Source organism: Balaenoptera borealis (assembly GCF_965194805.1).
Source record: "Balaenoptera borealis genome assembly, chromosome: 5".
Lineage (NCBI taxonomy): Eukaryota > Metazoa > Chordata > Mammalia > Artiodactyla > Balaenopteridae > Balaenoptera > Balaenoptera borealis.
In genome coordinates, this window is record NC_138862.1 from 71514856 (window position 1) to 71622650 (window position 107795).

At 39.6% G+C, this 107795-nt stretch overlaps 2 protein-coding genes across 14 annotated transcripts; one reads left to right on the top strand and one right to left on the bottom strand.

Annotated features, from left to right (window-relative positions):
• Window positions 1-994: 994 nt before the first annotated feature.
• FYTTD1 (forty-two-three domain containing 1) lies at window positions 995-34268 on the bottom strand. Of its 2 annotated transcripts, none has more exons than XM_082392350.1 (9): window positions 33982-34268; window positions 29241-29369; window positions 20738-20886; window positions 13897-14009; window positions 12052-12148; window positions 11582-11643; window positions 9990-10064; window positions 4733-4859; window positions 995-3069 (listed from the first exon to the last, which is right to left on the bottom strand). In XM_082392350.1, the coding sequence occupies exons 1-9, from the start codon at window positions 34091-34093 to the stop codon at window positions 2971-2973; spliced, it is 963 nt and encodes a 320-aa protein (XP_082248476.1). In that variant the 5' UTR covers window positions 34094-34268; the 3' UTR covers window positions 995-2970. The 2 variants fall into 2 exon arrangements, with proteins under 2 accessions (XP_082248476.1, XP_082248477.1); XM_082392351.1 differs by lacking the exon at window positions 33982-34268 and adding an exon at window positions 29698-29719.
• A 291-nt stretch (window positions 34269-34559) lies between these two features.
• On the top strand, window positions 34560-98459 carry RUBCN (rubicon autophagy regulator). 12 transcript variants are annotated; one of them, XM_082392278.1, is made up of 23 exons: window positions 34651-34765; window positions 35181-42969; window positions 58906-59059; window positions 68062-68145; window positions 70316-70475; window positions 71115-71221; window positions 72266-72422; window positions 73055-73588; window positions 74974-75018; window positions 77080-77175; window positions 77881-77996; window positions 78696-78903; window positions 80001-80102; window positions 82649-82723; window positions 89597-89657; window positions 90183-90315; window positions 90973-91118; window positions 92192-92256; window positions 92744-92982; window positions 93526-93587; window positions 94044-94197; window positions 95326-95419; window positions 95648-98459. In XM_082392278.1, the coding sequence occupies exons 3-23, from the start codon at window positions 59021-59023 to the stop codon at window positions 95824-95826; spliced, it is 2856 nt and encodes a 951-aa protein (XP_082248404.1). In that variant the 5' UTR covers window positions 34651-34765; window positions 35181-42969; window positions 58906-59020; the 3' UTR covers window positions 95827-98459. The 12 variants fall into 12 exon arrangements, with proteins under 12 accessions (XP_082248403.1, XP_082248409.1, XP_082248408.1 ...); XM_082392277.1 differs by lacking the exon at window positions 35181-42969 and having other exon boundaries at window positions 34560-34765; XM_082392281.1 differs by lacking the exons at window positions 34651-34765; window positions 35181-42969 and adding an exon at window positions 42990-43594.
• Window positions 98460-107795: the final 9336 nt, after the last annotated feature.

Consider the following 107795-nt stretch of genomic DNA (forward strand, 5'->3'; position numbering starts at 1 on the left):
ATTAGAAAAAAATACATAATGTTTGATTAGGAGCACTGGCCTTTTCTAATAGGTCTACCTAACTGGAATACCAAAGTGATGAAATCTCATAATCATCACTGGCAGAGTATATTTACTTACAGTGCTACAAACGCTAAAGCATGGCTACTACCAATTCTTAGATATCTGACAAGCCACAAACAATTCCACTACTTTCTGTGGGTGTTCAATTCACAGGAAGTTTATTATGAACTGATAATTAAAAGATCTGAGCTTAAAAAGTGACTCTACCACACACAAGTCTTGAAAAGTTGGGTCTCACTGAACCAAGATGTAAAAAGAGGGGTTAAGCTGGATGATCTCTAAAGGCTCATTTAGCCTAATATACTGCATTCTAAGTAAATTCGATTCTCTATTCTAACTCCTCCTGGCTACTTCCTGTTGGAGCTATGAATGAAATAGTCAAAAGGTAGTTAGTGGGAGGTCAATATGAGTCTAGATTGATTTACCAATTTAATTGGTAGGTAGCTTTTCAAACCCTAAAAATTATAGTCATTACAAACTTCTTTGTAACACAGAACAATCTAAAAACCACAACTCAATCTTCATAGCTAAGAATAAACCATGTGAGACCTGTAATATTTTATTTGTTAAAAATGAACAGCTTCAGAATAAATCTAAATGCAACTTTTCCAAAAAATGCCAAAAAGTACAGTGTAAAGCATCTCCTCATTAAATATAAACTTTCATTTTGTGATGCACTGCATCAATGTTTTGGATACACCTTGATGCAAAGGGAAATTTAAGTTGCATCCTGTTAAAAAAAAAAAAAAACCAAAAAAAAGCTTTAAGAACTGAAAAAGGATAATTATAACCACATTCCAAGAAGGGAAAATTTTCCTCCAGAAAAGCATATTCTTTTGTTTATATACAACATGTTAGCACTCAAGAATTTTAATTTGGCTGTAACAAAGGCAAGATTCTGTATTTAAAAAGAAAATGAATTACAGATGCATGAAGAGCAAAAGTTTAATATACCAAAGACACTTTGTTTGATGCACTTAATATCAATATTTGGGGCAATTTTTAAGATTAAAAAAAGGCATTAATAATAGCTCTGTACAATAATATTTAAAATAACAAGAAAACAAAAACATCTTTATACCATATTTTCACAAACTGTTCTAAAGACAGCAAACTCGTGCTCAGTTGTTTTTCCTTTGCTTCAAAATAAGTTACCAGTAATTCTCAACCAGTCTAAAATGTATTGTTCATGGATCGAATCTAAGCATTCATACTTGCAAAAACGTTTTGCAATGAGTCCTCCGCCTATGGAGAGACTAGAGTTTACTTTCAAATTGTATGACTGGCTTCCAATAATCCCTTATCAGTAGACTTACAAGCAAAATACCAGATATTAAGGATCAGATTTAATTCTTTGGTATAAGCAGGAAACTGTTATTGATAGCTTTCCGTGGCTAGCATAAACCAAGTAACCCAAGGGGCATGAGAGACAACAATGAAGTCTAGTATATACCACAAAGCAGGCAGGAGCCATAACTTAATGTTTTGTGTTTTTTTAACAGGGAAAATCAACACTAATAATACACTGTTTGGAAACTAACACCTACTTAGAGGTTTCATCATTATAGCAAACCAAAAAGTTAAGCTTCAAAATGACCAAACTTGTAACGTGTAGTCTATTTTGCTGCGTTTTGGCATTATACCCTAACTTATAATTTACAACCATCTAAGGACGTTTAGCACTAGCTTGGCACAACAAACTAACTCCTCCTAACCCTCCAGAGTGTGGGGGGAAAACCCTCTTCTCACCATAAATGCCTGAACTTTATACAAGAAATCAGAAGCAAAGGTACAAGGTTATAATGTAACTCTATTATCATTTTGCACTTTTTACCTGGTGACATATACAAGTACATTTTTATTTTTAGAGCTGTATACTGTTTAATTTAGCAAACTTAAAGTTTAACTTTCCTAAAAAGAAGTCTAGGGCTTTATGGCTAATTATACTATCAAAATATCTAAGGGACTCAATCCATCTTAAAAGTATAATTATTCTAAATATCATTTGAAGAATTCTTTGTGGACACTAGACTCAAGACTACACTAAATCCAAACAGTATACCTGTGACTTAGGTTTTAAAGTTTTTCTCCTCAGTTACCTGTCTTCCACCTGCTACTTCCTCTCATGCTTTCTTCATTTCCTAAACACAAATTATCAGATTTTTACACTGGACTTTCCTCCAAGGAGGCTCTATCAGATAACCTTGTAAACACCCATTTATAGCTTTCAAACACTAAAAAGACTAACATTTTAAACTGAGCCTATGCCTAGAGTCACATTTCTTGTTAAAAGTTCAGCATTAAGGATTTACTTAATCCTTAATTTACTTAATCCTTAAACTCTGGAGGATTAACCTAACGTTATTTGAAAAATGAACCAAGTTTAGATATTCCCATAAATCTTAAACCCCCAAACTGGAATTCTAATAATTTTTTTATATCCCTAGTGAAGAAAAGTCAATTGCACTTATTACATCAACACTATTAAAGAATAAGTGACAGCAACAAAGGGACCTACTTCAAATCTTGAAGACCAAGATTTACCATGGCAAAGTGTAAAAAACTGGGCAAAGGCGATGAGATCCTAAATACCACTATCATAAAAATAATCAATTTCTATCTTTCCGCCTTCTTTCTGCTGCATGAGAAACCAAAGAAGTCAAATAGAGAATTGTTCTGTCTGGGCCAACCATGAAATCTTTAAGAACATATAGGTATAGTCCCTGTTATTCTTTCAGGGCATTATTTATACATGTTAAAATAAAAAACAACTTCAAAAATAAAAAATAAGAGTTATTTAGCCTTGTGAATATTTTGAAATAAAGTTTCTTGAATTTCTGTGATGAACTCTTCAAAGAATTCGATTTTTAAAAGAGTCATCACTCAAAAGTCCCTTTGACATGGGACCTATCCCACAGTTACAAAGCGGCTTCCTCCTTTGTTGAAAGTGAGAGTGGCTCTTTGTTCCTTCAGGATCCCAAATCGCTCATTCAAAGTCATCCCTGTCTAGAGAAAATGAAACAAAACAAAAATTAACAACTTGACTGTAAGCCACATTTGCTTTGGAACAATAATGTGATCATAATGGTGATTCATAGTAAAATCAGCTAACATTTCCTGAATATTTGTATGTATGAACTCCTTTAATTCTAACAAACACCATACGAAATAGGTGAATTTAGTGAAGTTTAGAGAAGTTAGTTAAGTTGCCTACTTGCAGCTTTAGTATTGAAACTGACTCAGAAACCCTATCTCCTAACCATTATAATATTATGTACTATATAAAACACATATGCTGTAATGCTTACAAGTTATATACCCAAAGATTTCTTTATCTGAATTATTTTTAGAGTCTGCAAACACTGCCACCAACTCTAGTGATACCTCTGATAAAAGTTATTTAGATTTGTGAGTATTTTGAAACAAATTTTCTTGAATTTCTGAGTTCATTACAGATATTTAAATCAAATTCAAATCAAAATCTGGTTTTGATTAATAGCAGAAAAAGCACCCCAATTATACTTCATTTCTGAAAGGAAAGTAACAAGTGACAAAATAAAATAAAAATCAGCAAAATAAATTTGGTCGAATTTCCTTCCATACAGAAATTCTTACCTTCAGTTCCAAAGATTCTTATGTCAATGGACACACATAAAAAATTTGACAAAATGCAACAAATAAAAATTCTCAGCAAATTACAAATAGAAGGGAACTTCCTCAATCTGATAAAAACAACCTACTGCTAACATCATGCTTAATGGTGAAAAACTTAATGCTTTCTCCTCAAGCCTGGGAACAAGGCAAGCAAACGTGCTCTCAACACAGAACTGAAGGTCCTAGCCATTATAATACAGAAGAAAAAGAAAAGGTTTAAAGATTGGAAAGAAACTCTAAAATCCTAAGTAATCTATAAAATTACTAAAAGTAGTAAGTGAATTTTAGCAAGATTACAAGATACAAGGTTAATACAAAAACTGTCAAAACCATGGTGAGATATACCACTTCACCTGCATCTGAATGTCTAAAATCAAACGACAGATAATAACAAATGTTGGCAAGGACATGGAAATATTTAGAACCCTCTTACATGCCGGTAGGAATGGTTCTGCAGCTACTTCTCCAGAAAACAATCTGGTACTTCCTCAAAGGTTAAACACAGAATTACAATATGAACTAGCAATCCACTCTTAGGTATTTACCAAGGAGAAATAAAAACATATACTCATATACAAACACACAAATGTATGTGAATGTACAGGTTTTTGTGTGAGCATATGTACATGAATGTTCAGAAGAGCATTATTCACAGTAGACAAAGAATGGAAACAATCCAAATGTCCATCAACTGATAAATAAAATATAGTATATACATATGGTAGAATGTTATTCAACAATAAAAAAAAAAAACCCTGATATTCATTATGGATAAACCATGAAAACACTATGCTAACTGAAAGAAGCCCATCACAAAAGTTCACATATTATATGATCCCATTCACATGAAATGTCCGAAAGAGGCAAATCCAGAGACAGAAAATAGATAGACCAGTGGTTTCCTGGGGTTGAGGAGCATTAGGACATCCTATTTAATTCATTATACAACATTTGTTTTGTTAATTAAAATGTTTTCAGTGAACAGCCCAGAGAAATACAGGGAAAAAAAATTTACCTGTTTTCCAACACTATTTATGTCAAATTGAAGGGGGACACCTTTAGGAACTTTCTTTACATCAGATTGCTCCCGTTTTGTCAAGAATGAGGGCACAGCAGTACGAGTTAATCGTGGTTTCTGAGTTCTACCAGAAAAAAATTAAAAAGAGACCAGTTTAACAATCAAAAGAAGAAAAATAAATCATTTTGTACATAAGACATCTTGACTTGTACACATGTTCAAATGTATGAAGGCTACTTTATTTACATTCTCAAAAGAAAAAAAACCCCAAAAAACTGGTTCTTTTTATTTTTTAAAGTATAGTTATTTACAATATTGTGTTAGTTTTGGGTGTAGAGCACAGTGATTCAGTATTTGCAGATTATATTCCATTATAGGTTGTTACAAGATAATGGGTATAATTCCCTGTGCTACACAGTAAATCCTCATTGCTTATTTAATATATAGTAATTTGTACATTAATCCCAAACACCTAATTTGTTCCTTCTCCCTTCCCTCTCCCGTTTTGAGTCTGTTTCTGCATTGCATATACATTCATTTGTATTATTTTTTTATAATAGATTCCACATATAAGTGATATCATAGAGTATTTGTCTTTCTCTGACTTATTTCACTAAGCATAACATTCTCTAGGTCCATCCAGGTTGCTGCAAATAACAGTATTTCGTTCTTTTTTATGGCTAATATTCCATTGTATACATATATACATACATACACGTATGTATACATATATACATACATATATATATATATATATATATACACACCACATCTTCTTTATCCATTCATCTCTTGATGGATACTTAGGTTGCTTCCATGTCTTGACTACTGTAAATAGTGCTGTTATGAACATTGGGATGATGAACATTATCTTTTTGATTTAGTGTTTTCGTTTTTTCCAGCTATCTACCCAGGAGTGGAACTGCTGGATATGGTAGTTCTATTTTTAGTTTAGTTTTTTTTTTTTTTTAATTTATTTTATTTTTGGCTGCATCGGGTCTTAGTTGCAGCATGCGGGATCTTCACCACGGCACATGGGATCTTTTGCTGCAGTGTGTGGGCTTCTCTCTCTAGTTGTGGTGTGTGGGCTCCAGAGTGGGTGGGCTTTCTAGTTGCGGCACGCGGGCTCTCTAGTCGTGGCTCACGTGCTCAGTAGTTGCAGTGTGCTCGGGCTTAGCTGCCCCACAGCATGTGGGATCTTAGTTCCCTGACCAGGGATCAAACCCACGTCCCCTGCAATTGGAAGGCAGATTCTTAACCACGGGCCCACCAGGGAAGTACCTATTTTTAGTTTTTAAGAAACCTCTATACTGTTTTCCACAGTGGATGCACCAATTTACATTCTCACCAACAGTATCACAACGGTTTCCTTTTCTCCACATCCTCTCCGACATTTGTTATTTGTAGACTTTTTGATGACAGCCATTCTGACAGGTGAAGTGATACCTCATTGAAGTTCTGATTTGCATTTCTCTAATAATTAGCACTGTTGAGCATCTTTTCATATGCCTGTTAGCCATCTGTATGCCTTCTTTGGAAAAATGTCTATGCAGGTCTTCTGCCCACCTTTTGACTGGATTGTTTGTTTTCTTGATATTGAGTTGTATGAACTGTTTGTATATTTTGGATATTAACCTGTTGTCAGTCACATCATTTGCAAATATTTTCTTGCATTCTGTAGGTTGTCTTTTGATTTTGTTGATGGCTTCCTTTGCTGTGCAAAAGCTTTTAAGTTTAATTAGGTCCCATTTGTTTATTTTTGTTCTTATTTCTTTGGGCTTGGAGGACTGATCCAAGAAAATACTGCTATGATTTATGTCAGGGTGTTTTCCCTTTTTTCTCTTCTAGAAGTTTTAATGTTTCATGTCTTATATTTAACAATAAAATGGTCTAAAGACCATTATGAGTTTTTTTTAAACATCTTTATTGGAGTATAATTGCTTTACAATGGTGTGTTAGTTTCTGCTTTATAACAAAGTGAATCAGCTATACATATACATATATCCCCTTATCTCCTCCCTCTTGCGTCTCCCTCCCAGCCTCCCTATCCCACCCCTCTGGGTGGACACAAAGCACCGAGCTGATCTCCCTGTGCTATGCAGCTGCTTCCCACTAGTCATCTATTTTACATTTGGTAGTGTATATATGTCCATGCCACTCTGTCACTTCATCCCAGCTTACCCTTCCCCCTCCCCGTGTTCTCCAGTCCATTCTCTAGGTCTGCATCTTTACTCCTGTCCTGCCCCTAGGTTCTTCAGAACCACTTTTTTTTAAAGATTCCATATATATGTGTTATCATATGGTATTTGTTTTTCTCTTTCTGACTTACTTTACTCTGTATGACAGTCTCTAGGTCCAACCACCTCACTACAAATAACTCAATTTCGTTTCTTTTTATGGCTCAGTAATATTCCATTGTATGTATGTGCCACATCTTCTGTATCCATTCATCTGTCAATGGACACTTAGGTGGCTTCCATGTCCCGGCTATTGTAAATAGAGCTGCAATGAACATTGTGGTACATGACTCTTTTTGAATTATGGTTTTCTCAGGGCATATGCCCAGTAGTGGGATTGCTGGGTCATATGGTAGTTCTATTTTTAGTTTTTTAAGGAACTGCCATACTGTTCTCCATAGTGGCTGTAACAATTTACATTCCCACCAACAGTGCAAGAGGGTTTCCTTTTCTCCACACCCTCTCCAGCATTTACTGTTTGTAGATTTTTTGATGATGGCCATTCTGACTGGTGTGAGGTGATACCTCATTGTAGTTTTGATTTGCATTTCTCTAATGATTAGTGATCTTGAGCATCCTTTCATGTGTTTGTTGGCAATCTGTTTATCTTCTTTGGAGAAATGTCTATTTAGGTCTTCTGGATTGGGTTGTTTTTTTGATATTGAGCTGCATGAGCTGCTTGTGTATTTTGGACATTAATCCTTTGTCAGTTGCTTTGTTTGCAAATATTTTCTCCCATTCTGAGGGTTGTCTTTTCATCTTATTTATGGTTTCCTTTGCTGTGCAAAAGCTTTTAAGTTTAATTAGGTCCCATTTGTTTACTTTTGTTCTTATTTCTTTTGGCTTGGGAGACTGATGCAAGAAAATACTGCTATGATTTATGTCAGGGTGTTTCGCCTTTTTTCTCTTCTACGAGTTTTATTGTTTCATGTCTTACATTTAGGTCTTTAGACCATTATGAGTTTATTTTTGTATATGGTGTGAGGGAATGTTCTAATTTCATTGTTTTACATGTGGCTGTCCAGTTTTCCCAGCACCACTTGCTGAAGAGACTGTCTTTTCTCCATTGCACATTCTTACCTCCTTTGTCATAGATTAATGGACCATACGTACATGGCTTTTATTTCTCTCTATTCTGACCCATTGATCTATGTGGCCTTTTTTGTGCCAATATCATGCTGTTTTGACTATTGTAGTATTGTAGTATAGTCTTAAGTCTGGTAGGGTCATACCTCCAGCTTTGTTCTTTTTTCCTCAGAAGTTGCTTTGGTAATTTGGGGTCTTTCAGGGTTCTATATAAATTTTAAGATTGTTTGTTTTAGTTCTGTGGAAAATGTCCTGGGTATTTTGATAGGGATTGCATTAAACCTGTAGATTGCTTTCGCTAATATGGTCATTTTAATAATATTAATTCTTCCAATCCAAGAGCATGGGATTATCTTTCCATTTCTTTGAATAATCTTCAATTTCCTTCATCAACATTTTATAGTTTTCAGCATATAGGTCCTTCACCTCCTTGGTTAAGTTTATTCCTAGGTATTTTTTAAATGCAATTTTAAATGGGAATTTTTTTTTTCTTTAACTTTCTCTTTCTGATTTTCATTATAGTGTATAGAAACACAACAGATTTCTGTATATTAATCTTGTATCCTGCAACCTTGCTGAATTCAAAAAAATACTTGGTTCTTGACTGACTAATCTAGAGACTAAAATTTATAAATCACTCACAGAATACCTCTGTAAGTAGAACTACAAACTTTTCAACAATTTGGAAGGATTGGTGATTTCCAAGTCTTGATCTTCTACTAAAATAAAGCAACCTCTAAAATCTTAGAGAATCATCCTAGGTTTTAATTTCAATCATTAAAATGGTTAGATAGTTAAAAACAAAACTCCATAAACCTAGAAAGTTGAAAAAAATTTTTATTATTTTATTTTCTTTTTAAAATGTTCATCACATCTCACAGAACTGATTTCATAACCTACTAATGGGCCACACACATAATGTGAAAAATATCAACACAGAGATATTTTCCTCTGCTGTGTTAGAAGACTGAGTACGTCTGCATGAATTTCCAAGAAACTAGCCAATCTGCTAGACTACTGGCTGATACAGGACTTTCTTTAAATTTCAAGTATAGAGCTTAGATTTTCATTCCTGATACTTTTTGATGGGAAAAATTTAAGAGTGCCAGTTATGGTCTGGTCTATGGCTAGGTCAACTATCAGGTTGAATTTGATGATATGGTTTTAGAACTTTCTTGAAATGCATCCTTGACCTCTGGCCCTGTGCTTTAAGTCTCACATCTTGCCTGTCAAATCGGGGTTCAGTTCACCCCCCATCCCCTAGGCAACATCACTTCCAGCTTCAACCTAGAAAGTTTATAATGCAATAAATATAACGGAATGGTTAACTAAATTAAGGTCATCTAGATAAAAGAATACATTATGAAGCCTTTAAAAAGAAGGTAGATCTGTATGTAATGAAAAGTAAAGAAGTCCAAAGCATACTGGGGGGAGGGGGAGAAGGGAGCAAGTATGCATGGTATTCTCATTTATGATTATACACAAGAAATAGATGTACATAGTATGTTATATGGGCACCACATTTTTTAAATAAATATATGAAATTGTTAAAAGTGGTTACTTTGGAGCTGTAGAACCAGGAATCAGGGAGCTTTTACTTTTAACTTTTTTTTGTTATTTTTGATTTTTTTGTTTGTTTTTTTTTTGGGCCATGCTGTGCAGCTTGAGGGATCTTAGTTCTCCACCTGACCAAGGATTGAACCTGGGCCTCAGCAGTGAAAGCGCCTGCTGAGCCCTAACCTCTGGACCACCAGGGAATCCCCTACCTTTAATTGTATATTATACTATTTCCACTTTATACCACAAGTATTACTTTTACCCTGTCTCAGTTTATCCTAACGTGAACATCATACTCTGAAGAGAAGTCAAATATTTTTTTATTATCTTATATAGAGAAGTTATAGTTTTCGCAAAATAAAAAAAAGACTTACACTGGGCACTGCACTGCTCCTGGATTATCAATGGATACAGTCAAAATTCCTCCATTTGTGGTGGAAGTCCGCCATCTAGTTTCAAAAAACCAAAAATTTCATTAAAATGACAGTTTATGAATCCTATAGTGTATTCCACATTAAAACATACATTTTAAAGTAGCCATTACTTTTTCTTAGTTTTTTAGGAAATACAGACACCTGGGCCCCACCATGATATAATTAATCAGCATCTTGGGTGTAAGAACTAGACACCTGAATTTATTAAATATTTTTCAGTGTAACAAATATATGCACATAAAAAAATCAAATAATACAGAAAGGCTTCTAATAAGAAACAACAGTCCTTTACCCCACTATTCTCCCTTTCTGCTCCCCAGAGGCAGCACTTTTAACCTTTCCTGTTTTTCCTGCTTGCTAGTTAGTTACCTCCAGTTCACTAAACAAAATGCGTATGTAATACTATCTTGCTATGGTAAGGATTCAGCTCATTACACTATCCTCTAGTTTCTCTTCCTACCTCTAAACGTTTTGATGGCTATATCACTATTTTACTTCCATTATAACTTTAAATATACTAAAATCTCTTTTTTTAGTAGTGTCTCTTGACATTATCCCCTACCCACTTTGTATAAAAGGACAGTAGCATCTCTAATTCCTTCCCTCCACCTCTTCACTCATTTTGTACCTCTCACTTTTTATCAGCTTTACTTTTAGATTTATGTTGGCCAAAATCTGACATTTATATCACACTGTTACCAAATTAAGTATTTTGTGCTTTGTTCTATAGATTGATTCTTAAAGTTCAAAACAAATAAGCCGCATTTACATTATTACAATTATGTAAATACTGTTTATTGCAGAAGCAAATAGGTCATGATTATTATTTCCTTCCTTTTGGTTTCCAATGCCTGACTCCTGTGCAAAAGAATATTGCCAGCATCAAGTTTAAATAGTTGCCTTTCTGACACGCCAATTGCTCAAAATCATGCCCATTATAGATGGCGTCATATCTGGACCATGATCATGTTTTATATGCTTTGTTTTCACAGAAGTAGCCATAATTTTAAATGATTTAATTTTAAAACCTGATTATATTGATGGAGTGTTACAACTCACACTTGGGGAGTGCAATTCTAACAGACAAAAATACATTCTTGAAAAAATCCTTCATGGGGTAAGGAGAAAAACACAATATGTGAAAAGAAAACATCCTATTGTTTTTAAAAATCTGTAAATTTTCTAAAAGCGCTACTGGATTTTCTTCTATTTATTCCCTGAATTGGTTCATTTGTATGAAAGTAGTTATAAGAAAATAAAGAGCTATTTCATTAAAAAGGAATAAACAGGCAAGAAAAAATTTAAAATACAGAGTAATGTATTTGGTGCTAAAAGTTATAACACTGACATGTGAAAATGAAAAAGGTTTTTGGGGAAAAAACAACAAAAACAACATAGGATTTATTTATTTCAGGCTCAATGGTTAATTCACTTCTCATTTAATTTCTTTTAGACTTGGGTACAAAGTAATTTGGGTCACTACTATTCTGGGAGTTTTGAAATGACATCTTGAAAAACAAATTGAAACTTACTGACGAGTTCTCTTTGCTACTACATCGTCTAGCAGTTGTTCTGAGTTCAACTGGGCCTGAACCTGAAGGGAAAAAAAAAGCAGTAGATCCCATAGAAAGCAGAGGATTTGAATCCAAAGAGCTACCCTGCTCTGTAACTTTATAACCCAGTGTGGTGTGTGAATGCAGGAGAGGGGCATGTGCCTATTCTGACAACACCTCTTTGTTCGGGTTCCTGTATCAGAACTAGCAGTAAAAACAAGTTTATTCCTAAATAACATGTTAAATTCTTATAAGACACTGCCACTGAGGACAACAAAAGAGAAAATAGAAAACAAAAAAAGAAATTAATCTAATGTCATGTTCTCCATATTCTAAACCCAAACCCTACCTCAATCTTGGGCCATGTCTATGATAGAGGATTACTAAAGGTGGATGTTCAGGATCCTTTGTTTGGGTAAAAAGAAAACACTACCAAGGGTTTTTTATACCTTCAGGCCTCTCCTGAAAAGAAAAGTTGCCTGACGAGTGTCTTTCTGATGACTTAATTTATTTCCACTCCGGGTAAAATTGGCTGGAATGTTATTTCTGCAACAAAAACACATACACCATGAATAGTGTGGGCCACTTAACAACTTTCAAACATCTTGAAAAGATAAGCAAAAATATTTAAATTCATAGGATGAAAATCTGAGGTACACTAAACACAAAGACTCTGAATTATACCCTTGTTTACATGAAGCTATTGAGATCTGATTTACAAATACCTCCCTCTGTAGCAGACTACATAACAATGTGGTTAATTCTGACCTAATTTATCTTACAAATATTCAACAGTTTAATATTCTGACATATAAGGTCTCTTCTGAAGACACTGAAATAACATTTTTAATGCTACTTTCTAAATTTGGTAAAAGACATAAATGTACAGATTTATTAACAGGATTAGTACAAAGAAAAGCACACCTAGGCACATCATGGTCAAACTGCTGAAAACTAAAAATGAAGAGAAAATCTTGAAATATAACATCTTCTCCAATTTTCTCTCCTTCACTCAGAAACCTTCATATATTAATATAAATCACACAGAACCTTACACTATTCCACTGTTTGCTCTCTCCTGCTTAGAACATTGTTATCTTAATTATATGTTTGACTTGACTTTCACCAATTCCTTTCTGGTTTCTATAGAAAGTTGGTAAAACATGAGAAAACAAATTTTCATTTCTGTCTACTTATTTATTTTTATAAATAAATGTTTAACAGGTCACCTAATCTTACCTACAATCTTATAGAGGCTCAAATGCAAAATTTCCCTGCCAGCCCAATTAACATGCGCTCATTAATGGCTCATGTAATTGACAAGCTCTTATTTGAGAAGTTTCCCTTTTCCAAAAAAGTACTCCCAAATAATTCCCAAAAGAAAAAGAGATGATAGTTGAATAAAGCTGCAATTGTAGCCATTCCACTTATACAAAAACTTCATTTCAGGGTTTTTTTGCTTTGAATTATCTTCTATAAAAGATGAATAAAAGGCATTTGTAACTGAAATAATAAGAAAACTTCACAGCCTGTCAATTACTTTATCCTTACAGAGAACAGAATACCATAACGATAGGCCACAATTTTTAAGTTTTGTTATACTTTTTTTAAATTTATTTATTTGGTTGTGCCTGGTCTTAGTTCCAGCAGGTGGGCTCCTTAGTTGCAGCAGGCAGGCTCCTTAGTTGTGGCATGCAAACTCTTAGTTGCGGCATGCATATGGGATCTAGTTCCCTGACCAGGGATCAAACCCGGGTCCCCTGCATTGACAGCGTGGAGTCTTAACCACTGAGCCACCAGGGAAGCCCTGTTATATCTTTTTTAAATTAAAAGAAAAATAATTTCAGCTTACGAAGCATTCATGCAAAATTCTTTCAGGTTTGCTTTTCCCACAAATAACATACACTGTTTTATTAAGAGCCATTGAGACTATATAACAAATTCAGCTTTCAGAATTCTCAATTTTGAATAATTCTGGAAGAGGTGTTTTTACCAAAACGATCACCTTTTGCAATTTTACTCTATATGTCGAGAGAGAAAGACACAGAGTTATGCTTTTTTAAAACGTTTACAATCAGTTAAATTCATCAATAACACTGGTTCTAAGAGATAAGCAAGCTATTACTGAATACTTCCATATTGGATTTTCAAACAGATATCCCAAATATCTGTCTTGAAAATGACCAGATACCTACAAACATCACTGCAAATTCATTCCTTTGAACTCTCAGTGCAAGAAGTCCATCTTTATTTATGATGTATAACATAACATTGTCTTATATTTGAGTACTTACTTTCTATTTAACTGGTTAGGTCTCTTGAGAGCTGCAACTGGTTTTCTCTGTACTTCATTTTGTCTCAGAAGGTTTGCCTTCCTTTTTAACGCTGGAAAATATCGCTCTATATTCTTTCAGAAGGCAAGAAACTATGTTAATTAGATTGCTTTTTGCTCTATACCCTACTACAATAAACATTTCTGAGGCAGAATGGACAGGGACTGACCACTGCTTAGATGTACAGGTTGTGCTAAAACAACTTGAATATTTCCTGTCTAAGTGACGAAAAAGATAACTACATTATACTTAAAATACTTGCAACAAAAGAAGAATTCAAACAGAAGAATGAATTTTTTTCTATTTTGGTTATGTTCAGTTTGAGGTATTCTGAGGGATGCACAGGTGATGAGGAAACATGGTTCTGGAGCTCAAGAGAAGAACCCTGTAGAGAGCCAGAAATGTAAATTAGGGAATCTTTTATATAAATATGATTTTGATATCAAGTGAAGAGATAAGAGAGCCAAGATCCAAAACAAATGTGTGAGAAGGAAAAAGGGAGGTTGTGATAGGAAAAAAGTCTGAGTAGAAAGACAAGAATTAAGAAAATTCAATGTCATAGAAAATAAGCACATGAAATGTCCACTTTTTCTCTCTCTACATATATAAATTCAGTCCATCATTAAAGCCTAATTCAGGTTTCCATATTTCCCATGAAGACTTCTAAAGTCTCTGACAATATGGACTGTATCTTTTATTTAATCTGGATTCTCTTATATTTTGAGAATCTGACAAGGGATTAATCTCCAAAATACACGAACAGCTCATGCAGCTCAATATCAAAAAAATAACCCAATCAATAAATGGGGGGAAGATCTAAATAGACATTCTCCAAAGAAGACATACAGATGGCCAAAAAGCACATGAAAAGATGCTCAACATCACAAATTATTAGAGAAATGCAAATCAAAACTACAATGAGGTATCACCTCACACCAGTCAGAATGGCCATCATCAAAAAATCTACACAAAATAAATGCTGGAGAGGGTGTGGAGAAAAGGGAACCCTCCTGCACTGTTGGTGGGAATGTAAATTGATACAGCCACTATGGAGAACAGTATGGAGGTTCCTTAAAAAACGAAAAATAGAACTACCATACGACCCAGCAATCCCACTACCGGGTATATACCCTGAGAAAACCATAATTCAAAAAGAGTCATGTACCACAATGTTCACTGCAGCTCTATTTACAATAGCCAGGACATGGAAGCACCTAAATGTCCATTGACAGAGGAATGGATAAAGAAGATGTGGTATATATATATACAATAGAATATTACTCAACCATTAAATGGAACAAAATAGTGCCATTTGCAGAGACATGGATAGACCCAGAGACTGTCATACAGAGTGAAGTGAGTCAGAAAGAGAAAAACAAACATCGTATAATATCCCTTATATGTGGAATCTAGAAGAATGGTACAGATGAACTTATCGGCAAAGCAGAAATAGAGTCACAGATGTAGAGAACAAACTTATGGTTACCAAGGAGGGGAAGGGGGGAATGGGACGAATTGGGAGATTGGGATTGACATATATACACCACTAAGTATAAAATAGATAACTAATGAGAACCTACTGTTTAGCACAGGGACCTCTACTCAATGATCTGTGGTGACCTAAACGGGAAGGAAATCTAAAAAACAGTGGAGATATGTATACCTGTAACTGATTCACTTTATTGTACAGCAGAAACTAACACAACATTGTAAAGCAACTATACTCCAATAAAAATTTAAAAGAAAAGAATATGAGAAGTATCCCATAAATATCGATTGACTAAAAACCACAAAAATTACAATAGTCTTCATTTTCATGAACGTTTGGAAAAGAAGTAAATGGAGGAATAAAGAATATTAAGAGTACGGAAGAAATGCTATGAAATCAGACTAATGATGGCCCATTCCGAGCTTTGTATTTTGTCTTTAATAAAAATGCCAAGGCTCATTTTATAGGTAAATGTAGAAGTTCCTTCTATGATGCTACTGTCACATTGTTTTCCTTCAAAATACCTGCCATATTATAATCACATAGTTATTTGTGTGATAAATTATTTAATATTTATTTGAGTTCTCCATGAAGACAGGGATTTTCTATTGAGTTACTGCAGAATCCCTTGCGTCTAGGACATACTGAGTATTCAGTCAACATGAGTTAAATGATGAATACATGGGCAAGAACTTTAACAATCCATTAATATATGGGGAATTTGTGTTCCATGAATCTAAGGTTACATGTGTATAAAAGTGTTTACAAAAAATATCTAAGGATAAGCTTTTCTTACAGAATTTTGAGATAAAAAATTATTCCTTGAAGGAAAGAAATTAAGGTAGTTTATTTTTAATGCTATTTTATTAAAGTAATATTTACATACAATAAAATTTTAAGTGTATAGTTTATGAAGTTGGGTAATTACAAGTAATCATGTAACCATATCATAATCAAGATATAAAACAGTACCCTCACACTTAAAAGTTTCCCTGTGCCCCCTTGCAGTCAATTTCCTTCCCCCACCTGACTCTAACCCCAGGCAATGACTGATCTGTCACTATAGTTTAGCCTTCTCTACAATATCAAATAAACAGAATCATAGTACATAGTGTTTTGTGTTTGTGTTCTTTTGCTTAGCGTGATGTTTTGAGATGTATCCACACTGTCTTGCGCATTAACATTTATTCCTTTTTTATTGCTGAACAGAATTCCATAGTATGAAGATAAGGTATTTATAAACTGTCAAAATCAGACAAAAGATCAAAACTACCCATTAGCAGACGATAACTGCTATATATGCAGCAACAACAAAAATTTTTTAAGTTCACAGAAGTACTAAATGGTTTAGTATTATTAGTCAAGTTAAAAGTTCTACAAAACATAACATACCCTCAGTTTTAGGAAATTGTGAACCTAAAATAGAAAAGTTACAGTATTGACATTGACAAGGTTATATATTCCAGTAGAAGAATCCCTTACGAACTTTTACTTGGCAGATATTTTAAGCTGACTTTCTCTAAACAAAAGAAAATTCATTCTTAGAGACAACCATTCCCCTCCAGGCACAGCCATTTGCTCTCTCAGTAAATACTCGTAATGTAAATGAGTATGCTATCTTTCCCACTTAGTAATTCACTTCATAGGTAAGAAAATGTACATTTGTATTGAAATAAAATCTCACTAATTCATATAAACTGTGGAAAGGAAGAGAAAACGTAACAAAAAGTCTAACTGTGGTCAGGACTTTTTTTTAAGGTATAAAATTTCTAAGTATATGCAGCAATTCAAGGACAAGTAAGGTAATTTGTTGAATGAATAGAAAAGGATGGTGTAAGTTACTTATATGTAAAAAGCTGGAAGACCGCAGTGCAGAGACTCACTGGGGGGAGACTGGACAGCTCCTGGCACACGGGAACTGGGGTCTGCAGGGCTGCGGGCAGCATCCTCCCTCTGGAGAACAGCAACCGTGGTGGAGCTGGCAGCCTCCACCTGCTCTGGAGTCAGAGGTGGCACCCCAGCAGCTGCTGTCCCAGAACCCGGAGGCCTGGGCGCCACCGTGGTCCTTGATAAAGGTAGTGTTGGACAGGTTTCTCCACTACAAAATCAACCATTTTTCTCTTTGCATACCCTGTTCGTTAAAAGTAATTAGTAAGTGTAGCTCATACTCCTAGGGAGGGCAATTAAGCTCTACTTCCTGGAGAATGGACCTTGTGATTAGAATAACAACATAGTGACAGTGCTTCTTACACTCCCCCACCCTACAGAAGAGAGTGGCCCAGTATTTCCTGGATCCCAAACTAGCAAAAGACAGCCCAAATAGGCTCATTCCTCCCTGGATGGAATGGAAGTCCTGCTGACAACACCAGGTGAGCCCAGCAGCACCAGCAGGTGGTATCAATTAGGACCCCTGATTACAGTAAGTGGTGAAGGGAAGTGCTCTCTTTTCTCACAGGACTGACACTCCCCTCCCCTCACCCAGGGACACTAGGTAGTTGGCTGGTAGCAGCCAGGGCAATTCTGCCAAAGAAATGCCTGTCCCACAAAGTGTTCTTTATCCCCACATACTTGAGGCTCCCCATCTACATGCAAGACACCTGGCAGCTAGGCACCACCAGCTAGGACATGTCCCCTCTGCCCCACCTTAAATTGCCCAGCCCAGGAAGAGATTCCCCTCCCCTACTGACAGATACCAGGTGGCCAGGAGACAGTGGGAAGGGGGACCCTGATACATCAGTGGCTCAGCCAGTGAAACTTTTCCTATTTTGGGCCACAGCATCCCCTACTTAGAGACACAAAGAAGCCTGTTTTGGGAAGCTCCATCCACACACTCCAAAAACAACAGCAGGGAAAAGTGGGGGCAAGAGTGTTACCAAATAAACCAAACAGATTCACAGTAAAAAAAAAAAAAAAAAAAAGGACTTTTTTTTAAGGTATAAAATTTCTAAGTATATGCAGCAATTCAAGGACAAGTAAGGTAATTTGTTTAATGAATAGAAAAGGATGGTGTAAGTTACTTATATGTAAAAAGAAATTTTCTAAACTGCTAGAAAATGATCTGCTTCACAAGTACCACAGTCGATTCTGTTGAGACATTAATCTGTATTCAGGTTGAGAGAAAAGTTCTTAAGAAACAGCAAATTTCAAACCATACCTTTTCCAAAATCATTCAAACTTCGAATATAAGGATCTTACCATTCAGCACATTCTCTTTCAATTTTCACTATTTTTAAACAACTCAAAAGACTACCACATGTGGTAACTTAAAATTTTTACTGGAGCAAGTTCTGTAATAAAGTTTTAGAGAATAGCTGCTGGTGATAGCAGAATTGAAAAGTTAAGGGGTGAAGACAGTTGTGGTTAACCAGAATACAGATACTTGAGATAATTTAAGAAATGAATGTCCTGAATTTTTGTATTAAAATACGTATTACTTTCATAATCAGAGAAACGAAAGGGGTTAAAAAACAGCAGGGTGGAACATTAAATTCCTTGGTGGCTCAGACTTACTAAACATAAGAAGTTAAAGAAAAACCATTTGTGAAACTATTTTAAGTAATGCTTTATACAGCCAATTCAAAAATTACTCATTGAGATGTAATTAAAAATTCAGTTAAGATTTGAAAAGTAGTTAATTTATGGTGGGTAAATAATTGTAACTCTAATTAAAAATATCAACTAGGGGAGATAGGTATCCACCCAAGAGAAATGAAAACCTGGGTCCATACACACTTACAGGCAATGTTCACAGCAACATATTCACAATACCCAAAAAAGTGGAAAAAACCAAAATGTCATCCATCAACTGGTGAATGGGTAAACAAAATATCCATACGATGAAATATTATTCACTAATAAAAAGAGATGAAGTACTGAGACATGCTACAACATGAACCTCAAAAGTATTATGGCTAAATGCCAGCCCACATACTACTGTATGATTCCATTTACAGGCATACCTTGGAGTTACTGGGGATTTGGTTCCAGACCACTGCAATAAAGCAAATATCACAATAAAGTGAGTCACATGAATTTTTGGTTTCCCACTACATATAAAAATTTATATTTACGCTATACTGTAGTCTATTAAGTGTGCCACAGCATTATGCCTAAAAAAACAGCGTACATACCTTAATCTAAAAATACTTCATTGCTAAAAAAATGCTACCCATCATCTCAGCCTTCAGCGAGTTGTGATCTTTTTGCAATAGTACCATCAAAGATCACTGATCACCATAACAAATATAATAATGAAAGAGTTTGAAATATTGCGAGAATTACCAAAATGTGACACAGAGACACAAAGTGAGCAAATGTTGTTGGAACAACGGCACCAACAGACTTGCTCAGTGCAGGGTTGCCAAAAATCTTCAATTTGTAAAAAGACGCAGTATCTGTGAAGCACAATAAAGTGAAGTACAATAAAACAAGGTATGCCTGTATATGAAATATGCCAGAAAGGCAAATTTATAAAATATCTACAGCAAGTAGATTAGTGGTTGCCTGGGGCATATCACAGGGTATGACTGTGAATGGACTTGAGATTTCTTTTTAGAGTGATAGAAATGTTCTAAAATTAATTATTGTGATGATTGTTCAACTCTATAAATTTTCTAAAATTCACTGAATTGTACACTTAAAACAAATGAATTTTATAGTATAAAATTATATGTCAATAACCTGTTAAAAACTGCAGACACACACTATCCCGTTAAAAACTGTACACACACACACACACACACATACACACATACCGGTAAAGTCAAGAACCTGTAAAAAAATTTTATATTTGAGAATGTGGAAGTTTAGGTATTCTTCATGAATGACAATAATTTTTATTTAATTGTTGAATTTTTTATATAAGCCCCAAAGTACTATATTAAAAAAACCCAAAATATTCAAATAAAATGCTCTCTCAAGCTCATTCACAGAAATATTAGTACGAACAAAGGAAAAGGGTTTCTTTTTTTTTAACTGAAGTATGGTTGATTTACATATTGTGTTCATTTCAGGTGTAGAGCAAAGTGATTCAGTCATAAATATATATATATTTCAGATTATTTTCCATTATAGGTTATTACAAGATGCTGAATATAGTTCCGTGATAATACAGTAAATCCTTGTTGCTTATCTATTTTACGTATAGTAGTTTGTATCTGTCAATCCCATACTCCTAATTTATCCCTCCCCACTTCCTATCCCCTTTGGTAACTGTAAATTTGTTTTCTTTGTCTCTTAAGTCTGTTTCTGTTTTGAATACAGATTCATTTGTAAGGAAAAGCGTTTCCGACTCAGGATCAGCCATCAACCTACCTTGTCACTTAGAGGTGGTCGATTCATAGGACTAATTCCTTTTCGAATTCCAGTTGCTTTCCTAGCTGCAAGGCCAGTGATAACTCCATAAGGACGTCTCTTTCCAGGCATCACTCTTCCTCTATGGCTCAGACTATTCTTACCAAAACCTGTAGGAGAGGAGGAAAAAAAAAAATCAGTCTAAGACTGCAAGTGAGTGGCACACAGTTCACAGGATATTCTATTTCTTAAGTAGGGTGGAGGATATGAGAGTTTTTTTCATTTATTATTATTCATATAATATTTCTTATGTTATTATTATATTACTATTTCTATACACTTCTTTAAAATTACATAAAATATTTCATTTTTAAAGAGACAATAAGCTGCATTGGAAAGGGTTCTGCTGCTGTAATGGACTGCAAAGGACTTGAGGATTCTCACATTTCCCCCCAGCTATCCTCTCTTTGGCATTACTTTCTCAACAAACAGAACAGTCTCAACTTTCCCTGTGCAGCATGGTAGCCACTAACCACATGTGGTTATTGAGTACTTGAAATATGACTAGTCTGAATTGAGATGTAACAAAAGAATGTATAATATTTCATTAATAATTTTATATTAATCATATGTTAGAATGATATTTTAGGTGTACTGGATTAAATAAAATATATTATTATGTGGCTCACACTTTATTTGTTGGATGGCACTGATCCAGAGTGGACTCACTATCTCATCTCCTATTTCCTTACGATGTTGCAATCTGGCTTCTTTGTTTTCAGTCTTATTATATTCAAACTGCTTTTGCTAAAGTCTGCAGTAAACTCCAATGGATATATATTTTAATCTCTGCGGCATATGACATTACTGACTTTGCTTTTCCATTATGTATCTTACCTATTTAAATACTTATTTTCTAATTATGAAAAAGTAAACGTGCTCAGTACAGAAATCTTAAAAACATATAAAGTACAAATAAGAATATAAAAGCCACCACCATTAGCCCACCACTTAGAGACAACAACTACTAACATTTTATATTTTTGTAGTCTTTTACTTGTATACATACATTTCAAATTAACACTTTTAGTTTCAACTGTTTTTAAGCAACTCAAAAGACTATAGCATGAGGTAATTCACAATTTTGTAGTACCATGTGCCCAGAAAATGGACTGAGTCAATCTTCCAGCAACCATATTTCACTACTCCATATACTACTTTGTAGTCTACATTAACACGGTATTGTGAATATTAATCCTACGTCTTTAATATTCATACTAATCATTTTAGTTACTTCTAATGTTACACTATTATAAATAACATTGCAATAACACTACAGATAACATTTCTATACACATCCATGATATTTCCTCAATATATAAATTTCCAAAGATCAAAATGCTGTATCAAAGAGTAAAGCAAATTCTAAAGGATTTTGATTCATATTGTAAAAAATCCCCTCCAGAACGACTATATTTATTTATATTCCCAGGAACATAAGGGTGCCACTTTTTCCGTATCATTGACAACTTTGAATATTATTCTTTTTAATCTTTATCACTTAGTGTTTGAGATAAAAAAACAACAACTTGTATTTGGTAGTTTACTAGTAATAATGAACACTTTCCATGGGTTTTTTGACTATTTGTATTCTTCCATTCACAAACTATCATGTTCATAAATCAGTTTTCTAGGGTCAAGTTCTAGTTTCCTTTGATGCTTTGATAGAAGAATTACTTTAAATTTATAATTAATTTATCAAGAATTGATATTTTACAATATTCAGGAACACGTTACGTCTTTCCAATTATTCAAGTCTTCTTTTGTCACTAAATTGGCTCCGTAAAGTTTCAAGCTTTTCCTCCCATAGGTCCTGCACATTTCTTATTAAGCTTATTACTAAGTATTTTATACATTTGTTGTCAATCAGAAAAAAAGATCCCTTATCTATTAATAATCTTCATATTGTCATTCCTGGGATTACAGAAAGCTACTGAGGTTTTAATTAATACCTTTTAATCAGCCATTCCACTGAATTCACTTATTAGTTCTAATAGTCTTTCAAATTATTTTCTTGGGATTTCTGAGTGATAATCATATTACCCACAAATGATACTATCTTTTTCCTTCCAATAATTATACCTCAAATTCTTTTACTTCTTAATGCAATGGCCAGAAATTCCAGAGAACTATGCTAAGTAACAATTGTGATATTGGGCATGCTTATCTTAATTCTAATTTGGGGGGGAATGTCTTTAGAATAGAATCCTGTATAATACTATACACCTGCAATGTGGTAACAGGTCTACCAACCTCTTTCATAGTCAAACTAAACAAAGTTATAATAGTTTATTGTAGGATTTCTCAGGACTGTGTGTGATGAATCTCTTAAGCCATAATCATGTATATGTCACTGTCGAATTTATCTAATTCCATAATGCTTTTCTGTGGTGCACCTACTTTGAAACCAGAATTCAACTAGACAGTTAGAAAAACTTGTTATGTTATGATGGTTGAACCATTTACCAATTTATTGCCTTTCAGCTCCCAATTCACTCTTTACTGTCCCGCTTCTGTTACTGGAATATTTCTCTTATCAGCTGGCACGATGTTAAGCTTTGTCAGCAGAGGGCACTGGAAGGACTCTAGAAAAAGAAGGAGCTTTTCTTCCAAGTTCCAGTGGGCACCTCAAGGCTTGTTCCTGTGGCACAGGACACCCAGTGGCACTCACTATCCCTCCCCTGAAAGCTGAGACTATGGTGAGGCAAGAGAGGCGCCTAAGCCATAAAATCTGAGAATGAGTGACACCTTAAATTTTAGGCCCTCGGTATCTATCTAGATCTAGTCCTAGGCATCACTCTAATTCTGGCCCTGCTCATCCTCCAGTGAATTAAAGCTGCATCACCCCTATAGATCACTTCCCAGTGAATTCCACCAGCGCGGCAACTCAGTGTGGTAGGGAGTTCTTGTAGATTTGTTCCCTTTTTGGGTGCTCTGCCTCAGTACTAAAGGTGCTGATTTTATTACTTTTATAATCAGCGAAAAAGCAATAAAGATACAATTTTTTAAAATATTAGGATCAAATTATTGCTGCTCTATGTGTGATTCCCTTCTAGAACAGCAACCAAACGAAGATTAAGCATGTAGGGGAAACCTGTATATTCAAATTAAATCTACAACTACTTGCTATTTTTATTTGTACTAAATAATGAAGCAGCTACCACTGTGCTAGGCACTGTTCTGAGTACCTTAATTTAAATGAGCACTTGATGAAATTGATGCTAACATCTCAATTTTACAAGTGAGCAAAGTGAGGCAAAGAACAGTGACTACCCAGAGGGCACAGTTAGAAAATGGCAGAGCCATGATCTAAGTGCAAGTTTGTGTGGCTCGAAAAATTGAACATTTTCCAAACTGTTATATATAAAAATTAAAGAATAATAAAAGGCAGAATATAATCTATGGTACATTTCCAAAGAGAAAAACACAGTTATGACAGAAAAAGCAGGCTCTGAGCTAGGTATTACAAAACAGGCAAGATGTGAATAGGGAGAGAGGCATAAAGTGACAAGTACAAAGACATGGGCAACCACAGTGATTTGAGAGACAGTCTAGAGAAAAGGATAAGAAGTGAATGGAAAACTACAATGAGGTATCACCTCACACCAGTCAGAATGGCCATCATCAAAAAAATCTACAAACAATAAATGCTGGAGAGGGTGTGGAGAAAAGGGACCCCTCTTGCACTGTTGGTGGGAATGTAAATTGATAGAGCCACTATGGAGAACAGTATGGACGTTCCTTAAAAAACTAAAAATAGAACTACCATATGACCCAGCAATCCCACTACTGGGCATATACTCTGAAAAACCATAATTCAAAAAGAGTCATGTACCACAATGTTCATTGCAGCTCTATTTACAATAGCCAGGACATGGAAGCAACCTAAGTGTCCATCAACAGATGAATGGATAAAGAAGATATGGCACATGTATACAATGGAATATTACTCAGCCATAAAAAGAAACGAAACTGAGTTATTTGTAGTGAGGTGGATGGACCTAGAGTCTGTCATACAGAGTGAAGTAAGTCAGAAAGAGAAAAACAAATACTGTATGCTAACACATATATATGGACTCTAAAAAAAAATGGTCATGAAGAACCTAGGGGCAGGATGGGAATGACACAGACCTACTAGAGAATGGACTTGAGGTCACGGGGAGGGGGAAGGTTAAGCTGGGACAAAGTGAGAGAGAGGCATGGACATATATACACTACCAAATGTAAAATAGATAGCTAGTGGGAAGCAGCCGCATAGCACAGGGAGATCAGCTCGATGCTTTGTGACCACGTAAAGGGGTGGGATAGGGAGGGTGGGAGGGAGGGAGATGCAAGAGGGAAGAGATATGGGGATATATGTATATGCATAGCTGATTCACTTTGTTATAAAGCAGAAACTAACACACCATTGTAAACCAATTATACGCCAATAAAGATGAAAAAAAAAAAGACTATACTTGAAAGGGAACTGAGGGGGGGGGTCACTGAATTCATGATCAGATTATATCAGTCTAGAAGCAGTATCTTATACTGAATGGAAAAAAGAGAGAGAAGGCAGTGAAACCATTTCAGATGCTATGGCAACACTCAAACACAACATGATAAGGGACTGGGAAAGGAACAAAGAAATTTGAACGTATTCCAAAAGAATGAATGAATTAGTAGAACAAAGAGAAAGTTTAAAGAGAGGAGGAATCCATTATTATACCAAAGTTTGAGGCGTAGATGAGAAAGACTCATGAGAAAATCTCATTAGCAAGAATAAAAGGGGAGGGAGAGGGAAGGATTGGGAGTTTGGGATTAGCAGATACAAACTAGTATATACATATAGGATGGATAAACAACAAGGTCCTACTGTGTAGCACAGGGAACTATATTCAATATCCTATAATAAACCATAATGGAAAGAATATGAAAAAGAATTTATACATCTATAACTGAGTCACTTTGCTGTACAGAAGCAATCAACACAACATTGTAAATCAACTATACTTCAATAAAATTAAAAAAAAAAAACAAGAATAAAAGGAGACAAGTATGGGATAGAATTCTATTCCTGGGTGCCTTCTATTTCTGACTGTTATAGTCATTGTTCCCATACTCATCACCCGTTCTACCATCTTTCTTTCTTTCTTTCCAGTGGCTTCTTATCCTCTACCTTCTAACAAGCCTAGATCATCCCTTCCTCCTTCCTCCTTTTCTATCTTTGAACAAACTTCATTAGCTCTATCTCAGTTTTAGCAATGGTTGTATTTTTCACCTTGTCATTGTCATGTTTCATGCAATAGTCTTTTCTTGGTTTTCATCCATATAGCCCCTTTAGAAAGTTCTCGTCTTTCTAGAGTACCTTCATTCTCATTACTTCAACTACTACCTCTATGAAGGTCCTTTCACATTTTCAGCTCCACTAGAGCAGCAGTTTAACACTACTAGCCATGTATCAGAAGGACATATGGAGCTTAAAAAGAAAAAAACAAAAAACCCAGGCCCTACTTCTGCAGATTCTGGTTCAGTAGCAATGGAGTGCAGCCAGAGCATCAGTCTAATTTATAAAGCTCCACAGATGCAACCAATGTTGAGAACAACTAAAACTAGACACAGGAATTTTCATCTTTCCTTTGAATCGTTAGCCCAATCCCTTCATGAATTTCTTTCACACACACATCAAGCTGCCTAAATAATTTCTGTAGTCTGATCACTTACACGAAGATTTGAGGGATTTTCTGGGAAATATCATATCACAGAGTGTATGCAATCATATTACTGGCTCCTTTCAAAGCAGCATACAACTATTTCTCTGTCTCTTCTACCTCAAAAAGAAATAGCATTCTCAAACTTTTTGGTCTCAGGACCTCTTTATACTCTTAAAAATTACTGAGGACCCCAAAGAGTTTGTGTTTCTGGTATTTCTGATATATAGGGTTTATGTTTACTGTTATTTACCACAATACAAATGAAAACTAAGACATTTAAAAACTATTTGTTATTTTATTAAAACAACAATAAACTCACAACATGTAGGGCAAATAACATTTTTAATGAAAAATAACTACTGTATTCCTAAACAAACAAAAATATCTAATAGGAAGAGTAGCATTGATTTGCATTTTTGCAAATCTCTTTAGTGTGTGGCTTAATAGGAGATAGCTAGATTCTCATTTCTGCTTCTGCTTCCAATCTGTTTTATTTATCACATGTCGTGTAGACTTTGGAAAGTCCACTGTACATTCATGAGAGAATAAGACTGAAAACACAATGTCTTAGTATTATTATAAAAATAGTTTTGACCATGTGAACCCCTTGAGTCTTGGGGATTCCCCAGGATCTCTGGACAGCACTTTGAGAACTGCTGTTGTATAGTATTCCATACCTGAAAGACATTTAGGTTGTTTGTACAAGTATGTATTGAATGACTAAATTATATTTCAGGTACAGAATTAGGAAGACTTTATTCACTTATTTGTTCAGCCGTCAAAAATAAATTATTGAGGGACTCCTCTGGTGGTCCAGCAGTTAAAACTCTACACTCCCAATGCAGGGGGCCCGGGTTCGACTCCTGGTCAGGGAAACTAGATCTCGCCTGCCACAACTACAAGCCCGCATGCCACAACTAAAGATCGTGGCAAAGAAGATCCCACGTGCCGCAACTAAGAACCGGAGCAGCCAAATAAATAAATAAATAATTTTTTTAAAAAAATAAATAAATAATTGAGTATTTGCTAAGGGCTCTCTGTGCTACTTATTCCCTTACCTCAAGCTAACATCTTCACTGACATTATAACGTGGAAATCTGAACTTTTCCAAACCAATTAGAGCTTAAGAAAATCCCATACCTCTCTGAACATTCAGTGACAGCAGCAGCTCTTCTATTTTAGGCCCTGACAGATGTAAGTGGAGAACATACAAGCGCAATTTCAATCTCAGAAGATCCTAAGCTGCCGCTGGGTATCATTTAGCTCAAGGCTCAGATTATAACCCCTGTAAAAGGAAAGCTTTCCTGATCCTTCATGAATCAGATCCTATTTCACCTTATCCATTAAATCACCACCAATTTTCTTAGGACAAAATCCCTATCTAAAATCCTGTAGTACAATCAGAATTTCTCTTATGGTATTTCTCAACTCTATGTTTTCTACCTTATCTCTGTTACTAGAAATTCCTTGAAGTAAGAGTGCATCTTTACATACCCTGACAACCTGGTCAGTTCAGAGCATTTATCAGGTATTTAACAAACGATTAGCATAAATAAATATATTTCTGGCTTCTATGAACTCTAAAATTATTTTAAAACAAATCATATATAAAATATGGTATGTTGAGTAACATTTATAAGAAACCTTTAAATATAAATCACTGGAATTAAATATTAATTTTCTATAGCTAAATACCTATTACAAGATTTACTTACTTGGGTTCAGCTATCCAAGAAATTACTAGGGAAGAATAAATTCTTCTGCAGGGTCTAATCTTAGTTACAGGCATATGTTGAGGATATGCTGGCATATTAGCTGTTAAACATAGGATTAATTATGTTCAACCTATTGGAGATTATTTTCTACGTTTTTTAACATATAGGATAAAAATCAACTTAGGAATTAGTTTATCAAACATTTTTTCACATATGTAAAAAAGATCTAGAGTTTTAAAAATCTGAACAAATGTTTATTCTAAAATGCTGATGTAACTGCTAAAAAAGGTAATGAGTCACATATAATTAATAGTATTCAGTTACTGCCTTAAGTCCATTTTGGAACAAAATGTTGTAAATAAATAAGCTTCTAGATTACCAAAAATAACTGTATATGTAGAGTTCCAAGATCATTAGACCATATCTAAAGCATTCAATTCTGTGTTACCTCTGGAGGATTTAACAAATCCTAAAGGTCCTGGATGATAAGATAAATAATATAGAAGTCATTTTCTATGCAGAATAGTAGTCTCCACATATTTATAAAAGGTTTTCATATAGAAACCTGTTTCCTATAACTCTATAGAATTAACAGGAAGGCATGATTTAATTCAAATTAAGAGAATTTTCTAGTGAACAGTGCTGTCTCCAGTAATGGAATAAGTTATGTTGTGAGGTGGTATGCTCTTTCACTGAATATATTTAAGCTGGAGTTACATAGTCATCCATCAGACAAACCTCTAACTGTGAAGGAGATTGAGACTTCATGATATGTAAGATCCTTTATAAATCTACAGTCCTAAACATAATAAAGACTTTATATACTGAGGTTACTTTAAAATGACTTAATGTCCTTAAGAAATAGTGTTATCACCTATTTAAGGAAACCTGAATTTTTACCAGATTGTAAGATTAAACAAAACCCTGAGAGAAGGAAAAATACAAATCACAAAGGGTACTGATATACTTCCTCCACGCTTTAGGTATGTATCAAAGGTAGTATACTATGAACCCACAAATAACGGCTCTTTATTAAAGCTTACTTGCAAAACTTACCAGAATTCTGTTGAATTCCCCATCTTACTCTCATCCTGAATTGCCGGGCACCACTTTGCTGGAGTCTTCTATTTAGTCTTGGGAAATTCTGTTTCTTTCCTTCCTTTCGATTCAATTTGATGATATCATCTGTGATAGACGAAATGTGATGATTACCTTTATTTTAACTTAATGACTCAATTACTCAGTCTCATTTTCTAGTTGATAAATTTCCTACGTCCCTAACTTCTTTTCTACTTTGAAAGCACTTTGATAAGAGGATAATAATGATATGAGCATAAAAGCTCAAATCAGCCAATATATTTGGAGCAATGAACAATGGTTTTGTAGGAAAAGTTCAAGTCAATAGCCCAAAGCAGAGCTACCAACTAATGAAGATTTCTGTTATTCACAGTATTTCTTTCCCTAATAAATATAAATAAGCAAAAACCTGTTTACAAAAATTACTCATACTTACTTTCCATAATCACAGAAGTCTCCAGTTTTTAAAGATGACCACCTTTCAATAAAACCATTGGCAGTCAAAAAATAAATCATTCAAAGACTAAATTTCTAAGTTCACCTCAATTCAGCAAATATTTATTGACTATATACTATATGCAATGAATATATGTGGTAGGCTGTGCTGTAACAGAAACAAACAAAAGTAAAATATGATCCCTATTCTCAGTAAGTTTAAAATTAATGATGGAAACAGACATGTAAATAGTAAACAAAAAATTAAACATGTACCATAATAAAGGTATAGTACAAAAAGAAAATACTGTTGGTTCTTTGCTCATTTAGCAAAGCAATTCAGTGTTACCTTATTTTTCTTTCTACACTGTTCTCTCTCTCTCTCTTTTTTTTGGCCGTGCTGCGTGGCACGCAGGATTGTAGGATCTTAGTTCCCCGATGACCAGGGATCGAACCCGTGCCCTCTGCAGTGGAAGCGTGGAGTCCTAACCACTGGACCACCAGGGAATTCCCTCTACACTGTTCTCTCTAAGTCTCATCATTTCCCCCAAACACTTCCAGACCGTCCCAAGGTAATTCACAAACATCACATTGCTCTAATACCACAACAGAACAATGTGAAGATCAGAAAACTAAATGTACTCCAGATCCCTATTTACATCTGTTTAAAGGAGATTACTAGAAGACAAAAAATACTCGTTTAAGAATATCCAAACACTTTCTCCAAAGTTCCAACTCCAATATTAATTTTGCTGATTGAAAATACAGTAAATAAACCAAATAAATTGAACGTCAACAACTTCTTAATAAAATTAACAAAAACTAACTAACCTCAGCTGCTTTTTTTCCAAACTACTCTAAATACAAATAATCTAACAACTATATCAATATAACTAGTCTTTTCTGAAGTCAAAGAAGGAAATATAGATTACAGAAATCCTTTCTTATATTTTACTACTCTACCTCGCTAACCTCTAATCTTTTTTAAAATTTATTTATTTATTTATTTATTTATTTATTTATTTATGTCTGCAGTGAGTCTTCGCGGCTGCTTGCGGGCTTTCTCTAGTTGCTGCAAGTGGGGGCTACTCTTCGTTGCAGTGCACCAATCTCTAATCTCTAAGACTCTAAACTACATTTAAATATTCATAGAAAATAATTCAAATCCCTTCAAAGTAGTTTGTTACCTTGAGATCCATCCCTCAGCTACAAAAAAGTTCATCAAAGTTAGACACTCAAAAACAGTTTTTTACAAAATACAAAGATTTCACAAATATCAGAGCCATGAACATGTTAAATTCTCAGTAAACAGAAAGGGAATAGTTAGACACCACTTTTGAAACACTACTTTCCTCTAACAGGGTGCTACTTATTCTTCACCAGAAGTCTGAGATCTCAGAGCCATTAGAGTACCCCCCAAAAATGAACTTGGTCTGGGGAACCACAAAATAAAAAAAGGCAGAGTATAATTTTGACTAACCAGGCTGATTTAAAAACAGAGCGTTATAGAGTATAAACATAACTAAAAATTAAACGTAGCAAAGCATATCAAACATAAAATTATGTTTTCTATTTAAACATTTTATTATCTAAATCCTCAGTTAAATGGAGCTACCATGACAGAGAGGATTCTTGCAATCTAAAAGCAGATAATGGCTTTCTCCTAATCGAGGAGTAGACAGGGTATCAGAAATTTAAAAAAAAATCCATTATGAACTACTTTTATAAAAAACTAGGGGTATACATGTGATAACAATAACAGTAATAGTAGTAACTGAGTACTAATAGGATTGTTCTGAAAACATGTATTCATTCAATTCTCACAATAATTCTATGAAATAACTATTATAATACCCATTTTCAAACTAAGATACTGAGGGACTTCCCTGGTGGTCCAGCGGTTAAGACTGCATTCCCAATGCAGGGAACCCAGGCTCCATCCTTGGTCAGGGAACTAGATCCTTCACGCCGCAACTAAGAGCCCGCATGCCGCAACTAAAAGATTCCCGCATGCTGCAACTAAAGATCTGGCACACAGCAACGAAGACCCCACGTGCCGCAACTAAGACCTGGCACAGCCAAAGAAAGAAAGATTTTTTTAAAAAAAATTAAGAAATTGAGCCACAATGAGGCCAGCTATTGGTAACCTTGGTAAATAATTCCATATGAATATTCACATAAACTTGATAGAACCACAATTAAAAACAAAACAAAAAATTAGATTCTAAAACCTATGCACACCGGATAAAATGGGATATTCACAAAGCATAATAATTGCCTAAAATACCTATCTCTTCATCACTTCTCTGTAAAATTCTCACTAAAACAAAACAAGGCATCTAAAAAAAAAAGGGCACCTGACAGAATGCTGTATGTTCTTAAGGGAGAAGAGAGACCAATCTCTCTTTTAGCTATCCACTGCACTTCATTTCTATCTTCAAAGAGAATTATCCCTCAGTTTTCTTCATTTGAACATCCTAATCACTGAACAAAATACATACAAAAAACTTAGAAACTTAAGAAATGTAATGCTTACGACACTACATGGTTAACACTTCCTACATCTAGAGCTTGGTGCTCTAGAACCAGACTGAAATCCTGAGTCCATCACTTACTTGCTGTATGACTGTGGGCAAGTTATTTAATTTCTCTATGCCTCAGGTTTTGTAAGATGGGAATAACAACAACGGCTTATACAGTATGTGCGTGTATATATGTAAATATGGTGCTTACTGTGTACCAGGTACTGTTCTGAGCAGTTTACATATGCCTATTGACTTATTTAATACTTACAGCAACCGTGTGAGGTAGTGGCTCACCTTTTTACAGATGAGGTACTGAGAAGCAATTTGCCCAAGATCAAATGGCTCATAAGTGGCAGAAGCAGGATTTGAACTGAGACAGTCTGGGATTCGGGATTCCATGCATGCTCTTTATCATTAGGAGTAAGTACCTCATAGGATTATTATCGGGATAATTTAACACATATAAAATGCTTAGTCCACTGCTTGGCGAGTAGTAAGCACTCAATAAATATTCGTTATTATATTTTTTCTTGGCTTTAATTCAAAAGACTTCTCATTTCTTTAGAGGTCACTACTGACTAGCAGTAAGGCAAGACTTGAGGCCAAACCTATGATTTCTGATGATTTGCTTAATTCACATCTTGGGTTCTAACTTAAGACAAACACAGAAACCAAGAGTTCTTGACTTTTGACTATGAACTTTGCAGAAAAACCACAACAAAAAAGAAAAATATCGTCCTCGGAAAAGTTACACCTCTGTATCCCCTAGTCGGGTACTTTTCAAATATCCGAAAAATTGCAGGCCTCAGGCAGAGCTAACCACATTTAATACCAAAACCTGAATCCCGACAAAAACGTTATTACTTTTAAACCAACCAAGCCAAACACAGAGACTAGTGCCTCAGTGGTGTTAGGTCTGAATTTTTAATTGAATCGCCAATCTCCCTGCTTTTTACCTAATCGTCACCAAACCACCCCACTCTCTTAGATCCTATGCTTTACTTGGCTTCCCATCAACCCACGTAAACCCTCCTTCGGTTTTCGCTTCGTTTTTTTCTAATCGCTAGCTTGAAGGACTGGATGAGGAGAATGTGCTTTTCTAGGCACCGCCTAATACACCACCATCCCACGAAGTCCTTCCTATCTTTTCTTTCTGTCAAGCGCCCCGGCCCCGCGGTGGCCCGGCCGTCTGGGGCCCGTCAGAAATGGCCAACTCTCGGGGCGTCTTGACGCTTCTGTGCGGCGCCAGGCGCAGGCCCGGGCGCATAAAACGCCCAACCAGCCCTTCTCGGGAACCACGGATTTAACCGAACCCGCTGGGCTCTCGAAGAGCTTCCTCAGAAAGGACGGCTCCGTCCGACCCTTGCCCTCGCCCCCCGATAACGCCCACCGCGCACAAGCCTGAGGTGAAACCCGCGGAGTTTTCTTCACAAAGAGCCGGGGTCACCCGCGAGTGGCGGCTCCCCTTTGAGGGGGGGGCGGAAACAGGTTCGGCACTCCTCTGCCTTCCCAACCTCCCGGCCCGAAGCGCCCCCCGTCCCCTCAGACACAGCCCCGCCGAAGGGACGCCCGAGGCCCCCGGGCTCGATCCTGACGCCAGAAAGCGCTCCCCCGTCCCCACCGGCCCCCGCTTGGTTCCGCCCACCCGTAAGAAAACTCCATCGACAACTGCGGCCAACCACCCCTTCCCCCACAAACCGCGGTACTTGGTTCCACCCACACCTCCTCCCACTCCAACTCGGTGCGACTCGGCTCCTCACCCAAAGACATATCAATTTTGTCCAGGTTTTCATTGCTGCGGGCTTTCGGCGGCGGCGGCGGCGGCGGCGGGGTCGCGGTGGCTCCCATTAACCGGGTACCAAACCGGTTCATAGCTGGAGACGTCGCGCTGGAACACTCAGCGAAGAAGGCCAGGGGCTGAGGCCTGCCACCTCCCACTCACGCACGCAGACTAGCCGCACAGACGGAGCGCGCACGCGTGCTGGCTGCGCCCTCTCCCACCCGCGGCGGAGGGCTGGGGGAGGAACCAAGAGACGAGCGGCCGGCGAGAGTGGCCCCGGGCCCCGGACTCGCCCCTAGCGCCTCTTACCGGACCGGAGGAAACATTGCACCCGCTGCTCTGGCAGCTCTCGAGGGCCGCTGGTTTAGCAGTTAGCCTTTCCGCCCAAATTATGCTGGACCCTGAACACCTCAGAATCACATGCCTTAAATGAGATCATGTTCCTCCGTGCCCTTCGAGTCCCTCCTGCTACAGAAAGGCCCCCTAAGCTTTGGTACACACGAACCTTTCACACCCCCACTGCAGAGCAGCCCCAGAGGCTGCGAGCGTGGACTGCAGAACTGCGCCCCAGCTCCCCTCTCCACGGCCAGCACGCGGAGCGACACGTCCGGACGCAAAGCAGAGGCTGCACTGATACTACTTGCGTCAGCATACTAATAAAAGTAAATGCTAACGTTTCGCGTATCTGTACCACTTCTCAGCCGGCGCTCTCAAAACATTTTGCACGGTACCTTATTAAGACATCACCTTCCCTCGGGAGAGCGGTAAGTACCTCTGCTTATTTGGCTGCATTTTTCTCTAATTCACTTGCGTTGGGAATTGATAGGGGGATTCATTTTCTTTCTAATCATCCCTATGGGAAAACTTATTAATATTTGATGAATTCCTGCATAGTAACTTTTTTTTCTGTTAACAAAACCTGATATTCTCTCTTTCTTACCTCCTTCTGCTCCAGATAACTGCGCTTGTGTGGAAGCATTTAGGTTATATCATCCTCATAGCAGCTTAAACTAAGACATTTGCATCTAAGAAAAAAATTAGGGGCAGGTATTCTGTTCATTTAGAAATCTCTGCCCCCCTCTGCACTTCCTAAAAGTTCTCTTTGCATAGAAACGAACAAGTGACCTAAAGTATCTCAAACCCACGATAGCTTATCTATACTTTATTTTTTTCCCCAAGACAAAAATACAACCATGTGAGATGAGTGAATCAGCTGAAGAGGCACCTATAAAGGAATGCAAGAAACTTAAATGGTGGAGGAAGGTTTGGACTCAAAAAGACCCATGAACAATATTCAGCATGTCAAGGAGAGTATCGTGTATGCTCTTAGCACAATGTGCTTGATTTTATTACTATTCCACTCTGCAGCTGCCACCCCTTTCCCAACTGCTAAGAACTAGGGAACTCGATTGTAGAGACGTACAAGAGAGACCTAGGTTTTATTGAGTGGTTTCACTCACTTCAGTCATTCACCTTGTGAACTTGGGAGAGTGTCTGGGCCTCATAATCATCTTCAAAACAAGAAGTAGTTATACTAAATATATGTTATACTTAATTATTTCTAAGATTCCTTACAGTTCTAAAATCTTCTAAGCACAAGACACTTTTCTACATACTATCCTTCTCTCACTAGAAATAACTTCTGCAATCTCTACTTATTTGTAGGAGCAAACTACAGGGAGGATCACTGGATTCAGTTCTTAATTTTATGGAAGAAAATTAATGCATTTAGAGTTCGGATACATTTTGTACTTCAGGCAGTATAGGACAGATAATAAAAATCCCAAATGTGCAAAATCCTTCCCACATCAATTTATAAAGATTCCCTTTTATCCTGGTCTTCTCCCCAAAACTGAAGCCCCATACCAAATCTCCTTAGCTCTAGAGGGAACATGCTCCAAGGTTTCATGAAGCAATCCTAGCTGTTGTATTTCAGACTTTCAGATTTCTCCAAGGGCTGAGGGTCTCAGAGTCTCAGAGCACCCTGATTCCAAAGGGAAAAACAAGAAAACAAGAGGCATTGGAGTTAAGGATAGGTCAGCCACACACAAAACAATACAAAGCAAAAGAGCAACCTGAGACACACAGCAACAGTGAAGAGGGAGAAAAGCCAAGAAATCAGAACTGGGGCTTGTCCAAGAAGTTGACCAGTCAGCTACAGGGCTGGAGTTAAAAGGTCAACCCTGCAATTTTCTGGGGCATGAGAGGCAGCTATTCATTTAATCCTATATTCATTGAGCACCAGGCATTGTAGTAGGCCCTGGGGATAAAATGGTGAGCAAGATGGATGCCGTCCCTATCTTCACATAGCTGGCAAAGCAAAAAACGTTTTCTGAGCATGTACTGTGAATAAGGCACTGTGCTGGACACTGAGTGGACAGCCTTTGTCTTCAATTCAGCAGCTTCATCTAAGTCAAAATAAACATAGAATTCAAGCAGCTGCCCTTTCTGGAGGCTTGATTTCATACAATGTAGATCAGACAACAACTAGGATTGCCAGATAAAATACAGGACCAGTTAAATATGAATTTCAGATAAACAATGAACAATTGTTTAGTATAAGTTTTGTCCCAGGTTTCAGAAAAACAGGAATTTTTTTTTTTTTGCCACAGAATATTGCATGTAATATTTAGGATGTATTTATACTAAACAATTATTCGTTGTTTATCTGAAAGTAAAATTTAACTGGGAGTCTAATATTTTTATTTGCTAAATCTGGCAACCTTAACAACATCATACTTTTCTATTAACATGTTCCAGCTCTCTTTTCACAGTGTGCATAGAGATCTATATTCTCTTCAAAGGTAAGCACAACTCATATATTTAACCCTTAACTTTATTAGTTTGATATATCTTTTAAGTCCCCCGTTTTTTCAGCCTTATTGAGATATAATTGACAGACAATAAAAGACACATACTTAAAGTGTGCAGTTTATACAGGTGTGAAATATATACCTGTGAAAATACCGCCATAATCAGAATAATAAATATTATCATCCCCAAAAGTTTTCCCGTGCTCCTGTGTAATTCCTCCCCCCAACCTCAACCTAAGTAAGCAACCACTGATGTTTTCTGTCACTATAGATTAATTTGCATTTTTTAGAATTTTATATAAATGGAATCATATAGTATATACTCTTTTTTGTATCTGGATTGTTTTCACTCAGCATAATTGTTTCAAATCTGTATGCCTTTTATTATTATTCTTGCCTTATTACACTGACTGGGGACTCCAGTACCATGTTAAACAGGAATGGTGAAAGTGGACATCTTTGACTAGTTCCCAGCCCCAGGGGGAAAGCATTCAGTCTTTCACCATTAAGTATAATGTTAGATTTTTTTGTTGATGCCCTTTATCAGGTTGAGGAAGTTCCCTTCTACTGGTTTGCTGAGAGTTTTAGTTATGAGTGAATGTTGAATTTTATCTAATGCTTTTTCTGCATCTGAGATGACCAAATGGTTTTTCTTTTTAAATTTATTAATATGGTAAATTATATTGGCTGGTTTTCAAATGTTGAACCACCCTTGCATTTCTAGGATAAACCTACTTGGTCATGGTATATTATCCTTTTTATATATTATTGGATTTGGTTTGCTAATATTTTGTCAAGGATATTGTTTCTATTTTCATGAGTGATACTGATGTGTGATTTCCTTTTCTTGTAATGTCTGTGCCTGATTTTGGTATCAGCTCTTTTGCTTTTCAGAAGAGTATTTTTAGAATTCGTATGTTGATGTAATTTGTATTACACTGGAATAATAAGGGAGCTAGGTATAATTTGTATTATATGTGGTTATAGTATGTATTAGGTATGACTATTATTATTATACCTAACTCCCTTAAGCTACTTGTATGTACAGTACAGTTTTTCTTCTCTTTTCTGCTCAATTCTTCTCATTACCCCCTTTGCCACTGTTTTCTGCTGTGGTAGCTTTTCTTGCCACCTTGCTACAGCTTCCTCTTTCTCTTTTATGTTGCCCTTTTCTTTTGTTTTAAGTGTTTATAGCTGTTCTAGTCTTCTGCCTTTTAATCTCAGGATTCATTCATTCACGTATTCAAACAGAGTTTGAGTCCCTACTCTGGGCAAGACACTGTGCTACACAGTACAGTGTTACAGCCAAGGACATGACACGCAGGATAGCAGGCATAGCTGGAGGCATTACTAGTCTCCAGGTCCCTGGCCCTCAGTTTTCTCTGACTAGCAGGTAACCTGCTTGGATAGACAGGGGAACTTGAAGGGGAATTCTTCCTGGGCTCAGAGGTTGGACCTCTAGCCCACTCCTTATTAGGCCTTGTCTTCTCTGGGCAGGGCAGGGGTCCTGTCAACCAAAGGTTCTAGGTCAATTCACTGAATGACTAATTGTGGGATTTTCTAAAGCTACACAAATTTACATAAATCACACAATTTCCCCCTAGTTATGTAAAGATTGTTTCTTTTAAAAAATATATCTTCGGACTTCGCTGGTGGCATAGTGGTTAAGAATCCACCTGCCAATGCAGGGGACACGGGTTCGAGCCCTGGTCCGGGAAGATCCCATATGCTGCAGAGCAACTAAGCCCGTGTGCTACAACTACTGAGCCTGCGCTCTAGAACCCGTGAGCCACAACTACTGAGCCCACGTGCCACAACTACTGCAGCCCGCGCACCTACAGCCTGTGCTCCGCAACAAGAGAAACCACCACAAAGAGAAGCCCGTGCACCACAGTGAAAAGTAGACCCTGCTCGCCGCAACTAGAGAAAACCTGCGTGCAGCAATGAAGACCCATCGCAACCAAAAATAAATAAATAAAATAAATTACAAAAAATATATATATATCTTCAATTTCCTCAACTTGCAATAGATAGATTGGTAGTCTAGGAAGGCTCTGAAGAGCCAGGATTCTAGGCTCCTCATGCTGTTGGACAATCTGAAAGTAAGTTGCATACATCATGACTCTATAGAATATACCTCTAAGTATATTCTTTTATATAACAAAGGTAAAATGATCAAATTCAGGAATTTAACATTGATGCAGTTCTATTCTCTGATGTATAGTCCATATTCAAATTTTGCCAACTATCCTAATAAATAATTATCCTTTGTAACAATTTTTTTTTCCAATCTAGGATCCAGTCCAGTTTCATATGTTGCATTTCTTTGTCCTGCCTCTTTTGTCTCCTTTCATCATAAAAAGTTTGTCAGCCTTTCTTAGTCTTTTATGATATTTACATTTTTGAAGATTGAAGGCATTGGTGCATAGCTTATCCTTCAATTTGGTTTTGTCTTATTGTCAGCCTATGATTAGATTTGAGTTATTCACTTTTGTCAAGGATACTACCTAAGTGATGTTGGCTCATTCTCAGTACTTAACATCAGAAGGCACATGATGTCATTTTGTCTTATTGGTGATCTTTAGTCACTTGGTTAAGGTGATGTCTGCCAGATTTCTTCATTGTAAAGATACTTTTCCCCCCATATATAATGTATAAGTAATCTTTGGGGAGATGGTTCGAGACTGTGTAAATATTCTGTTTCGGAACAAATTTCACTGACGGCTTTAGCGTCCATTGATGATTCTTGCCTGAATCAATTATTATGATGGTGGCTACAAAACAGTGATTTTCTAACACTATCATTCCTCTACATTCATAAGCTGACATTCTACTGTGAAAAGAGCTTTACCTCCCCGCCCCCTTTCTTCCTTCCTTTTTCTATTTATTTATTTATTTGCATACTTATTTATATATACATATACGTTTCCGTAGAAATTCACAGACTCATTTCATGTTCAAAAATTCTCTTCTGAAAAGCAAAGGGGTGCAGAGTGTAAGGGTCATGCTTACCTTTGAAAAGAATGTAGATATGTAAACATATCATGAATTAACTCATTTTGATGCTAAAATTGCTTTTGACTTGGCAAGTGGGCGACATCCCTTAGTGTTAAAATTTTTAATATTTTAAAAAATGCTGCTAAGAATAATTTTAGTGAATATAATAAAAAGAAAATATTCATGACTATAATTGATATTTGTTGAATATATTCAAGAAGACTATTTCTTAAAACCAAACTTTTGGCAAATAAGTGTCATGAGCTTTAAAAATCTGTTATTTGAATAAATGATTATTGAGTGAAATTTGCTTTCTGCCAGTGGTACTCTAGGACCAACTACCATTTGTATAAAAATTGCATCCTGGTAAATCTTGAAAACAAACAGATTAATCAAGATCAATAAAGTTCTTTAGATTTTTTGACTTTTAAAATATTAATTCAGCAAGCAGTTGCTAAGTAAGGCCATTACGTTTATGTGACACTATTGAACCCTGATGCTAGATAGTCTTGCATTTTTGACCTTTTGCATTTGGATCCCAGATGCACAAAATTGGGTTAATCACAATCCTTGGTTCATGATATACTCTCATCATTTTCCAAGCATGACCCATTTTCATTTGTTAGTTATTTTAAATAACTGATTATAATTAGTTATGGTTTCATAACTAATTTTTTATAACTTTTAATATTTATTTATTTATTTATTTTGGCTGCTCCAGGTCTTAGTTGCGGCATGCATGCGGGATCTAGTTCCCCGACCAGGGATCGAACCCAGGCCCCGTGCATTGGTAGCGTGGAGTCTTACCCACTGGACCACCAGGGAAGTCCCCTAGTTATTTTTAAAATTGTGCACCTACAAACCCATCACTCAAAACAAAAGCTCGAACAGACAATAACCCTATGACCTGGCAATTCTGCTTCTAGGTATGTACCCAAGAGAAACCCTTGCTTATGTACAAGAGGTGACACGTAAAAGAATATTCATAGCAGCGCTGTTTACAATAGCAAAAACCTGGAAACAACCCAAATGCTCATCAGTGGAAAGCAACATGAATAAACTGGTGTATTCACACAATGAACTATTATATAGCAGTCAAAATCAATGAATTATAGTGATACACAATATAAATAAATTTTGGGACTTCCCTGGTGGCGCAGTGGTTAAAAATCCGCCTGCCAATGCAGGGACATGGGTTTGATCCCTGGTCTGGGAAGATCCCACATGCCACGGAGCAAATAAGCCCGTGTGCCACAACTACTGAGCCTGCACTCTACAGCCCGCACACCGCAACTGTTGAGCCCACATGCTGCAACTACTGAAGCCTGCGCACCTAGAGCCCATGCTCCGCAACAAGAGAAGCCACCGCAATGAGAAGCCTGTGCACTGCAATGAAGAGTAGCTCCTGCTCAATGCAACTAGAGAAAGCCCATGCACAGCAATGAAGACCCAACGCCGCCAAAAATAAAAAAATTAAAAAAAAATTAAAAAAAATAAATCTTTTTGTAATATTAAGCAAAAAAAAAAGGCCTCAAAGAATAAATACAGCTTAATAGCGTTTTTTATAAAGTTAGAACACAAAAATTTTTTAAATAATTTTTAGGAATATGGATAGATGCAAAGAAACTATATTAAAAGAGAAGCAGTGGAATTATAAACAAGGGATTTAAGATATGGCTACCTGGGGTGAGGGAAAGCAGAGGGATGGGATGGGGGAGTGGGCACATGGCTAGTGTAGGTTACTGTCATGCTTATTAACTGACTGCTTTAAAGAAAATAAGTGTAGGGAATTCCCTAGTGGTCCAGTGGTTGGGACTCCTTGCTTTCACTTCTGAGGGCCCAGGTTCAATCCCTGGTCGGGGAAGTAAGACCCCACAAGCCACACAGCGTGGCCAAAAAAATAAAAATGAAAAAAAAAGTGTAAACCCAGTCTTGGACATATGAGGAAATTCCTGTTTTCTAGAACTTTTACTACAATTTTAATTCTAGAATTTCCTGATAAAAGCTGACTGACTTTCATGTAAATATATGTTAAAATCATGTGGCATTAATTTGGGATTATACTATATGCCAAAAAATGAAGTTCATACATTTGTAGAAACAGAAGGTACTGAAATCCCAATAACTAACACTGCCCCTTTCTTAAAAAGTATAACCCTTTGGTAGGAAAATATGAGAAAGTTTGAATAAGAATATTTTTTATATAAATGGAAATTGGAAATCATAATTTGCATTAAAAGGCTCTTTCACTTTTAATTCACAAAAAAAGTTTTCTCAAGTTTGAAAATTTCTGAAAGTCATGTATTATTTTTAACAGAGTAACTAGTTTTTATGGAGTTAACCTAGATCTCTCTCTAACAGAGTAGTGCTGATTCTGTTGCCTTACCATGGCTCTAATCCCAACCTCCTTTTTCCCTACAGCCACTGCCCAAGTTTAGGCCTGGACTTACAAACCCAAAGTCCACATTTAGCCTACAGAATTTTTTTTTTTTTGGCCCGTGTAATGTTTACATTAAAAAAAATTGTTGCCAATATTTTAAAAATTGGAAATTGTACTTAAAAATGCAGATTCCAGCTTTATTAAAAAATCAGAATATTTGGCAACATTCAACTATAGCTAAGATGAGACTTTCCTTTTTGGATGAGGCATGGGGGTTCCAGTTCAGAGAGTTTCTGCGATTCTCCGACAACTGGCTCACTTCACTCATTGGCATTACACTTGGCCTTTATAGGGACTTCCAACCTCTTCTCATATCCATTCTTTTGACCTTCCCTCCAACATAGTACATACCTCTCCACGTTGTTAAAAGTAGCTTTCTAAGCAGTTTTGATCAAATCACTTCTTGATTTGCATATCCTTGATTTGCTCCTAATTGTTCTTAGGATAAAATCCAAACTCACAATGGCGTCATGATCTGGTCTGCCTGTTTCTCACCTCTTCCCAGCTCTGATTACTACTCAGAACCAGCTGTTCCCAGACCCGCTTCCTCATGTCTGTGTTACTCTCTTCGCCTTCTCTTCCCTTCTTCTCCAGGCTAACTCATACTCATCCTAAAAGACTCTGCTCTGACATCAGTCCTCCAGGAAACCTTTCCCCAAAGCTTTTGCCTCCTCCCCTTCGTTTGTGATCCCAAAGCGACATGAGCTCTTCCGAGTTTGTGAGTTCTTCATTAAAATTTTTGAGGTCTCCAAACACCACCAACAGGTGTTAAACCCGGGTAGGCTAAAGTGGGGTTAATCGTACTTGGATTAAGACCAGCGTTATTTTCGAGTCTAGACCTCTGACCGAGTATGGTTCCAAGGGTGATGTGTGACAGGCATGTGTAAAGATCCATACCAGTACGAACTCCGGAGACTAGGGTTGGTGAGCGTTTCAGACCCCGGCTCCCCGCCGGGTGCACTACCACAAGCTCGCCGCCAGGGTCTGAAGTCGCTGCGAGCGCAGCCTCTGATTGGATAGGGCGGTGCATGCCGGTAGCGGCCGGGCCTTCGAAGTGCTTGCTGGGAGTTGTAGTTCTTGGAGCCGGAAGCGGGGGTGGCAGGGCTAGGAACAGCAGCTGAGGCAGCAGTCACTGCCTTTGCTGTCACCCGGCTGTAGTGCATGACTCTGAGCCCACCGGCCGTGGGTGTCTCCTCGGTTCCCGGGGGACTCCGGGAGCCCTGAGGGGCGAAGCGACGGGGACGCCTCTCAAGAGAAGAGGCGACGTCGCAGCCCCGGATGCGGGCAGAGGGCGCGGGAATGGAGCTTGGCGGCTGCGAGGAGGGCTTGCCGGAGGAGAGCAGGTGGGCTGGGAAGGGGCCGGGGAGTCGCTGGCGGATGGATGCGCTGAAGTCCCGGGAGGCTTGAGAGGGCTCGGAGAGCACGGGGAGACCTGCCGGGCGCGACAGACATGAGGGCAACTGTGGGCAACTTGTTTGGGAAGAAATTCTGAAAGGAGGGACGCGCAGGGCGTGGATAGGGCGGACGAGGGAACGGGCTTAGTGAGGGTGAAGGAGGGGGCTAGGGTATGTTGAGGGCGGGGGCTTGGGGAGTGGGCAGAAGTGGGTGAAGCTCAGATACAAGGCTGCTGGAGAGGAGGTGGATATTGAGAGATGCTGTAGTGAGATTTCATAGGCCAGAGTCTATAGATAGCAGTAGGGGACAAGGTGGGTGCCCCAACTGAAACTTGCGGTGACAGCAATTCGGGCCAATATTAAGAAGGTTGAAGTAAGAATTTCTGGGAGCAAAGGTTAGGCATTATGAGTGACCTAGAAAGAAGCTTAGGAAAGATGAGTGTGAGGAAGGAGTGAAGAAGGGCCTGCGGATGAAAGTGGGCGATTGTAATGGCAGTGGAATGGGGATGGGGGCTTGCTAGTTGGACTAGAAATTGCGTGCGTGCCCTTTGTCAAAGCTGGATCCCTGTTAGAGAGTAACAGGACCTCCCTGTCGTTTCCTTTTCATCCTTAAACCCTTCACCCCTTCCCCACAATGCAGCTAAGCAATTTCCCATTTATTTATATGAAACTGTTGTTATCGAGTTCATACCTTCTAGAAATTAGAGAATTTAAGATTTTAAAAACTACTTTGACCGAATGGTGGCTCGGACTCTGTAGAGGTACTACTCCTATGTAGGGGTTGCTTCATTAATAACTCTGGTCTTAACCTCTTAAGAATCTGGAAGGGACATCATAGAGCAGGAATGTGGGTTAAGGAAGTCTTTTTTTTAACATCTTTATTGAATTATAATTGCTTTACATTGTTGTGTTAGTTTCTGCTGTATAACAAAGTGAATCAGCTATACGTATACATATATCCCCATATCCCCTCCCTCTTGCATCTCCCTCCCACCCTCCCTATCCCACCCCTCTAGGGGGTTGCAAAGCACGGAGCTGATCTCCATGTTCTATGCTGATCTCCCTGTACTATGCGGCTGCTTCCCACTAGCTATGTATTTTACATTTGGTAGTGTGTGTATGTCCATGCCCCTCTCTCACTTCGTCCCAGCTTCCCCTTCCCCGTGTCCTCAAGTCCAGTCTCTACATCTGCGTCTTTATTCCTGCCCTGCCCCTAGGTTCTTCAGAACCATTTTTTTTTTTTAGATTCCATATATATGTGTTAGCATACGGTATTTGTTTTTCTCTTTCTGACTTACTTCATTCTGTATGACAGACTCTAGGTACATCCACCTCACTACAAATAACTCAGTTTCGTTTCTTTTTATGGCTCAGTAATATTCCATTGTATATATGTGCCACATCTTCTTTATCCATTCATCTGTCGATGGACACGTAGGTTGCTTCCATGTCCTGGCTATTGTAAATAGTGCTGCAATGAACACTGGGGTGCATGTGTCTTTTTGAATTATGGTTTTCTCAGGGTATATGCCCAGTAGTGGGATTGCTGGATCGTATGGTAGTTCTATTTTTAGTTTTTTAAGGAACCTCCATACTGTTCTCCATAGTGGCTTCATCAATTTACATTCCCACCAACAGTGGGAGAGGGTTCCCTTTTCTCCACACCCTCTCTGACATTTATTGTTTGTAGATTTTTTGATGATGGCCATTCTGACTGGTGTGAGGTGATACCTCATTGTAGTTTTGACTTGCATTTCTCTAGTGATTAGTGATGTTGAGCATCCTTTCATGTGTTTGTTGGCAATCTATATCTTCTTTGGAGGAATGTCTATTTAGGTCTTCTGCCCATTTTTGGATTGGGTTGGGGTTTTTTTTGATATTGAGCTGCATGAGCTGCTTGTATATTTTGGAGATTAATCCTTTGTCAGTTGCTTTGTTTGCAAATATTTTCTCCCATTCTGAGGGTTGTCTTTTCGTCTTGTTTATGGTTTCCTTTGCTGTGCAAAAGCTTTTAAGTTTCGTTAGGTTCCATTTGTTTATTTTTGTTTTTATTTCCATTTCTCTAGGAGGTGAGTCAAAAAGGATCTTGATGTGATTTATGTCATAGAGTGTTCTGCCTTTGTTTTCCTCTAAGAGTTTTATAGTGTCTGGCCTTACATTTAAGGAAGTCTTCCTTGACTTTTAAAAATATTCAGATATAATTAGAGTCTCAGGAGCAGCTGGGATCCAAAGACTGGAGGTGGAATATTTACCTCTGAGAAAATATCAACAGGGGAAAATTAATGAGATGTTGTACCTGAGTGAAGACCTGGCTGTTTTAAAGGGTGACTCCTCTTTTATGTGCACAGTTAGCCTGTGGCCTGCTGTACAAAACCGGGGCCGACAGGACCTTGGCGTTCCTGCCCGAGACTTGTGAATGATGTGTTCAGTGAAACTGAACATCTTACTTCCCTTTTCCACGTTTCAGTTTCTGCTTATATATATTTGGCTACTTATTCTTCCTCCAGATGTCTGTGAAATGCTTCATGTAAAAGGTCCTATATACATTCTAAACAAATTTTAGGATTGTTTTTATTTTCCTCTACCAGTTCATGTGGGAGAGGATAGGTTGGAAATTCAAATTTCCTCCCCATCTAGCTGAGTTATTTATTTATTTAATATATTTAACAAACACTTATTTACTACGTGCCAGGCATTGCTTAAGAGCGTTACAAGTATTATTTAATCCTCATAACAACTGGGTGAGATAGGTACTATTCAATATAGTATCACCATTTGACAGCTGAGGGAGCTGAGACATAGACAGGATAAATAACTTGCCAAGGTCATACAGTAAATCCTTGGTGGAACTGGGATTCAAACCCACGCAATCTGGCTCTCGTTTTAATACCTACACTATACTACCTCTCACTATGCTAATATACTGCGACAAAGAAATGTGTAAGGTAATGAATTTTATAGCATTCTTTGCCTGTCATTTTAAGGCTATTAGGACCACTCCTTTGCAGGTATCTTTTTCTGTTATTCTTTCCATGCTTGCCTCTTAACCAAGGAACTTCAGTCAAAACTTAATTTCAGTAGTGGGATTATCCCCACAAAATCACTCATACTGTTGCCATAGCCAACTCTCTGTGGGTGGCTAGTTAACTCAGAATGTGTTATTTAATGGGACTTCATGGCACTGATGGCCTCCTTAGTTCGAGATAGTCAAATGGTAAATAAAGTACATGCCTTGTGCCTGAGAATTGAGGCACTGTGGCTGGATCACTGCAAACCTAACCCTTTTATGGCCAGTAAAACACCCAATTCAGAAGACATCTTGATGAGATGGCATCATTTTTTTTTAATATATAATGAAGGATAAAACTGCTCAGTTATTTTCTGAAAGCAGTTGATGTAGTGAAATGTGCATAATCTTTATATCCAGGTAGATCTGCATTTGAATTCTAGCTCTACTGCTTAACTTGGCTTATCTTGTCTGAGTGGGAAGAATGATGCCTTCCTGACTGGTAAGTTGTGAGGATTCAATAACATAATGTGCATAAAGCTCCTCACAGAGTGCCTGATATGTACTGAGTGCAAAAAATGTCTACTTCCATCTCCTCCCCAGTTTTCTTGAAATAAGGTTAGTGGGTGCTCTTCCAGTTGCTGTTTTCAATGGTATCATTGCTTGCTCTTCCTCCTTCTGTGGCTCCTCTATCCGAGTTGAACACACTGGGGACTGGGGTGTTGGCCTAGTTTTTAACTTCATCCTTGGAGTGGAATGTCATAGATTCCCCTATTGTTTTCCATGTAGCTAGTCATCACTAGCAAAATGCTGTAGTGTTCAGGGATGATACTTCACTTTTCCTAGGGTTTCCTAAATGCCAATTATTTGGAGTTTGGTGAAACTGCTAAACAATTAAAGGAATGATTCTTCTTGCATTGCTCTGTCACCCTCAGCTGCCTTGGGCTATGCAATCTACTTCTGAGCTTGGAACCCAACTACTTCCACAGTTCTCCTGGTACAGTGAGTCAGATAGAGTCAGAATTCAGGTATTAACATACTTTTTTGTGTCTCCAAACTGAGCTCATTCTGTTGACCAAAACCTTTTCCTCCTCTGTTCTCTATCTCAGTTAATAGTGTTTTCCATTCAGTCAACCAAACGAGATACCTCAGAGTGAAATTTGATACTTCCCTCTCCTTCATTTCCCGTACCCAGGCAGTCACAGGTCCAATGAGTTCTGTTTCTGGTTTTTCTCTTGAAGCCTTTTTTTTTTCCCTCCGTTTCCAAATATATTGCCTTATATTACCAAAAAATCCAGGGAGTGGTATTGCTTCAGGAATGACCAAATGTAGGTGCTTAAACAAAAGTTTGTCCCTCAAAGTGAGAGAGTGGCATGGACATATATGCACTACCAAATGTAAAACCGATAGCTAGTGGGAAGCAGCCACATAGCACAGGGAGATCAGCTTGGTGCTTTGTGACCCGCTAGAGATGTGGGATAGGGAGCGTGGGAGGGAGGGAGACGCAAGAGGGAAGAGATATGGGGATATAAGTATATGTATAACTGATTCACTTTGTTATAAAGCAGAAACTAACACACCATTGTAAAGCAATTATACTCCAATAAAGATGTTAAAAAAAAAAAAAACTTTGTCCCTGTCTGTGTGCTCTTTTTCTCAATGTGTTGGCTTCATTCTCAGGCAGATTTTTTCTTTTTTTAAAAATTTTTAAATTTTATTTTATTTATTTATTTTTGGCTGCATTGGGTCTTGTTGCTGCATGCGGGCTTTCTCTAGTTGCGGCGAGCGAGGGCTACTCTTCGTTGCAGCGTGCAGACTTCTCATTGTGGTGTCTTCTCTTGTTGCGGACCGCGGGCTCCAGGTGCGCGGGCTTCAGTAGTTGTGGCTCGTGGGCTCTAGAGCACAGGCTCAGTAATTGTGGCGCCTGGGCTTAGTTGCTCTGCGGCATGTGGGATCTTCCTGGACCAGGGATCGAACCCGTGTCCCCTGCATTGGCAGGCGGACTCTTAACCACTGTGCCACCAGGGAAGTAGCAGATTTTTCTACAGGATAACCCTTGGCGACTTCAAGTTTAGCAACCCAACCAAAAAGAAGACAAAAGCAATCCCCATAGGTATAGCAAAAGTGAAAATTCTGGGGCTGACTCTTTTTGGACTGACTTACGTTCCTGTTCTTGTAATCAGGGTATGGAATATGTTGCTCAGTCAGGCCTAAGTTATATGCCCAACCCTGGATCCTAGGGTAGGGTGATATTTTCTTGGGACTTCATGGACCAGATTAAGTGCCAGAGGGGTGATTCCCCTGTGAAAAATCAGTATTCTGTTACCAAAAGAAAGGGACATGAATTCTGGGCAGATATAAACAAAATTATTCGCTAAAGCCTTTATTATTTCTCATTGTGGATTCTCTCAGTAGCCTCCTGACTAAGCTCCCAATCTGAGCCCAGTCTCCCTATTCCAAGCAGCTTCCACATTGCTACCAGCTTAATTTTTCAGAAACAAAGTTACTCTAGTATTTTGCTCAGAAATGTTCAGTGATTTCTTTGAAAATAGAAAGTCAGAACTTCCCTGGTATTCAGTATGAAGTTTCCAGTTACAAAACCATGGCATTCACTCACTCTCACATCTCCTTCCTCACCATTCTGATACTTGCTCCTCTAAATTCCCTGCACTACCTCCTTCTTTGCCTGGAGAGCTCTTAGTCGTTCTTTAAATAATGCTCCTTTAGAAGTCATCATTGACCTGCCCTTTTCTATCTCTCTTATTACAGCACTTCTCACGCTATAGCATTTTTTTAATGTACGTGCCCCTTTCCCCCACTGCATTCTGAATATCCAGAGAGGTGGGGACTCTCCCTCTTTAACCACCATAAGCCCGGTGCCTAGCACAGTGCCTGACATATGGTTGGTGTTCACTGAATATTTGCTCAAGGAATGAAAATGGTAAAATTTGGTCATGCTTCTTATGGTTGGGCAGGTGTCATTGGTGCTGTTGCTATTGAAAGGGCCTCTGTTTTTCCCTGTTTATTCATTTTTCACTTTTTCACGTAATTTTCATTTTCTACTTCCTCCCTTTCGTTCCCTTTTTCCTTTGACCATGCTCTGGCAGCACTGGTAGCAAAGCAAGAGGATCACATGATTTTTGAGCAATCCAAACTGCTACTCCAATTATTAGTACAACTCTCCCTCCCCCGCCCCCGCTGCCCCCCCGCCCCTCCCCCCAAAAACATACTCTTGAAGCTTTTGGGGAAAATGCTATTGTCAGAACCCAGAAGCCGGAGGTGTATCAGCTGATAGCAGAAACCATAAGCTGAAGCTTTTCTAAGTATCTACCCTCCCCACAGCTGTTTCTGCTTTTTTATAGCTGCTTTATCACTTCTTCCATAAATGGAATTTTTTTCCTGTTTTTTATTTTGTTTTGTAATCTTTCCTCCATAAACAACCTGCCTTGGTATTTATAGACCAGCTCTGTCCAACATGATAGCCACTTAGACACCTGTGGTAATTTAAGTCTAAATTAATTAAAATTAAATAAAATTTTAAAATTTCAGTTCTTTAGTCACACTGCACAGACTTCAAGTGCTTAATGGCCACAGTGGCTAGTGGCTGCCATATTGGACAGCACAGATACAGAACATTTCCAGCATCACAGAAAGTTCAATTGAACAATACTGCTGTAGATTTAAATCTGCATTTTTCAGGAAAGAACTGCAGCATGCTTACATGTTTTTAGTTCCTCTGGATCAGGCTCACTTGAAGTGTAAACTGCACTTGATTAGGAGGAGAGAAGATTATTAAAGGAAGTCATCAATAGTAGTGAGTAAATAGGAACTTGGCAAACTATCTCTCCAAGTTTGTGGGGCCATATCCTTTGCCAGTGAAACTCACAGGAACCCTGCTGGATTGTAGGACTGAGAGATGATTGATTTTTGACTAGAAAACAGCAGAATCCCATAATTTCTTAAGGGTTCTCAGACAGTCTCCCAGTGAGCTCTCTCACTTGGATACTTTTGAGAAGAAAGCAGTAATAGTCATATTGCCATTCCTCTTCACCCACCTCCCTCCAAGACCATGAATTTATTTTTGCCTCCTAACCTCCTAAAGAGTCCTTTGAGAATTTTACATTTTCCAAGGGTTTTTTTTTTTTTTTCTATTTGTTTTGTTCTACTTTTGTTATTTGCTCACTGTTTTATTGCTTTCTGGCTGGAGAATATGTCTGTACTACTTCTACTTTTGAGGATCTATTGACTTTTCTTATGCCTGTGCCTTAGTGCAAGGCCAATTTTTGTGACTGTTGTATGTGTGCTTTAAAAAAGTGTTCTTCAGGGTGTAGTTTTCTAGATGTTCTAGAACAACCTTATTAATTATATATTATTCAGCTCTTCTAATCACTTTTTTACTATTGGTTTTCATGATCTCCCATTACCATTGTTTTTTCTTTTCCATTTCCATTTTTCTTTTTATTATTTATTTATTTATTTATTTTGGCTGTGCTGGTTCTTCGTTGCGGCACTTGGGATCTTTAGTTGTGGCATGCGGACTTCTTAGTTATGGCATGCAGACTCTTAGTTACGGCATTCAGGATCTAGTTCCCTGACCACAGATCGAACCCGGGCCTCCTGTGTTGGGAGCGTGGAGTCTTACCCACTGGACCACCAGGGAAGTCCCCATTTTTCTTTTTGTTTTCTGCAGTTTTTGTTTCCCCTGTGTGTGTCTGTGTGTGTGTTGCTTTGTTTGATATATTTTGAGGCCATGTTATTAGATACATAAAAACTAATGAGAGCTATATCTTCATTATTCCCTCTTTGTCTTTTTAAATGATTCTTGCCTTGAATACAACCTTGATATTAATATAGTTTCCTCCTACTTTTTTGTTTGATTGGCTGTTTTGTTTTAAATAGTTGAGTTTATTCCATTGACACTTATTTTTATCTCATATCTGTTGGGTCTTAATTCTATCATCTTTTAAAAATGATTTCTATAATGTTCTCTTGCTGTTTTCTTTCCTCAGCAGTTTTTGAGATAGTTTAGTTTTAGTTCTAATGATGGTTATCTTTTACTTTAAAATAGTCTCCCTAAAACTGAGGCAACTGTGGCAGTGTCTTTCCTCCTTTGCCTTTGCTATTAGAGTGGTGGTGTATGCCTCCTTTACCTTGCTTGTAAAGCACTCTTCTACCCAGACAACATAAGGTGTGACTGTAAGGTAATGAGATAGGCTTTCTTATATGACTCACAAAATCAACCCTATTTTTTTGCAGTAAAACCTTATAAGTTTCTTTCATTCTATCCAGTAAGCAGATTTGATTCTCTGTTAGATACAAGGTCATCCAATATTGAGGAAGTCTTTCCAGCTATCCTGCTTCAGTGAGAGCACCATGAACATAAACAGGGCCTTGGAACCTGTGCTAAGAAGATATTTGACCCTAGTTTAAATTCAGTGAAGATATTCTTTGTAGGTGGAGCACTGTGACTAGTCTTAATTATGTCACAAACTGTCCAATCCCAAATTTTCTCTGAAGCAGAATGGGTAAGAGGCTTTATACTAGGTACCCCTTCTGATTTAATTGGATTTATTAGATTTATGCAATGGACGTTCAAAGGAAAAGGACAGAGAAAAGGGAAGCAATACTACTATTATTTGCTTGATGGTGGTGCTTTCTGTAGATTATCAATTACACTCCTTTATGAAGTAGTTGTTCTCTCTATCTTGCAGATGAGGGAACTGAAGCTTAAAGAGTTTAATGGCTTGCCCAAGGATGTACAGCTAGTTTGTGCAGAGCTAGGATTCAAATTCAGGTTGGCCTGACCGTGAAGCTTGTTCTCTTTCCACTGAATGACATTTTCTCTCTGCTTATTAAAATATAAAATACAAAAGAAATAGAGGGACTTACCTGGTGGTGCAGAGGTTAAGACTCCACACTCCCAATGCTGGGGACCTGGGTTCGATCCCTGGTCAGGGAACTAGATCCCACATGCATGCCACAACTAAGAGTTCGCACGCCACAACTAAGGAGCTGGTGAGCTGCAACTAAAGAGCCTGCCTGCCGCAACTAAGACCTGGCACAAACAAATAAATAAATAAATAAATAAATATTAAAAAAAAAAAAGGAAATAGAAAAACCATGGTCCTTCTCCTTAAGGAAATCAACCACATACTGGTAAATAACAATGTTTTGGTTTTTTTTTTTTTAAAGATTATTATTAGGAGGAATGGTGTATTGACAGCATGTGTTATGGAGTTTCCAACAAAAAAGTTGTAGCAGGTCAGATTATTTAGAACTTCTTGGGAGAAAATTGTACTAGAGCTGAAACTTAATCCCTGAATGGGACAAGAAGAGAATCATTCCAAGTGGAAAGGTCTCCATGGATACAGTCATGAGAGTAGGTATGAGGTTAGCATGTTTGCATGTGGTAGAGGGAGAGAGACTGTATTCAAATTGAGGAGTACTGAGCAGGATGGAGAATTTTTGAACTCCGTACTAAGGAGTTTGCATATCATCAGTGGTAAGGTTTCTGACAAAAGGGATTTTTCTACCTTTTGTTAAATCTACCCATTGTTGAAATTCAAGAAATTTAGTATCATTAAAATTTAGTATGATTGGTGAAACATTTGTTGAATAGGTATAAAGTTACAAAGCATGCCTTCTAGACATTGAGATTCCTAGGCATTGAGGTTCCCTCCTAGACTTTTGAGATTCTGCTGTCAACCGCTAAAGGGATGGAACTGCCAATGGTTAGGTTCTCCTAAGTGTCCCAGAGCTGAGAGCTGTATAATAGAGTCAAGTATGTTTTTTCTGTAAGCATATTGTTTATTTGAAAAGCATCATAAATATACTACATACTCTACAAGTTAAAAACTGTATAACTAAAAACAGAAAATATGGAGCCAGTTAAGAAGAAAGTTAAATGCAAATTAAACGTGGTAGTTTCTTGCTACCTCAGTGTTACCAATAATTATTTCCCGGAACTTCCCTGGTGGCGCAGTGGTTAAAAATCCGCCTGCTAATGCAGGGGACATGGGTTCGATCCCTAGTCCAGGAAGATCCCACATGCCGCGAAGCAACTTGGCCTGTGCGCCACAACTACTGAGCCTGCGCTCTAAAGCCCATGAGCCACAACTACTGAGCCCACGTGCCACAACTACTGAAGTCCCTGCGCCTAGAACCTGTGCTCCGCGGCAAGAGAAACCACTGCAATGAGAAGCACCCGCACCGCAAGGAAGAGTAGCCCCCGCTCGCCGCAACTGGAGAAAGCCCGTGCAGAGCAAAGAAGACCCAACTCAGCCAAAAATAAATAAATAAAATAAATACAATTTATTTAAAAAAATTATTTCCCTAATTAGGTTTTTCCCTACTTTAAGAATGAACCCATTACTTCTTTCCAGGAAGTGCTTTCTGGCATTAAAAGTCCTAGGTGCTTGCCTGACCACAGTCTTTCAGCATAAGATGCCTTTGATACTTGAGTATTTAAAAAATCCTTTATGGTATTTTCCAGCTTCTGGTTCACTAACTTTGTTCATATTATTGACCTTTCTTTAATTGCTAGCCTCAAGGAAGGCCGAAATAGTTCCTCTCTTCTCTACATTCCCCTTATATAACCAAAAGTAACCACTATTAACATATCACTATTTCTCTCAGTATATTTATGTTAAGATCATAAATACAATTTTACCTTCTGCTTTTTATACTTTTACATACTTTCATTAGCTTTGGAAATTGTTCCTAATCAAAAATTTTAATGGTTTCATGATATTCCGCATGTGGATATCACATACCTCTCCTCACATTTCAGGGATCAAATCATTACCTGACTTGGGACAACCTGACCTTCAACTCTGGTCTCAGATACCACATTCCAATGCAGATAACTGGCATACTGTAGATGGGATATGCTAATAAGTTGAAGCTGTTTCCTTTTATTACTAAAAAGAGTCTTGGGGGTGGAAGATATGCCAATATATATTTCTTGCATTGAATCTCATTTTACAATTGCACAGTATTTACTATTTATTTACTATTGATTTCACTTATTTTTAGTGATTAGTTTTATATTAGTTATATGGTATAACACTTCTTTAAAAAATAATGTTTGCTTATAACTTTACTGTTTTAACCTGAGTGTTACTTCTAATTGTGATTTGGCAAGCTTAAGACTGAGTTGGCATTTAGGGAAACTTTTTCCTTGGGTATGCTTATTTGAGTTGCTTAAGCAATTACTGTTCCTCTTCAAAGAATGTAGTCAAAATCCTCCCAAAAGAAAACTGGCAGGACTTTATTCTGAGATTGGCTTTGCTGTTTGTTGATAAATATGATTCAAGTAGAGATGGATTATGCTGTCCCTTGCCACTCGAGCCTAGTTCTTCCTTGACATAGGGTAATATGCTTAGAAAGACTTGCTTTTAATTTATGGTGATTAAAGAAGAGCACTCTGTGTACTTGCAGAAGTGGCCATACAAAGGGCTGCTTTGAGCCTAATACAGTCCTTGCCTGTGCCCAGATGAAGGTTACATGTGAATGCAAGATGATACAATCCAAATAATTATTACCAAACAGGTTTAGCCTAGGAAAGACTGACCTCACTTGCTAACAATCTGGGTAAAGAATGAGGAGGGATATTTTATTTCTCATGGTGATCTATTTATTTGCATCTAAGATTCAGGTATGAATGGATTAATCCAGCCATTGTGTGTGGGCTTCAGTTGAACCTAGTATTTCAGCTCTCTGAAAATGATAACAGTATCATTAGGGTAAAGGATCCTAAAAAGTAAAGACACTAAACAGACTAGCTATGTAAATCAAAAAATTTTTAGGACTTCCCTGGTGGCAGTGGTTAAGAATCCGCCTGCCAGTGCAGGGGACACGGGTTCGAGCCCTGGTCCGGGAAGATCCCACATGCCGTGGAGCAACTGAGCCCGTGTGCCACAACTACTGAGCCTGCGCTCTAGAGCCCGCGAGCCACAACTACTGAGTCTGCGTGCCACAACTACTGAAGCTCGTGCGCCTAGAGCCTGTGCTCCGCAACAAGAGAAGCCACCACAATGAGAAGCCCGCGCACCGCAACGTAGAGTAGCCCCTGCTCACCGCAGCTAGAGAAAAGCCCACGTGCAGCAACGAATACCCAACACAGCCAAAAATAAATAAATAAATTAATTAATTAAAAAAATTTTTTTAAAGTTTACTTTTCTTCTACATGAGCATATACCAAATATAGATGGTTTGGTACATCTTAGAGTAAGAGCCACCTTCTTTTGTAGCTGTGTTATCTCAAGGGCACTTCATTTTGGGGAAGAAAATTTCTTTAGTTTGTACAGAAGTTGTTAATAGATCTGAATGCTCAAGGTTTCTAGGGTTTCAATGCTCTTTGTAAAATTTTGGAATCAAAGCCATAGGATGATAGGGTACTTGGTGTCTACTTTCAGGATTTATTATGATGTTCTTTGACAGTTAAACTTGTAAGATCAATACAGAATGAATCAGAACACAGATATGCAGAGTCACTTGAGGAACCAGACTGGCTCTCAGGCCTGCACCACTTGATTGTAATCTGTTGGAATGTAAAACTGTGTCAGTCAGAACAGGCCAGATGCTTCCTGAGGAAGCATAGGAGATGGAGAATCACTGAAGGAGAAGCTGGCAGTCAGTTGGCCTCTGTGATGGCAGTTTCACAGTACAACAATAAATGGCCTTTTAATGACCACCTCAGTCCAGTGTGCATCTTAGTTATCTTGAAATATCTCTCAGGACTGGTTTAGAAATAGAACAGGGGAATGGCCAACAGATAATATGAAAAAGTGCTTCACGTGACCAATCATCAGGGAAGTGCAAATCAAAACCACAATGGGATATCATCTCACACCTGTTAGAAGGGCTAGCATCAAAAAGACAAGAGGCAACAAGTGTTGGCGAGGGTGTGGAGAAAAGGGGACTCTTGTGTACTGTTGGTGGTATTGTAAATTGGGGCAGCCATTATGGAAAACGGTATGGAGATTCCTCAGGATATTAAAAATACAATTACCATATGATCCAGCAATTCTCCTTCTGGATATATATCCAAAGGAAACAAAATCACTCTCGAAAAGATATCTGCACCCCCATGTTCATTGCAGCATTATTTAAAATAGCCAAAACATGGAAACAACCTAAGTGTCCATTGACACATGAATGGATAAAGAAAATGTCACACACACGGGAATATTATTTAGCCATAAAGAAGGAAATATTTCCATTTGCAGCAACATGGATGGACCTTGAGGGCATTATGCTAAGTGAAATAAATCAGACAGAGAAAGACAGATACTGTATTATCTCACATATGTAGAATCCAAAAAACCCGAACTCATAGAAATAGAGAACACACTGATGATTGCCAGAGGCAGGGGATGAGGGGGTGGGGGAAATGGGTGAAGGTGGTCCAAAGGTACAAACTTATAAGTCAGTTTTGGGGGTGTAATGTACAGCATGGTGATTATAGTTAACAGTACTGTATTGTATATTTGAAAGTTGCTAAGAGAGTAGATCTTAAAAGTTCTCATCACAAGGAACAAAATTTATAACTGTGTGAGGTGATAGATGTTAACTAAACTTACTCTGGTAATCATTTCACAATGTATACATATATCAAATCATTATGTTGTATGCCTTAAACTAATATAATGTTATATGTCAGTTATTTCTCAATAAAACTGGGGGGAAAAAAGAAATAGAACAGGGGAGTCTGGTAACTCAAATGTTTAACGATGTAAGGTTAAAAAAGCCTGGTGTCTCCCAGTTTGCATAAATTCTTGGTCTCAAGGCCTTCAGAGGAGAAGACCAAAGTGAGATCCATTTGGCTTTCCCCTTTTAGATAATACTCCTGTACCAGACCTAGCTTCATTCATTTTATTTTATTTGTCTGCCTTTACTCTCTTCATCCACTTTTTAAAAGTGGCTCAGAAAGTATACAAAATGTATGAGAGTTAGAAAGGATTCCAGTTCAGAACCCTCCTACCCTAATAGGTATTTAAATGATATTAAAATAGTTGTAGTGAAAGTTCCTTGAAGAAATTATAACCATTCCCAGGACCGTCCTTGAAGAGGAAAGAGTAGTATTCTAATAAGAAATGAAAGGGCTAGATAAAGTGTACAACGTAACAATTGGGGGCCCAAGAGAAGGAGTTTGACACCTCATCGCCTCATGTTTTCCTTATTCAGTTTGATTCTGTGCATCCAGATCTTTTCACTCAACTGCAGCTGGTTTTGAGTTTTTATTGGGTTGGAAGCTGTGTTGAGAAAATGCTGGGAATTTGAGAGGAACCTTGACGATCATCTAGGGCAATAATTTTCAAACTTTTACACTAAAGTACTTCACAAGGTCCAAGGGAATAAGCCAATAGTTGATTGATTTGGGGACATGTCCTAAGTGGCTCAGTGCAAGCTTAAAACATTTTGTCTCAATTTTAGGTTAAAAAATTAAGGAGGAAAATCATGGGCAATTTGTATTCTTATCCATAATATTTGTGTACAGATATATGTACTTAGTACTGGAAATATAGTTCATAAAAAGTTGTTTTTTGGCTTTTTTGTTTGGCAAAAGATTTCTGGTTTTCAGCAAATGCCCTCATCTCTTTATATATTGCCCATGTAATGTCATTGTCCAGAAACGGATCTTAATGGGTCACACTCCTAGAAACAGGGTTATAGGCTACTTACATGAGGATTGAATGATAGTAGATGAAGATCACCTTACAAAGCACAATATGCCATGTAAATATGAGGGCTTTATATTTATATTTATATATATTTATATATATATATATATATATATATATATATTTGTTTATTTTGGCTGCACTGGCTCTTTGTTGCAGCATGTGGAATCTTTAGTTGCGGCATGTGGACTTCTTAGTTGCAGCGTGCAGACTCTTAGTTGCGGCACGTGGGCTTTTTAGTTGTGGCATGCAAACTCTTAGTTGCAGCATGCATGCGGGATCTAGTTCCCCAACCAGGGATCGAACCCAGGCCCCCTGCATTGGGAGCGCAGAGTCTTACCCACTGGACCACCAGGGAAGTCCCAATATGAGGGTTTTAAAACAAAATCTTAGTGTTCTTTACAACTTCAGTCCTCTCAGAATTGGGTCTTATACTCAAGTAAAAAATTAATAGGGGAGAGAATGTTAGGATGTGGGGCAGGAGGCTTCTTGTCTTAGACTTTCTTTGAGGTGGTCAGGATCAGGTACAACAAAGTAACTAACCATTGGTGTAATTGATGCCCTTGCAGGAGGGAACACTGGCAGTTGCTGGGTAATTTGAAGACTACTGTGGAGGGTTTAGTATCAGCCAACAGCCCCAATGTCTGGTCCAAGTATGGTGGCCTGGAGCGGCTTTGCAGGGACATGCAGAGCATCCTCTATCATGGGCTCATCCATGACCAGGTATGTAGATCCCTTCTTTTCTTTTTTTTGCCAGATTGGCTGAATCACTTGTTGGAAAGAAATAGTTGCATTAAGTTGTTGGCAGGGAGAAGATGAAGGCAACTAGTCTCTGAGCCCTTGAGAGCAAGACTATAATATATGATAACGAGGAGGAGGATAAGAACGATGATGATGAATCATTGAGATATTCCTCTTAAGAGTATCCTAGGACGCATCTGAGAAATATTTACAGGATATTGTCATTTTTAGACTATCCTGTAAGCATCACTTTGTTGATAACTTGTTGATGCTTGTGAGTGATAGTTTTAGTTATAGCTTACGTTTTCTTCTATGTAAACTTTATTGATGTTGTTTCTTTTCCTAAGTATCCTCAAACACTCTAATAAGCTTTGAGTATTAAAAATGAGTGGAATCTACTAACATTCAGTGGTTTCTGCTTTAATTCTCAGTGGCAGTTACTCCATTTGCAATGTTTTAACTAAGGTTTGGTTCTGGATAAAATTGTCAAGTGGGTCATTGGATCTGATCCTACTTTTTAAAAATCAAACCTCACAAGTATGTGCATAATTTGTGTTCCCAAACACTCATGCTCTTCCCATGTAAGGCCCTAGTATTCTTCCCTGAAACTCTTTTTTTCTAAGCCAGGCTTGTCTTTCTTTTTTAATCAGAATTTATTCTCAACTAGCAGTCACACTGGAAAAAATTAATTGGTATTAAGATATTCATAGTTGATAGGATTTAATGTGCTACCCTCCCTTCTAAAAATATGTATATATCACCTCTGAACAAACTCTTTAAACCAATATTCTTGTTGAGTTTTTTCAGAATTCAGTGGAAAAGTTGGCTTAGGATAGATTTTCTTTATTCAGAGTAAGTTCTAAAAGTGAGGCTCTCTTTCTAAAGAAAGTTGAAGATATGGGGAAAATTTTTATCCTTTAAAGAGCTGAATCTTAATGGTCATTATTATTAAAACCTCATTCCAGGAATTTGGAGGCAACATTGTATAGTAGACTGACAGAAGTCTTTGGAATCAGACAGAACCTGGATTGAAATTGCTCAGGTCCTTGGGGGAAAAAATGACATAGTAGTAATAGTTATGGATTTTTGAGTCAGACTGCCCTTATTTTATCTCAGCTTCACCACTCTGTGGTATTGGGTAAGTTACATAACTGTTAGTGCTTCTGTTTCCTCATTTGTAAAATGAGGCGATAACACTGGTATGTACTTCATAGGATTGTTGTGAGAATTAAATGAGATAATACCTGAAAAAGCTTTAGACAGTGTAGTAAGTTGTCTGTCAGTCTTAACTATTAGGTGATATTAACTTTTTTGAGCCTTTTCTCATCTGTAGAAATGATGATAATATTATTTATATCATAATGTTTGATGGAAAGATTAAATGAAATGGCATACAAATTTGCCTAGCACAGTTCATGGTACATAGGAAGTAATTAATAAATGTTCCCCTCCTTTTTTTTTAAGTTTCAAGTTACATGTTGTCTTATGAAAAAAATATGACCATTGGAATTTACAAAACAAATAATTTAACCCACTGCAATCTGGTTTCTGCCCTTACCACTGTTGTTCTTGCTACTGAAGTTTAAGTAAGTCCATGTTACCAAATCCAGTGAACATTTCTCCTTTGAACAGTGTCTTGTGTTCTTCACTGTTGAACATCATCAGACCTTGACTCACATTGCATTATTCCGATGTTATGGAGACCTTCTCCTACCTCTGTGATCACTCTTTCTTAATTTCCGTGGAATCTCTTCCTCTCGGATTTTAGTTTTTAATACAGTCCAGTCCTATGTCCTTATCTCTTATTACATTGTACATTTTCTGAAACAGTCTCCTTCACTTGCGTTGTTTTAACTGTCACCTGTACCCTACCTACCCCCAGCTCAGACATCTCTGCTGAACTTCAGATCCACAAGACTAGCTGTCTGGCTATCTGCTATACTTTATCATCTGGCTGGCTGTCCTATAGGCCAAGTACAACATGACCCAAAACAAACTTATTTTCTCTCATAAGGTTGCCCTTCCTCCTGATATTTTTAATACTAATCTGTGGCATTGCCAGCTACTCAGTCTCCCAAGCCAGAATTGGGAACCACGCCAACATGTTTTACAAAAACCCAATACAAGTTTCCCAGACTGATGACCAAGATAGCTACCAGATTAGAGGCACTGTCATTTAGTGGTTAAAGTACTTTCATCTTGATAGCAAAAAAGTTCTTTTCTTGGCTCTATTACTCATTTTACATTGTCATCTGGAGTAATCATTTTACTATATTTGAAGACAGTTTTACCATCTGTGCCAGAAACAGAATATGTGTCATGATGAAATAGTAAAGTCAGTGGAATTCCCAAGTGAAAGATGCTTGGTAAATGCAACACAATATTATTGTTATTAGTAAGTAATAAGATCTGTGAAGGTACCTGGTCAGCAGAATGAAAACTGTTAAAGTATACGGTCACCTACAAAACAGCAGTAGTGTCAGTAAGTGCAAGCAGAGCAAACCAGACAAATCTGTCATACACACATACATTTAGCAACTACAGGCTCTAGTGGGAAGAATTAAAGACAAAAGATCCATACCAACTTCACTGCTGCTCTGTTCTGCCTTGTAAAGACCTAAAAATTAAAGTCTGTATTAAGGACTTGTTTTTCCTTTTCATTTCCTCCCTAAAGATTAAGGCTTTCAAAGGCTTCTGGCTGCTGTGTCATCAGGAAGCTATTCTGGGTGTTGTGCTCTTGGAGGGGGGAAGGGATACAATGATTCATGTTGGCCATATCTCTTCTGTGCTTTCCTAGGGATGTGTTATGGAATGTGAAGTGTATTTTTTTAAATCACTCAGAGCCTTAGGAAACTCTAACATCATGACCATATTCTTAGAAGGATCTCGTTTTCCTTGACATCCTGCATCTGGGCTACCTTTTAGTCTTTCCATAATGCAAGGTATATTTGATAACCCCTTTTCTGCTGCTTAGAAATGTGGAGACGCTTAATCCCAGAGATTTCTCAGCTGACTAGAAGTGCAAAGATTCCCCCCACCTTTTCCAACACTAAGAAGAAACCTGTACTTGGCAGTACAGATGGCCCAATTTAAAAAATAGCAATAATAACAAAAAAGACCTCTGGATATATATATACATATTTTTGGCCGCGCCGTGTGGCATGCAGGATCTTAGTTCCCCGACCAGGGATCGAGCCGGTACCCCCTGCATTGGGAGCGTGGAGTTTTAACCACTGGACCGCCAGGAAAGTCCCTGTGTATTTCTTTTTTGAATATGTAAGTAATATACATGTTTTTATTTGCCGAACATTTGGGAAATACCAAAAAGAGTTTAGAAGAAAGTAAGTTATTACTCATAATCTCAACATCAAGTAATAACAATCACTCTTTAACATTTTGGTAGATTCTATTTTTCTATGCATGTACATGCTTTTTAAAATATTAAGATTATACTGTATCTATTACTCTGTAACTTGCTTTAAAATATTTAATTAAAATAGACAATACAGGGAATTCCCTGGCCGTCCAGTGGTTATGACTCCACGCTTTCACTGCTGAGGGACCCGGGTTCACTCCCTGGTCTGGGAACTAGGATCCCACAAGCCACACTGCGTGGCCAAAAAAAATCTTGTTTTCTTCCAATCCCATTGGTAACTACTGTATTCTAGTTTCCTTCCAGAGAATTTTTATGCTTATAAAAGCAAATATGAATAATTTTCTTTGCTACACCTTTTGATTTTTCATACAAATAAAAGCATACTATAAACACTACTCTACACCTTGCTTTTTTCACTTGATGTGATTGTGATTCATCCCAATCCATTACATAAAGAGCTTCTTCATTCTTTTTTACAGCTGTCATTTTATAATATTCCATTCTATGTATGTACCATCATTTATTTAATCAGTCTCCTGGTAATAAACATTTAGATTCCTTCCAAGAATTTGCTTTTAGTAACAATGCTACAGTGAATAACCTTGAGTATAGGTCATTTTGCCCTTTACCATAGGATACTCCTAGAAGTAGAATTCTTAGGCTAAAGGGTATATGCATTTCAGTTTTGATAGCTATGGCGAAATTGCTCTCCAGAAAGTTATGTCTGTTTACGCCCTCAGCAACATTGTATAAGAGGATCTGATTCTTCATACCCTTGACAATATAGGGTGTTATTAAACTTTAAACTGTCACCAATATAACAGGTGAAAAGTTACATTTCTTTTACTCTGAAAGATGTTTATAAGAGCCATTAAAGTATTTTTCTGGGACTTCCCTGGTGGCGCAGTGGTTAAGAATCCACCTGCCAATGCAGGGGACACGGATTCGAGCCCTGGTCCGGGAAGATCCCACATACCGCAGAGCAACTAAGCCCATGTGCCACAACTACTGAGCCTGTGCTCTAGAGTCCACGAGCCACAACTACTGAGCCCACACGCCACAACTAGTAAGTCCACACGCCACAACTACTGAAGCCCGTATGCCTAGAGCCCGTGCTCTGCAGCAAGAGAAGCCACCGCAATGAGAAGCCCGCACACTGCAACGAAGAGCGGCCCCCGCTCACTGCAACTAGAGAAAGCCCACGTGCAACAATGAAGACCCAACGCAGCCAAAAATAAATAAATTTTAAAAAAAGTATTTTTCTGTGAACTTTTCCCTGTATTACCCCCATTTTCCTTAGATTGTCAATCTTTTCCTACAGATTTGTAGACTCTCTTTATTTATTAAGGGAATTAGTTATTTGTCTGTAATGTGTATTGCAAATATTTTTTCCTAGCTTGTCTTTGACATTTCTTTTTTTTGTTGTTGTTTTCTTTGAATTTTTGAATTTTATTTTATTTGTTTTTTTATACAGCAGGTTCTTATTAGGTATCCATTTTATACATATTAGTGTATATATGTCAATCCCAATCTCCCAATTCATCCCACCAAGACCACCACCACCCCCGCCACTTTCCCCCCTTGGTGTCCATACGTTTGTTATGGTGGCTTTTACTATACAGAAATATCAGATTGTTAGTAAGTCAAATTATTCATTTCTTTTAGGGCTTCTGGGCTCTCTTTGATGCTCTGAAGGGGCTTTCCCACTATACGATTATTAAAAATGTTTCTCCATGGTTTCTTCTGTTACTTTTATGGCTTAATGTTTTACATTTAAACCATTCTATCTGTAATTTATTTTGAATATACTTAATTTCCTTGGCACATGGATCTATTTCTGGATTTCTGTTATGGTCTGTCCTCTATTTGTGTGCTATCACCACTCAGTTTTAATTATTGTAGCTTTTCATTATGGTAGGAGTAGTCCCTCACTCATATAGCATCTTTTGTTGTTGATTTTTTCCCCCAACATTCACCTATTTATCATTTTATTTTCCTGTTAACTACCGTATCATTTTTTGATAAGGACAGGAAAAGCCTTCTTACACATGACCTGGATCATTAGCTGATTGATTGAGGGAAATTAAACATTGTTAAGAGACATCACTCAAACATTTTATTTTAATTTAAAACATCCTAAATTTACATTTAATTAACAGTCTTTGGGTATAGGGTCAAACCTCTTCTGTGAGAATGAATCCACTGATGGAGTTCCATATCATCTTTCTTGTATAAATTACACCCATAATACATCATACAGGACTTCCAGCTTCCATTTCTTTATGTTGGACTAGCAATTTAAAGATCCTATAATATGAATATAAAACGTTCTACATTTTTAGGCTTTCTCCCCCCAACTTTGAAATTGTCTTGTCCCTACTTAATTTGACATCAAGTTTTTATTGAGGTTTCTGTGTGTACATAAGTAAATTGCTAGATCATATGGTAAGAGAATCTTTAGTTTGAAAGAAACTGCCAGACTATTTTCCAAAGTGGCCATACTATTTTGCATTGCCACTAGCAATGTTGCTCCACATTCTCACCAGCATTTGATATAGGCATTGTTCTGGATTTGGGCCATTCCTTTTTTTCTTCCTCCCCTTTGGGCCAATTTAATAGATGTGTATTGTGTTGTTTTAATTTGCATTTCCCTGATGACATATGATGTGGTGCATTTTTTCACATGCTTATTTGTCATCTGTATATCTTCTTTGGTGAATTGTCTGTTAAGGCCCATTTTTTAAATTGGATTGCTTGTTTTCTTATTGTTAACTTTTAAGAGTCCTTTGTATATTTTGGATAACAATCCTTTATCAGTTTTGTCTTCTGCAAATATTTTCTCCCAGTCTGTGGCTTATCTTCTCATTCTCTTGACATTGTCTGTCAGAAAGCAGAAGTTTTAAATTTTAATGAAATCCAGCTTACCAGTTCTTTCTTTGATGGATCATGCCTTTGGTCTTGTATCTAAAAAGTCACCACCATACCCAATATAGGTTTTCTCCTATGTTATCTTCTTGGAGGGTTATAGTTCTCCATTTTACATTTAGGTCTGTGATTCATTTTGAGTTAATTTTTGTGATGGGTATAAGTGTTGTCCAGTGTTTCAGCACCATTTGTTGAAAAGACTATCTTTGCTCCATTGTATTGCCTTTTGCTCCTTTGTCAAAGATCAGTTGACTATATTTACATTGGTCTGTTTTGGGGCTCTCTAGTCTGTTTCACTGATCTTTCTGTCTGCTCTTTTGCCAATACCACGCTGTCTTTATTACTGTAGCTTTATAGTAAGTCTTGAAGTCAGATAGTGTCAGTCCTTTTTGAAGAAAAACATTGTTCTTCTCCTTCAGTATTGATTGGCTATTCTGGGTCTTTTCCCTCTCCATATAAACTTTAGAATAGTTTGTGGATATCTACAAAATAACTTGCTAGGATTTTGAATCAGATTGCATCGAATCTATACATCAAGTTGGGAAGAACTGACATCTTGACAATATTGAGTCTTCATATCCATGAACATGGGTTATCTCTGAAACTTAGTTCTTTAATAGCTTTCAGCAAAGTTTTATAGTTTTCATCATAGAGATCTTGTATATATTTTGTTAGATTTATACCTAAGTATTTCAGTTTGGGCGGTACTAATGTGTATGGTATTACTGTGTTTTTAATTTCAAATTCCACTTGTTCATTGCTGGTATATAGGAAAGCAGTTGACTTTTATATATTAACCATATATCCTGTGACCTTGCTATAATAACACTTACTAGTTCCAGGAATTTTTTTGTTGTTATTCTTTCGAATTTTCTACATAGACAACCATGTCATGTGTGAACAAAGACAGTTTTATTTCTTCCTTCCCAATCTGTATTCCTTTTATTTCCCTTTTTTTTTTTTTTTTTTTTGTCTTATTGCATTACTGGCAAGGTATTTCCTGACTTCAGGGACAAAGCATTGATGGAACCAATCCAGAAAAAGGGTTCTTGTTGTCTGGGCCTTCTCGTTGTACGACCAAAAGACTGGCAGCTGGTGTTTATCTTTTCCCTTCAAGGCTTGAGGATTAGCAGCTTCATAGATAAGGGCAATTCTGATCATAAACCCGACTGCATTTGCACAAAACAGTGGAGTAAGCCTGTCCCTTCCTTCTTAAATCCTGGTGCTCGCTTCTCTTCCTTACTAGTAAATGTCCTTTGTGGCATTTTTTTCCCAGAATAGGGATTCCCTAGCTTTAGATCCTCCACCTTCTTTTTGCTTTCAGTTGTCACATAATGACTTTGCTTTTTCTTGAATCATGTTAGAGTCCATAGGTATGCCTTCCCTATAGCAATCCTGTACCCACATAAAAGCTGAATTTTTCAATATGAGATTAAAAGGTATTTCTCAAAAAGTACAAGGTTTTTGTGCCTGCTGGAGTAGCTGCAGGCACAGCTTCACGAATTTCCTTTTCTTTTTTTACCATGGTCCTTACACTGGATTCACTTATCTTGAAATGGTGGGTAACTGCAGCTGCAGGCCTCAATCTACGGTGCATATCAAGCAATTCAGCTTTTTCTTATAATGTCATGACTTCTCTCTGCCTCTTGGGAGCACTGCCACCATCACTAGTAGCACTTCGTATGGGTCCCCTGGTGTTATTCAGGGTCTTTGGTATTACACTAAACACAATGGAAAATACACAAGAGCTGGGAAAGGTCACTTTTTACTGCAGTATGTAATTTACTGGAGAGACGACCTGCTCATACAGAGATGACTAGTGTCACACGGCATTTTGAGTGGACACTCACAACACTTGAGCTCACAACAATAACAACAGGAGGTGGCTACAAAATTATTATAGTAGTATATAATTGCATAAAATTAACTACAGTTAATTTTATGCAATTATTTAATACTGCTTCTTAACGTTTGTTTATATTTCTCTTGACTGCACATGGTACCATCTGTGGTCCATAAGTGTTTGTGTGTGTAAGTTTTGATAAACTTTAACTTTTTATAATAGGTTTGTATATATTTTATGGTAGTAAATGATAAAATAGGATAACATCTACCTATATTTTATGCATTCATGAGATCTCTAACTTTCCTAATTTTTTCAATATTTCTAGGCTATGCAGTTCATCTGCAAGTTATTTTCAAATTGTTGCAAATCTCCAATAAATTTTCCAATATATTTATTTTAAAAATCCACTTATAAGAGGACCCACCATTCAAACCCGTGTTGTTCAATGGTCAACTATATAGCCTTCTATATCATATGCATGTATTACCTCCTCAAAAGAACAATTAAAATAATTTTTAACAATTATTCTTTAAAAGGGTGAACATCTATATGTATTCCTTTTATTGCTGCCAAGAACCTTTGTTGAGGAAAGGGAAGGTTAGGCTTTGCTTTTTTTTTTTTTTTTTTGGCCATGCCGCATGGCATGTGGGATCTTAGTTCCCTGACCAGGGATCGAACCCACGCCCCCTGCATTGGAAGTGTGTGAAGTCTTAACCACTGGACCGCCAGGGAAGTCCCAAGGTTAGGCTTTTCTTTTTCCTCTCTTTGAATGTCAGTACGAGAACTAGATGTGGTCCAAAATGGTAACAATGTGTTTACCTTCTGTCCCCGAAACAGGTGTATTGCCGCCAGACTGATTACTGGCAGTTTGTGAAAGACATCCGCTGGCTTAGTCCCCACTCAGCCCTTCATGTAGAGAAGGTAAGAGGTGAAGGTAACCACAAGGCTTTAACCACAAGTTTCCTATTAACTGAGGAGAGGAAATTATCCCTGTAGGACTGATTTGGAGGGGAGGATGATTTACTTTAAAAAATAAGCTTTGCACACCCATTGCTCTAGGCCACTTTCCCTCCTCTGGGGAAGACCTGAGAAAGTTTTGTTATTTTCAAAAGATTTGCAAATATGGGACCAGAGTGAAGCTTTTCAAAATCTAGGGCAAATGGCAAGAAGTTTCCTGAATGGTTGGGGGTAAGTAGGACTGATATGCTGATGACTGTTTAAGGAGAAGAGGATGCACCAAATAGAAAAAAAATGTGAGGTTTCTGGAGACCAGTGTCAAATGGAGCCTAACATGTTCCCAACAGCACTGGAGAGTAGAGTAGCACTGTACTCTTCCGTCCTCTCAGCTCAGCATAATACCCCTGATTCCCAACCAGAGACACAGCGCTCCAGGAGGTTAGGTGACTTGGCCAGAGTTACACAGCTAGTTCCACATCAATCACAGCCAAATTTTTGTATTTATTTATTTAACCCTTGCCTGTGGAAATTTTCAAATACATTCACAATTAGAGGAGTGTAATGAACCCAAAAATATCACCCATCTTCAATACTTATTGATTCATGACCAGTCTTGTTTCATGTATATCACACCCACTGCCAGATTCATTGCCAAGGTGATGTCCAGAAAAGTAACCTATTTTTAAATGATCAGGGAACCAAATCACAAGGTGTCACTCTGGCCTTTTTTGTGAAAAAAGGCCAGAGCCCAGTGATTTTCTTACATGGATTTTTTTGTCCTTATCACTTTATTTTTCCCACCAAACCCCCCTCTAACTTTTTTCTCTAAAATATATCGTGGGACTTCCCTGGTGGTGCTGTGGTTAAGAATCTGCCTGCCAATGCAGGTGACACAGTTTCGAGCCCTGGTGCAGGAAGATCCCATATGCCACGGAGCAACTAAGCCCATGTGCCACAACTGCTGAGCCCATGTGACACAACTACTGAAGCCTGCGCACCTAGAGCCTGTGCTTCTCAACAAGAGGAGCCACCGCAATGAGAAGCCCGTGCACTGCAACAAAGAGTAGTCACTGCTTGTCACAACTAGAGAAAGCCTGAGCGCAGCAACAAAGACCCAATGCAGCCATAAATAAATAAATAATTTTAAAAAATAAAATAAAATATATTGTTGTAGTCATTTCCTCTTAGAAGCTGCCTGAAATAGCCATCCATACATTTTTTTGCAGTGATCCCGAACTATGAGACTTGGCTTTTAGAAACAGCCAATAGAAGGAAGTTCCAAATAGAGAAATGCTGTGGCGAGAGCCAACAAGACGTGCTCAGCTGATTTCTCTTTGGTGAAGAATGTTTGGGGGCATTTTTCCAAATTTTTTTACCCCAGGTTTTTCTTGCATTCTTTTCTGGAGGCTACCTGAAATAGAGGACTCTGTGAGAGAAGCCGAGATGTCAAGTTCATTCTTCCTCTGAATACCCCGAGAATAGATGCCTCTTTGGAGTTACAACATAAAGAGACAGACGCAGCAGCTTTGTCCTCTCCAGGAGCTGCATATCACGTTTTAACTGCTTAGTCCCTTTCTAGTGGCCCAAACCAGCAACGGAGCCATTAATCCTTTCCTTCCCTCTCCTCCCTCTATAACCTGTAGATGTTAGCTGGAGGGCAAATATCTCTGATTACCTCCTCTTACCTGTCTCAATTTAGTTCTCAGATCATTAGGCCTCAATCTTGCTGGATTTACCAGGAAGTATATATTTTTAAAATTAATTTATTTATTTTTGGCTGCATTGGATCTTCGTTGCTGTGCGTGGGCTTTCTCTAGTTGCAGCAAGCGGGGGCTATTCTTTGCTGTGGTGCACGGGCTTCTCATTGTGGTGGCTTCTCTTGTTGCGGAGCACAGGCTCTAGGTGTGCGGGCTTCAGTAGTTGTAGCACATGGGCTCAGTAGTTGTGGTTCGCGGGCTCTAGAGCACAGGCTCGGTAGTTGTGGCACACGGGCTTAGTTGCTCCACGGCATGTGGGATCTTCCCGGACCAGGGCTTGAACCCATGTCCCCTGCATTGGCAGGCGGATTCTTAACCACTGCGCCACCAGGGAAGCCCTGGATGTATATTTTGACTCATGCTTCTTTGCCTCCTAGTTCATCAACTTGCAGGAGAATGGCCAGAGCAGCACTGATGGCATGAGTGAGCGTGCCGTTGCGGAGCTGTGGCTGCAGCATAGCTTGCAGTGCCACTGTCTCTCAGCCCAGCTCCGACCTCTGCTGGGGGATAGACAGTATATCAGAAAATTCTACACAGGTGGGTAGAGGTCACATAGCCAGTACTGGTCATGTACTTCCTCATTCTCTTCTACTTTACTCTTCCTTTATAGACCCACTGTTACCCCAGGATCTCATACTTTTACTTGATGCCATAGAGATTCTAATCAGAAACACGTATCTAGTCTTCTCTCTAACCTGCTATGTAAAATGCAGTCAAGCTTTATGCTAAGGTATTTCCCTACTCCCATATACGCAAATCAGTAAGAGTAACTACTATTTACTGAGAGTTTCCTATGTTCAAATCACTGTTATATATTTTTTATACATATATACCTAACAGCAGCCCTGAGAGTTGGGTATTGATATCCCTGTTTTCCAATCAGGGAAGAGCTCAAGGAGGTTAGGTGACTTGGCCAAAGTCACCCAGAGCCAGAGTTCAAATCTGGGTCTTTCTGATTTTGAAGCCTCTTGTCATGGCCTCTGCTATACTGCACATGATTTAGCCTCTTCTGTACTTTATTTGTCCCTAGTTCCCCTCTGTCCACAGTGGTATGATTCTCCTCAAGTCATCTTTGCCTTTTCCCTCTTCCCTTCCCTGAGCTTCTCCCAGGGCCATACAGGGAGGCTGAAGTTCTCCCTAATGGGCTCCATCATTGCGGCAGTTTTCTCTCCCCAGATACTGCTTTCCTGCTAAGCGACTCCCATGTCACGGCCATGCTCCAATGCCTAGAAGCAGTGGAACAGAACAACCCTCGTCTCCTGGCTCAGATTGATGCATCTATGGTAAAGTGGCCAAAGAATTATCTGTGTCTATGTTCTGACCTCCTAGACCTCACCATGATGTAACCGTATGTAGCAAACTACTTCACTTAGGCAATTGTGAACTGAAAGGCTTTTCATTAAAAACAAAAACAAAAACAAAAAATCTTAGAAGAGGAGGTACCATTAAGTACCTATTGAAGTAAAATGTCTATTTGTAAGTAAGCTTAAGTCTATTTGAGGAGGGAGGTGTCTATTTTTTTAAATCCTTAAAAAAATCTGTAGTCTGAGTAAGCACCTCCTTAAGGGCAGGCTTGATAAAATGCTAGGGAGAGGAGGGATGATTTTGAGTCAGGCTGACTATAGATAGGGTGTCAGACGTAGTGTGGCCTGATGTTACACAGGATCATTTTTGTCCAAGAAAATTTTGTTGTTTTATGTTGCTTATTATTAACTCTCTAATTCACTCATCCCGTCACTAATATCAGTGCCTCCGCTAGAAAGGAATCACAATCCCTATTTCTTTTGTGAGGGATCCCCTATGTCTCCTGGTTTTTCAGTTTCAATTCTTGCTTACCATCAATTGAATACTTTCTACGTGCCAATCATGGTGCTATGCTCAGTACATGCATCATCTCATTTAATCCTCAGAACTCTATAAAGTACGCATTAATCTCATTTTATAAAGGTGGCCACTGAGGGACAGAGTAGATAAGTCACTTGCCCAAAGTTTGGACCAAATAACTTGTAAGTGATAGGGCCTGGATTTGAGCCCCAGCGTATCTGACTTCTGAGTGCATAGTCTTAAGCACTTTGCTGTACTGCCTCCATGATAAGCATTCCTGGTCTGACCACCTAGGATTCCAGTGCAGAAGGCGTGGTGTATGGCAGGACTTTGAAGTTTCAAAGCTGTGTGCTCTAATAGAAGATACCTATGCTGTATCTACTGGCCCTGGCTGCAGTTCACGCCTGCTGCCAAAGGCCAGTTCCTACCAGCGTTTCTGTAGTGCTAAGTGCTCCTCTTCTGAGGGCCTCTATCCTTGACTCTGATATGTGTTTTTTTTGTAGTTTGCCAGAAAGCATGAGAGCCCGCTGCTGGTGACAAAGAGCCAGAGCCTGACAGCTCTGCCCGGTTCCGCATACACCCCTTCAACCAGTTATGCTCAGCATTCCTACTTTGGGTCCTTCTCTAGCCTCCACCAATCCACACCCCACCATGGCTCAGGTATGGGGGCAGCAAGGGGTAGTCAAGACATGTATCCCCAGGCCTGGAAAGCAGAGGACTTAGTGGGTGCTCACAGGCTGGCTATAGATGGAGCCTTGGGTTGATGCAATTTGCCAAACTTCATGTCTTAATATGGAAATCTTAAAGAGGTATATAGCAACTAGCCTAAGATAATTCAGTAGAATCATTAAAGTAACAGAGGCAAGAGATGTGTTTAGTTTCCCCTGGGTTTCTAACCCACATTGCCAGAAGGCATTTCAATAATAATAGCTAACATTTATTCAGTGCCTGCCATGTGCCAGGCTCTGTTGTAATCAATTTGTATATATTATCTTGTTTGATCCTCAAAACAGTCCTACGAGGTAGGTGTTATTATTATTACTCATGTTACAGATGGGGAATGCATACTAATAAGCAATGAAGCCACTGTCCCAAGAGCTTATGCTTTTGGCTTAGCTGCTTCTAAGTAATTTTTTACTTACCTTGAATGATTTAGCCTTTTCTGACGTGACACTGTGTGTCCTGGGCACCAAGTAACAATAGGGAGTTTGGTTCTTAGTTGTGGAGAAGCCCTTCACAGGTACCAAAGGCTTCCAGCTCACCTTTCCTTTCCCTTTCTTTTTATATCCTAGAAAGAAGATCTACTTCCTTTTCACTCTGTGGCCCATGCCAGAAACCTCAAGAAAGCAGAGGACATGTCTCGCCAGCAGAGGATCAAACCGTCCAAGCCCCTCTGCTTCCAATCTCTGCATTAGCCGGGGACTCCCCCTCGACCCCAAATGAGATGAGCTCCAGCACTCTGACCAGCCCCTTAGAAGCACCCTGGGTTAGCAGCCAGAATGATTCCCCAAGTGATGCCAGTGAGGGGCCTGAGTACTTGGCCATTGGCAACCAGGACCCCCGAGGCCGGACCGCCAGCTGTCAGAGTCGCAGCAGCAATGCTGAGAGCAACAGCTCCAATTTGTTCTCCTCCAGCAGCTCCCAGAAGCCAGATTCTGCTGCTTCCTCTCTAGGGGACCAAGAGGGAGGTGGGAAGAGCCAGTTGTCCAATGTCCTTCGCAGGTCTAGCTTCTCAGAGGGGCAAACACTCACTGTCACCGGTGGAACAAAGAAGAGCCATACTCGCTCCCATTCGGATACCAACATTTCCTCCAGAGGAGCCCCAGGTAATGATAACCACCAGCCTGTAGTCAGTAAGGCGGCCTCCTGAATTTCAGGTGGAAGGGAGAGTTTGTTCTTAAGGGTCTTCAGATGGCAGAAAGAGAAGTTATGTTTCTGATGATATGAAGAGTATATTGCTTATAATGAAAAAGAGAAGTTTGTAATATAATGTGGATACCTAAGAAATCTCTCTGAGAATATTTATGTTTGTTCCTTTATACATTGCTAAATAGTAAATGCTTTCCTGGATTCTTTCACTAGTTCTTTAGCACCAGAGGATAGTGTGACTAATCACAGTCCGAGTTTTAAATGCATCTCTCAGACAGAGGGAAAGTACTAATGAGCTTTAAAAATAATCCCGTTAAATTCCTTCCCTTCCTGTGATTCTGGAGAAGTTTGGTCAGTATATAATAACAATAAGAGAGAGGCAAACTGATGTTAGGGTTTCCTTATTAACACTAGAGATGTAGTGAGTATGGAGTGATGGGACCTAGTAAACAAATAAGTGGGGTTGACTGCTCCATCACTAATTCAGGTTGAAAGGCAGTCGGGTAAGGAGGACTTGGCTACTAGGACCTCCTTCACACAGACACCAGCTGCTAGCAGAGAGCACCTTAGGCATGGCCAAGGTGGTGTCATTGCTTTTGCCATTTCCCCACTATCATCTTTCTTAGGTTGTTGGTGTCTGGCAGGCTTTGGTTGGGTTTCATTCGTAAGAGCATCTCCATAAAAGCAAGTGGAAGGCCAGTTTGTGCTCAAGGCCAGTTCTGGGTGGAAAAGCCTCAGAAATAAAGTATAAAAGTAAAGTATAAAAAATTAAGAGCAAAAAAGGAAGATTTCCTTTTACAACTAGAGCTGCTATTGATTTCTCTTTGTAATTTCTAAAAGGTGAGAGCTAAGGCCTTCATCTGAAACTTCTGAATTGCAAACTTTTGTCTCTGTTTTCCCCTCAAGAATGTGGTTTGGCTCATTGGAACTCGTTAGAAAAAAAATCGCCAATCAAAGCCTGTCTTCCCATGAGCCTTCGTAGATGTGAAGAGTGCTTGGGTTAGACCCTTACTTCACATCTGGAGCAGACCTGGTGTCTGTTGTACTCCAGGCTACTGGTGTTTGAGCATGTAAAACTTCCCTGCCCCCATTCTTGCATCCATGCGGATTCCAGAAACTGCGGTAACCTGCATTGGAAAAGGGAGCCAGAGAAAACCTAAGCAGAAGGATCTGAGGGAGTGTGGGTCATGTGCAGCTTCTCGTACGAGTCATCTTTCCCTCTGCGCTAGGGTTCCCTCTCAGGAGTTAAGCCCCAACCTTTGCTAGTTAAGAAGACGCTCTTTTTCTCACTGTCTATTCTCGTGTTCTGGACTTTCCTCTGCACCTGTCTGTCTACATACAGGAGGCCCCAGGAGTATCACCATTATAGTTGAAGATCCCATTGCAGGTTTGGGAGCCAGTCCTCCTCCTCTCTGTCCAGCCCCCGCCCCCACCTCCTTGTGTTCCTCTGTGACCATCTTGCTTAGTTTCGAACTTCCTTTTCCATTCTGGTGTCAAATCAAGTCTGGCTGGCCTGGTCCTGTAGTTATGCTTAGACCTGTTGGTAAAATAATACCATTGTTTTGCATGATACATTTTTTGCCCACGACTTCCAAATGCCTCATTCAGTCTCTCAACAGCATCCAGGAGATAGAATCAAGACTTGTCAAGCCTGTATTGCCCAAAGATGAACCTGAGGTCTGCTGTTTGTCTAAGACATCATGATGAATCAGGGGCAGAATTTTTCGTATAACTGAGTACTTACTACAAATTACTTTATTTTCCATGATTTAACACCAGAATGTGTTTTCTCCTCTTTCTGTGGTCTTGGATGTGAGTGCATGTTTTTGCCTCTCCTGGAGTCCCCTGTTTCCTTTTTCTTACACCTGTCTTCCTTCCCCTGTAAATTTCTCCCCCACCCCCTCATTCCAGCCATTGCACAAGGTTTTTCTATTGACTTAAGTCTGTTTCTTTGGGTTTCACAGTGGTGTTCAAACTGCATATTGTGTTACATTCTGGGTACATCATGCATGGAGATATTGATGCTAGAACGTGTCTGCAAGATGGAGTGGTAAGGGAGAACTGAAAACTATGGCCTCCTGGTAATGGGTGAAGCCACTGGGTATGTTAGCTTGGCAAAGAGGTTGAAGTCTGCGAGACCTTCGTTTAGAAGAGTGTTGTTGTTCTTAAGGAGATAAGAAATTGTAAGACAACAGATTTCAAGTCAATATGAGGAAATTCTAAGAATTAGAGCTGATCAGTTGAATGGGCAGCATCAGGAGGTAGTGAGCTCAGTGAGCAAAGGCTGGATGGCCTTTTCGTGCTGTAAAAGAATAAGGTTCTGGTGTTGGAGTTTGTGTTGTGCACTGAGTTTGACTGGGGACCTCAAAGGTTGCCTCCAAACCATGGTTTCTTACCAAGGCGTCATGGTGACGGCTGGTTTGTAGTGAGGAGCAGAGCCCACTGCCAGGACCACCAAGGGAACACAGAGTTATCACTTACCACGTAGTAGCATTTTTTGTGAGAGGAGCAGCTGACAAATTGGCACCATCTGTCAAGGAAATGGGTTGGATGCTGCTCAATCATTAGTTCTCCCGGCGCATCCTGTTCATTTCTCAGGCACCCACCTGCTTTGCTGCCTGCTCTTCCTTCTGTGGCACTGGGAATTTCGTGTTTCCCTTTGGAGAATATCAGTTTCCATTTCCTGTGAACCATGCCTGCTGCTATTCCTCCACTCTCAATGTTCCTTGAAAACTGCTACCCAGACACTTCCTACTTGGCCAGGCTTCTCATGAAACCTCTCCCTTCCTTCCCCAGGAAGGCTGAGTCTACAGCCCTGTGGCTGAGCCCTTTGGTTACAAGGCCATCATCCTTGGCTTCTCTAACACTGTCTTGATGCTTCTTTTAAGGACATTGCTGGGTGTTATTTTGTTCTGCTAGTTCAGAAGTGGGTTAAATTTGTAGGTATGACAAATTTACATTTCAGGTTCAAGAGAGGCCATATCCTAGTGTTTCTTTAGTGAGTTTAACCCTTCTGATATTGTTTTAAAGTCTAGTGTCAAGGTATCAGAAAAGTTTCAGTGTGCTTGTCTCCATGTGAGGACTGTTTTCTAAACTGGTTTGTCAAGAGGGTAGAAATTGGCTGATATTCCTGGAACATTTGGTAAGAAGATGGAAGAAGGGAGAACTAAATTCATGAATCCACTTTGATTTGATTCTTTTTCACCTCTGTGTTGCCGCATTCCAGGTCATGTTTTCCCTTTTCCCCTTAGAATATACCGACTTCCCACCTCCCTTCCTCCATGTGTTCCTGCATTCTTGGACTGTTCCCTGTTGGTGTGCCACCTCTCTCCTGTTCGGGAGGGCATTGGGAATGGGAGCAGTTAAATACTGAAACTCCAAAGTTGGGAATGTATGTGTCGCTCACCTCGTATGTGTGTTTTTGCTCCCTGGTGGCCACTGACACTAGAATCCTGCAGTGATAAGTCGAAGTTGAGAGGCCCCTTGTCCTACTCTGGTCAAAGCAGTGAAGTCAGCACACCCAGCTCTCTGTACATGGAGTATGGTAAGTGAGTACTAGGAAGGCCAGTGCTGCAATCGTGTCTTTGCTCTGCTCCCCCCATGCCTGCCACACTCTGAGCTGTGTAGCTCATCTTAGCTCTGTGGAGGGTACACACCATACAGTCTCACCCTCCCTTTCATTATTTTCAACCCCTGTGCCAGAAATCACACTACCCCGCCATTTCTCTTGCTCCTCTCTGCCTTAGCGGTCCCACTGTCTCGTGCTGTGGGTGTTATCACCGTGAATGTCTGGTGAGCCAGCTGGAATGGCTCTCTGAGTGGGTGAGAGAGACCTTGAAAAGAGGCCTTTGAGTGTCTAGGCTTAATTACCGAAGATAGGCTCCACATGGAAATCATCCACAGGGAGAGCCATTTCTTTCCTTGTCTGACTCACGGCACAGGTTTTTTGGTTTCTTTGCTTATGGGTAGGAGGATGAGTATGTCATCTTTAAACTTAGGTGGTCAAAGGGTTGTCTCCTGGCTCTCTCCATTTATTCCACCATTCTCTGACCCAGGGGCTTAGTGCTCTGGGATTCCGAGATTCAGAGAAATTCCTGTAGAAGGTAGACATCTTTCCAACCTGTTATCCGGGAAGACTTGGGAGCATCTTTAGTGTTAAAATCATCAGGCTTCTTAAAGAAGCTTGTCTGTAAAGAAGATTTGCTTTTCAAAGCAGGGCTTTTCACTTCCACATTCCATTTTCCCACAGAGGGCAGTCAGTACCTGTGCTCAGGAGAAGGCATGTTCCGAAGACCATCAGAGGGACAGTCCCTCATCAGCTACCTGTCTGAGCAAGACTTTGGCAGCTGTGCAGACCTGGAAAAGGTGAGGACTCTAAGGAGCCACTGAAACGCCCATGAGTTGGGAGATCTGGTCTGAGGGCTACGGTGCCATTTGTCCTAAAGAGGTTTTGGGTACACAGCAATAACATGGGTGTAGACTACAATACAGGTAAGTCACAGTAAAGATAAGCTCAACAAGTTCTATCTCTGGAAAACTCTTCTGGGAGCCTGTGCGCCTCACTGAGTTCAAAGATATTACAGATTTTGTCTTAGAAGCTACCCTGGACAGAGAAACATTGAATTTTAGTCACATGATTACTGTTTCCTTGACCCTGGAACCTTAGGTAAAGACTGTCTCCAGAATCAACTTCTATATTTTGTTCTAAGGCTCAGATATGTGATAAATAATGTCCCTGTAGCATTTTATAGCTTACAAAGCACTTTATCTTGAGACATCACATTTACCTTAATATTTTGTATATAAGTGTATGGTTTTAGGAAAGACCTGACCTCTTCTCTGTCATATTTTTATGTGGAAAGTGGGACAGGAAGGCCAGGCATGGCCAGATATGGGAGCAAAGAGAATGTACAACAGGTTTTCTGGCCATCAGCTTTCATTATAGGAGCAGTGTGCATTTCCCCTGGGTCATTTCATTTTGAATGAAAGCAGTGCACGTTCTGGAAGCTACTTTCCAAGAGTAAATCAGTGAGGTGTCCCCTTTTTGGCGCTCTTCTTCCCCAGGAAAATGCCCACTTCAGCATCTCAGAATCCTTGATTGCTGCCATTGAGCTGATGAAGTGCAACATGATGAGCCAGTGCCTGGAAGAGGAGGAAGGGGAGGAGGACAGTGACAGGGAGATCCAGGAACTGAAGCAGAAGATCCGCCTTCGTCGCCAGCAGATCCGCACCAAGAACCTGCTCCCTGTGTACCAGGAGACTGAGTATGGAAGTGAGTGAGGCTGTGAATGCCTGTTCTTGCTTCTTCAGGCTTCGGGATAAGACTTAGTACCTCGTGGGCTTTCTTTCTTGTCTTCGTATGTTCATGTGAGATGTTATACCCAAGCCAAGGGTTCCTCTGCTGTCAGAAAGATTTTCTATGTTGTTCTAATTTTTTTTTTTTTCTACCAGACCAGAATCCTAGAGCTCATCCATTTCCTACCTCTACATGAATATTATAAATTATCTTATTTGTGTTATACTCTTACATGTTATTATCTTTTCTAAGAAAACAAAGTCCCTATTATTCCTATTGCAAAGCACACAGGAACTAAGAAAGTACAGTAATTTTTAAAAAGAAAAATCTGGTAAGTGTAGTATTCTTAACTTGTTCTATATTACTTATACCTATTGTCTATATAGGTTTAATTTATAGCTGTCATTTTAACATTGGCATGTCTGGCAAAGAAAATTAAACTTTAAGAGTTTTATAAACTGTTTCTAGGTTGCTAAAGAATTTGTTTTTCTACTATATATGGTATAGACAAAGCTCAAAACTATGTACAGGAAAAAAGCCTGACTATTTCTTTTGGAAGTAGGCCGAAAAGAGAATTTTCAGAACTGTTCATGTCTTCAGTTCATTTGGTCTTAACTTTGCTATTGTAATATGTGAATCCCAGTTTATTTAAGCTGTTCTCTTTTATACTGTGTTAATTTAACTTTCATGTACATTTAGTACAACTTTTGTTATTAAAATTAGCATTTACCATTTTCAAAAAAAAAAAATATATATATATATATATATATATATATCAGAAATATCTTCCAAAAAATAGGTTTCTGAGATGAGGAGAACTAAGGCCACTGGTTCCAGATTCACTTTCCAGAGAGTGGTACTTTCTGCTCACATGAAACTTTTTAGGGGATCAATCAAGAAGGGGAAACTAGCAAGAAGAGCTAGTTTCCATTTCCCCAGCATAACTCCCAGCCAAGGTTCTCTTTACTTCTGTGTTCAAGTCATACCAGGTCCCTTTTGTTGTGACCCTAGAAAGAGTAGGAGACCTCTTCTGTCCTATTTATTACTTTTTTTTTTTTTTTTTAATGTAACAGGCTTTCGGGTCACTTCCAGCAGCTCCCAGTTCAGTTCACGTGATTCAGCACAGTTCTCTGACTCTGGCTCTGCTGATGAGGTTGATGAATTTGAAATCCAAGGTATGAATTAACACTTTTCAAGGGAACTTTCATTAACTGTTTCTTTTAATTTGGAATCATAGGCTGAGAAGCTTTCCCTAAGCAGGGGGTCTTTATTATGGTTCATTATGGTATGTTGTCGGCTGTTGTAAGGGATAACTTCTCTTGTTAAAAACAAAACCTATTTAAAATTTAAGCAGAAAAGAACACTAAAAGGAAGTATTCCATTGGAGTGGGCTGGCTATTGATGTCACCATGATGCTTCTTCCTCAGTTGCACCTTTCTCTCAGATTCTCACTCTAATTCCTCCTACTAGCAGTCCAGAGTTAGCCCACATCTACATGAAATTAGAATCCTATTCTCTTGTGTCCTATAACACAACTGAAATTGTTTCAAAGTGTTTAAAAGGAGCTTTATTATAATCCTAAGAGAAAACGACAGAAAGAGTCACTGGGAGGGAAAAAGCAAAAAGGGGGAAAAAAAAATCAAGTTTACAAAGTGGAGCTTTATTTTCTGTCCTACCAGCGCTAATTTGCATAACAGAATCACAGACTCTTGTTGTGAGCTTCTGCCTAGAGAAGGGGAGGGGCTCTTATCTGGAAAGGCAGTTGTGTTAAATCAGGTTAACCCATGATTAATGGGTTAATCCATTCCTGAAAATCATAAATTTCTTCAACTTCCTATCAGTGCAGTCAACAAATGAACAGATGGAAAACCAAACAGTTCAGGGACTTAAGTTCTTCCCCCATGGCTGGAACCAAGACTATAGAGATGAATTGTGTCTAGTTCTCCATTGTAACATGATGATGAATAGATCTTTTACTGCATGAGGCTCTGATTTCCTGTTTACACCAATCTCGAGAACCCATTCAGCTCCAGGTATGGTAGCTGAGTTTCTTCCCCATTCAGAAATACAATTTTTACACATATTTTTCCAGGTCTCCAGGAAGTCTTCCTTCTGTGTTCTCCTTAATGCATCTGATTTCTATTTATAACAATGATGGTCACTTAAAACTCCATTTTTTCCTTTGTATGTGGTTTTCCAACAGTTCTCCAGTTCTCTGACACCAACTGAGTGTCCTACATTTCAATTCTGACACTAATTCCTGGAGTTAGCACAGACCCTACAGATTTAGGATTCAGTCCCACGAGATGGCTTCCTCTTCAGATGCCAGCTGCCAATGGGGTTCCCAGGATGCCTGTACTTCTCCCTGGCCAACTACCAACCCAGGGGTTCCCACAACTCCCTCCTCACGTTTGATAATTCACTAGAATGACTCACAGAACTCAGGGAAGCGCTATACTTATGATTACAGTTTATTATAAAGGATACAAATGAGTAGTCACGTGAAGAGGAGGTACAAGGTCCCAAAGTATCCTGAGCACAGGAACCTCCGGCTCCATGGAGTCAGGGTGTGCCACTCTCCCAGTATATCGATATGTTCACCAACCAGGAAGCCCTTCCAAACCTCATCTTTATCAAGGTTCATTCAGTAAGCATGAGTGATTACATCATTGGCCAGTGGCAACTGAGTTCCTGAGGTGGGGCTAAAAGTTCTGATCTTCTAAGTAGCTTTTTCTTCTGGCAGCCAACCCCATCCTGAAGCTACCTGGGTGCCCCCACGAGTCATTTCATTAATGTAAACTCGGATATAATGGAAAGGGGCTCATTATGAATAACAGACATTCCTATCACTCAGGAAATTCCAAAGGTTATAGGAGCTCTGTGCCAGAAACTGGACAGAGATCAAATATATATATATTTTTATTACACCACAGTCTGTGATTGACTTGATCTCCAAATTAGAAGAAAATAGGAGGGCTCTGCCCTCTCAGGATCAGCAGTTGGAATTTCATGTGGGTAATATTAAGGTAAATCCAAAACATGCTACTTCACTGAGTGTAGAACAGTCCACTTGACTATAAAGTCTGTTCCTTGCAGCAAAGCAAGGAGCCAGGGGGAGTTGTTCAGACTGGAAGGAGCCAAATATGAAATAGCCTGCCTGGGGGTGGCATGAGGTGCACTCCTGTTGGAAACTGTTGCTGCATTTGTGGCCCCAGAGGAGGTGTTTAATCAACTAACTCTCTAGTCAGTTCAGACAGAAATCCTTAAAGGAAAAGACCTTAGGGCAGGGCTTCTCAACCTCTAGGCCAGATATTTCTTTGCTGTGATAGACTGTCTTGTGTATTGTACAGTGTTAAGCATCATTCCTGGCTTCTCTACCCACTAGATGCCAGTAGCATACCGCCCTTCTCCCCAGTTGTGACAACCAAAAATGTCTTCAGACATTGCCAAATATCTGCAGGGGGTACAAAATCCTCCCTGGTTGATAACCACTGCCTTAGGAGGTCTTTAAGGCTAGGCTGGTTTGGGGAGGCAGCAGTAACTGTCTCCCAAGCCAAAGTGAGAACCTAACTATGGATGTAGGTTTCTAAAAGCAGTGCCATCTTTTGGAGCAAAAGTCAAGTCCTGATTCCAGGAACATGTGGTATAGAACTGTCATTCTCATCAGTTTACTTCCTGTCTGAATACTAAAGGGCACCCTTTTATAATCATTATTACACAGATGGTAGTGAAGGATCTAACCTGACTCACATGTCAAAGAATGGACTCTCAGTGTCAGTGGCCTCGCTGTTTTCAGGTAGCCTGTGTTGGAAGCGTGGGTGTGCTCATACATGCATGTGTGTGAATGTTTGCACCAGCTTTTGTACATACCTGTGATACCTGTCAGGGTTATGAGGACTATAGGGTCTGGAGAACTATCTGGGGAAAACTGGACTTAAGCTAACTGGGAACAGATTAGATACTCATTTTCTTTCTTTCTTTCTTTTTTTTATTATTTTTTAATTAAAAAAAAATTTTTTTGGAGTATAGTTGATTTAAAGTGTTAGGTTCCGCTGTACAGCAAAGTGAATCAGCTATACATATACATATATCCACTCTTTTCTAGATTCTTTTCCCATACAGGTCATTACAGAGTATTGAGTAGAGTTCCCTGTGCTATATAGTAGGTCCTTATTAGTTATCTATTTTATATATAGTACTGTGTATATGTCAATCCCAATCTCCCAATTTATCCCTCCCCCCTTTTCCCCCCGGTAACTGTAAGTTTGTTTTCTAGATCTGTGGCTCTATTTTTTTTTTTTTAAGTAAGTTCATTTGTACCATTTTTTCAGATACTCATTTTCTTCTTCCTCATATGACCCCAGCAATCCTCCTCACTGAGATTATCCTTGTTAATCCTTCTCTACAGTGATACTTTTAGGTTAAGTGGTCATTGTGGCTGATGGAGATAGTGGACAGTTTAGAAAGGAGTGGTCAGGTGAAGAAATTACAGTTCAAACCTATAGCTAAATACTGCCACACATTCAGACAGCAAAAGTCCGATAGAATGGTATGAAGCTTAGAGTCTCTTTAGAGTTTTGAATTTGAGAGCCAACTTTCAGAAAGCTATCTCTTCTAGGTAGTTTGTATACAATTAGGATTTATTGTTGCAAATGTTTGGCCTTAGTAACTGCTTTGTGATCCAAACAAGTAGACTTTCTGTAGGTGGAGTTGACTAAAAGTAGTAGTTTTCTGTTCACAGTGGCTTTAAAACACACAAACAACAAAATTCAGGGCATTTATTAATTTGATTAATAGTTAATTATTTTATTAATTTAAAATTTTAATTAACAGTTAATTTTAACGGTTAATATTGTCAGCCACTAGAGTTTGAAATAATTATATGTATAAGATTAAATTAAGATTTAGAGAAATAAAAGTAATTAGGTACCTTTTACTTTACTCCTGAACTGTTGTAATTTATTCTAACATAGTCTTCTCTTGCTTGAGAAGTAACAATCATAAGTCATTTTTTTTTTTAGTTTGGTTTTTTTTGGCCATGCCACATGGCTTGAGGGATCTTAGTTCCCTGACCAGGGATCGAACCCAGGCAGTGAAAGCGCTGAGTCCTAACCACTGGACTGCTAGGGAATTACCCTAAGTCACTTTTAAACTGGCTTCTGATGTGTTTACAACCAGAATCCTTTGCATGTGCATTTACTGACTGTCAGGTACTTCTTGGTTAGAGCATAGTCAGTCTGCTTTAACCATAAGGCATACTTTTATTTGGTCTTCCTAGTATCCTTTCTTCCCCCATTTTGGGAGCTTTAAAGCGTTTTCTATACACCAAGAATATGAAATATTTTTCAACTAAAGTACTACTTTTTCTCATGATCCACAATCCCAACACATTTTGAGGGCTTGGAGGGAAAGCAATCAGAACAACCCTCTCTCCAAAGTAGTGACTTGTTTGACTTTCTTTCTACACACAGATTCCCGATTATGAAAGCATAATTTTTTTTAACATCTTTATTTGAGTATAATTGCTTTACAATGGTGTGTTAGTTTCTGCTTTATAACAAAGTGAATCAGTTATACATATACATATATCCCCATATCTCTTCCTTCTTGCGTCTCCCTCCCTCCCACTCTCCCTGTCCCCCCCCTCTAGGTGGTCACGAAGCACTGAGCTGATCTCCCTGTGCTATGCAGCTGCTTCTCATTAGCTATCGGTTTTACATTTGGTAGTGTATATATGTCCATGCCACTCTCTCACTTTGTCCCAGCTTACCCTTCCGCCTCCCCGTGTCCTCAAGTCCATTCTCTAGTAGGTCTGCATCTTTATTCCCGTCTTGCCCCTAGGTTCTTCATGACCATTTTTTTTTTTTTTTAGATTCCATATATATGTGTTAGCATACGGTATTTGTTTTTCTCTGAAAGCATACTTTACAATTCATCTTTCTCTACTGTAGGTTTCTTTATTGCTTTCTGTTCTTTTTCATTTGTTTCTGGTCTTTAATGAAGTTTATTACTGGGGACCAAATTCTTTCTAACAAGTGTTGGTATACTTCTCATTAGCAGGCTTCTTGATCATGTCCAGAGGCTTACAGATGCTTTTCTTTTTGATCACCTTAAGTAATATATGCTATTGAAGAATCTCTTGGGATTCTATCAGAGGAAGGTTATCAGAATCTATAACACCCATGGAAAAATTACTTAAGCATCGTAGTATCAACATCATCTACGATAACTACTCTGCATAATTGTAATACTTTGCTTAATGTAATCATTTTTCTTAGATCCTAATTCAGCAAGTAGACCTTATGGGGTAGGAGTGTTTATGAAGGAAATAGTTTTGAAGGTTACTTCCTCCTCACAGTAAAGTGGATGTAAACTTGTGATCATAGCTTATTCATAGAAAGCTTTGTATTCATTAACATCTATTCCCTTTTTAAAAAACAGTTTTACTGAGGAATAATTGGACTTCAAAATCTACCCACTTTAAGTGTACAACTCACTAAATTTGAGTAAATTTACCAAGTTGTCAACCATCACCGTAATCTACTTTCAGAACATCTTCGTCACCCCAGTAAGATCCCTCACGCCCATTTATAGTTAATTTACATTTCCACCCCAAGCCCCGGTCCACCACTAATCTTTATATCTCTATAGATTTGTCTTTTCTGGACATTTCATGTAAATGCAGTCACACAATATGTGATCTTTTGTGTCTGGCTTCTTTCACTTCATCTGTATCTTCTGATGGTGTCTGCCAAATTGATATGATATCATTCATGGGCTCCCAATTCCAGACAGTCTTTTCAGCTTCTCTGGTTTTAGGATTTTGTTGTTGTTGTTTTCCTCCCTTCATCCTTTCCCTCTACAACTTCATCAATTCTTCTTTATCCTCCTTCTTCTAGAATTTCAATCTCTGCATTTATGTACCTAGCCAGGGTCCAGTCAGGAGACAGAAACCACATGATAACTTGAATAGTGAAAATTTAATATAAAGAATTATTAACTCTGATGGGGGATTGAAGTAATGGGAGACTGGCTCATAAGGAGTAAAGAAAACTCTAGCGAATACAGGAATAGCAGATATAGGCAGCAGTCACCATCCCTAGGGCTGAGATAGAGCCCCCAGGGGAGGAGCAAATGTAGAAGAGGGCCATACCCCGAGGCTGCAATCCAGACCTCCTTGCTCACTGGATGGTGGAGTTCTCTGAAGGTGCAGAACTGCCCTGAGAGAATGTCCGGGCATGTTGTCCATGAGGGGTGCCATGCCAACAGCCCTCTTCAGGAAACCTTCTCTGGGGTGCGGGAGGAGACTGCCCCCAGGGGGTGCTGTGCCTCAGAACTCAAGGGGTGCTGGGGGAAGTGGTTCATGGGAGGGGCCAGGCCTGCGGCACCGGCTCGGAAGCTTTCCCAGAGGTCCAAGGGAAGCCGCTTATGAGAAGTACCACCAGTGGCGCTCTGCTGCAAAGCTTCCTGAAGCCATGCTTACCCTGGGGAAAGTCACTTGCACCACAGGAGTCCGCTTACGGGAGCGCACCAGCAGCCAGACAAACCCCTTCCTCCTCCAGTGTCCCTCCAGCGCCCTCTACTGGCGAAGCTGAACATTGTGCCAGCTGGCAAAAGATCAGTGTTTTCAAGTCCAGCTCCATTATCACAGAGCAGACAAAAAGAAGGTCAGGTTGGGAGCTGAAAGGCAATAAATTGAAAACTGGCACAATATATAAAGAGGAAAGTTCATGAACTATATTTTGGGAAAGTTTTAAAATTATATCCAATTCAAGGTAATCTGTTGCTCCTCCCCACCCTCACTCTTTTAATAAATTGTTTTCTCCTTCTAAGGCAAGAGTAATTGTGGTTCTCCATTTTAAAGTGTTTCCTCTTGAGTCAGCAGTTACAGAACATTCATTAGAGTTGGATTTCTGGATGTGTTGGGTATCCTCTTATGTGCTAAGAGGAAAACAGGATGCAAACCAACATCAAATTGGCCAGTAAATTCTGAAGTTGACTCTATTCTTGTGCCTCACTTATTTTGTTTAAAAATGTGCAGATTTTGCTAGGGTACCAAGGTTTTAACCAGTTCTTCCCTGATCATCCCAATACCGGTGTCTGGACATGCAAAAATTCTTCTTATAACCTGTCATTATTTTTGTTGTTGTTGTTGTTTGTCTTTATATTTTTGAACTTTTACCAGTCAGAAGTAATAGCCTTATCCTATCTAAAGCATCAGAAGCATTTGAAGTCAGTTCTTGTTAAAGAATTGATAAAAAGTTTCATAATTATGTTAACTTCCATTTGGAAGGAGTGCTTCTCAGACTTCTTTCTCAAGTGCTCTCATTTGGGGTACATTTAATCCATTCAGTTGAGTAGCTTTCTTCTGTCTCTTTACTCCTTAATTATCCTAGACCCTGGTCTACTTTTATCCAGATCCTCAACTAGTGTTCCAACCACATTAACCTAATCATCTGCTTGTACTGACTAGAGAGTGAGCAGTATGCAACAGAGAGGCCTAGTACCCACAAGGCCTTCATGGTACTGACCAGTGACAGCTGTCATGTCCCTTTTGATATCAGGCGCTGCCTCTCCCTCTCCACTCTTGGGGTAAGATCCTCGCTTCCAAACCCGTGTAGTCTTCTGCACTCTTGGAAATATTCATGATTAGCTAGGACGTCGCTGCATCTCTGGTAAAAAAGAAGAAACATGATAAAGTATGACTTGACTTTATTTTCCAAAGAGGAGAGAGTGTTATTTTTTCTCTCAAAGAAAAGAAGACTTCCTCTCTATGAGGCTGAAGAACTGCTGAATAGTTTTTATGAAGACAGCGGTTTTCAGCAACCATGAATTGTCAACCGCCTCTCCTCTCTGGCGTGCCATGTTTTCTTTAGTAGCCTGGCCCTCAAGTAACCATGTCGGTTAGCTCTTTATTCAAGATATCTGTCTAAGATTTTTGTCTCGTTTTTCCTTTTCTATCACTCCTAAACAGGCTGAAATTTGCTTTTTGCTTTCAGCCAATTTTTTATTTAGGAAGTATTTTTTGGAAACCTATTATGTACAAAAAGCTCTTTGAGGATTTTAAGGACAAGGCAAGACTTAGGTATGATCCAAGGCAATTTAGTGTTACTCAAATCAACGTTGCAAACCCAATGGTCTATGAAGGTCTACTGTTGCCTAGAGTATTTTTTTCTCTTCTAGCACTATTTAGAATAGAATACAGAACTAGCAGTGTATTGGGAACTGGATTTGAGTGGCGCAAATTCAGACAGAGTATATGATATACATGAACTTCTTTGTTAAATAAAATCGGATTTGTTATTTGCTAGTCAAAGATTTTGCTGCTATCTTAAGTTTTTCTATGCTTAGAGAGCATATGAAAACTGAGAGATTTCAGTTCTTTTCTCTTACTTGTGTTTATAGCTTTGAAGACATTGATTTTTCAGGAATATTATTTGAGAATATGCTGTTATACAGAGCACTGTGTTAAGTATTTCAGGGCCAAACAGAAGAATTAGACACGATCTCATTTCCTCACACCGAGATATTATAATCTAGTGGTACACACAAACGTATATGTATACAGAGGAAACATGAAGAACAATTGAGCTACTCATGGCCAAGTGCAGAGTGATGTCATGTAAGCTTAGCACTCTATTGAGGGGCTTAAATGCAGTAGATTGATCATTGTGTAGGTTTAATTAGGAAAAGGTCTTTTCACTAGGCATCAAAGGAAGTGAGGGATGAGACTTATCAGAACAGTCTTGTTTTCATGACTTGAATAGGCAGTATCTGCCTTTCTTGAACATGACTGCCATGTTTCACATTCTCCCCATTAAAAATATTTGGGTAGGTGAGGTCTCTAGAGATTCAGGCATATCATTATTAGAAATCCTTTTCAAAATTCTTTCTTGGAAATAGACTTTTGGAAAGTCTGCCATAGTTTCCTATAATTATGTTTGAGAGTTCTTTAGTAAAGATCATGTTGAATAGCTCCATGAAAATTTGTTGTTTACCAGGCATCTCCAGGGAGTTGCCAAACCATAGAGAAGTTCTTTTTTTCCCCTGTGCCACCAGACAGGAAGGGAGTCTTTCCGTGAAACTTTGTTAAGGACATGGAAGACTTCTCACATTCAGTGGGTAATAGCAATAGTGGTCAGATGTTAGAAGCAAAGTTTCAATTCCACATACATTTAATGAGTAACCTCTATGACCTAAATTCTGTGTTAGGTACTGATTCTGGTATAAAAAAAAGAGCTAGATAGAGTTCTTGACTCTGAGAGTTTATCATTTAAGAGCACTTGAGATTTAGAGAATGAGAGAAATTGTAGTAATTTGTTGCTGCTTGGTAGAGAGTGTGTCCCTGTTTGCCTTAGGATGCTTCGTTTTCTCCTTCACTGCTTTGCACTAAATGTGAATTTGTGTTTCCACCTGGATTTGTAGCCACTTTGACCTTCTCAATGCTATGCATAATGTCACCAATTCAGTCTGTTGTGACTTGAACAGAGCCAAACTATAAATTGTATGTAAAGCTTCACCTGGACTCTGCTCCTTATCCTGCATAGAATGTAGCACCTAGCTGCTGCCCTCAGTGCTTAGCTGGCAATAGCTTGGACTGCTTTCCATTATTATCCCTTACCTCCTCCCTTTCCATTTCCTGCTCCCCTTAACTCTTGTTTGCATTTAGATGCTGACATCAGAAGGAGCACACCCTCAAACAACAAATCATTTGTTTCCTCCCAGTCCTTGTAAGTACTTTTTTTTTTTTTTTTAATAAAACTTCGGGATATGTGGAGAAACAAACCCAGGTCTTGGGATATGAATGGGAAGGCCATGGGATGAAGCCATCTGAATTTCACAAAGAGGCAAGGTTAATGTGACAGGCCTGCCTGATGGTGGTGAGTCCAGGGAAGAGAGCAGAAGATCATGGGATCAAACAGGCTAGGCTCTGGTGGAGGCAAAGCTCGCAGTGTGGATTGTTGCTTCTCTGCGAACTCTGATTGTACCAGATTTGAAAGAATTCTTAACCAGCAGTGCCATGAATGCTAGTAAGTGGGATTTGAGCCTAAGTCTTAGAACTATGTGTGAGCCTGTGTATTTTGCTCTATACTCACATGTCTGAGCATGATGAGAAAGGAAGCTGAGTGGACTGGGGCTGCTGTGAGTGTTCTCTCAGTCCATAAATCACTGTGTATGGTATCGAGTCCTGAAGTTAGGGCTCCCATCCTCCTGTCTTTTCTCCATGCTCAGTCTTCCTTGACTCTCTATTTCAGCTCTCACTGCTTCCTACACTCCACGTCTGCTGAGGCAGTGGCCATGGGGCTCCTGAAGCAGTTTGAGGGGATGCAGCTCCCAGCCGCCTCAGAGCTAGAGTGGCTCGTTCCAGAGCACGACGCCCCTCAGAAGGTAGATTCTTCAAGTCTTTTTCTCCACCCAGCGTCCAGCCCCAGGAGGCTGTGAGCCTTTCTGATATTGTTCTCCTTTATTACACGTCTCCAGTTTAGCATGAGCCTCCGTGTTTCCTTCCTTACTTTTAGAAGCCATTCATTACAAATGTGTGGCATGGATAAATGAAGGAATGCGTGCACGCTTGCCTAGGTTTTCCCTAGCCATCGTCAGGATAGGAGATAACAAACGGCTCCTTCACTGTCCTTATTCCATATGACTGCTCACTAGACCCGGGGGCAGCACTCCTGTGTTGTGACCGCCTTGAGACACTGGAAAAGTGAACTATTCAGGTTCTTTGCTCTGCAGTTGAATAAGGCATGAAGCACCCTGGCACACCAAGGGTCCAGGGCTGGGTTCAGGGACAGCATTATCAAGGAGTGCCACCACACTGGGATGCTGTTTCTGTTCCTTTTGATTCTTGGAACCCAAGGCCCTCACTTCTAGTAGCCTGGTGCCTTATCATTTATCTCGAGGGCCAAGTTTCCCTGAAGCCCTTGCTTATGGTGTTCCTGAAATGGCTTTCATTAATTATGCTTCTGCCATGGCCAGAAGGGTCAAGCATATGTATTCCCCCAGATTGTCCCTGGTGGATTACCCTTTGCTTTTCTCCTGCAGCTCCTGCCCATCCCTGACTCACTGCCCATCTCACCAGATGACGGGCAGCATGCTGACATCTACAAGCTACGTATTCGTGTTCGAGGCAACCTGGAGTGGGCCCCACCCCGGCCTCAGATAATTTTTAATGTTCATCCAGCCCCAACGTGAGTAGTCAGTGGCCGTGCCCTTTGGCAAACAGATACATTCTCTCTGGATTGTCAGAGCCTTCTCTTTACCCTATTGTCCCTACTTGCAGCTGTACCTCCCATACAATTCTAAAAGGCAGAGGGAGAGGGTTATCTACTTGTCTGCGAGTTGTTTTTTTTTTAAAAAATATTTATTTATTTAGGCTGCGCCAGGTCTTAGTTTCAGTATGCATACTCTTAGTTGTGGCATGCATGTGGGATCTAGTTCCCCGACCAGGGATCGAACCCGGGCCCCCTGCATTGGGAGCACAGAGTCTTACCCACTGGACCACCAGGGAAGTCCCTTGTCTGCGAGTTTTACTCTTAGTCCTCCCATTCCTTCCCAGAGCTAACCAGAAATGAGGTCCTTTTTTTTTTTTTTTTTAATTTATTTATTTATGGCTGTGTTGGGTCTTCATTTCTGTGCGAGGGCTTTCTCTAGTTGTGGCAAGTGGGGGCTACTCTTCATCACGGTGCGCGGGCCTCTCACTATCGCGGCCTCTCTTGTCGCGGAGCATGGGCTCCAGACGCGCAGGCTCAGTAATTGTGGCTCATGGGCTCAGCTGCTCTGCGGCATGTGGGATCTTCCCAGACCAGGGCTCGAACCCGTGTCCCCTGCATTGGCAGGCAGATTCCCAACCACTGCGCCACCAGGGAAGCCCCAGAAATGAGGTCTTTTATCACTGGCCTCCCAACCTGTTGCCTTCCTCCCAGTAGTTTTATGAACTTCTTGTTTTTTTTCCTCAAGATGGATGGATGCTCTTCTTTCCTTTTGTTCTCTCCTCTTTACTATTTCTCATCTCTTACGTTTGAACAGAAAGTGTGGTTCATTACTGGGGAGAGTCACTGCCTAGACCTAAATTCTAACCTTACAATCCTTGGTTTAAATTGGTTCTCCCAATAGGCTCATTTTGTCCAATTCTAAAAAAATAGGTGAATTCCCCTGTCTTCCCATCCTTATGGGAACCCTATATTTGTATCCCCATCCTTTACATCTCAGAGACCTCATGCAGCTGGTATCTGCCAATCCCCTCTCCTTCCCGTTTCCTCAGGAGGAAAATCGCTGTGGCCAAGCAGAATTACCGCTGTGCAGGATGTGGCATCCGGAGTGACCCTGGTGAGCGTCTTCTCTGACCCCCCGCAGCCTCCAAGGGCTTTACCCTGTCATACACCTGGGCGAGGGAGCTGGTCAGAGAAGTAGTAAGAGGAGGTGATAGAGCAGAATTGGGAAAAGGGAAAGAAGAGGCCTGGAGGACGGAAAGGGGTGGTACTAGGCAACAGTACTGGTAATCAGAGGGAAATGATTTCTAGGAGCCCATTACCAGGATTGTGTACTGGAGAACATTGTGTACTCTCAGCCAGGTTCCTGGAGGCTGGATCTTACCAACTCTGGCAGCACTTGTTTCCTCAGCGGCCTCCAGGCTGGGACACGGAAACCACAGGCCCCACTATGTGGGTTTCTGGCAGCTTTGGGAGCTCAAACAGAGGTGGCCGGAGCCCACTGGCCATCCCTTCCTCCTCTTTCAAAAGGAGCAGCAGGGCTGCCTCACCAGCTTATAGATGGGAAAGCCACCTCTGACCTTTTGACTTTCCGGTTTTTTCAGATTACATCAAGCGGCTGCGGTACTGCGAGTACTTGGGCAAGTACTTCTGTCAGTGCTGCCACGAGAATGCCCAGATGGTTATCCCCAGCCGAGTTCTGCGCAAGTGGGACTTCAGCAAGTACTACGTCAGCAATTTCTCCAAGGACCTGCTCATTAAGATCTGGAACGATCCTCTCTTCAATGTGCAGGACATCAACAGTGCCCTCTATAGGAAGGTCAAGCTGCTCAATCAAGTCCGGGTACGACCCTTGAAAAGGTCACGTCACAGATTACCCTCCGTTCATAGAGGTTTGCCAAGATCACCACACTCCTCTTTGTCGCTGGGGTGGAGCTGTAACCATCTCATCATTCTCACTTTCTCTGCGTACTTTCTCATGCCATTTTCGAGGTATCTGTCTAGTTAGAGTCTCGAACCTGGCAAGGCAGCTTGAAAGCTATAGATAACACTTAATGGCAAAAGCAGGATTTCTCCCTTCCCTGAAAATATTACTGAACGGAGAATAGGGTGTCGGGTCGGAAGTTCAGATTCTGGATTTCTCAGCAGCTCCCAGCTATGTATGTGATTTGGGAAGACTGACCTAGCAGAGGGCCCTTCCCTGACTGGGGGTGCCTTTGAAGCGAGTTGTTGAGTTACGGGTATAGAGAACAGTCTGGCTCTGGCTGCCTCGTGCAAAGCCTCCAGACGCGCAGGGTTTAAAGGCACTGGCCTTTCTAACGGTGGTTTCTCTCCTCTTTACACCCCTCTGACTCCCCACCTACCACCACAATGCCGTTCTCTTCAGCTGCTGCGGGTCCAGCTGTGTCACATGAAGAACATGTTCAAGACATGCCGACTGGCCAAAGAGTAAGTCTTGTGTGGAGGCCAGAGGCCTCTGGCTGAGCTAATGTCTCTGAAAGAAACATGTCCCAGCAGTTGGCCCTTGTTATGTGAAGCAGGAGAGTAGGGGGATCTTGCAGAAAATTCCAGAAATGGTAAATGAGAAGCCTACAGCAGTAACTCTGTCTGTGTCCCTCTCTCTGGAAGGGGAGATATGGTTATTCTACCCAGGGCAGGCCCACCACTCCTTGCAAGCTGACATGCATCACTGCAGAAGGGCCTAAAAGTCACTTCTGCCCTCCAGACACCTGGTGGTGTGGAGGATTGAGGTGGCCTGGGCTGGCTGAATGTTACCCACCCTCATTACTCTGCCTAGGATGCTTTTCTTCCCTATCCTGCTTCTGGATAGAAATCCTTCTACTCTGATGTGCCACACAAAGTGTACGTTCTCCGCTCCCACCCACTTCCCCTCATTTCCTGCAGGCTTCTGGACTCCTTTGACACAGTTCCAGGCCACCTGACAGAGGATCTCCACCTGTACTCGCTGAATGACCTGACTGCAGCCAGGAAGGGAGAGCTGGGGCCCCGGCTCGCTGACCTCACCAAGGCGGGGGCTGCCCATGTAGAGCGATGCATGGTAAGAAACTCACTTTAGCATGTGGCTGGGCCCTTGCTTAGGGATACCGAGAGTAGCGTGCATCCAGGGTTCTTGCCATTTAGTTCCAGGAAGTTGAATTGGCTTGTCAACACTGTGAGAAAAACTGGACAGGATTGCTCTTCCCTGGGTTGGTGAACAGCTAAATCATCCAGCTCTAAGGAACCTAGAATTAGAAGAGGATTTGGTGCTGGCATTTCTCCTGGGAAACGGGCAGGACTAAGCAGGCCTTCACTAAAGAATTGTCATGATGTGAGAGGAGGACCCTGGATTAGATTCTGGAGAGGGACTGGGTCTTGGCTTTATCATTTTCAATCACTGTGATCAAAGGAAATACTTTGCCCTCTCCGAGGTAAGCCTCAATTTTCTTGTCTCTAAAATGAAGATAATGATTAATACCCACTGTCCTTTCCTCTCAGTATTTTTGAGGATTGATGAAATAATTTACATGAAAGCATTGTGTAAACCTAAGTATTCTGTAGATGCAAGTTATCATTGTTCTTGATGTATCCAACATACCAGAAATTCATAAATTCCATATTTAGAATTTCCCGTCTTAGAATATGTCCAGTTTGTGTTCCTGTAACAGTCCCAGAATTAGAGCTTAAAATGGGGCATATGTAGAAGTCCCGTGTAGCAGGGGGCATTGGAAAGACTTCACTGTAACCTGACTCGAGGCTGGGTGTTATTTTGGAGAACTGGCCTTGCCTTTACATTTTACCTTAATTGGTTGTGTTTCCTATTTCAAAATAAAATCATTACCCAGGCTGGAATTTTGACTTTAGGAAGCCCTTTGTGGCATCGTTCCTTCCTTCTTTTCATCTCTTCTTTGAGAACCACTCTCATGGCTGGAGTTTCTCAAACTCATGCCTCTCTTGTCTTCACCTTAAAGCTTTGTCTAACACTGCCTGGCAACACTGCCCAACCCTGGCCCCAGTTTGGCCATCATGCTAAGTCCAGCCTGGGTCTCTTTCCTGAAGGTGGGAGAACACCTTAGAGTCCCTCAAGACTTATTTATATTTTGCTCCTCCCCTCGCTTGTGTTCACCCTCTTGGCCAGTTCCTGTGGTGTGCTTTGCCTCATTTTGCTGCCTGTGTCTTTCCTCTCCAGCTCTGCCAAGCCAAGGGCTTCATCTGTGAGTTCTGTCAGAATGCGGATGACATCATCTTTCCCTTTGAGCTCCATAAGTGCCGGACCTGTGAAGGTGAGGGCTGGTGCCCGGTGTGGGGTGGGCAAACAAGACAGAACACGAGGCTCGTGTATTTCCCATCAGCCACCCCTATTAGTAAGAGTTTGGTTTGGTTCAGCAGCTCCCTGTGTTTCCCCACAGGTGCACCAAGTCGTGGTGTGAGAAGGGTTACGGCAGCGACTTGCTTCCAGTTCGAGATAATACAAATTGTTCTTTTCTCTCTCCCCTTCCCAACTTGAATAGAGTGTAAAGCATGTTACCATAAAGCTTGTTTCAAGTCTGGAAGCTGTCCCCGCTGTGAGCGGCTGCAGGCCCGGCGAGAGTTGCTGGCCAAGCAGAGCCTGGAGTCCTACATGTCAGACTATGAGGAGGAACCCACCGAGGCCTTGGCCCTGGAGGCCGCCGTCCTGGAGACCACCTGAAGAAAGCACGTAAAGCACTCTTTCTAGGGGCTAGGGTCACACATAGTGCAGAACTGAGCCACCTTTTTAAGGACTTTACCCACTTGGTTTTTTTTTTTTAATTATTGTCATCATTATTAATTTTTACGACCTGTCTAATGTCCATGTACAGTCAACCTTATTTAGGTTGGTGGGGTCCAGTCTGTTGTGACAATTTATAGGTACCAAGTATTTCCATCAAAACTGACACATGGGTCCCTAAGTGAAGCTTCTAGTGCCTCTGTCAGGGGAATGGACAGGGAGACCCAATTCTTCCGACATCCATGGCCTTCTCCACTTGGACCAGATCTGGTTTCAGCTGCATCTCAAGTATCATTTCCAGTTTTATTTTGTTGTAATTCTGGAGCTTCTGAGCCAGGCCTTTCTCAGCGAACTCACTTCTCCTTTGCTGCTGAAACAGGATGATGGAGTTTTCTCTCTCCCAGTCCTGGAATAGGGTCAGACTGTGCCCTGAGGAGAAGCAGCAGAGAATGGGACTACATCGTGGGCATTCTTATTTAGGTGTTTTTGAGGCCATAAAAACAGCGTTATTGCTACCTTAGAATTTTCAGAGACCTCAAGGAAGCAGTCATGACTTCCTTGTTTGAAATATTCTAGGCATAGATGATGTCACAGGCTGACTTTCTTTATCTACCCTGGGGGACTTGACACAAAGAACAGAACTGATACTTAGACCAGGCCCATTTCTAGCATAAGTAACGCTACAACTCTGTTATTTAAGGAGCATTTATTCAGTCAGAGGGGCTGTTGGCCTCCTCTTAGGTGATCAGGTCCCTTTTAGTCAACATAGCTCTGGTGCAGTTTTGATCTTTCAAGCTCAGGCAAGTCCCTGATGCCATCCTAAATTGAGGACAGAAGCCCCATCCACCATTTTATCAGTGGGTCTCTTGCCACTGTGTCCTCTGTTAGGTTGTCAGTGTGGTTCTGAGTAGAAGCCTGGCCCAACTCCATGCTCTCCCTCTGCTCCTGAAGCACAGCTGGGACCCTCCCTGGTGGCTGATCTCTTGCCTTAGTTTCTTTTGTCAAAGTTGAGGAAAAAGCTTCCTGCTATTAGTGGTGTCAGACAACTTGACAGTTTGTGGATGTGAGCGTGAACGTTCCCGTGTTCTTGGGATAACAAGAGCCTTTGTGCCAATTATGCACTTAACTCTTTAGCCTGGTGATATTCATATGTTCACTCATCCTTTTCTTATTACTAACTTTAACACACACACACACACACACACACACACACACCCTTTTTTAATGTGTGTTTTGATGGGAAAAGTTTTTGCTGGGACCGAGTATATGTTTGTCATATTCTTTAAGTTGCTGTACTTCCTGACCTGTATGTAAAACACTGGTCAGGATCACTGCTCTGAGGGCTGGCAGCTCTGTGAACTAAAGCCCAGAGCATTTTTGTTTTGGGACTGACTTCTTCCTGGGTACCTGTCTTTCCATAGTTGGTTGCTCGTAGGAAAAACTTGCTGTGGGCGCTGCCCCAGGAAGCTGAACAGAAAGTTGCACATGGTTGGTGGAAGCTGATGAGTGCCTGAGTTGGAGGCAACCAGGAGTCTCACAGGAAGTCGAAGGGGCAGTAAAGTAACAGCCAGAGCTGAGGCTCCACCAGGACAAGAGGGAGCAGGGAGGAATTGACCTCTGGTGTTGGTCCCTCTGCTTCAAACTTGGGATCTGAAGGCTACTTCAGGCTGTTCTCCCTTCAGTTCACGGGTGGGGCGGAGGGGCTGTGAAGGCCAAGGCCTCCAGCTCAGCCCAGTTTTGAAGGGCAGACTAGAAGCTCCCTTGTCCTTCAAGGAGCTTTGGGAATGACCCTATGAAACTCAAGTCTCACTGAGGATTAGGCCTCAGATTCAGACTAAGGGCTTTGTGAAGATGGTGAGCTCTACTTCCACTTTTGGTTTAAATTACAAATCTAGCTCCTTACTCCAAGTCACTACACTGGAGGAGAGATATACTCTCATTATTGTCGTGTGCGTTTCATATAGCATAGGATCAAAGGATGGAAGATGCTGACATTGTTTCTGAAGCTGAGCTCAACAGTCTCACCCTCCTGGTTTTTCACCACCTCTCTCACCTCATCCCTTTAGGTTGCATATCTGTTTTAGTGACCCTGACACTGTGCTGTCATCACTGTCCAAATACCCATTTATTTATTTATTTGAGAGTAGGGGGAGAGAGGAGAGAGGATGGGATTTTTTGAAAGCACTTTGCAACTTATCAGTATCTGAAAATCCCTGCTGTTGTGGGGAGAAGCTTTGAATGCACTGAAGAGAGTTCCTTCTGAATGAAATGGGAAGGAAGAAGTGTTTTTTTCTATAAATAAAGGGAAAAAGAAGTTTGCTTACAAGGTGGAGACAGATTTAAGACATAGCAGAACAGTGGAAGGCAAATATTTTCCACTTAAATGAGGCTGTTACTGACTTTCTCTGCCAAAGCTTTAGAGCTTCTGTTGAATTAACATAAAAGGAGCAAGAGTCTAAATGGAGATGTTCTTGGGTGTGTACAACTCGTGTTCCGAACTAGGTTTCTACCTGTTATAATTCATACACAGCCTAACAGTTCATTGTCATCGTTAATAAACTAAGGAAATGAAATTCTGCCTTTTATTTGCCTGCCTTGACTATCAGGAACTGGTATGGGGTGTCTACTATAAAGCAGGCATGTCTGAAAATTCAGGAAGTTTCTGTGTATTAATGCAAAGAAAACTGGACCTTACAAGTCAGGAAAAATGGATTGGAATGCTTTGTCACTGACTTGCTGTGTGACCTTGAGCAGATCACTTCACCTCTCTAGATTTCTATGTCTTCGTGTATGAAGCACTTTGTGGCACTTTCCAGTGCACGGGGTGTGCCCCCTACCTGTCCCCTTGGTGTAGCTGTCGCTTAAAGCAGGGTAAATCTTCCTCTCCGCAACATATGAATTGTCTTAGATGTTTCAGTTCCCACTTCTGTGAACAACCAGCTCTGAGTTTCTCTTTTATGCTCCTGGCCCGCTGGAGCTCCAGCTCTACCCTGCAACTTTCTGAACACTTCCTCCTTCGATGTCCCTTGCTCAGCTCCAACCAGTATGTCTAAAACCAATATAAGTATCATATTTCCCCAAACCTAACCATTAGTCACCCCGGTTTGAAATTTTAGTTTCTTCCTCTCTGAGTCAGCTGGCACTTTTGGCTGGGAAAGCATTATCTCCTTCCCCACCCACTGTCATCAAGTCATGTTGATTTTTCTCTTTAAAGTAAATGTATCTCATTCCTTTTCTACCACTAGCACACAAATTCAGCTTCTTATCTTAGATCTCAACCATCTCCAGCCACGCCAGTCTCTTCCTATTTAATCATCCATCTAATATTTGGGTACCTACTGTATGCTGGTTTCTGTGCTAGGCTCTGGGGCTATCGCATGGAGCAAAACAGAGACAGTCCCTGCCCCTTAAGGCACTCAGGGTCTTGCGGGGGAGACAGACATTGCCCAAAGTTACTAAAATGAATATGTAATTACAAGCTGTAATAGCTATGAAGGAAAAGAGTCAATGCAGTTAAAAAAATAAATAACAAGGATACCTAATTTAGATTGGAGAGAATTAAGGCCCCTGAGAAGGTGATACTTCCACCAAGACCCCAAAAATGAGGCTCAGAGTAGGGAGAAAAGGGCTCCAGACTGGGACTAGCATATACTGATGGTCCTAAGACAGAAGGAGTTTGGGCAAGGAACTGCAAGAAGGACTTAACTAAGAATTTCAGATTGTATTGTAAGAACATGGGGGACCAAAGATTTTAGATTTTATTCTGAGAACATTGGAAAGCCATTGAAGAGTTTTAATCAGAGGAGTGACTGATCTGGTTAAAATGTCAGCATCCGCTTTGCAGAAAATAGAGTAAAACAAGAGTAGAAGCGATAGATATCCTAAGGAGTTGGCTGCAATAGTTCAGGAGAGAAATTATGTTCGTTTGGACGAGGGTGTGACATAGCATTGTCACTGTCACCTCATTAGCCCCAAACCTCTAAAAACAAGATAAATACCAGATGTTTTGTTCTGACTCTGACATTTTTAAGCAGGGAGCAAAAGGCTGGGGGTGGGGGAGTGGGGCAAGATATTAGAAAGATGCTGGGATACATTACAGAATCCAACGAAAATTAACAACTAAGTTTCAGGAAGGGCAGAGACCAGGGCAGCTCTGGAACCTCAGCTGCAGGATTTGCCGTCCTCTTGAGTCTGCTGCCAGCGAGGCAGGCCAGATAGTAGAGTTATGGCTGTGTTGGGGCCTCCCTACTGAGGATTGGGGGTACACCACAAAGAAAGGGGAACTGTGAGCTGGACGCTCATCCTTTCTGGCATTGACTTTGTTATTCATCATTTTCTGTGGCCCCAAATGTTTGTAGATTTACTATACCCTCTAATGGTGTAAAGAGTAGGCATAATTTTTATAGCATCCTGGTTAAAGTGAGGCCCAACCCTACTTCCTTTTTCCTTTGAACGTTTGGCTTAGAGGATGGGAGAAGGGGATCAATATGCCCACCACCATATCCTGCTGGCTCTTCTACCTGATCAACTATAGTCCTCTCCCATTTCTGATCTCCAGGGTATCAAACTGTTTGCTTTTAAAGCTTTAGTGAAGCAGCTTCCAGATGGTCCAAGCATTCCAATTATGAGCTTGACGTTCTTGGGATCAAAGATGAATGTGATAAAAAGGAAAGAGAATCTACCTAGCACTAGTATTCTAGGAGCATGGAGAACACGAGGATGTGCTTTGCATATACCCTTGCCTCCCTCAATTCTGTGGACTGCTTCTGGGGGAGGAACAGAAAGCAGAGAGCTGTGCTCTGGTTTTGGATGTACACTTAATACCAGACCAGCGAGGTGAGAGTTCCTGTGTTAAAAGAAACCTTGCGTGGTCAGAAGGTTCTTAGGATGTAGGTGGGAGTTTTAGTGACCAGCCCTCCAAGAGGCTACAGCAGACCAGTAAGACTCAAGCCTGAAACACAGCACAGCACAGATGCCCTGTAACCATTAGGCAACAAGCCCTAGGAAAGTCCTGTCCTTTTCTCTCACAACTCCTGCAATTTCTCACCTGTTTTCCCTTTAAACAGTGATGCCTGTAGTTCCCAAATGGTTTTATTTTCCCACTGTCCCACTGCAGGAACAGCCAGACTCCTGGCTTCGCCTTCAAGCTCCTGTTCCCACAGCAAGCACAAAACAGCACTAGCAGCGGTAAAGGGAAAACAGAGCAGTAAAAGGCACCTCTCTCTCCTCTGCCCCTCACTTCCCAGCCTTTTTCTACTTAGAACTGAAGAAAGAAATTCAACCTAGATGCCAACAATGGGTCTGTCTACACAGAGGTCTAAAAGAAGAGTTGTATATGTCTCTCTTAACCACTGGAAGCCCTCAGCCACAGAGCTAACGAAAAGAAAGTCCTGACAAGGTGAAAAGCAAGAATGAGGCCTGCAGAGGTAAAGGGAAAAACAGAGCGTCCCCTTTCTCTCTCTTTCTCTCCCTCCCTCTCCCTCTCTTTCTTCGTTATTTAATAATATTTAAATGTAGTTTTCTGATACATTCACATACTTAAAACCCATAGAAAGATATACAATGAAAAGTCCCTCCCATTTCTGTAGCCATGTGCCCTGTTTCTGCCTCACCCCCTTCGGTAGCCACTCATGACTTTTCTTTTTATCCTTACAGAGTTTCTTTATGCAAATACAAGCAAAATATATATATATATATATAAAATCTCCTATTCTTCACACTTCTTTAAAAACTAGCATACTGTATACACATTTCTGTCTCTTGCTTTTTTTCTCCCTAACAGTATAATATCTTAGAGAATTTTCTATATCACTACATGAAGAGTTTCTATATTCTTTTTTATAGCTGCACATTTTCCATTATATGGATAGGTTATAATTGATTCAACCATTTACCTATTGAGGGACATTTAAGTTGTTTCCAATCTTTTACTAATACAAACAACGCTACAGTGAAAAACCTGGTCATATGGCATTTCACATGGGTGCAAGCATATCCGTAGGATAAATTATCCAAAGTGGAATAGCTGGCACAAAAGATTCGTGCATTTGTAATTTTGATAAATGTTGCCAAGTTGCCCTCCATAGTGGGAATAAGGAGATTGGGGCAGTGGGAAGGACAGAAAGCATTACTGTGGAGTCATACTCCCCTGCCTAAGACTCACCAGTATTTCTCTCCCCATAAGATAAAGTTTGGTTTCTTCTCCTGGCACGTAAAGGACCTTCAATACATGACCACACTTTAGCTTCATGGCCTGATCTCCTGCCATTCCCTGAACTACTAGCAGTTTCCTAAATACACCTTGATCTTTCCTCCTTTAAAGAACTAACTCAGCTATATCACAGCGTTCCCTGCCTGCATTCTATGATACCCACCCACTGTGAGCCCTTGGCACTCTCTCTAAACCTCCTGTTAGAGCACTTCTCACACAATCTTGTTATTTAGTATTTTCCCAAATAGAACAAACAAACAAGTAAATGAATGGAGTGAATGAATGAATGTAAGGAATTGCCTGTTCTGTGTGGAGGCAAGTGGACAGATGAAATGACCCTTCAAGGGTCTTCCTGACAAGGATTGCCTTTGCTACAGCAGTGGTCTTTCCTGTCCTCTTTAATCACCCTAAGCTCATTAGTGTTCCCTCTGCAAAATCCCAATGATATCCCCAAGGACCCCACACGAGCCCTTCCAAATTAAGCCAGAAGAACCCATGCTGAGGTCTTAGGTAGAAAGGAGGCCCTGACAGGGTCAACCCATATTGGGGTCCTGTAGTCAGATGAATTTAGCCAGTTTTCCTCTTTGCCACATGGATCTCTGTAATGACTGTTCTTTACCTTTTTACTACCAGCAGGAGCAGGTCTGATTTCTTCCAACCAAAAGAGCCTGAACTCACCCGAATCTGAGATGAATATGAAGCCAACTGACCCTGGGGCTCTCTAGTCTCACTGCACAATTTGTCTTTAGGGTGTCCCTGCTGTTTTCCCCCAGATCAGGGATCCGCAGGGGACTCTACTACAGACAATTCTGTGGGTGCCCACCCCCTCAGAGTCTATGTGGGTTCAACTATTCATAATAGTTGGGTTCAACAAATAGACAGGACTCTTCCTGGAGAGTGAGAGAACCACTTGGGAAACATTCTGTTCTTGATAGTTTTTCCCTCTCTGCCTGTCAGTGGGAACAAGAATGATCAGAAGTACATTGTAGGACATGGGGCAGGATTGTTCTGACCTTGCCTCTGATTACCTCCCGTCTTAGCTTTCTTATCTCTTTTCTTGCCAGCAAATATCTACAGTGATTACTTTCCCAAATATTGAAGTGATGAAAGTGTCCTCATCTCCCTTCTCCTCCCTCAGCTTTGTCTGCGACTGTTTCTGTTTTGTCCAACAGCCATTATTAGAGTAGATAACATTCCAAATGTACTTCACTCACTTTATTATTAAACTGCCAGCTTTTCCTTGCCAGGGACTAAACCAGGAGATACAAAGATATTTATATGTCCTAAAAATACCCTAGGTATTTAAAAATTGTTATGTCTACAAGGTAAGCTGAGAGAAGAATGATAAAGCTGTGTGAAAGACTGCTGAAGTTGATAGAGTATCCAAATGTTTTCCAACCAGAGATTAAAAAAAAAAAAATAGCTTACAGTACAGAATCTTTACTTGTTCTGAGGTTCTTTGTTTATTACAAACTAGGTGTGGTTCAAGGAAGCCAAAGCTTGAGATCCAGCAAGTTCTCAAACTTCTCTTCCCAACATTTAACTTAGACTTGAGATCTTCATAGGCCAAGAGTGAGAAGACTGTTCAACAGGGGAAAAGAAAAAGGGCCACTGAGTTACATTGCCAGCCCAGCATTCATTCATTCATTTATTCATTCATTCATCTATCCATCCATCCATCCCAGATAAACATCTATTGAATATTTACTATGTTTCTGTGTTCCAGACACCAGGCCAGATCTGGAATACAAAGAATCATAGAACATTGTTTCAAAAGATGTTTACAGAAGCGTAATTTATGAGAGTACAAAGTTAATGGAAAATATCCCAAAGTAGATGCAATCATTAAAATGATGGTTATAAAGACCAGGATGGTAACATGAAAAAAACCTTATAACACAATGTTATATGAAAAAAAAGAGAAAAAGTTTATGTCAAATATTTATGAGTCCATACTAATAAATAAATAATTGAATAAATAAATAAATTGGGAAGAAGAGACAAATCTTCCTGACAGAATTCCAAACAATATATGTAAATCCTATGCCCCTCCAGGAGGTGGAGCTTAATCCCCTCTCCCCATGAGGGTGGACTGGAATTAGTGATTTGCTTTTAAAAAAAGAGCATGGCACGGAGCAACCAGGCCCATGAGCCACAATTACTGAGCCTGCGTGTCTGGAGCCTGTGCTCCGCAACAAGAGAGGCCGCGATAGTGAGAGGCCCACGCACCGCGATGAAGAGTGGCCCGCACTTGCCACAACTGGAGAAAGCCCTCGCACAGAAACGAAGATCCAACACAGCCACAAATAAATAAATAAATAAATAAAATTAAACTTAAAAAAAAAAAAAGCATGGAAATAGAGAAATAGCAGCTGTACAATGGACAAAGCTGGCCAACACTACCTTAACCAAGTGATCAAGGTTAATATCACCAGGGGTGCCGTTTGGATATTATGCACCCCTGTGATGAGATGGGCACATCGCCACGTGGTATTTCCAAAAACCCATTGCCCCAGTCTAATCATGAGAAAAACATAATGCAAACCCAATTTGAGGGACGTTCTACAAAATACCTGAACAGTACTCCTCAAAACTATCAAAGTCATGAAAAACAAGAGACTGAGTAACTATCACAGACCAAAAGAACCTAAGGAGACATGACGACTAAATGCAATGCGCTATCCTAGATTGGATCCTGGAACAGAAAAAAGGACATTACTGGCAAAACCAGTAAAATCTGAATAAAGTCTAGAGTTTAGTTAAAAACAATGTACTAATGTTAGTTTCTTAGTCTTGAAAGATGTAAGATGGTGACATTAGAGAAAACTGAAATTGGATGAGGGGTATATAAGAACTCACATACTGTCTTTGCAACTTTCCTATAAATCTAAAATTGTTCCAAAATAAGTTTATATATAGGCAAGTATATATACCCCCTTATTGCAATTATAGAAAAACATTCATGGAAAGAAAAATACACATGGGAAGAGAAAGAAATACATAAAAGTAAGTGTAGCTCTGCAGAAATGATGGAACTATGGAGTGATTTTTTTCCTTTTTATCTGCCTATTGAAATATCTGTAAAGTGGTCATATTATTTTTTATAATTTAAAGAGTTCACTTTGGTTTGGTTTGGTTTTAGGGAAAAAATTCTTTCCCTTCAAATGCAGAGGGAATGTACAAAAGTATATAGATACTGGAGGGGGGGTCAAGATAGCTGTTGCTTTAAAATACCCCCAAATATTATTCTGCACAAGATGCGCTGACCCACATTGGCCCAGAAAACCTGGAGAGCTCCTTCTTTCTTCTTCTTTTTTTCCTTCCAGTTTTGTCCTTCCTTCTTTATCTCCCCGCCTCATATGCAGTTCCTCTGAGAACTGGTGCCTCTGTCCAGCCCTTCTGTCCTGAGAGCACACAGGGAGAGGACACCTTGGAGTTGCCAGGGACAGAGCCAGGGACAGAGCCAGGGACAGAGACAAGGGATAAGATAAGAGCCAGGGACAGAGACAAGGCTAGTGGGAATCAGGAAAACTCTCTTGAGGTTTTAGAGTGGAAGGTCCAGACAATGACCATCTGGACAGTTCTCCAAAGGCTTCTAGGATTCCAGCTATTGCAGAGACTACAAACAGCACTATTTGACTCTGGCATGGAGCTCCCATCAGCACCTGTGAGCAGAAACCATTCCTTTGTTTGCACTTGACCATACCATACCCCTTTTGGACCCAAGTAGAAGTAAAGTCTTTAAAGGCAAAGAGTTTACCAGCCAGACAGAAATATTTATCCAGCTTGCCTTCTTTCCATAATATGCCAGTCAAAGATCCCAGAGAACAGATAGATAGAGCAAGCCTTCTTTTTAGTTCTTAATTAACGTCACCCACCCACCCCCAAAAAATTACCAGAAATAAGTTCATTTTTTTAAACCTCTGACCAAGGAGTGGGCACATGGATCAAGCTGGATTGCCTGAACTCTTTCCCTAGTCTTGGAACCTTGAGCAAATAAGACGATGACCAAAAAAGTAAGTGGGCAGGCACTTTCTCATTCTAGCATGGTGAAGAGACTGTCATTCCTCTCTCCTGGATTCTGGGGCTGCCAGTTTCGTATCCTGTTCTGAGTCCAGTTTTTTAGCTTTCCCTTCAAATCTTTTTAGTACATTCCTTTTTCTTAAGGTAGCAGGAGCCAGTTTCTGTTGCTGGCAAGCAAAAAACCTTGGTATAGGCAGTGAAAGGGCCACAGTGACAAATTATGCAATTAAATATTGGCTTTACTTGTCTGACTTAAACTGATCCAGATCATGGATGTGTGATTCTTTTCATCTACCATGTAAATGACTCAGTGCTTGGATGCAGTTCCTGCCCTTTAGAAATTTACAGCTTAGTTATAATATAGGATGTACACAAATGAAATCATTACATATGGATTTTTTACTGTGTGCTGAACACTATTCTAAAGTTTTTACATGTATGACTCATTTAATCCTCCCAACTACCCTATGAAGTAGATACCATTATCATTTCCATTCTATAAAGAAGTAATTGAGGCACAGAGAGTTTAAATAACTTGCCCAAAGTGACAAAGCTAGTAAACAATGGAGCCTGGATCTAAATACAGCCAGTCTAGTTACAAAAATCCCACTCTTAACAACTATGTTATATGGGAATGAATGTTAAAGACAGAGTTCTGGAAGGTCAGAGAAGGGGGAGATCAATGTGGCCAGAGTGATCAGGGGAGGCCTCAAGGGCCTCTTGGTTCTGGAGCTGGGTGGGAGGCAGCGTGGTATTTAATCTGAGAGGAGGGAGAAGGGCCTTCTGGGACAGAGGAGGGTCAATGCAGCAGGAGCAAAAACACAAAGCTGAAACTGAAAACGGTGTTTAGACAACTATGAGACATATAGAGAAGGGGGTCTTTTGGAAAGCGTTCAAGGAACAACTGGATAGTTAGTGGGGAGGTCAGACCATAAAGGGCCTTGAATGACAGGTCAACCACTATGACTTTACCCTACAATGAGGGCCCCTGCAGCTTTTACAGGGAATAACATTTGGGAACATTTTTTTGTTACAGAAAATTGAAAGCATACACAAAGATATTGAGAGTAGAATACTGAACCCCCGTGTATCCTTTATGCAGCTTCAGCAATTATCAGCTCACAGTCAACTGTGTTTCGTCTATACTCCCACCCTCTACCCCTATCAAGATTATTTTGAAGCAAATCTCAGACATTAATTCTTCTGTACATACTTCAGTTTATGTAAAAAATCCCAAGGAATCTATTTTTAAAAACCCTCCTAGAACTAATGAGTTTAGCAATGTAGCAGGATATAAGATAAACATACAAAAGTCAATTGCACTTCTGTATACTAGCAATGAACACGTGGACACCAAAATTAAAAATACCATAACACTAAAAAAAGAAAGAAAGAAAAAGAAACACTTAGGTGTAAATCAAACAAAATATGTACAGGATTTGTATGCAGCAAGTACAAATTTCGGATGAAAGGTATCAAAGAAGATCTAAATGAATGGAGAGGTATATTATGTTCATGGATTGGAAGAGTCAACATAGTAAAGATGTCAGTTATCTCCAAATTTATATACAGACTTAATGCAAATCCTATCAAAATTTCAGCAAGATTTTTTTGTTTTATGGACAAGGTTATTCTAAAATTTATATGAAAAGACAAAGGATAAGAATAACAAACT

What these genes read in the sequence shown, in the direction of transcription:
- RUBCN (XM_082392277.1), top strand. Translation starts at nt 34,668, where the DNA reads ATGCTAACGTTTCGCGTATCTGTACCACTTCTCAGCCGGCGCTCTCAA. An exon ending in GCTGTGCAGACCTGGAAAAG is followed by an intron (nt 77,997 to 78,695) that starts GTGAGGACTCTA and finishes CTTCTTCCCCAG; the next exon opens with GAAAATGCCCACTTCAGCAT. An exon ending in CCCATGTAGAGCGATGCATG is followed by an intron (nt 94,198 to 95,325) that starts GTAAGAAACTCA and finishes TTTCCTCTCCAG; the next exon opens with CTCTGCCAAGCCAAGGGCTT.
- FYTTD1 (XM_082392350.1), bottom strand. Translation starts at nt 34,093, where the DNA reads ATGAACCGGTTTGGTACCCGGTTAATGGGAGCCACCGCGACCCCGCCG. An exon ending in GTAGCAAAGAGAACTCGTCA is followed by an intron (nt 10,065 to 11,581) that starts GTAAGTTTCAAT and finishes TTTTGAAACTAG; the next exon opens with ATGGCGGACTTCCACCACAA. An exon ending in TAAATAGTGTTGGAAAACAG is followed by an intron (nt 3,070 to 4,732) that starts GTAAATTTTTTT and finishes CATTTTCTCTAG; the next exon opens with ACAGGGATGACTTTGAATGA.